The sequence below is a fragment of the Panulirus ornatus genome, chromosome 9 (genome assembly GCF_036320965.1).
Source record: "Panulirus ornatus isolate Po-2019 chromosome 9, ASM3632096v1, whole genome shotgun sequence".
Classification (NCBI taxonomy): Eukaryota; Metazoa; Arthropoda; class Malacostraca; order Decapoda; family Palinuridae; genus Panulirus; species Panulirus ornatus.
This window is the reverse complement of record NC_092232.1, coordinates 51,499,982-51,627,481: the sequence shown is the minus strand read 5'-3', so window position 1 is coordinate 51,627,481 and position 127,500 is coordinate 51,499,982. Positions and strand designations below refer to the sequence as shown.

General features: G+C 42.1%; 2 protein-coding genes across 3 annotated transcripts; both read left to right on the top strand.

The window, feature by feature from the left end:
• The first annotated feature begins 45,141 nt into the window (after positions 1-45,141).
• LOC139750420 (HMG box-containing protein 1-like) lies at positions 45,142-82,564 on the top strand. 2 transcript variants are annotated; one of them, XM_071665198.1, is made up of 7 exons: positions 45,142-45,630; positions 60,041-60,184; positions 67,480-67,616; positions 70,556-71,490; positions 71,816-71,972; positions 72,844-73,116; positions 74,546-82,564. In XM_071665198.1, exons 2-7 carry the CDS (start codon positions 60,056-60,058, stop codon positions 74,694-74,696), a joined length of 1,782 nt encoding a protein of 593 aa, XP_071521299.1. In that variant the 5' UTR covers positions 45,142-45,630; positions 60,041-60,055; the 3' UTR covers positions 74,697-82,564. The 2 variants fall into 2 exon arrangements, with proteins under 2 accessions (XP_071521299.1, XP_071521300.1); XM_071665199.1 differs by lacking the exon at positions 45,142-45,630 and having other exon boundaries at positions 60,047-60,184; positions 67,410-67,616.
• Positions 82,565-86,851: 4,287 nt separating this feature from the next.
• LOC139750421 (ring canal kelch protein) lies at positions 86,852-100,956 on the top strand. Its single transcript, XM_071665200.1, has 10 exons — positions 86,852-86,987; positions 88,044-88,220; positions 91,530-91,680; positions 92,164-92,329; positions 92,978-93,111; positions 94,662-94,821; positions 95,768-95,949; positions 96,685-96,837; positions 98,799-98,977; positions 99,532-100,956. The coding sequence occupies exons 2-10, from the start codon at positions 88,045-88,047 to the stop codon at positions 99,713-99,715; spliced, it is 1,485 nt and encodes a 494-aa protein (XP_071521301.1). The 5' UTR covers positions 86,852-86,987; position 88,044; the 3' UTR covers positions 99,716-100,956.
• Positions 100,957-127,500: the final 26,544 nt, after the last annotated feature.

The window sequence follows — 127,500 nt, the reverse complement described above, 5'->3', positions numbered from 1 at the left end:
TGGGGTGGAGAAGGTGGCAGAGGATGGGGTGGTAGAGAATGGGGTGAGTAAGGAGTTGGGAGAGGTAGAGGAGAAAACGAGGAGGAGGTCAGGAACACGAGCGTCTGTGGGGTCACTGGAAAAGCAGATCAATACGCAAGCTTTATTTAGCTACGGGGGGAGCAAATAATATCGCTCGTAGAGTGGAAACGAAACTTTGTGTCTTGTCTACTTCTCAATCTAAGTGTGGATCTACTTTACTCGTGGACTGGAAACTAAACCTTTGTCTCGTCTACTTTTAAACCTAAAGTAAAGATCTACTTTTAACCACTATTATCAGTGGACTACACCTTGTGTTCACACTCCTGCTGAGAGAAACAATGTATTTTGTCTCATATAACATGAAACACATGCCAGCTCGTCTGTTGCATCCGATACTACGAGTGAAGTCAATACTGGTTCAGAGTAAGAACAGGTGCTCACACCACCAATTGCCAGTGCTAAACACTTGTATGAAATCGCCTCTTTATATTTTCATTTCCTAGATGGTACGTGAGTTAAGGTTGTCTTCACGGCTTTCGTTGTATTTGTGTCCCTGTCCGGAAACCATCTTGGTTGTTCGCCACCGTAATATCTTTTAATTTAGATGTACCTCCTTTCGAATGAGGCGGTCACAGGTGAGTATGATTATCAGTACGGGAACGCACCCTGTAAAGAGTGGGAATCACTTCCAAAGACAGGAATTTGAACGTCCTGCCTGAGGTGGCCCATAGTTTCTGTGTGGCGACAGGTCACACGAGGATTGACCGTTATGAAAACCTCCTTCTTTCGTCGAAGACCGTGTCTGTAGAATTCCCTTCTTCCTTCAGTCTTTCCCTCTTTCTATAAACACCTGAGGAGCAGCTCTGATCAACTTCTATATTCTCTTTTCACTCGTGCCGTGTCTCTTTCTCAGCCAAGACGGCCATGATTCGGGCATGTTTACATCTGCATTCTCGGTCACTGTAAGAGAAAAAGAGTAACGTCTTCTCCTCCGCATTCACCGCTTCGACTTACTGTGTACTTGGATTTATGGCATGTAGCTGAACAGAGTTCATACCGTAGCTTATCTCCTCAATTTTGCTGCCGATTTGCCAAACTTCATTCAGTCTTATCGCTATCAAAACTCATCTGCCACATGTAGATTCAGTCTACTGGTTTCTCTGTGTCAGTTCACAGGTGTACATGTTCAAATTCTGTCCTAGTTTTGCTTCCAAGGTGAATATTTTGTGACCAGACAACTTCAGTCCATTATCACTGTCATTAATGCACATCAGAAAGAGAACCGGTCCACGGACTGAGCCCTGTGACCCTCCACTTGTTACTTCTAACCATTCTGAAGTATGACCAGTAATTACACGTCTTATTATTTTTCTTAACAGCCTGCCGACCAATTTACTCGCCAGCAAAACACATCACCATCTAAACCATTGGGCTTAGGTTTTGCTGGTCAGTTTCAATGAGGGACTTTATCGAATGTTTCTTGCAACTTTAAGCAGCTGATCAGCATCTTTACTCTCATCACACACGTCGGACGTGAACGATTTCGTCGAGAACCAAGATGAGGATAACTGATTCAGAGGCGATCCTCCTTGGCATGATGTATGGACCTGCATCATATGGGAAGGATAGGATGGCAGGGAGCGAGGAGGATAGGTTGGTAGGGAATAAGGAAGACTGGATGATAGCCAGCAAGTCATCATTCAACCTGTTGTGCCTCAGTAGAGAATGGCATGTTCATGTCCATATCAAAGTCTAGAGCATCATAGGTCATTTCTTAAATTTGAAATGGTGCATTTTCACCTTCGTCAAGATGCAGGGTGTGGTGAGGAGGGAGTGCCATTTGGAGGGAAGGTGTGTGGCTGGTGGTATGCAGGGGAGAGTGTGAGTGTTGGGAGGCGCCGTTGCGTTGACCTAGTGGGATATGGTGGGCAGAGCCGGGTTATGGATACTGACAGCGAAGACATGGAGTAGAAGTGATTGTCACAGGATGGAGCTGCTCTCAGGGGATGGGGTGTAAATGTAGGGGTCCGAGATATGGGGTAGTGGATAGGGGTTGTTGCCAGGGAATGGGACGTAAATGTAGGGGGGTGAGATATGGGGAAGTGGGTAGGTGTTGTTGCCAGGGAATGGGGCGTAAATGTATGGGGCCGAGATATGGGGAAGTGGGTAGGGGTTGTTGCCAGGGAATGGGACGTAAATGTAGGGGTCCGAGATATGGGGTAGTGGGTAGGGGTTGTTGCCAGGGAATGAGGTGTGAAAATAGGGATGGCAATTAAGATATGGGGGTAGTGGGTAAGGGTTGTTGGTAAGGAATGGGATGGGAGTGTAGGGTAAGGAGACATAGATGCTCATGTTGCGAAGTGAGTGTCGTTAAAGGCAAGATTCAGGTACATAAGCTGCCTTCTTGATCCCCTGGCGACATGAGGGATGCTTCGCCTCCTTTTTTTTCTTCTCCTCTCTGCATCGTCCATTCCTTACGAGTCCTAATTACAGGCTACCCGCCTGGCTGAGGACCCAGCCCCCTGGATGGGCGCGAGCGGCCACCGCTGCACCGAACCCCAGGCCCTGGCTATCGCCAGAAGGAGACGCTAATTGTTCGACCAAGGTCTGGCATGGGCAGTGGGATGTGGGGTCTCGACGGAGAATGAGGAGAGAGCGTGGGCAAGGCACAGGGGGGAGGGAGGGCGTTGTGACCCACGACGTAGGATGGGTATGAGTTCGGTATCTGGGTGTGTGTGTGTGTGTGTGTGTGTGTGTGTGTGTGTGTGTGTGTGTAGGATATTGGCTGAGGCTGTGGCTGGGGCAGGGATTGGAGGTCTGGGAGGAAGGCAGGGGCGTCCTTGTTGGCCAGGACGTGAAGTGCAGACGTGCACAGGATGGGGAGATGGGGAGAGCATCTTCTTGTTAGGGAGGTGGGAAGGTGTGGGCATGTCGTGGGCCAAGACAGGACTACATTCTTTTTTTATATTAGTCGAGACGACTCGGGCAACTGAGGCCCAAATCAAGGCCATCCCATCAACGCTATATATATATATATATATATATATATATATATATATATATATATATATATATATATATATATATATATATATATATATATACATACATACATACATACATACACATTCGCCATTTCCCACGTTAGCGATGTAGCGTTAAGTACAGAGGACTGGGCCTTAGAGGGAAAATGAGTTACAGCACAGCTTCACACACACACACACACACACACACACACACACACACACACACACACACACACACACACACACACACATAAACATACACCAAAAAAAAAGCATTGTAGCAAAACTTCAAGCACATAATAAAAGGTTCTAGCGCAACATTATAGATATAGATACTTTGTAGCTTGAGGTAATTCATAATGGACGTTAGATATATATATAGACAACAGGTTTTCACAACACAAAAAAGACACAAGACTTTGAATGAGTTTTACTTTCATATTGTTTAAGCCAAAGCCACTTGTCAAGAGCAGGAAGCAAGCGTGAGATTTGTATCAGATTTTGGGTCAGTTCTGAACTTTACATCAGATTTTGGCCCAGTACTGAACTTTGCACCAGATTTTGGGTCAGTTCTGAACTTTGCAACAGACTTTAGGCCAGTTCTGAACTTTGCTCTAGATTTTGAGCCATCTCTTGATCTTTGTACCAAATTCAGAGTCCGTGCCAAGTTTGGAACAAAGTCTGAACTTTGCACGGGATTTGCACCACAAACTAAACTTTGTGGGTAGTGCCACACATCCTCCAGCTAGGCACTGGTGACCTGGGGCCACATTAAGGAGTGCCACACATCATCCACCTAGGCACTGGTGACCTGGGGCCACATTAAGGAGTGCCACACATCATCCACCTAGGCACTGGTGACCTAGGGCCACAGTAGGGAATGGCACACAGAAACAAGCATGAATATTGTGCCATCCTTTTTAAACCGAAGTCTGAACATTGTGCTAATATTTCACAGTCTGAAGATTGTGCCAATTTTTCAATGAAAGTCTGAATTCTCCACCGAGTCTGAGGCCCACCTTCGACAGTAAACACCGAGTCGTGTGCAAGTACCAAAGCTTCGCACACTGAGGTTGGAGGGAAGCTTGACCTCTGGCCTAGATTTTGAGGGGGTCGTTCAATCAACTGCGCATCATTAAGGAGAAGCAGCAGGTGGAAGCCTTGCAGGGCTGGGGGGCCTTCCAGCCTTTAATAAGGCGCACGTAAATGAAACGAAATCAGTGGGGTTTATCTGGATCTGAGGAGGGAAGTGAGAGCGTTCTTAATGTGTGATTACTATTTGTGATTACTCTCTGTGTGTTGCCCATCTCGTAAGCGTGTATGTATGTGTATCATGTCTTCACACACACACACACACACACACACACACACACACACACACACACACACACGATTTCCATTACACCGACAGACTGGTGAAGTCTGAATTCCCTGGGTGAGAGGGAATCATGGAGACACAAGTTTCAAGAATATGTGCAGGAAAATTCCCCATGCCAACATGACAGTGATAACCCACTAGGTTGAAGAGGGGCCAATACACCATCATTATTAGATCTTATCTTCACCCATACCAACGTGGTTTAGTGAGGCTATGTATGAAACACCACTTGGGAAAAAGTGATCCTTCAACGCTTCAGTTTGATTATGTGGTCAACGAGGAGGTTGAAAGAGCAGGGATGAGATAGAACTTGAGGGGGAGGATATATATGATCGTGGAAATTAACTCAGAACTTGGCAATTTCTGTGGTAACACAGACTCGGGTATGAGGCACAGCGCGGCCAGGAGTTAGCAAGAGCACAGCGGTGAAATGTCCAGTGAAGTTTATGATGAACGAGGAGGACACAAGTGTATAAATTTAGCCTCAAGCACAGTTGGAGAAGGTTGGGAAAGAGGGGGGAAGAATGGTTTCATTAGAGAGGTCAGCATAATCAAGGGAGCTTCGAGATGTGCAATGGAGGAACCACAGTCAACATTCCACCCACTCACCCAGCAGGATAAGATACGAAGACGAGGGAAGATGTTCAAAACACGTCAGCAGAAGATTGTCAGTTGAAGAGAAGCTTATCAGATTAAGGGATTTAGATATAGAAATAGTTGATGAGAAGCTTATCAGATTAAGGGATTTAGATATAGAAATAATTGATGAGAAGCTTATCAGATTAAGGGATTTAGATATAGAAATAGTTGAAGATAATGGAAGGATATGTGAGGAACTAGATAACAACTTCAAAAGTGTTTTCAGGGTGGAAGACACCATAGCACCGTTACTAGTGAGACGGAATGGTGAAGGAGGATGTAGAAAACACTGAGATATCTATAAAAGACAGCAAGAGAATACTAAAATGTACTAACTCATACAAAGCCTTGATGTAATCTTACCATATGTGCTAAATATGTGTGCACATACACTAGACAGACCTCTTGAAACACTGTTTAAGATGTCGCTGGAGGAAGGCAGAGAACCGAGGGATTGGAAAAAGGGGGAACATTTTACCCATCTAAAAAAAAAAAAAAGGAGATCGGGAAGAATTGATGAAATACATTCTAGTCTCCCTGATGATTGTGGTTCGTAAGGTAGTGGAAAAGATGATCAGGAAGCAAATGGATGATCTTTCGTCAGAGGAGAAATTACCTAAGTGAGAGGCGACAAGGCTTCAGAGAAAGGAGGTCAGTGTATAAAGAACCATCTGTGTTTCTATGAAAGAGTGAGGTCTTTCTTACATAAAAGGGAGGGTTGGGTTTGTATCTTGATTGCCAGGAAGTATTTGACGCTGTAGCACATGGGAGGCTGATGTCTTAAGAACCTGAAACACTAGCCTGGATAGAGGCACAGAATCACGGGATGAACAGGTGAAATTCCAGTGGAAGGGAACAAAGGACACACGTCAGAGAAGCCTTCTCCAGATGGGTCGAGGTGGAGTGCTACAGGGTTCTGTTTTGGGACCTTTACTCTTCTTGATGTGTAAATGACTAGCCTCAAGGTATGGGTACTTACTTGAATATGTTTACAGATGATGCCGATGTTATAAAGGAAGTGGAAAGTGAGGAGGATTGCATCAAATTACAAGGGGACCTAAACAGACTCCAAAGTGGGTCTGTACATTGATAAGGTAAGACATGGCGAGCAAAAAAATCTCGGTATGATTATCATCCAGCAAGAAATAAACTTCAGGATTCTGTATTTGAGGACTTGGGAATGAACATCGTCCCTAACCTCTCGCTAGAGTCCCACATTAGGAGAATAACAAAGGAAACAAACTCTCTGCTGGTAAATGTATCACAATAACATTCAAGTATATGGAAGAGGATGTTATTTAGCAAGCTGTGTTTATCCTACATAATGTCAAAACAAGAATACGTTCTTTTTCTAGACATTTCAATGTTTCCTAAATCCTCTTGCCCACCCCATGTGTGTGTCTGTGTGTGATGCACTCATTTCTTAATACCTATTTGTGATTTACACTCGTAAGGTCCCACTTCTTATTCCTACTGTTATCTAGTTTTTGAGCTTTCTATTGGCAGTCACTCTTACCTCCTCTTCAATACCACTTCAATACCCCCTTCAATACCACAACGGTAGACATAAGGACCACGTCAACACTGCCCCCCCTCACCACCACAACAGTAGAGATAGGGACCACGTCAACACTGCCTCCCTCACCACCACAACAGTAGAGACAGGGACCACGTCAACACTGCCCCCCTCACCACCACAACGGTAGAGACAGGGACCACGTCAACACTGCCTCCCTCACCACCACAACAGTAGAGACAAGGACCACGTCAACACTGCTCCCCCTCACCACCACAACAGTAGAGACAGGGACCACGTCAACACTGCCCCCCTCACCACCACAACGGTAGAGACAGGGACCACGTCAACACTGCCCCCCTCACCACCACAACAGTAGAGACAGGGACCACGTCAACACTGCCCCCCTCACCACCACAACGGTAGAGACAGGGACCACGTCAACACTGCCCCCCTCACCACCACAACAGTAGAGACAGGGACCACGTCAACACTGCCTCCCTCACCACCACAACAGTAGAGACAGGGACCACGTCAACACTGCCCCCCTCACCACCACAACGGTAGAGACAGGGACCACGTCAACACTGCCTCCCTCACCACCACAACAGTAGAGACAAGGACCACGTCAACACTGCTCCCCCTCACCACTGAGATAAGGACCACGTCAACACTGCCCCCCCTCACCACCACAACAGTAGAGATAGGGACCACGTCAACACTGCTCCCCCTCACCACCACAACAGTAGAGACAGAGACCACGTCAACACTGCCTCCCTCACCACCACAACAGTAGAGACAGGGACCACGTCAACACTGCCCCCCTCACCACCACAACGGTAGAGACAGGGACCACGTCAACACTGCCTCCCTCACCACCACAACAGTAGAGACAAGGACCACAGCCTCCCCTCACCACCACAACAGTAGAGACAGGGACCACGTCAACACTGCTCCCCCTCACCACCACAACAGTAGAGACAGGGACCACGTCAACACTGCCCCCCTCACCACCACAACAGTAGAGACAAGGACCACGTCAACACTGCCCCCCTCACCACCACAGCTCATCACCATGTACAGTTATGGTCCCCGCCAGTGATCAAGTTACTATTTGCTCTAATGACTGGCTCACATTATGATGGCCTGCCTTGTTACTCAGATTATTCCTTGACCAGCAGTGGTCCAGTGGACTGGCCGAGACGACCTTGGTGGCCAAGATGGGGGTCAGGGGGCCAAGCATTCCACTTAGCCACAGAAAATGCATTACTCACATGAAGGATCTTTCTGTGTCTGGGTTCGACTAATTCTAAGGTCTGCTTGTTGACTATACGTGCTTCAAACAGCATCCAGCTTGACATCAATAGAACTCTCTTAGTAACCCACGAGAGGAGCTCTGTCTCTGTCTGTCTGTCTGTCTGTCTGTCTGTCTGTCTGCTGCCTGTCTGTCTGTCTCTCTCTCTCTCTCTCTCTCTCTCTCTCTCTCTCTCTCTCTCTCTCTCTCTCTCTCTATTCTCTACAAATTTAACATCCCCTTGAGGTTCTCGTCTCAAGATGTCGCCAAGCAATTCAGCCCCACAAGGCCGTCTGTAACAGCCGTGTCGCTCGTTTAACGTAGATTGCTTGTAATTGTAACAAAGCGTTGTGCTGCTGAACGTGGGGGGGGGGGGGGGGGGGGGGGGGGGCGTGTGCCACGCACTTACCACCATGACATAACACAGGGCTCGTAAAAAATCTATGTTTGGCAGTCACGTGAATGGAAAAGCATCAAGGAAATGTCTGATACAGCGATACGTTGGCCAATCTGTATCGCGTTACCCAGTCTCTTTGTTTACGGGTGTGTGTGTGTGTGTGTGTGTGTGTGTGTGTGTGTGTGTGTGTGTGTACCCACACAGGAGTAAAGGCATGGTACATACATACAAGGTTATGGGACGGGACAACACGAGTACATAACTCTCATCCCGCAACACACAAACAAGTGATGACACTCACTCATAGGAGGCATTTAAAGACGCTGGATCGTCTGGTGGGAATAGGGAGGCGACGTCATCTATAGATAGATCACCTACGAGTCAGAGAATAAAGGGACGACGCCATCGATAGATAGATCATCTGAGAGCCAGGGAACGATGAACCTAACGCGTTAATGAGATGGCCTTGAAGAGGGGCATTCAGTTGCCCTCAGCAAGCATATAAAGATCGTGTTCCTCTGAAAAAACTATCGCCTTCTGAGCTACACACACACACACACACACACACACACACACACACACACACACACACATGAGAACGTCTGACACGTTATTACGTGTATTGACGTTTTCACAACATTGTATTTTCTCCTCGGGGGCCAGCGAGACCTTCCGTGCAGCGAGCGACCGTCATAAACCAGGAATGTTTATGGTGTAAAATGATTTCTGTAGTTGCCATCACACGAATCACCTCTCCCCTCACCTCACACCTCACCTCACCTCCTCCCCTTCCAGGTGAGGTGCCGGCGTCGAATCCCAGAGACATGACGGGATTAGGGTGCCGGTTGAATCCCTAGGACGTCAGTTGAATCATATGACATGTAACGAATCTTTACACACACACACACACACACACACACACACACACACACACACACACACACACACACACCACCCTGTGTGGGGATTTCGTGGAGAACCTCTGGATGAATTGCTATTTGCTCATTCGTTAACCATCGTCTTATTACTATTTGTTCTCACGTCTCGCTTGGGGAACAGTGACTCTCTCTCTCTCTCTCTCTCTCTCTCTCTTTCCACAGGTCAAATTCCATCAGGCTCACATTACCAGCAGCTAGCATTTGACAGAACCTTACTGTATAAACGCGAAGGTATATGAACACGAATAGAGTGTATATGAACCCACACTTTCATAGAATACATAATACCCTCCAACAGCCAGGATTCGAACGCTGAACCTCTTTGCGTGGTATTCGGGAACGCTAACACCTCGGCTATGATCGCCTCTAATAGGGAAATGACTATTCGATTACAAGTAATCAAATACCTTTCGTCTCCAATCCATGAACAACGGGGTCTACATCGGTCAGATCCCATCAGGATCCATTTCATGGGGCTCCTGCGGCTTCAAGGATGCGCTCCAGTCTAGAGCTGGGAACATTAAACACCGTTGAAACCGAAAAAGCTCCCTATCGAGTTTGTAGTTACTTTCAGCCATTGACAATCATATAGTCATTGTATAAAGGCGAGGGAGACAAAAGTGAATGTTCAAACTACAGAGATATGAGAGTCTGATAAGTGTGCATGGCAAAGTGTATGGGAGAGCAGTCGCTCTAAGGGTGAGGGCATGCACAGAGCATCACACTAGGGGAAGGAACAGCATGGTGTCAAGGATTGGTAGGAGACGTGAGGATCAGGTATTTTGCTGTGAAGGTGTTGGGGGGAAAACAGACAAACAGATGGATTTCTATGTGGCATATGTGCTAGAGCCTTGGATCAAGGCGTGTGACGCTGGGACCTTAAAAGACATGTCCCCAGGATTTTTGCCCAAGACTATACATGACAGCGGCCACTGGTATTATCAGTACACTGGCGCCAGCCATAGACCACCATTAACTGGGAGACAAAAAGGCTTGAAAACCTGAATATCTAAAGAGGACAACTGATTACGTAAGAACCTCATTCGACCATTAGGAAGCACTGTCTACACTCGAACGACGCGTCTGTACGCCTGACTCTATATACACACTTGGGTTTACGAGGCAGTAGGTCTGGGAGGAACATGTACGGTGAAAAGACGTCTCAGAGGGGGGTTAATAACACTTGGGCTAGAGACAGTAGTTCAAGCCGAACGAGTCTACAGCGTCTCACATACACCCAGACGTCCCTCAGGTATGATATATATATATATATATCCAGGTACTGTGTCTTGAGTTAAGGCGCTGTGTGGACTTTTTGACACGCAATGTAGACTTCCTTCCTGGGTTCTATACGTGTCCCTGGCCGATCACTGGAAGCATCACCGGCTTCACATGGCCCTGGCTCCCTCAGACACAACGAAGGGTGGACACTGGGTCACCTACGGGCTGGGGGAACACACATTTTCCCCGAGCTTCTGCTCAAATCACTCCGCCTCCTCACAACTCTGTCCATGAGGGATCACTCCGCCTCCTCACACCTCTGCCCATGAGGAATCACTCCACCTCCTCACAACTCTCTCCTCACGGAATATCTTGTTGCCACACGCCTGTGTGGCTCCGACCAAAACTTATCCCATAATACACTCTGATGAACAGCGCTTTTCCACGATTCTGTGACACTGCAAGTTCCCCGGTGACTATACGCGATCGTCACCCAGCCAAACTGGTGATCTAAACCAATTTGGCAAATTACTTACAACCTCTAATGACACTTTTAATCTATCAAATGTTATAGATCTAGCCAGTGTTACTTTCGTATAACGTTTTATGGAGTATCACTAAAAGGAAAATATGCTAAAAATGTGACAAATGATACGAAAATGTTACAAATATAAGAAAAATATATGCTACAAATGTTAGAAATATAAGAGAATGTTGGAAATATTAGAAAAAATATATGCTACAAATGTTAGAAATATAAGAAAATGTTAGAAATATAAGAAAATGTTGGAAATATAAGAAAAATATATGCTACAAATGTTAGAAATATAAGAAAATGTTAGAAATATAAGAAAATGTTGGAAATATATGAAAAATGTAAGCTACAAATGTTAGAAATATAAGAAAATGTTAGAAATATAAGAAAATGTTGGAAATATAAGAAAAATGTATGCTACAAATGTTAGAAATATAAGAAAATATTAGAAATATAAGAAAATGTTGGAAATATAAGAAAAATGTATGCTACAAATGTTAGAAATATAAGAAAATGTTGGAACTATAAGAAAAATATATGCTACAAATGTTACAAGAAAACTCACATTTTTCAGATGTCAGGTTGTCCAGGAAGGCAACGGATCTCACAAAACTTCAGGTTCGTCTTGTGACAACTCACACTCGTCTACGGCAACCGCCGCGACTCACACCGCTCACACACACACACACTCACAAACAGCGTAAGGACACTAGGTATCTTGAACGCCGATGTGAGCTACAAGCGCGATCCCCCTCACTGTGTATATACCTCTCGTCTTCACTGTATCACCTTCGCTTTCACCCAGCAACAAATCACCATTCTACGTCAGCCAGGCCTCCCTCTGCCCGCGCAGCTGTGTTGGTGGTGTTGAGGCTAGGAGAAGAGCGAACTAGGCAGTCTGCTGCCTCGCTAGTTTACCAGCCACAATGGATTTACTGTCGTATATATATATATATATATATATATGTATGTGTGTGTGTCAGACTTGATCCGTTGCATTATAGCCCACGAAGTCGTACTTTAATCACGACTCAATTTTGCCGCATCTTAATCTTATCAGCGAGCACTTATACTGACGTATAAACACCGTGAATTGATAATAGTTATAAGCGTGATGTTGACTTGTTTACACTCTCTTTTTCCCCCCCTTCCTGGAAGCCTTCTTAAACGATCAATCTGTTCGTAAATACTCGATGATTATCATCATCACGAACGGAAAAGCACAGTCTTAATCCTGACTTACCTTCACAATGCTCAATCTCAGCTCTGGCCTGGGTGTACTATTATTCCCTCGCGACTTTGTATATCGTAATTTGAATCGGTTCGCATCGAATCTCCAGATTCTAATTTTCTAGTCGTGTTGCGGGCATACAGTGCCGTCATGGTCCGTATTGGAGTCGAAACCTGCTTATCTGGACATCTGATTACTCGACGTTAGTTAACATAGCGTTTCCTTCTTGTTTAGGGCAATGTTGGTTGCGGCAGTGGGTCCACAGTCAACACGGCTGTTCATCTACCCCGAAGGGTTGGTCGATAAAATGGGTACATGGCTCAGGCTAGGTCATATATATATATATATATATATATATATATATATATATATATATATATATATATATATATATATATATATATATATATATATATATATTAGCAGGAGCTTCAGATGAATGAGATCTAGGGATGTATAATCCCAAACATCCAACATTTTAACGAAATGATTCTGAAAGATGATTCAATTCCTTATCTAGGAGGGAGACAAGGGTGTTGTATATGCCTATAGCACAGGAACCAAACAGGGCGAGCATTGTTGCCGGGTCTGCTGTGCTTGGAGGTAATAACCAGGAAAACATTTTTGAGATAAGCTGTTGCGTTTGGTCGTAACTTGATCTGAAGAGTTCCGCAACAGGTTCGCTGCCAAGACCATGTTTTTCAATTAAGTCATTTATTGGATGAAGAGAATATGAGAGGGAGCTGCGTTCAAGCTGGACATTTACGTCCGGGACAAACGAGGTTAAGAGGCGCTGAGGAGACGAGGCATTACATTACACGACCAGCCTGAGAGAGAGAGAGAGAGAGAGAGAGAGAGAGAGAGAGAGAGAGAGAGAGAGAGAGAGAGAGAGAGAGAGCAGGGACCTGCTTGGTAGCTGGGAGGAGGGGAGGGGGAGAAGAGAGCCTGATGGCGTCGTCTCCACACGAACTAACGACGAAGGACTATGGATGCCTCTGCCCCGCCGCGCCCCCCTCGGGCGCTATGGGGTTCCTCCCTGCCCTTCGAATCGGCGGCGCCTGATGGCCCCCTCTGCCCACCGACATCAATAAAACTGATATCTCTATCGCTGGTGGACATCAGTTACACTGGGCGCCCGCGATAGCCTCTGCCGCAGGTACATTCTGAGCCGGCTACATAAGTAGTGTAGGCGATGGGCCGCTGATAGCACGCTGCATGATTCTTGGGCTCCACTCCTAACCACCCACTCCCTTTACCCCCCCCCGACATCCATGCTCCCCACTACGCCCCCACAACGTCTACACACTTCCCACTATCTATCTCTAAACTCCCCACCATCCACACCCCTAATTACCCAGGCACTTCGCGCGTTTGTAATTATGATATTCGCGTTCGCATTCCTCCTCAAGTCCTGAAAGCCATGCAGGTCCATTAAACATGCAATAAAGAGGGCCGTGGGGAGAGCCCGCCTTGGTATGGGGTTCGGTATCTGGCCAATGGCAGCACAGAGCAATAATGGAGGACCCAGACTGCGCTCGCCCTCGCAGGGCGCCAGTCGCCCCCACGCCGAAAAACTATAACGGGTCTTGCCCCTACCACACGCCTCCCTCCCCGCTGCCATCCCACCACGCTAATGTGTCATTGGTTTTCACCCGTGTTTTGCGGAGGAGAACATCCCGCTCCTTAATGGTACTATACCCGGGGAGTAGGGCCGTGGCTGGGGTGCTTATACTAGGGGAGTAGGGCTATGGTTGGGGTGATATACTAGGGGAGTAGGGCTGTGGTTGGGGTGCTATACTAGGGGAGTAGGGCTATGGTTGGGGTGATATACTAGGGGAGTAGGGCTGTGGTTGGGGTGCTATACCCAGGGTGGCCAGACAGACCACGGTGAGGACCTATGGTCTAAGGAATCCATGACAATTTGATGCGAATCCTTTTAACATTCTCTGATCTCAGGGTATCTAGGGCAAGTAGTGAGAATAAGGAATCGGAGATAGATAAATTGCCTGTGTCTGTGGTTTCTGCAGACTCGTGAACAATGAGTGCACCGACCAATTCAGTAAGTAGGGCAGATGTAAAGTATTTTTTTTTTTTCCTATACGTATTCTAAGGTGCTTTTCTAATCTAGCATCATAATCCTGGGTTACTATGACCGCACTTCCAGGGCCTCCCAGCGGCTGGGTTGTGAGAGCCCGTCAGTACGGGTTCTCTAAGCCGTGTTATTGTTAATCTAGAGTTTCTTTCAGGCGGTCAAGAGCACCTGTTTTGGGGAACCTGGTGAGGGTGAAAATTGATATGGTGACGTCAACAGGGAGACGTTTACGAGAACTGCTCCCGCTTCCTAATTACGTATACACCTAATGTGTTCCAAACTTCATCATTAGATTAGCTGTTCTTTAGATTCAGCTTGACTTACTCGCTTTAAGGCGTATATGTTCACATGGTTCAGGGAGAACATTGCGTAGATCACCGGGTAGAATTCTCGGTCATATAGGACAGTACACAATTTATCTACCCTCAGCACAAGGTTTGCCCAGTTCTTTCCTCTCGTAGTTCACTTGACTGGTCTTGGCACAGCCAATGATTAGCCTTAAGACTCTCCCTTTTCCTCTTCTAGCTTCTTTCAGCTTTGATCTTGTACCTCTTACCTTGTCTGTATAATGTATGGTTACTGTTACTGTACAGGTGAACAGTAGGACACAAGAGTATAGATCACGTCAGAATATTGAGTTACGTACGGCAGGCATACACACCTATCATGGATTCCTCCATAGACGCGCGTTAGTTGATTCTTTTTTTTACGCACCTGCGTACGAGATTATATCGCAGTGAGGTCATCCAAAGGCAAGCGTTCAAAGTCCTCAGCTCAACATGAGTAAAGTTGAGGGAAGATCTGTGACTCGGAGGAGGTCAGAAGAACTACTAATCACCCTTGCTCTCAAGGACGACCTCCTCCTCCTCCTCCTCACTCCACCACCAACCAACCACCCACTCACGACCGCACTAAACGACTCGTCCCATTAACGAAACACCGTCACACGACTGGTTCTCTCATTCCACCACACCCCACCCCAACTCTTGACAATACAAGGCATTCGCACCATTTAAGTTAAGCTGCAGTCCATCTTTAACAAGTGGGGAGGGAGGGGGTTAGAAGGAGGTTCGACGACATCCCCCTCCTTCTCCTCCTACTACTAAACCTCCTCCTCCTCCTCCTCCAGCCATGGCGGCAGACTTCATCATGTTGCAGCGTAATTAACTGGACTGGTCCTGGCAGGTTGTGGCGCCCGGGAGACTCACACTCTCCTCCTCGGACCATTTTTTCACTCTTTTTTCTCCTCTTCTCCTGAGAAAGTTTTACTGATCTGTGGCACTCAAGAGGGGTAGACCGCGGACGATTGAACTACGGCCACCATACATGGACAAGGTAACGAGCGATAGGGGTCGATCTCTCCCAACCCATTATAAAACTCTCGGCCTTATATCAGTCGTATCACCTGGATAAACCTAACTGCCCAATGGCACTCAGGTCCAGCTAGGAGGTGTGCATTACCTCCGTCGAACAGATAACAGTAGGCGTTTTAAACAGAAACAGGGATGTCTCATGTCCCCGTTTTTCCAACCTCCTGCACCCCCCTCAGCAAGAGACTGAAACCACTTAGCCTCTCCCATTTGTGGAATACTGTTTATGTCTGTATGGAGCACAGGGAAGCTGTGTATGTCTGTATGGAGCACAGGGAAGCTGTTTATGTCTGTATAGAGCACAGGGAAGTTGTGTATGTCTGTATGGAGAACAGGGAAGCTGTATATGTCTGTATGGAGCACAGGGAAGCTGTTTATGTCTGTATAGAGCACAGGGAAGTTGTGTATGTCTGTATGGAGCACAGGGAAGTTGTGTATGTCTGTATGGAGTACAGGGAAGCTGTATATGTCTGTATAGAGCACAGGGAAGCTGTTGATGTCTGTATGGAGCACTGGGAAGCTGTTGATGTCTGTATGGAGCACAGGGAAACTGTTTAAGTCTGTATGGAGCACAAAGAAACTGTTTATGTCTGTATGGAGCACAAAGAAACTGTTTATGTCTGTATGGAGCACAGGGAAACTGTTTAAGTCTGTATGGAGCACAAAGAAACTGCTTATGTCTGTATGGAGTAAAAAGAAACTGTTTAAGTCTGTATGGAACCCAAGGAAGCTGATTATGTCTGTATTGAGCACAAAGAAACTATATTTGTACGAAGCACAAGGAAACTATCTATGTCTGTATGTAGTCAAAGGAAGCGTGTCATGGCGAGTAATAAGATCAAATGTCATGGGAGAGACGCATGAATAGATTTCTTAACGGATACCTTGATGGCTATAGTAGTGTGAGCTAGGCATACACATGCGTCACGGGATTTGTCTATCTCCTAGAGAGGCAGCCCACGGACCAGCCAGGGGTATTAGACGCCCATGTAGAGTTGATGTTTAGCGATGTATTGGACACCTTTCCCGTGAGGCACCGTCTACTAAGCCTGCACGGGAAGGGTATGCCACACACACACACACACACACACACACACACACACACACACAAGCGAGCTTCTGTGGTGTTGTGGTTCGCGTCGCTGACCATGATGTGAGGCACGGACCCTCCATGGGGTTCGAATCCTGGTCACTGTCCGTCGACCCACAGCTAACTCAGGTGTTCATCCTACCCTCGAGGCTGGCTGGTGGATAGATGAGCACCAGACTTAGGCTTGTGTGTGTGTGTGTGTGTGTGTGTGTGTGTGTAAAAATAGCAGTAGACATGGTACACATCTATAAGGTTAAGAGAAAAGGCATCACGAATGCAAAGCTATTTCCCCGTAACACACACACACACACACACACACACACACACACACACACACACACACACACACACACACACTCCAGCCTGATTAACTAGTTATTACTGTGACCCCCTAATTATGTAATTACCCAACCGTATATTTAGAGCCGAATGGCTCCTTGAATTCAGTAAACCATTCTTTATCTATTCATCTATCTCTCTGCATATATCTATTCATTTATTTACTTATTCATTTAAACACACACACACACACACACACACACACACACACACACACACACACACACACACACACACACTACACACACATACACACTACACACCGCAAGTGGTATAAAATAGGCTGGATTATTCCGATGTATTTTCTTAATTACACATCCTCTAGCTGTTCAGATATGGACACCAAGATATTAGCTCCGTCATCACACGCACGGACGCATTTTACAAGCTACAGTTCCCTGTCGACCGAGTGACAAAGGGTCTGTTCATTTCACTCACCAGGGCCATGTCACTCACCAGCATCCTGTCACTCACCAGCACCCTGTCACTCATCAGCACCCTGTCACTCATCAGCACCCTGTCACTCATCAGGACCCTGTCACTCAACGGGGTCCCTGTCACTCATCGGGCCCCTGTCACTCAACAGCACCCTGTCACTCAACGGGGTCCCTGTCACTCAACAGGTCTCTGTCACTCACCAGCACCCTGTCACTCACCAGCACCCTGTCACTCACCAGCACCCTGTCACTCATCGGGCCCCTGTCACTCAACAGCACCCTGTCACTCATCGGGCCCCTGTCACTCATCAGGACCCTGTCACTTACCGGGACCCTGTCACTCACCAGCACCCTGTCACTCACCAGCACCCTGTCACTCATCGGGCCCCTGTCACTCAACAGCACCCTGTCACTCATCAGGACCCTGTCACTTACCGGGACCCTGTCACCCACCAGGACCCTGTCACTCACCAGGACCTCGGTTCGAATCATCTTGGAGGTCTCCCTAGTTCAGGCTACACGAAGAGCTGTCTCTCGGAGCTTCACCTCACTACAGTCCCAGTTATAATTGTTTCCGAAGTGTCTTAGCTGGCGCGACAGTCTGCCGTCAGCTTGAATGGGCGAGACAGTCAGTCTTCATGTGGGGTGGGTGCGACAGTCAGTCTTCATGTGGGGTGGGTGCGACAGTCAGTCTTCATGTGGGGTGGGTGCGACAGTCAGTCTTCATGTGGGGTGGGTGCGACAGTCAGTCTTCATGTGGGGTGGGTGCGACAGTCAGTCTTCATGTAGGATGGGTGAGACAGTCAGTCTTCATGTGGGGTGGGTGCGACAGTCAGTCTTCATGTGGAGTGGGTGCGACAGTCAGTCTTCATGTGGGGTGGGTGCGACAGTCAGTCTTCATGTGGGGTGGGTGCGACAGTCAGTCTTCATGTGGGGTGGGTGCGACAGTCAGTCTTCATGTGGGGTGGGTGCGACAGTCAGCCATCACCTGGGGCGGACAGCACGTCACCAGTCCTAAGAAAAGCCACTTCGGGTACAGCAGCTGCCATCATGGCCTATCAAGCCCGTGCGTGTGGACGAATAATATGAGTCAGGAGGTTTTCGTGTAACTAGTTCCCTAGTCGTCCTTGTCCAGGCCAACAGCGACTGTGCCCAGCTGATGACGTGGGGAGAACGAGAAGTGATGACTATAATCTAGTTGATATGCATCAGAGTAAGCTAAAGGGGTAGAGGTCTTCAGCCAGGTTCTCTTTTCGGTGTTGTCGTCCATGTGTGGAGGGGGGGGACGCCCTTGTAGGCTACAGGAAACATGATGTGTCTGATGTGTTGTCACGATTGTGGGCCCCCAAGTCTTGAACGATACTTAAGTGTTATTGTTGTTTGGTGATGGTGGAGAAGATGGAGATGGTCTTTTCATCATACCCGTCATAACCTTCCATCTCCCTGTGTGTGTCGTCCCTACTGATAGATGAAGAACCCACACGACCGCAGTGTGTCGCTGGGGCAAACAGTGTACAACACCAAGCGACCACAATCTGTTGTCGTCACTGAGAATGCGACTCAATCCTCTAAAACTGGAAGTTACCAACGTTACATATATTTACAGAACCGTACGATCATGGGTTCTTGGCTTAGCTGGCGGTGCTCTAGTTCCAGGGAAGCCTTTAATGGTATTCTGGAGGGCGATGATGGTGTCGGGGGAGAGGTGATATCAAACGCTGACACCAGATGGTGGAGTCGTCGACGTATTTCCATCGAGCAGGTGAAGCCGCCACCATCAGAGCATCGTTCATAAGGGCGGAGAAGTTGTAAACAACTTTAGGGGCATTCCTTTAGGATTTCCTCCAGCACAAACCGTGCTTTTTTTTTTTTTTTTTTACCAAGTCCTGAATGGATGGATCATTGAGGGTTAAAGTTATCGATGATTATATGTGAATGCAAAAGTTGTCTAAATCTGTCTATATCTCTCAGAAAATTGCGTTCATATATCAAGTCTGAAATTGCCCGGTTGACGTAAAATGAATATATTGAGGATCTCTCGCGGGATTCATGTGAACTGATGAATATGAAGAGTGAGTCTGAAAGGGTTTGATTATATGCAAATGAATCTATGAATGGTTGTTGACCTCCCCCACAGGTTCAAAACCCAGTCCCCCAGATTTCCTTCGTAACGATCGAGCTAACTTGTCGTTCTCAAGTGAGTTCTTTTACGAGAAATCGACTTTATACCAAAGGCCAGTGACCCCCCCATCACTGTCAACATCAAGAGTGGAGTGGATCTGGCACACAGAGACTACCAAGAGTTGCGTGGATCTTTCGCACACAATACCAATGGTGGAGTGGATCTGTCACACAATATCAATAGTGGAATGGTTCTGTCACACACAGCACCAAGAGTGGAGTGGATATGTCACACAAAATACTGATAGTGGAGTGTATCTGTCACACACAACACCAAGAGTGGAGTAGATCTCACACACAACACCAAGAGTGGAGTGGATCTGTCACACAAAATACTGATAGTGGAGTGTATCTGTCACACACAGCACCAAGAGTGGAGTTTGATCTGTCACACACAACACCAAGAGTGGAGTGGATATGTCACACACAATACTGATAGTGGAGTGTATCTGTCACACACAGCACCAAGAGTGGAGTGGATCTGTCACACACAGCACCAAGAGCGGAGTGGATCTGTCACATACACAAGACCACAGGAGCGGAGTGGATGTGTCGCACGGAACTGAAATTGCTAGCTATTACGACCCCGCGGGAATAACCCATTGAATCGTCGCAGCGTGTGCCTGTGCATCAAATACGAAAGAAAACGATAAAGAACCGAATGAAAATTAGAGTAGTTTCCAGAACCACATCTGAATCAAAGACGATACGCAACATCCAAATATAAGACGAGGCCAGTAAACTAAGGCCGGACGAATCACGAATCAAAACGCTTATAGAACGCAACAGATGTGCCCCTGCGAAACACTGGACGAGTATCGCTTTGCGAACAGCCAAAGGTTTCGTTCGGCTGATGACGCGGATCAAGAGTGACCGAAGGTTATATAGCAAGAAGGCGACCCCGGACAGGTGGCAGAGCCTAGAGTGAGGGAGAGGGGAGACCCGACACACGCTGGCTCTGCTCTAAAGAGGGATGCGCTACACCCACTGCTCTGAACGCTCTATCATCCGAGCATATGGGACTCTGACAAGGGATGTCGGCTCTGCGAATCTGCAGACCCTAAGAAGCAAACAAGTCATGAGGGGGAAAACCAAGCTTTAACACTTCCCTTGTTTCCCCCAACAACAAGCGCCATTCTCTCTGTGGATCTGAGTTACAATCATTGCAATGACAGCTTTATAGAAAGTTATGCTCGTCCGTGAATTCCACCAGAAGAAAAAAGCAATATATATATATATATATATATATATATATATATATATATATATATATATATATATATATATATATATATATATATATACATACATAATTCCTGAGCGATCAACAAGCACAGGTTCTCCGCGTCTGTCAACCCAGTATGTACCCCGCCCAGACCCAGAAAGGCAAATGCCGCCGATTTGCATGTTTATGGGTTCGCTCCGCGCCTCTGGATGCGACGCCAATTATATATCATACACAATTTCCAAAGGTCTTGCCCTTCGGAGGCATTATCACTGAACACCCTACGAAAACTGGGGGGTATGAAGGGTGTCCCTACAGTGAAATTCCCTCGTAAGAGAAAGGTCTAAATGAGACAGAGGACTTACGCTCTTTCTAAGTCCTTGTCGTTTGCCCTAAATCACAATAGATGTTGTTACAGGATAGAAAGGCCAGCTGACTGCTTGGCTACACACACACACACACACACAACACACACACACACACAGAAAAATAAACATGATTTCACGGCTGCATATGGACGTATGTGATAATTTCACTCCTGCATCTCAAGGTATGTGATAATTTCACAGCTGCATCTCAAGGTATGTGATGATTTCACAGCTGCATCTCATGGTATGTGATGATTTCACAGCTGCATCTCATGGTATGTGATGATTTCACAGCTGCATCTCATAGTATGTGATGATTTCTCTGCTGCATCTCATGGTATGTGATGAATTAATTGCTGCATTTTATGGTATGTGATGAATTCACCGCTGCATCTCATGGTATGTGATGATTTCACTGCTGCATCTCATGGTATTATGTGATGATTTCACCGCTGCATCTCATGGTATGTGATGATTTCTCTGCTGCATCTCATGGTATTATGTGATGATTTCACCGCTGCATCTTATGGTATGTGATGATTTCGCAGCTGCATCTCATGGTATGTGATGAATTCACCGCTGCATCTCATGGTATGTGATGAATTCACCGCTGCATCTCATGTATGTGATGATTTCACCGCTGCATCTCACGGTATGTGATGATTTCACAGCTGCATCTTATGGTGTGTGATGAATTCACAGCTGCATCTCATGGTATGTGATGATTTCGCAGCTGCATCTCATGGTATGTGATGATTTCGCAGCTGCATCTCATGGTATGTGATGATTTCACTGCTGCATCTCATGGTATTATGTGATGATTTCACCGCTGCATCTCACGGTATGTGATGATTTCACAGCTGCATCTTATAGTGTGTGATGAATTCACAGCTGCATCTCATGGTATGTGACGATTTCACCGCTGCATCTCATGGTATGTGACGATTTCACCGCTGCATCTCACGGTATGTGACGATTTCACCGCTGCATCTCATGGTATGTGATGATTTCACAGATGCATCTCATGGTATTATGTGATGAATTCACAGCTGCATCTCATGGTATGTGATGATTTCACCGCTGCATCTCATGGTATTATGTGATGATTTGGGATAACCATCTAGACAGGATGTGTTGCCATACGAAGGTCTGGAAAATACCGGCACTCGGGGTTACCATAACAACGGAACCGGCCTTGCACACACTGCCTCTCTCTCTCTCTCTCTCTCTCTCTCTCTCTCTCTCTCTCTCTCTCTCTCTCTCTCTCTCTCTCTCTCTCTCTCCAACAGTCTCCCTCACCCTCCCATACTCTCCCTCTTACCCTCCAACACTCTCCCTCACCCTTCAACACTCTTCCTCACCCTCCAACACTCTTTCTCACCCTCCAACACTCTCCCTCATCCTCCAACACTCTCCCTCACCCTCCAACACTCTCCCTCATTTCCCAACACTCTCCCTCATCCTCCAATAATCTCCCTCACCCCCCAACACTCTCCCTCGCCCTCCAACACTCTCCCCCAACTTGCATCACTCTCCCTCACACTCCAATACTCTCCCTCTCACCCTCCAACACTCTCTCTCACCCTCCAACACTCTCCCCACCCTCCAACACTCTTCCTCACCCTCCAACATTCTTTCTCACCCTCCAACACTCTTTCTCCCCCAGCACTCTCCCTCACCCTCCCATACTCTCCCTCTCTCCCTGCAACACTCTCCCTCACCCTTCAACACTCTTCTTCACCCTCCAACACACTGTCTCACCCTCTAACACTCTCCTCACTCTCCGACACTCCCTCACCCTCCAACACTTTCCCTCACCCTCTAACACACTCTCACCCTCCAACACTCTTGGCTAGGATGGGAACCTACGCCACCAGTCCTGTGGCTCCCTCAGTTAAAAAGCAAGATCTCACTCACTCTTACTGACCCTACCCAGCCCGTCAGTGCCTGTCGCATTGAGAACACAGCGCACCGAATTCTACCCCTTGTACCACACTCCACTCTCATTCCTTCTCCGGGGCTGAGCGCTTACAGGGACACTGACCCCTTCGTCGTCAGCTAACAAAACCCTCTCTGGTCATTCGAACGAGAGGGATCTCAAACAGCAACTTCTGTCCTTCTCCAGCTGACACAACCTCTGTTATCGGCACCTTATCATCCTCTGATGATTCCACGTCTCTATCCTATCCACCTCTAGATCTCCTCCTACAGGAACCTATGCCCCTCTCCAGGGCTTCCACTGGGTCTTCCCCAGGTCTCTGCCAGCTACACATGGTGGGCAAGGCGTAAAATGATGGACCGTAAGGCATCTCCTCATCTCCTGAAGGAGCCTTGCCTGAGACTCACACATCCGATCTTAAGCACCTTTGTTTCGCCTTTGTTAAGAAAGCCACATCTTCCTCATCATCGAAGAGAAATTGCCTTCGTTTCCAAAGTCTTCAAGATTCTCGATAAATCCCACTTCATTTCATAAGTTGAAACCCACTGCCTTCTGTCAGAACACCAGTGGGGTTTTCGCGACGAAAAAGGTCATCTGGTGACCCATCATGTGGTCCCCATCTCTTGGGGGAGTTTGGTCAAAGATTTGACGTGACGCTCGATATCGCCAAAGCCGCTGACAGGATGTGGCCGAAGTCTTTCCTTCCTGACGCTCCTTCCTTTGTCTCGTGCAGCCTTGGGATGCATGAACGTTCGGAAAGGTCCTGGAGAACACCAGGACTCCTTCGTGGAAATGGATCCTGGGGTGACTGGGAATGGAATAGATAAATAAATAGAGACGGAGCAACGCGAGAGTAAAACTCGCTCCCCGTAACATACAAATAATAATCACACACACACACACACACACACACGCGCGCACTCGCTCACTCTATGACTCTCCAACGCCCAGTATTGTTTTTTTTTTGGGTCTTACCAAAGACGAATGTAGAATATTTATCAAACCGTTACATGAGAAGGAAGATCTTGACCTTGCCTTCACTAGTGACCTAGAATAATCGTACACAAAACATTCCTCAACTGTGTAGGATAAAGCAAACATAAAGTTGGCCGAAAGAGCTAAAAAATATAAACTATAAAATGCAAGAGACCATATTTGTTCGCCACAACGCCCTTGTCATGACCACATTTAGTGTAAAGATATTCAGCGCTGTCATCAAACCCCAGACGAGAACGAATATAAAATAAAAGCAACAAAAATTGATTTCGTCACCAAAATGTATATATATAAAAAAAAGACTGATGATCCAAAAATTATTTTCTGTGCAGAAGCGATGACTCGAGAAGATTGAATTGCTTTCAAAACACTTAAATGATTTCGATACTATAAATCACGGTTTGTTTTTGTGATACAGAAGAGGGAGGGGAGCACATAATGTTAAAGCGATGATATAACACGAACACTGAGCAAAGATTTCTTCAGCAGTTGAATCGTAAAACACGGGAGTATACAACCTCCAGATATTACCAAAACGAAGCAAATAGACAAGTGCAAAAAGGCATCAGTAAATCCATTTTTCATCACAATGATATGAAGTATATTCTGTATATGGATAAAACACCTTCAGTAGACTGCAAGAGCTTATAATTGCTATACTAAGCTAGGCTATAGCTACTACTGGTGTCTTGGCCTATAGGAAGATGCTAGGCTATACTACTGCAGCTAGGCTGTACCAACTACAGGTGTCTTGGCCCACCTGGAAATGCTTATCATGTAAACTGTAGAGTTTCTGGCCAGAGATATGGACATCCGCTGGGCCATTATATCACAAACTGTGATCAAAATAGAACCTTTTCGGGAAAGGTTAAAAGAAAAAACCTGCTAGAAATAGCGCAAGACTTATTGTTTATCATAAGATAAATGAAAATTTGAGACTGTATCCAGATTTAGCACCTAATAAATACACTGATTATGGAAAAGACTAACAGGTTATGTAATGAACCAACTCTGTAACAAACTGTGGCTTCGATATCTGGCCACTGGGGTCTGACAGACACCCTTTGTGACCTTTGCAATCCTTTTGCGCTACCGCTCGCAGGATGAGCCTGGAGTGCACAGTAAACAGTCCACTGATAGCGGCACAAATCAAATGAGGTCTTGAGGTAGGACTGGGAGAGGGGCCGACTTGTTCTGCGATTACCCGACCATCATTTTGGTCGAATGGAATGAGACCCATTTTGGTCGCGCTGATCGAACTGATTCTGCCAGACCTCGACCTGAGGCGTCATCTGTATCGAGTATGATGGATATACTTTGATATATATAGTGTGGGGAATGAAGTGGACTAAGATCACCTACAGTTTAGCTCCTCTCTCGGGGCGTCTCGTGTTCCCTCCCGCCTTGACGGTGCCCCACGACGCCACAGACGGGACGGTGTGGGTTGGGCGAGACCGCACGTGTTTACCTTAGGCAACCGCAGGACCGCTTGCCCTTCGTGCCAGAGGAGACACGAGGCCCTTTGTATCATTATTAAAGCCGGACAGCCTCCCTGTGTGGTACAGAACCATCCTTACAGCCAGACAGCCTCTCTCTATGACACAAGAGAATTCTAACAGCCAGACAGCCTTCCTCTGTGGCATAGAACCATCCTTACAGTCAGACAGCCTCTCTCTATGACACAGGATCATTCTAACAGCCAGACAGCCTCCCTCTGTGTCACAGAACCATCCTTACAGCCAGGCAGCCTTCCTCTGTGGCACAGAACCATCCTTACAGCCAGACAGCCTCTCTCTCTATGACACAAGATCATTCTAACAGCCAGACAGCCTTCCTCTGTGGCACAGAACCATCCTTACAGCGAGGCAGCCTTCCTCTGTGGCACAGAACCATCCTTACAGTCAGACAGCCTCTCTCTGTGGCACAGGATCATTCCCACAGCCAGACAGCCTCCTTCTGTGGCACAGGACTTCATCGTATACCCTGCGCGAGCACACAATGATCATCACGGTCGAAAACAACTGTGCTGATTTTAGACGCGAGTCCTCCTGGTCTTACGCCGAGGGGACGAGCGAGTGAACAAAGCGGCCTTGTATGCACCAGCAGGAGCGCTTAATATAGCAGACCTGCCAGAATGTATCCATCAGAACCAACCCTCTCATTAGGGGGGATTTCAAAAGCATTGCTGGTAACTCCAGCAATACGATCCCAAGTTGGCAGCCAACAGTTAACGCTATTAGATCCACATGATAATCTACAGCTCGTAGGGGACCGAGAGGCAGCTCACGTCTGTAAACATTTACGATTTTGGATGCAATGTGTCCAGGAATCCTCCTCTTGCCCCGTACATGAGCTGTGTGTCAGTTCATCTACTTCCAAATCCGGACGAATATAGTCATCATTCCAGTGCCCAAACACAACTTACCTGATGCCTTTAAGACCTACGTATATCTTTAACAAGGTGGTTGTCTAAAAGCTTTGAGAAAATGGTCTTCGGTCAGAAAAAAAAGAAGAGCTTAAAAAGCGGCCTTTGATGTAGTTAATCAAGACTCGACCCTGTATGACCCAGCGAGAATCATCTACAAAGGGAGTGATGATAACTGGGCTGATGCTCAGGCTACCTGGCCCAACAGAAAGCCATCTGTTCTGTTTCAAGGACACGGATATGAAGGTCCAAGTGCTTATACACCTGGTTCTCTGTAGGGTGGTGTCCAGAGACCGACTTTGTTTGAGAGTCTTAGACAATGCCCCTTCTTCAGTCCATTTCCAATAATGCCGGACATTATATACTCCGTTACGCTGACGAAATCAAGATGAACACCTGTGGGTATAATGATACACTCAACCACGTATCTGATACTTGTGATGGGCTAGGTTTTGTCATCTCTGCTCACAATACCAAACTCCTCAACAGACGGGGTGGCGTCACCAGAAAAATCCGGTTGAGTAATGAATCACACATGGAATGAATACCTAAGAAAGCATTGGTGTCTTTGGATTAGAAGAAACAACATTTGCAGCTGTTGTAACTAGTCTTAACTACCAATAGAGAGAGAAAAGCTTGAAGTCCTCACAGCTGTAGCAGCTGGCTTCAGTCCACAATATGAGGCAAGTGAGAGTATAGTTAGGGTAATGTACAAATCCATCATGAGTTCTTCTCCAGCGCCTGAGATACGAAGTGAAGCTTCGAAAATTACCTTTGTCTGCTCCGGAAGAACAAAGATTCCAAGCAAGAAGAAGCTACTTGGTCTTCTTATCATCAGAGACAATCAATTGAAAACAACAATTCTGCTGGAATCCACCACATGCGATGGTAAACACATGCTCAGTCCATGTCAGGAACCCTTCCAGTACCTTACGCTCCAACAGAAGGCTTCCATCCTGATGGGTCGCTACACTTCTCGTCCCCTTCCCCCCCCAAAATGCCTCTACTTAGATCACAGCACGAGTCATTAAGGGTCGGTAATGACGCCCGTTATCACACTGACACCACCATCTACCACGGAACATAATCTCTCACAAGTCATATCGGTGGTGTATCGGTTAGCGTTCCTGACTGCGACGCATTCACGGGACCCCGTGAACGCCTGCATAGGTTCGAATCCTGGTTACGGCAGTCGGTCCACAATTAACCCAGCTGTTCATCCATCCCCAGGGGCTGGTCGATAAAATGGGTACCTGTGGCTCAAGATGTATATATATATTTATTTATCTATTATACTTTGTCGCTGTCTCCCGCGTCAGCGAGGTAGCGCAAGGAAACAGACGAAAGAATGGGATGACCTTGATTAGAGCCTCAGCTGCCTTAGTTAACATTAAAAAGAAAATACACAGGGGGTTGCCTACAATATACCAGTGGTGCTACGGCAGGTAGTGCTATTGTTGTGGCACGTACTGGTGGCTGTTACCAAGAAATGGGACTCAGGGCCAGGAGCTGGGGCATCCACAAACTCACCTGTCTGTAATCTTTATGGCCCTTTAACTAGCCAATGACTCCAAGATTTGCTATTTCTGTTGTAGTCGATTATCTCTCTTCACCAAATGCACTAAACTGCATATCTAGCCTGATTGTAATACGCTTGTATCTGAAGCACGAAACAGGTATCAAAAAAATGATTCTCTGCGGGTAAGTTACGAGTCCAGTTTCTGTGGGTTCCTTCACACAGTACGTTCAGAATGTATGATGATTACACTGATGTCTAAACAAAAACGTGTGGTTCGGAGGATGTAATTGATTACCACCTGGGGTTTACCTGTGAGTACCTTCGAAACCATAACATCATGCATGAAGAATCCTACACACCTGGTTCCACTTGTGGGTCAGTAGACGGCTTTAAGATGTTGCGCAACTCAAGTCTGTGCCATTGATGCTCATGGTAGCTTACCCCACCACCTCTTGATAATGAACAGATCAAGTGTAAACCTTGCCATCAAAGCTACGCCCCCCACACCCTGCAACACTATACACTTGAATGTTGTAATGTTAGTGACTTAGTAAATGGTTCCTACCGAACGTTACAAGAAATGTGTAAGCATAACATCAATAAAAATGTCCCACTTACATACTCCTAACTTTGCCAATTGTACGTAGTTTCTACACAATCCGATCACTGTTGCTAGACGTCTGTAAATTGTTCCCTTACCATGTAAACTGCTGGGTAATTCACTACAACACAAAGCTTGTCAACACCTTTCTCCACTATGTAATATGGAATGTGATTCAATCATGGAGGCCAAGTCCCTGAACATTTTGGCGTACTTTCTCTCCTCTTTTACGCAAGAACTCACACGATGGTTATGAGCTCACAGTAGACTCAAACACTCTTGCGTCAAAGACCAAATACCGCGTATATAGGGGGTGTCGGACTCTGCCGTGAGAGGCACCACTTCCCCTTCGAGATGCGACTCCCAACGTAAACAAACATTGCAAGACCTCCCCGCTGGCTCGCATATCGTCGTCGGACACAGCTGGTGGCTGGAAATTATTGCTAAACAATTGTTCGTATATGCCACACCACGCAGTCGTGCTTACTTTTAATAAAAAAAAAAGAAATTGAGAGATATTGGAAGACGTTTCATCATCAACTAAACAGGGGAAATTGCAATACATCTTCCACCTGGTAATCCCAATAAAATTGCTGTGATAACTCTCGCACTTGATTATTTTCCGAAGCTTCGCAGACCAGGGCAGGAAGAGACTATCAGGAAAAACAAGGAAGTCGAAGCCAAGGTTTAAGTGAGGCCAAGGCGAACGGACACACGCCACTTCAGTAGTCCGGTAATCACTCACGAAGACGGTGGGTCGGCGGTAAGACCGGTGTTCTTGGTCCAGAACCATCTTTTTCTTCGAGTGTTCAGGTTATTTGCAAAGCACCACGCCAATATCATGTTTTTTGTCTGAGAGACCGTGGTGAGGAGCTGTGTGTGTGTGTGTGTGTGTGTGTGTGTGTGTGTTCTCCCTTGGCTTCGACTTCCTTCCAGCCGCTAGAGTAGGGAGGGGAGGAAAAGAAACTACCAAACAGAACTTAGGATTTAATGTTGATCACCTCTCTGATTATATTTCTTCACTTATATATCGAAGCACCTCAATCCCATGAACTCGAAACTCTTTTCAGAAAAATAGATTATGAAAGAAATGACAAAACGAATGAAGAAATCACACACGGGCGTCACCATGACCACCAAAAGATACCTTGAGTGCTGGGAAAACACGATGTTTCTGAGAAAAGAATGCCCGAAATCACTCTCAGGACCGAATCTTCTGTGTAATGTCCCAGTTTCCACCGCCTCCGCAGAACAAACATTAAAAAGCACATACACCGTGAAACAAATGACTTCAAACGGATCCATGAAGAGCCACACACACACACACACACACACACACACATATATATATATATATATATATATATATATATATATATATATATATATATATATATATATATATATATATATATATATATATATATATATATATATATATTTTTTTTTTTTTTTTTTTTTTTTTATACTTTGTCGCTGTCTCCCGCGTTTGCGAGGTAGCGCAAGGAAACAGACGAAAGAAATGGCCCAACCCCCCCCCATACACATGTACATACACACGTCCACACACGCAAATATACATACCTACACAGCTTTCCATGGTTTACCCCGGACGCTTCACATGCCTTGATTCAATCCACTGACAGCACGTCAACCCCTGTATACCACATCGCTCCAATTCACTCTATTCCTTGCCCTCCTTTCACCCTCCTGCATGTTCAGGCCCCGATCACACAAAATCCTTTTCACTCCATCTTTCCACCTCCAATTTGGTCTCCCTCTTCTCCTCGTTCCCTCCACCTCCGACACATATATCCTCTTGGTCAATCTTTCCTCACTCATTCTCTCCATGTGCCCAAACCATTTCAAAACACCCTCTTCTGCTCTCTCAACCACGCTCTTTTTATTTCCACACATTTCTCTTACCTTTACGTTACTTACTCGATCAAACCACCTCACACCACACATTGTCCTCAAACATCTCATTTCCAGCACATCCATCCTCCTGCGCACAACTCTATCCATAGCCCACGCCTCGCAACCATACAACATTGTTGGAACCACTATTCCTTCAAACATACCCATTTTTGCTTTCCGGGATAATGTTCTCGACTTCCACACATTTTTCAAGGCTCCCAAAATTTTCGCCCCCTCCCCCACCCTATGATCCACTTCCGCTTCCATGGTTCCATCCGCTGACAGATCCACTCCCAGATATCTAAAACACTTCACTTCCTCCAGTTTTTCTCCATTCAAACTCACCTCCCAATTGACTTGACCCTCAACCCTACTGTACCTAATAACCTTGCTCTTATTCACATTTACTCTTAACTTTCTTCTTCCACACACTTTACCAAACTCCGTCACCAGCTTCTGCAGTTTCTCACATGAATCCGCCACCAGCGCTGTATCATCAGCGAACAACAACTGACTCACTTCCCAAGCTCTCTCATCCCCAACAGACTTCATACTTGCCCCTCTTTCCAGGACTCTTGCATTTACCTCCCTAACAACCCCATCCATAAACAAATTAAACAACCATGGAGACATCACACACCCCTGCCGCAAACCTACATTCACTGAGAACCAATCACTTTCCTCTCTTCCTACACGTACACATGCCTTACATCCTCGATAAAAACTTTTCACTGCTTCTAACAACTTGCCTCCCACACCATATATTCTTAATACCTTCCACAGAGCATCTCTATCAACTCTATCATATGCCTTCTCCAGATCCATAAATGCTACATACAAATCCATTTGCTTTTCTAAGTATTTCTCACATACATTCTTCAAAGCAAACACCTGATCCACACATCCTCTACCACTTCTGAAACCACACTGCTCTTCCCCAATCTGATGCTCTGTACATGCCTTCACCCTCTCAATCAATACCCTCCTATATAATTTACCAGGAATATTCAACAAACTTATACCTCTGTAATTTGGGCACTCACTCTTATCCCCTTTGCCTTTGTACAATGGCACTATGCACGCATTCCGCCAATCCTCAGGCACCTCACCATGAGTCATACATACATTAAATAACCTTACCAACCAGTCAACAATACAGTCACCCCCTTTTTTAATAAATTCCACTGCAATACCATCCAAACCTGCTGCCTTGCCGGCTTTCATCTTCCGCAAAGCTTTTACTACCTCTTCTCTGTTTACCAAATCATTTTCCCTAACCCTCTCACTTTGCACACCACCTCGACCCAAACACCCTATATCTGCCACTCTGTCATCAGACACATTCAACAAACCTTCAAAATACTCATTCCATCTCCTTCTCACATCACCACTACTTGTTATCACCTCCCCATTTACGCCCTTCACTGAAGTTCCCATTTGCTCCCTTGTCTTACGCACCCTATTTACCTCCTTCCAGAACATCTTTTTATTCTCCCTAAAATTTACTGATAGTCTCTCACCCCAACTCTCATTTGCCCTTTTTTTCACCTCTTGCACCTTTCTCTTGACCTCCTGTCTCTTTCTTTTATACTTCTCCCACTCAATTGCATTTTTTCCCTGCAAAAATCGTCCAAATGCCTCTCTCTTCTCTTTCACTAATACTCTTACTTCTTCATCCCACCACTCACTACCCTTTCTAAACAGCCCACCTCCCACTCTTCTCATGCCACAAGCATCTTTTGCGCAATCCATCACTGATTCCCTAAATACATCCCATTCCTCCCCCACTCCCCTTACTTCCATTGTTCTCACCTTTTTCCATTCTGTACACAGTCTCTCCTGATACTTCTTCACACAGGTCTCCTTCCCAAGCTCACTTACTCTCACCACCTTCTTCACCCCAACATTCACTCTTCTTTTCTGTAAACCCATACTAATCTTCACCTTAGCCTCCACAAGATAATGATCAGACATCCCTCCAGTTGCACCTCTCAGCACATTGACATCCAAAAGTCTCTCTTTCGCACGCCTGTCAATTAACACGTAATCCAATAACGCTCTCTGGCCATCTCTCCTACTTACATAAGTATACTTATGTATATCTCGCTTTTTAAACCAGGTATTCCCAATCATCAGTCCTTTTTCAGCACATAAATCTACAAGCTCTTCACCATTTCCATTTACAACACTGAACACCCCATGCATACCAATTATTCCCTCAACTGCCACATTACTCACCTTTGCATTCAAATCACCCATCACTATATATATATATATATATATATATATATATATATATATATATATATATATATATATATATATATATATATATATATATAGCTTCGTCTCTTCGATGTATATCAACTGTTATATTTCTCTCTTGTGTATCCCCTGATGATGTGATTATTACACGAAAGTGCACTTAGTAACTTATCGTGTTTCATTTTCCCCGTGGACTCATAGGAATATATATATATATATATATATATATATATATATATATATATATATATATATATATATATATATATATATATACACACACACACACACGACTATGTTTGATGACACCAATTGTACTACGAAATTATGAAGCGATATCGTATGTACTTACGTACTTACCCAACCACGAAGCTGATTTCACACAATCCCCACTCCCAACATCCTGTCTAAACCAGTGCTTTCAGACAAAAGTAAAAAAATATCTCAAAAATGGAAATAATATTGAAGATTTTATCTATTCATACCGAGGGCAGTCTCAGCTCTGCCACTGGGAAGGCTGGACGTGTTGTCACTGTAACTCATCAGCCCTTTGGGATCAGAGCGGAGGGTGTTAGGAGGGAATAACTGGACATCAAACCCGTGCTTTAAGTACACAGGCCGCAACTGTACGAAAAGACTCTTTTAAGGTCATGTAACGACTCAACAATGCAACATCTGATGTTCTAATCACCTGGCCAATGGGAGTGTTGACAAAGACCCTTTTGCAACCTCCCTGTAATCCCTTTGCGCTACCACTCGCTCGCAGCGTGAGCACAGCGGCAACAATAAATTAGAGGATGTGATGGCGGCAAACTGGAGTGAACTGGGAGAGCAGGGAGGTTGCCATGGCAGCGGGAGTGACGCACGGACACCAGCGGTCGCCTTGGCCTCGACGTCAGTGTGTCAGACAACAGCCCGCCAGCCCGACCCCCTCACCGGCCGCCACTCAGGAAGCCTTCAGCTCCTCAAGACGCTCATCAATACCTAGGATTATTAATATCATTATTATCATCATTACTATCGTTATCAGAGTTATTATTATTGTTACTATTATTATCATTATTATCATTATTATTATTATTATTATTATCATTATTATTATTATTATTATCATTATTATTATTATTATTATCATCTCAAATGAAGAAATATGAGGATGGAGTGAGGCAATCTCTTTCTCTCTCTCTCTCTCTCATATACTTACGTATACTAATGACTTTGATAATGGTTTGTGTTGTAAGATATCAGACTGTATCTAGAACAGAAACTGCAGAATGTCTGCAGCTTCATCAAACTGACATAGACAAACTGTTGTTGGCCTGGGTTCACAGAGGGACATGAATCTTAAAAATTCAACAACGGTAGGGAGAATGAGAAGGCAAGCTAACTTATAGATTCTGCTGGACTACGAAAGTAAAATAAAAAAAAAAAGAAGTTAGTTTCATAATCTCGGGGTGACCTCAAGCCTAGTTATCGCGCACAGACGCAATACAAAATATGGAAGATAACTCCATGACTGATAGGTAAAGCATTCGAATCTACGTCTAAGAAACTAATCCTCGTTCTTTACAGCTCATTGATGCGTCCTCACCGTGTCAGTGTTGGTCACTAATTGATAAAAAGACATGGACGGAGTGGAGAGTGCACAGCGTCGAGTTACCGAGATGATTCCCGGACTAAAAACCAAATCCTGTAAGAGCCGATTAGACGACTTGAATTTATTTTCCTGAGAAAAGAAAAGGTTAAGAGGCGATTTCACGCGTGTATTCAGAATCATGAAAAGTGTCTGATTATCCCGTTATAAAAAGCTACTCAAGGCTAAATTTGTCTGATTTCGCTGTTGCTATTCGCTGCAAACACGCGTGCGATCGTTTTATTACGATGAGGGTGAAGTACTTTCTCTTCAACAGGATTCCTAACCATGCGAAGGCAGCACCATAGATGCTTTCAAGAACTTAGCTGCAAGACTGACATTTTCTTACCTTCTAAATTACGTATAAAGGTTACGAATATTTCTCCTAAAGTCATCTGTTTTCCTTTTTTGCCTTTGCCGCACCAGTCACTACATTGTAGGTCTTTTCCATTACTGCTTGCACAGCCTTCTCCCACTAGTGAGGCGTTGCCAGAAACAGATAAAAAAAAAAAAAGGGCCTCATTCACTCACATCCATTCTCTCGCTGGAAACCGTCGAAGAGCAAGGCAAAACTGTAGCGCTCGACTCAACAACACTGGAATTTCCTTGATGAAAATGTGAATGTGCATTTCGTACCCGTCAGAAAGACCGCTCCACTCGTGAAGATGGAAGGTAACCTCGTAGCCTGCAGCGATGTAGACGGTCCGTTGGCAGCTCTCATTATTGATCAAAACCTTGATGAGTGGAGACTGCTCACAGACTCGTCAAAGTTGAGCCTAAAAACTGTTCGTTCTGATGAATGAGAGCAAAGTGCTGCCGTCAATTTCCAGTTGGTCATGCAGTCCATAGGAAGGAGTCATATAACATGAAGAATCTTTTGAACTGCATAACTACAAGAAATACGAATGGCACGGCTTTTTGGCGACTTGACGATTGCTGAGATCTTGCTTGTACTGCAGGAGAGCTACACGAAGTATTGTTGTTTCCTGTGTGGATGGGACAGTCGAGCAAAAAACTTCCCATAACGACAAGACGAAATAGGCTTCCCAACTAGGCTTCCCGACAGCCGCTGGAACCAGGGCCCAGGAATTACAGCACCGACCGCTGGTAGAATCCATCAAGATTTCGCTACCGCTTTTGCACATCGAACTAGACCTCATGAAGAACCTTTGTTGCGGCTGTGGATGAAAACGGGTCAGCGTTTAGGTACTTTTGTGGGAAATTAAGGAGGGTGTTTTCGTCAGTCCACAGATCCACGAGCTCATCAGAGACGAGCATTTCGACCGCATCCTCAGCGGTGACAACAAGAAATCTTGGAATGCTTTAAAGCTGGTAGCAGCCAACTTCTAAGGGAATATAGAAGCTGACAACTACAGGGAACTTGTGGAAAACCTATTGTCATCCCAACTGATGATGGGCAACAATGTGTCTTTAAAGATACATTCCCTCCATTCTTACCCAGATTTTTTTTTTTCGGCCGACAGACAGCGGAGTGATGAGAGAGGGAAGCAAACATTTCCATCAAGACATCTGGGCCACAGAGAAATGGTACAAGGGCAAATGGAGTTCAGCGATGTTAGCGGACAATTGCTGGACGGCAATAGGAGTTCCTCCAGGACTTGTATATAAGCGACAGGCGAAGAGGCGACGCATTTAATCGCGGTAAGCCAGTGACTGTACCCTGCAAAACTTAAGATAATGAATTTTTCTTGGAAGCCGCAGCCAATCGAGCGTTTTCACCATCCACTGCAGCAGATGCAGACAGACCACCTCCACTACAGCAGCTACAGACAAGACAACCTCTGCTACAGCAGCTACAGACAAGACAAACTCTGCTACAGCAGCTACAGGCGGACCTCCACTACAGTAACTACAACTACAGGGAAAGGGCGAGAGTCCTGTGCTCCAGGAACAATGTAAACAAGCCAATCATCACGCGGTATGTGTCCTTATTTCGCCCCACGTCATACCCCGCACGGCAGATGATGACTAAGGGGAGAAACATTTCCCGGTGGCCTTTGTTAATAATACTGGGGGAAAAATGCTTAAACAGAATAACTATGGAACAGACATTCGCTGAGATATGTGCTCAAAAGGTTTCTGAATACCAGAATACTTTTAAAAGACACACAATGGATCGTATCTAAGATTCGATTCCAGTTTGACTTGAGTGGATCAAGTCTTTTATTGTACTGAGCATCCTGATAGGTTCATGGGGTTGTACTGAGGATCCAGATAGATTCACGAGGTTGTATGGAAGATCCAGATAGATTCATGGGGTTTCATACACACTCCATGCTCTGCTACCCTCATGGTAAGTAATGGCACTGCCCCTGGCCATACAAGGAGCAGGAAGCCAGGAACTGGGGCGCCCCCTCAGAATGCTGGCTGGCTGAATGTCCTCATCACTACCACCCTCCCTGACACGCTGCCTCAAAACGTCAACTAGTTTCCGGCGAACCCTTTGGCCTTGCCCTCAAAACACAAAATATGGCAGCCAACTCGTTTACATATGTATGCATGTACATACATGTCTCTCTCTCTCTCTCTCTCTCTCTCTCTCTCTCTCTCTCTCTCTCTCTCTCTCTCTCTCTCTCTCTCTCTCTCTCTCTCTCTCTCTCTCTTCTCTCTGATACGTAGTATATCTGAAGGAGCCGTTATGTTCTGCCTCTCAGTGAGACAAAGCTCAAGGGTAAGGAGAAAAAAATGGTTTGGGAATGTCTTACGGGTAAGGGCAAGAGCTGAGGAAGGGGTAGCACTACTGCTCTAACAGGAGTTGTGAGAAAGTGCGAAAGGCTGTAGGGGAGTGAATTCCTGGCTGATTTGGGTAAAAATGAAAAAGGGTTGCGAGAGATGGGTGATTATCAGAAGTGAGGGGGTGAAGTTTCAGGGAGTTAGATTTCTAAAGAATGTATGGAAAGGGAGGTCGTTATCTGGGAGGGCAAAACTATGTATTTTTGAAGGTATAGAAGTCCCACCAATGTTATATGGATGCATGACATAGGTGGAGGGTATGCTGAGGAGGGTGGATGTATTGGAAATGAAATGTTTGAGTACAATATGTGGCGTGAGGTGGTATGATCAAGTAAGTAATATAAGGGTAATAAGAGGAATTAGGTTGAGAGAGCTGAAGAGGGTGTTCTGAAATGGCTTGAGGATATGGAGAGACTGAGTGAGAAGAGGTCGACAAAGAGGATATTTATGTCCGAAGTGAACGAGACAAGGAAAAGGGGGAGATGGAAGGATGGAGTGAAACAAATTTGGAGCGATCGGGGCCTAAACATGAAGGAGGGTGAAAGACGTGCACGGGATATAGAGTGAACCGAAACGATGAGGTAAACAGGGGTCGACTTGCTGTCAGTGGACTGAACTAGGGTATGTGTTGCGTCCGGGATAAACCATGGAAAGATCTGTGGGGCCTGGTTGTGGATAGGGAGCTGTGGTTTCGGTGCATTGTCCATGACAGCAACAGAGTGGACGTGAGAGAATGCGGCCTTTCTTCGTCTGATCCTGGCGCTATCTCGCTAACTCGGGGAACGGCGGACAAGTGTGAAAAAACAAATATATATGGGTTGGTTCATGAGCTTATGTCTGTGTGAATATGATTGCATGCTTGCATATACGTGTGTGCCTGGGATGGTGTTGTATGTTACCAATAGCATCCCTCGTTTGAGAGGGACCAGTCGCAGCTTTTTCAAAAAACACGAACGCCATTGAAACGAATAACATCAACCTGGACACCACTTTCATGATGTTGTCTTGAAATGAGAATATCATTTTCTTTTTTCCACCTGATTTCTGGAGATCAAGGACAGGACTGGAACTGAAAGGCCGACCCCAGCCCTTTCTGTGGCTGCCCGTACAAGGTACGGAGCTCACCCTAGCCGTTCATCCCCCGTAGTCGATCACCCCAGTTTTGGAAGGAGGAGTGAGAAGATGCATTACTGCCTTCTGCTTATCCGTGATGGCCAGCCAGACGATCAAGATTCGACAGTCTTCTTTCAGTTCGAATGAGAGTCGGATTCACTCACACACACGACGAGCGCCCTCATCATCATCACGAGTGCGTCTTCCTCACAGGTTGGCAGGAGGGGATGCTGGGTGCTGCAGGATCATGAGTGTGTCATCCCTACAGGTGGACAGTAGCATGATGAGAGGGAGGGAGGGAGGGGATCATAGTTGCGAGTGCGTCACCCCAATTTACGGTGGATTAGGCTAGGGAGTGAGTCAGCGTCACTTCATGCCCTCTAGTTTGCGTGTGACGCATCCTCCGTAACACGCAGCTTCGCTGTTGCCCTCCCCGTACCGCCTGGCTGACAAAGATCTGTTCCACGAACAAGGTAGTCAACGTACCACTACAATCATCATCTCCACTCTCCCTCCCACACTAATCACACCCCACCGAACACAACCTCTCTCCCTCCCTCTCTCCTCCTCCTCTCACACACACCAACATCACCCCCCCTCTCTCTCTCTCTCTCTCTCTCTCTCTCTCTCTCTCTCTCTCTCTCTCTCTCTCTCTCTCTCTACTATGCATATTCTCCATCTCTCGCGTCAACGAGGTAGCGTCAAGAACAGAGGACTGAGCCTCAGAGGGGAAAAATACCTCACTTGGCCCCCTTCTCAGTTCCCTCTTGAATGCCGTAGGCTTACAGGGCGACCGTCAAGGCAAGCAGAAGTCAGTAAGGAGGAAAAAGGAGACACAGCAACGTTCCTGCAGGTAAACACGAATGACTGGAACACTTTTAAGGAAATCTTAAACCACACAGCCTAGGAAGAAGGGGAGCTACATACGATGATCTACGCTGATTTTTTTTTTTTTTATTAAACCTCCCTCCAACTCGGGCCCTATGCTCTAGGCCCGCAGGTGGTGAGGGACCTAATCACTGGGCCTAACGGAGGTTGGTTGGGCTTGTTATCCGTCCCTCCTCCCCATGAGTGCCAGGCACCCTCTCATGATCCACGCATGACAGCAGACTTTAGAGGGAATGAGAGATAAAGCAGCTCTCGATTTTCTCGCAGTACTGCAAAAGACGAAAGCGTATGAAGCGACCATGACTAAAAACGATTGAAAAATAAAGACTAAAAGAAAAGGACGAATTCTCTCCTAGCCTTCCAGGGAGGGGGGATACGAAAAGCTCCCTCGAATGAACGCCTCACCATAAAAACAGGCTCATTTCCAGACACCTCTCTCTCTCTCTCTCTCTCTCTCTCTCTCTCTCTCTCTCTCTCTCTCTCTCTCTCTCTCTCTCTCTCTCTCTGACACTTGTTTCTATTCACACAGCCATGGAAACGTAACTCACGAGGGCTCATAAGACTTCTTAAAAGAGGACTGGATGAATGGTGAAGAGCAGCAGTACCGGGTGAGGACCAAGACTCATACACCGTCCGTGGTGGCACAAAATGAATAACCAATCGTAAGCAAAGGATACGCGTCTGAGCGCTACGCGCTTCACTTGTCTCGTAGATACTCGCAGGTAGGTATGTGGGTAGATTCTCTCTCTCTCTCTCTCTCTCTCTCTCTCTCTCTCTCTCTCTCTCTCTCTCTCTCTCTCTCTCTCTCTCTCTCTCTCGCTGGTCTTAGGGTTGGGTCACCACCACTAACATATCTCTACGTCGTAGATCCGTTAGCGCGTTGACCTTTGTAAACCGTCGCCCGACGTCACGCCAGCAACGACTGAGGCAACGGAGGCAACGCTTGCAGTGTCATCATATTCCCTCCCTCCCTCACTCCCTCCCTCAAGTCCCTCCCTCAAGTCCATCCGCCAGCCTTGGTTACCCTGTGTGTGTGTGTGGTGTGTGCTGTGTGTGTTGGGAGGAGCCCTTCGAAGGGCCAAGCTACGGAGCCTACCCCTCTCAAAAAACACGTCCCAAGTGATTTTAGGGATTCCCCCCACCTCTCTCTCTCTCTCTCTCTCTCTCTCTCTCTCTCTCTCTCTCTCTCTCTCTCTCTCTGTGACCATCAGCACAGCTCGGAATCCCCTTTGCCGACACTAGCCATCCATATCTCTCTCCGAAATATTTTGCTCGCGCTGATCGAGTGCGTCTCCGCCACAGTGGTTTGATCGATCGAGTGATCGGCGCGGGAGAGAGAGAGAGAGAGAGAGAGAGAGAGAGAGAGAGAGAGAGAGAGAGAGAGAGAGAGAGAGAGAGGGGGGGGGGGGGAATTACACGTTACAGTACACTCTGGTAGATGAGGATATGTGAGTGGGGCTCTCGGTCAGTAGTGGGTCAATGGTGGGTCGTTGTGGGAACCTATACAATACGCATCTCGGTGCTCGTTTGTTTGTCGTTTTCAACCACCTGTTGTTTACCCCTTTGTCAGATTTCAGACTTTGACGTTTGTATGTGTTGCCAACGAAGGATCAAATCCTCTCTGCAGGGTGGGACAAGACCAACAGAGATGCTGATGGAAGGAGGTGAAGATTAAGGAGGATTGCATCAGCTTACAAGGGGACCTAAACAGATTCCAAAGTTGGTCTGGGATGAAGAAATACAACCCGAGCAAATGTGAATTAATGATAGGAAAATGGATGCCGTACAAGCCTGCCTGCATAAAGCATAGTAGGACTGCTGGGTTCGAACCATTCTCACCTATAGGTGAATCTATATCGTCTATCCCTGGGTTCGAACCCTTCTCACTTATAGGTAAATCAATATCGTCTCTTCCTGGGTTCGAAACGTTCTCACCTATAGGTGAATCTATATCGTCTATTCATGGGTTCGAGCCCTTCTCTCCTACAGGTAAATTAGCATCGTCTATTCCTGGGTTCGAACCCTTCTCACCTATAGGTAAATCAATATCGTATACTCAACGTGTCCAGTGCGTATGAAAGGCCTATAAACTTTACCGTGGTGTTCAGGGATTGATTTGATGCGACCCGAGACACGTACAGGCGCGGGGCTTTCCCCCTAAGCCTCAGGCCACGTGACGTGACGGGGGATCTCATGGACTGTTGATGGACTAAGGGAAAACTTTTATCATCGCCCCGCCGCGCAGTAGGGCTGCCTTCGAGTCCTTTTCACCTATAGGTACGTCTCTTCCTTGTATATCAACTGACTGTTGTATATTTCTCCTTATGTCTCTCCTGATGATGTGATCACTACACGAAAGTGCACTTGTGAACTTTTCGTCTTTCATTTCCTCGGGGATTAGAAGGAATTTACTATATGTTTACTATATGTTGAATCCTTCAGAAGGGTGTTGAAGAGTCCTTTCCTAATCCCTCACAGGAGGAGTCTAATCTTAACCCTTTCACAGGGGCGCTAAGGAGTCCTTTCCTAACCCAGCATAACATGAAAAGTCGTTGCGCACCTAAAGTTGACTCATAACAAACCTGACTACATATGAGTCTGTATTACGGTAATGTTTACCGTATTTATTGTACCTTAGTTCATAATGGACCCCTAGTCAAGGGTTATAATTCATTGTTTAAGGACACTTGAGGTGGCGACTGCAAATCCTTGTTTCTTGCTTCCAGGGACACAATGGCCATCTTACAGTAGAGCTGCCCTAGCTGGTCTGTTGTTGTCTGCAGATGAGCCACAGATCACTGACGTTACTTCACATCCCTCAGGAGGGTGGAGCAGACAGCGGCCAAGCGGACGGATGGGTGAAGTGTGTATAGTGACCAAAAACGCAGGTGATGATCCTCTGATAGAGTAGTGTGGTTATATCTGCCATGTTGTCAGCATCTACCATTGTACCTGATAGGATTAGAGGTCTGTTTAATCTTACATAAAAAAAAAAGGTTTAATACAGTAGGACTTACTAGGGTGTGACACAGCACAGTGCACCACAACAATTCTCCCTCATCTGGTGCAAGGCACGTTTCCCAATCCGTCTTAGTTTACCTCACACCCAGCAACCTGTAGGAGCTTGATCGACACGCCTTCGGGATTGTGGTCCCCTCCTCAGTGGGTTGCAAGCTCTGGATGGCATTGTGTAACGTTGTGGCTTCTTCAGCGTCTCTTTATTGAGAGAGAAATCCTGAGGCGGTAAGGCAGCGAAGTCGAATGCTATGAGGTAGGTGTCATTTTCCTTCCAGTCACGTCTGCAGGGACGGCAGTCCTCAGAAACATGGTTGAAGGTCTGCTCACTCAAGAAGAAGCGTCACCATCTCAAGAAAAACTCGAGTCAGTTTAACGCTAATGATAACCTGATGGGGGTTTCACTCGTTCTGGAGGGAGCTGGAGTTTAGCCCTCCTGAAATATCGAACCAGATGATGAACTCCGACGCATCACAGACATCTTTAGACCAAAACGATAACGAGCGCTGATGTAGGCTTGTTGGAAGGTGTGCACACAGTCCAGTTGACGCCGTGGCTACGATGGGAGTCCTGAAGTCTAGGGTAGCTTTACATACCTTGCTGGTAGGGCTCGCTCGACGAAACATTGGAGAGTAGGACATGGCTAGGTTGAACTCACAGATCCTTTTACCTGGGCCGTCGTAAAGTGCATGTGGATGAGATGCTGACATGCTCAAGGGCTTGAATTGTAGGGCCCTAAATGCTAGGCAGAAGGGTGATTATCATAATCCCTCATTCCTAGGGCACAGAGTGCCACGGAAGTGATTAGGTCAAGCCAGGTACGGCCAGAAGGCTTGCTTCAACACTTGACGTCTTACCATATCATAATTTTTACCATTTAAGAACTGTCATAAACACTATCATATCATAGAAGTAAAGCCGATATTTCACTGGCACTGTAAATAATTCTATCATTTCTAACCAATGCTCGAGCTACCTTGGATCGAATCTAAAAAAGAAGGATAACTTCCTTATAATAAAAAACTTGGAATGTTTAATTTTGAAACCATATTGGTGCGCGTCTCCACCCGCGCCCTCCCCACCACTCATGTTTAATTCTTTTTCTTCACCAGAGTCGTGATTTGCCACAGAAAAGTCGTGGATCATGTTAGAGAAACTCCATAAAGTTAATATCTCTGAGTAATGAACAAGAAAATATTGGAAAACCATGTAATTAGTACACAACAGCGCTCTGAAGAATGCAAAAGCTTTGATACCTAGGTTGAATTTTCCTTAAAATTCGTCCCGATGAAGTTCGAATGTCGCAGATCACCTTCTCCAGATTATATATATATATATATATATATATATATATATATATATATATATATATATATATATATATATATGATCGCCGGGAGACATATTCCTAGTGACCGTACTATTTGACTCTCTCTCTCTCTCTAATTCATGCCTCAAATTGCTCCAATGTTAAAATCTCGTACTCACGTGAACGCCCCTGACCACCTCACGAAGCATGTGTTCATATCTCGTTCGAGAGGGACTGAAGACGGCCAGCTGGTACCGTCGTGGTGACGTCGATACAATGGGCTAACTTTTGGACGGGGCGAAAGATGCAGCACCGGCAAGATTCCCCACAAGGACGTTGCCCGTGTCCATCCTCGCAGTGTTGGCAGATTAACAAGACCTCCCTCACTTTCGTCCTGACAATCTCCAGTTGATTTTTCCCCCCTGACTGTTGCAGGATTTACCCGAACTGAACCAACTGTCGCAGTACGGAGTGCCTGGAAGATCTTTCAGTGTCCGCTTGCATAGATCTGTATAAGCAACAGTGTTGTGGTTACAGCGTTAATCTGATACAGCAACGTCTGCTTCGTACGACCATTTTTGCCAAAGTGTCAAAAACAGGTGGTTTTTTTTTAGTCAGTGTAGCGTCTACAAAGGTCAAATTCACGCAGACCTCTGAAATTAAAAACATCAATGAAATACTAATATTCACATGTAGCATGGTTAATACAAAGATACTGTAAGCAAACTTCGTGCAAAATTGCAAGTTTTGCATATTTACCACAGCATTGTATCTACAATAATTTGCTATGCAACCCCAAGGCGCGTAAAATATCTATCATTCATGTCACAACGTTGCAAGTGACTAGAAAGGCCATGCACCTTGTCCTGGAAGAAGTGTAAAATGTTTAGGGATGTAAACCCGAGTCAACAAAGACAGAAATGGACGAAGAGCGGGCTGGATGAGCAACTCTGGCCAAAGGTAGGGGTAAGACCTTCTTTGGAAAAGTGGCCATGTAGTATTAAGGAAATGTTTTATATTTCACCCCTTTGCCATCCAGACCTTTGGTTAATGGTTAAGCACAGCGTTGACTTAGTCAAAAGTAATATAAGGTCATAAGATTGCCATCTTAATGGCGCCCTTTTTAAATAAAATAAAATCCTTCAGGAGTTTGGGTGTCCAGAACTCTTAACGCCCGTGCCAACCTGCCTCCAGTCCACCTGCTGTAGCCTCTAACGTCCTTGCCTTGCCAAGTAACTTATTTACATATTTTTGTTATACACCCTGGAGGTCATAAGTATTTGCATAATTCTATTCATACATTGAATATAGAATAAGTGAATCAAAATATGTTTATGAAATATTATGTATCGAATATGATGTAAATAATTATCCATAACTTTAAATTTGGCAACAGCGGCGAGCTCTGAGGTCATGGTCACGAAACCTCGAGTAAAAAGTGCGGTCGAGCGGCCAAGTCTCTTAAAACTTACTCGCACGTCGTGCTGTGCGGACGTTCATCCTCCTCGTATTTGACTTTAAAATTTCTCGCTGACTTGATTTGCGTTCAATAAGTTACAGACAATATGTATTGTTGCAGTGATGAGTTTTTGTGCATTAAAGGATTATTTCACGTGGAATAATATTGGAACCTTGATTAGCGGTGTTTTGTTTTGGCGAAGGCAGTTGCGGAGGCTCGATGTGTTGGCTCGGGAAGTCCCTTTCCCTGAATCACAGTGTGTAGGATGGCGCCCGGAGCTCGCTGACGGCTGACACTTTCACGGAAGGTTGCGACGCTGCTTATAACTGGAAATGGGCCCAGGAAGCGTGATGAACTAGTTGTGAGTGATGAGGAGTGGTGCCTGCACTTGACTCGTCGAAAGATGTGCACTTGTTGATTCCCAGCGCTATCGTCAAGTCGGATACCACGGCGCCCATCCTACCGCCTTCTCTTGAATCTTTACACCGACTTTAAAACCGTAAGTCCTCATTGGCATTCCCAGTTGACACTTAAAACACAAACACCCGTGTTTCAGAGTCCGCTAAATAGCTCGAGTGCCTCGTTTTGAACGCAGATATTTCATAATTTGAAATAGAATTTTTCCTTATTGATGGATTATGCTTTTTTAGCCTTAACTCATTTGTTCAAGATCTTATTTCTTTTCCTCATGATTTTTATTTTGGTCATACGTGTATCAGGCATAGAACTGGTTCAGTATTGTTTTAGAGAATGTATTTATCTGTGTTGTTTACGTGTTATAACCAGATTATTAAAGTTATTTTATATTGTATATGTGAGGTCAAGGTATGAAAAATAACAATGGGAGATATACGAGGCAAAACTGTGTTTTTTAAGTATTTTATCGATAGACTAATGTCTTAATTTTTGGCACACTATATAGGCCTGTTTTATGTTATATGTGTGGAGAACATCAGTATTAAACTCCAGAGTAATGTAAATATACAAGAGAAACTACAAATAATTTCATGTCTGAAACTTGTCAACTGAAACTGTTCAAAATGAACCTACATGAGAGACCACAGTGAAAAACACAGATGTTATAATTTACAAATGGGTAATTTGTATTGATTCTCTGAAGATTCAGGTAATTGATTCTCCAATGTCTATTTTCCCACTCCATCTAAATATTATTGTGCTTTGATTATATGTATTCAAGGCCATGAATTTTTATGTTGAATGTATACAGATTTTATCATATATGTTTGAAGGATCTTTGGTGAATGAAGGTTAATTTTTCATAGGCTTCCACTAGGAAATTTTCTGCACTTCCATGCAAAAAAAAAAAAGAATTATATACATATAGTTGTTTGTCCATTGCAAAGCCTGTTGCTTATTACCTGGATGTGCAGGTGTTTACTAGTAGGATTTATTCACAGGTAAACAAAGGGTTAGTGACCAGCATCTGAGCATTTTATTCTTTACAGTATATGTTATTCCCTACATTGTTTATCAATATAATCAGAACTCCAGTGCAAGATTCTTTCAGCATTTATTCTTTAGTACAACAGTAAGTTGGGATAGATTTGTTTTGGTGAGGTTAAATGTGACAGAAATCATTTTACTACTAATATCTGTTGAAATTTATGGTATTTAGTAATATTTCTTTGTTCCTAGCCAAACCTGGTTTGAACCACCCAAACTTAAAAAGGCTGCCTGAATTCAACAGCTTCTACAAACTGAAATATTGTAGTTTGAAATCAGTTCTTATGAAAGTTTCAGATCTTCAGTATGTGAATTACAAAATGCATGTTCTAACCCGTTTGCTGACATTCAGTTTACCAAACCAGTACTTTTCTTCATACCCAGTTACAGAATGAGAAAGGAGTGTGCTAGTCATGCATTTCAGGTTAGGTTTCAATGTAAGCATTACTGAATGTCATATTAAGCCTAATTTCACAGATGTGAAAACTTTTTATAAACCTGGCATGCAACAGTTTGCAGTGTGAAATTTGATATCACTATGTTAAACAGTATTTCATTATTTATATGTGTCATTATGTACAAGTTCAGAGTGAGTATGAATAAAACAGTTAATGAGGTACAAGAGAAATTGAGACAAGATGGTTTGAATGGGGAGGACCTTTTTTGAATTGGAGGGCATTGGATACCTGGAATTGGCTGTAGCAGCAGAATGACCATGAGGGCTGATGTGAATCCTAGGGTGGAAGAGGGAGCTAAGGTCATGGATGCATAATGGAGTAGAAGATGTCACTGTCTGTTAAGGCTGAGCTGGGTATGTTTGAGTTTATGATTGTGTTGTGTGGATTTGGGTCTTTGTCTTTGAACACAAAAGCAAAGGAAGGAGTGGATGTGTTGGAAATGAAATCTCAAAGGACAATGTGTATTGTAAACAGGTTAATGATGCACAGTATGAGTTAATACCATAAGGGGGAAGTTTGGTTGTAAACACACTGGGACTGAGAGCTGACCAGGATGTGCTGAAATGGCTCAGACATATGGAGAGAATGAGCAGGGAAAGCTGGCTAAGAGGATCTTCATGTCAAAATGGGGATTACTATGACAAGATTTTGTCAGCAAGCAAGGGTAGTGCATAGTACTCACCACATGTCTTGCTCTATGGATAATTTCAGGACTGTATCATTCTACCTTCATATTTGTTACATTATTACTAGTATTCATCCTAGGTTCTCCTGGGACTGCTTTGAACCATAAAGCAAATTTTCTTTTAGATATTTCTGTAGTTGCTCCATGCCTGTCTCGTTTCTTCTGTTATAATGGTAGATTGATTAATCTGAAGCTTTCTTTCAGGGACCTCATGAATTTTTGTCTGATGTATTATATATATATATATATATATATATATATATATATATATATATATATATATATGTATATATATTTATTTATTTATGATACATAATTGCTGTGTCCCATGTCAGCATGGGAGTGCCAGGAAACAGACGAAGAATGGCCCATCCACTCATATACACTTATATATGCACATATACAGATATATACATACACATGTACATATTCATACTTGCTTGCCTTTATACTTGATTGCCGTTTCCCACTTCAGTGAGGTAATGCCAGGAAACAGACAAAGAGAGACCCATATGTATATTTTTTTTTTTTTTTTCAAACTATTCGCCATTTCCCGCGTTAGTGAGGTAGCGTTAAGAACAGAGAACTGGGCCATTGAGGGAATATCCTCACCTGGCCCCCTTCTCTGTTCCTTCCTTTGGAAAATTAAAAAAATATATATATATATATATATATATATATATTCCCTTTAAGGCCCAGTCCTCTGTTCTTAACGCTACCTCACTAACGTGGGAAATAGCGAATAGTATGAAAAAAAATATATATATATATATATATATATATATATATATATATATATATATATATATATATATATATATATTACATATATTTATTATTATTATTGTTATACTTTGTCGCTGTCTTCCGTGTTAGCGAGGTAGCGCAAGGAAACAGACGAAAGAATATATATTCCCTCTAAGGCCCAGTCCTCTGTTCTTAACGCTACCTCGCTAACGTGGGAAATGGCGAATAGTATGAAAAAAAAAATATATATATATATATATATATATATATATATATTTCATTATTATTATTATTGTTATACTTTGTCGCTGTCTCCCGTGTTAGCGAGGTAGCGCAAGGAAACAGACGAAAGAATGGCCCAACCCACCCACATTGTATATACGTACACGTCCACACACGCACCTATACATACCTATATATATATGTGTGTGTGTGTGTGTGTGTGTGTACACGCACATATACATATATGAATTTTTTCGTACATATTTGCTATTTCCCACGTTAGCAAGGTAGCGTTAAGAACAGAGGACTGAACCTTTGAGGGAATATCCTCACTTGGCCCCCTTCTCTGTTCCTTCTTTTGGAAAAAGTAGAACGGGAGGGGAGGATTTCTAGCCCCCCCGCTCCCTCCCCTTTTAGTCGCCTTATACGAAACGCATGGAATACGTGGGAAGTATTATTTCTCACCTATCCCCTAGGGATAATATCTATGTATATATATATAGATATAATGAGATGGCCTTGATTAGAGCCTCAGTTACCTGTGCCATGTCAGCTTAAAGAAAATAATGATAGTAATATATTATTATTATTATTATTATTTTATTATTATTGTTATACTTGACCGCCATCTTCTGCATCAGCGAGGGAGTGTCAGGAAACAGATGGAGAAAGACCTTTCCACGGTTTACCCCAGATGCTTCACATGCCCTGTTTCAGTCCATTGACAGCACATCCACCTCAGTATGCCTCATTGTTCCAATTCACTCTATTCCTTGCACGCCTCTCACCTTCCAGTATATTCAGGCCCCGATCTTTCAAAATCTTTTTCAATCCATCCTTCCACCTCCAATTTGGTTTTCTGCTTCACCTTGTTCCCTCCACCTCTGATACATATATTCTCTTTGTCAACCTTTCCTAACTCATTCTCTCCATATGTCCAAACCTTTTCAACCTCTTCAGCTGTATCAACCACAGTCTTATTATTACCACACATCTCTCTTACCCTTTCATTACTTACTTGATCAAACCACTTCACACTACATATTTTTCTCAAGTATTTCAAATCCAAAACATCCACCCTCCTCCATACAACCCTATCTATAGCCCATGTCTCCCAACCATATGATATTGTTAGAACTGCTTTTCCTTCAAGCATTCCCCTTTTTGCTCCGAGATAATGTTCTCTCCATACATTCTTCATAGCTCCTAGGACCTTCACTCCCTCCCCCACCCTGTGGCTCGCTTCCACTTCCTTGGTTCCATTTGCTGCTAAGTCCACTCCTAGATATCTAAAGCACTTCATTTCCTCCAATTTTTCCCCTTTCAAGCTCTCATCCCAGCTAACTTTTCTCTCAACCATGGTGAACTTAATAACTTTGCTATTCTTCACAGTTACTCTCAATTTTCTCCTTTCACACACACTTTTCCAAACTCAGTCACCAACTTCTGCAGTTTCTCACTCAAATCAGTCACCAGTGCTGTATCATCGGCAAACAACAACTGATTTATTTCTCAGGCCTTCTCATCCCCAACAGACTGCATACTCACCTTGCTCTCCAAAATTCTTGCATTTACCTCCCAAACCACCCCATCCATAAACAAATTAAACAACCATGAGACATCACACCTGTTCCTGGAAATCCTCCCCTCTCATTTTAAATTTTCCTAAAGAAGGGACAGAAGGGAGCCAAGTGAGGATATTCCCTCTCAGGCTCAGTTCTTTGTTCTTAACGTTACCTTGCTAACACAGGAAATGGCAAATATATATGAAGAAATATATTTATTTATTTTGCTTTGTCGCTGTCTCCCGCGTTAGTGAGGTAGCGCAAGGAAACAGACAAAAGAATGGCCTAACCCACCCACATACACATGTATATACATACACATCCACACACGCAGATATACATACCTATACATCTCAACGTATACATATATATACACACACAGACATATACATATATACACATGTACATAATTCATATATATATATATATATATATATATATATATATATATTTTTTTTTTTTTTTTTTTTTTTGCCGCTGTCTCCCGCGTTTGCGAGGTAGCGCAAGGAAACAGACGAAAGAAATGGCCCAACCCACCCCCATACACATGTATATACATACATCCACACACGCAACTATACATACCTACACAGCTTTCCATGGTTTACCCCAGACGCTTCACATGCCCTGATTCAATCCACTGACAGCACGTCAACCCCGGTATACCACATCACTCCAATTCACTCTATTCCTTGCCCTCCTTTCACCCTCCTGCATGTTCAGGCCCCGATCTCACAAAATCTTTTTCACTCCATCTTTCCACCTCCAATTTGGTCTCCCTCTTCTCCTCGTTCCCTCCACCTCCGACACATATATCCTCTTGGTCAATCTTTCCTCACTCATTCTCTCCATGTGCCCAAACCATTTCAAAACGCCCTCTTCTGCTCTCTCAACCACGCTCTTTTTATTTCCACACATCTCTCTTACCCTTACGTTACTTACTCGATCAAACCACCTCACACCACACATTGTCCTCAAACATCTCATTTCCAGCACATCCATCCTCCTGCGCACAACTCTATCCATAGCCCACGCCTCGCAACCATACAACATTGTTGGAACCACTATTCCTTCAAACATACCCATTTTTGCTTTCCGAGATAATGTTCTCGACTTCCACACATTCTTCAAGGCTCCCAGAATTTTCGCCCCCTCCCCCACCCTATGATCCACTTCCGCTTCCATGGTTCCATCCGCTGCCAGATCCACTCCCAGATATCTAAAACACTTCACTTCCTCCAGTTTTTCTCCATTCAAACTCACCTCCCACTTGACTTGACCCTCAACCCTACTGTACCTAATAACCTTGCTCTTATTCACATTTACTCTTAACTTTCTTCTTTCACACACTTTACCAAACTCAGTCACCAGCTTCTGCAGTTTCTCACATGAATCAGCCACCAGCGCTGTATCATCAGCGAACAACAACTGACTCACTTCCCAAGCTCTCTCATCCCCAACAGACTTCATACTTGCCCCTCTTTCCAAAACTCTTGCATTTACCTCCCTAACAACCCCATCCATAAACAAATTAAACAACCATGGAGACATCACACACCCCTGCCGCAAACCTACATTCACTGAGAACCAATCACTTTCCTCTCTTCCTACACGTACACATGCCTTACATCCTCGATAAAAACTTTTCACTGCTTCTAACAACTTGCCTCCCACACCATATATTCTTAATACCTTCCACAGAGCATCTCTATCAACTCTATCATATGCCTTCTCCAGATCCATAAATGCTACATACAAATCCATTTGCTTTTCTAAGTATTTCTCACATACATTTTTTTTTTTTTCCATACTATTCGCCATTTCCTGCATTAGTGAGGAACAGAGGACTGAGCCTTTGAGGGAATATCCTCACTTGGCCCCTTTCTCTGTTCCCTCTTTTGGAAAATTAGAATTGAGAGGAGAAGAATTTCAGCCCCCCGCTCCCTTCCCTTTTAGTCGCCATCTGCGACAGGCAGGGAATACGTGGGAAGTATTCTTTCTCCCTTATCTGCCACACATGAAATGACAACTCCCTCCCCCCGCATGCACATGAGGTAGTGCTAGAAAAAGACAACACAGGTCACATTTGTTCACACTCAGTCTCTAGCTGTCATGTATAATGCACCGAAACCACAGCAACCTTTCCACATCTAGGCCCCACAAAACTTTCCATGGTTTACCCCAGACGCTTCACATGCCCTGGTTCAATCCATTGACAGCATGTCGACCCCGGTATACCACATCGTTCCAATTCACTCTATTCCTTGCACGCCTTTCACCCTCCTGCATGTTCAGGCCCCGCTCACTCAAAATCTTTTTCACTCCATCCTTCTACCTCCAATTTGGTCTCCCACTTCTCCTCGTTCCCTCCACCTCCGACACATACATCCTCTTCGTCAATCTTTCCTCACTCATTCTCTCCATGTGACCAAACCATTTCGAAACACCCTCCTCTGCTCTCTCAACCACACTCTTTTTATTACCACACATCTCTCGTATCCTTTCATTACTTACTCGATCAAACCACCTCACACCACATATTGTCCTCAAACATCTCATTTCCAACGCATCCACCCTCCTCCACACAACTCTATCTATAGCCCACATGCCCTGGTTCAATCCATTGACAGCATGTTGACCCCGGTATACCACACTGTTCCAATTCACTCTATTTCTTGCATGCCTTTCCCCTTCCTTTATGTTCAGGCCCCGATTGCTCAAAATCTTGTTCACGCCATCCTTCCACCTCTGATTTTGGTCTCCTGCTTCCATGGTATTCTTTCAGACTTCATCATTTTCTTTCTTCCTTATTTGGTGGTTGAATACGTTGAATGGGTATCATGTGTGTCATTCTTGTTCTTTCTAGGCCTTAAGTTCAAGTTCTAATGGCCTCTTATGGTATCTCATCTGCTCTGTCCCTTGATCTTGGTCATGAAATGCTTCTAAATTCTTCCTCAGTTTGTTAATTTCAGTTTGGTTGATGAGTACATGATAAGCAGTATTCAATTTTACCCCTTGTGTGCACATCAAAAATTTTCACACAGTCGTCTGCCTTTGTAGTGAAAGGTTCCCATTATCATACTACTTATTACTTGGCTTGATTGTTATTTCTCTCAGTTTGTGTTTTGAATTCTAGTTTATATTTTATGATGACTCCTAGAGCTTCCCTTATGTTTCACTGTGTATCACATTTCCAGATGGACCATGACTTATTTGCTCAAATGATCATTGAATTCCTTCAGATTCACACCTGTTCAGTCATAGATTGTCTTTGTGTTTCTTTTTGAATAAGCTTTAGATACTCCTGTTAACTCAGATGACATCAGTGAAGCACCTGAGTATACTTTCTTTTACTTCTATGTTGATGTCTGGTATCATTAATGTAATAAGAATTGAGGCAACTCTATTCCCTACAGAGTTTGCTACTTCCCATATCATGAATTTCTTTTTTTAAGCTTAAGAACTTACCTTTGTTTTGTTTTATTGCTTTCCCTTGTAGAATTTGTTGTGTACATTTTCAAATGCATTAATAGAATCATGAAAAACAGTATCCACTCATTTCTTGCACTAAAGTATCCTATATGTTATTGTAGTGAGCTGATAATTGCACTTGGATTATTAGTCTTGCTAATTTCATACTTGTTTGCTATTTCATATGTTAATGATCTAGCACTAGGAATAGATGAAGAACAGCCTCATTTGCTCTCATCCAATCCCAAGCTGTCTAGTATAATGCACTGAAACCAGAGCTCAATATCCACAGATAAGCCCCTCAGACCTTTTTGTGATTTCCTCAGACCATTTAATATGCTCTGGTTCAGTCTACTGACAGTATACCATCACAACAATTCCCTTTCCCATGCATACCTCTCCTCCTGCATGCTCAGTCTCCAATAACTCTAAGTCTTTTTCACTCCATCCTTCCCTCTCCTTGATCCCCATCTTTCGTTTCTGATACATGTACCCTCTAGTCAGTCTCTCGTCACTCATCCTCTTTCTGTATCCAGTCATACCCTGCTCACTGCCACACCTCTCTCTGACTCACTTTCTATTCACAATCAACCATCATCACACCACGTATTTTGCCCAGGCATTTCATTTCTAACACCTCCATTATCTTCTTTTGCATTTATAACCCAAGGCTTTCATTCATACTGCATCCTAAGGAGTACTACACCATTAGACATACCTTTGCCCTTAACTCTCTTTCCACAGCTTAATGCACCCAGGACATTTGCCCCCACACCCATGTTGTGGATTACTTCGGCTTTCGTATTTCTGTCCATTGCCATAACCTCTCCTTAGTAACTCAAACGCTCAACTTCTGCCAAGTTCTCCCAGGTTGAGCTCACTCAAATTAGCCTATCTCTCCAACTTGCTCAACCTTGCAACCTTACTTTTATACACATTAACTCAAAGTCCTTCCCTCACACACTCTTCCGAACTCAGACACCAGCTTCTGCAGTTTCTCTCTCAAGTCTTCCACTAGCAAACCACAACTGGCTCACCTCCTGGGTTTTTCTAGCCCAGCATGATATGCACTTGCCCTTCTTTTCAAGACCTTTCTTTCCTTTACCTCCCTCTCCACCCCATCCATAAACAGCTTTAAAAAAAACCATAGTGACATCACACTCACCTGACATGGACCCACCTTCACTTGGAACCACTTACCCCTAATCTTGACTCACACACACACATCTTTCCTCTGCCAACGGAGTCTCACTGCATTTAGTAGCTTGTCTTCGTGTCATTTATTCATAGCATCCTTCCAACTGACATCTCGTTCAACCCTGTCATATGCTTTCTTCAGACCCACAGATGCCACATCCAGATTCCTCTTTTCCTCCAGTTATTTTTCAAAGGAAACACCTGGTCCACACTTCCTCTGCCTCATCTGAACCCTCATTGCACCTCCCAAATCTGATCCTTTGCATGTGCCATTACCCTCTCAGTCACTTTTCTCTTATACAGTTTACCAGGTATACTCAACAGACTTGTACTTACGTAAAAAAGTAATTTAGAATACCACAATGATCATGTAGGAATGACACTTGAACATATAGGGACAAACAAGGGGTTTAGTGATAACACTATATTGACAAGCATCAAACTTCCTGAGAATGCTGACATTGCTACTTCTCTTATTAGAAGCACAAGACTTACTTGAGTTCTTTTCAGTCATGGTATGTTGTAGGTTGAAGAAATTGTTTGTATGCAATATATCAACTTACGAATATGGTTTGTATGTCCACCAGACCTCTGGCATTTTAGAACTAACTGTCTTTTCATTGGGTTCTTACAGTCATCAGAGCTATCCTTGATATTTTGTCCTGCTTTGTTCATATTTTTTCTTACATATTTTTTCTTACCAGGCAAGGTCAAAAGGCTATATGTGAACCCTTATCAAACACTTCCATAACATTTAGTGCCCTGCTAGTTCTAGGAATAGGAAGCTCCTTCCTTACCCAAATAGTTCGCTTTTATCACAGCTGTTTCACTTCGTATTAGTCTTGCCTTATATAGTAGCTCCTTGCTAATTGTAGAGTAGTTTGTTGAATGGTATCATGGGTAATTTTCAGATTTTCTTACCAGTTTTACTGACTTCATATCTTGAAAAGACACAAATTGCTGTTGTTCACTTAGTGATGTATCTATGGCACTGTTCAGTAGTCGTTGCATCTCTTTTATATATTTTAGTGACCTCAAGGGATTTTCATTATGCAAAGTGCATAACACAGCTTCCATTGATTTCTGCATGTGCTCAGATAAACTATTTTCTTGAGAATGATAAGATGTATAAAACTTCATAACATTGAATTGTGCACGTAAATTTCTAGTGTTGGGCCGTATACTCGTTACTATTGTTTGTAAATAAACTAAAATCTCACAGATAATGGTGAAAGTACTGACTTCTGCACTCTTAGTCCTTCATGTGTAAACATTTACATATCTGTAATCATCTAGGATTCTCAGCACATAATGATAACCCTGAATTCCATTACTCATCAGTGATAGTGATATTTTTGCTTGAGATTGAGTTACTGGAGGTAGCTTATGCCATTGTTGCTGCAGGCTTTGGGTACCTTCTAATTGTTGGCATCCTACACAGTCAGTTATGTAATAAAGCATATATCTTCTACGATTAGGCTAAAGGATTTTTTCCTACCTTAATGACCTGACCTGATCAGGGCTGATCTTAAGCTTCACTGCAATTCTTGTTGAACTACAAGGAGATATTGAAAATTTTTAATCTTCCTCTCAGCTAGTAGGTGTAATATTCCATCCTGTAACATAAACTGGTTCAGTATATCTCTGGGGTACCTATGTGTGGGGAAGGGCTGCTGCTGTTCAGAAAATTTTGAAATTGAAATGCTTCATCTTTCATTCTTCTGCAATGCAATGAATTCTTTGGACATACCTAATTCTTGCTTAGATACTAACCAAAGTAATGCTCTTATTTGTCCTATTAGTTGATCAGCATCTACATTGATCTTTTCCATTTTGTATTCTGTGACAACATTGTACTCTCATATCCCTAAGTTACATCTGTTCATGCAAGGTGAGTTTACTCTCTCCATACTTATTTTCACAAGAAGTGATGATGGTGCTTGCTTGCTTAAACAATCGGTAAAGTTCCCTGTCTGTGGAGGAAAAGTGGGTCTCGTGTGGCTTTATCTTTTTACAGAAGTATTTAATTGGTTTTAAAGTTGTCATTTGATGTCTTCATTGATGCTGCTCTTACAAGATTTGCAGTTGCATTAGTGTGTGGTATAAAGGTCATGCCTGTTTTCATTAATGCAGGATATTCGACTGAATTATGCTTTAACTGTTCAAAGGCTTATTGCCAATTATGCTTTAACTGTTCAAGACTTATTGACAGTTATATCTTAACTTTTAAAAGCTTTATTGGCAATTATAATTTAACTGTTCGAAGGCTTATTGACAATTGTTTTAACATTTCAAAGGCTTTTTGACAATTATGTTATAACTTTTAAAAGGCTTATGGACCGTTATGTTTAAGGTGTTCAAAGGCTGATTGACAATTATGTTTTAACTGTTCCAAGGTGTATTGACAGTCATGCTGTAACTGTTTAAAGGGTTACTGACAATTCTCTGTCCATTCTAGCTGGATAATATCAGTTAGTGAGGTAGCAGTGTTGGAGAAATCTACCTTTATTAGGAATTTTGTGACTTCATTAACATTGGTGGATGGTTTCATGTTCTTATCAGCTTCTACATTTTCAGGGTCAGGCTGACATCCATATTGCAACATTGTATGACCTAGAAATATAACTTTTCATTTGATGAAAATCACATGTGCACACATTCATTTCCACTCCATTGTCCTCAAATAATTGAAACAATAACTCCAACTACTTTATAATTCTCAGAATGATGATGTTCACACATTGACATCAACAGTTCACTCAACTCAGTTTTTTAATGCTCACTAAGATGTTTCCTGTCACACTGATCCAGCAACTTTTCAAGTCTTTTTTTTTTTTTTTTTTTCTGAGATATGTGTGGGATCAGGATGTGCAACATTATCACTGGGTCTTAGTTTACTGGAAAATTTTACTAGGGTAGCATTAAATGGCTGTGGACTCAGTACATTTATATTCACAGATTGCTGCTCTCTGTTTCAAGGTGACTGTGGTCTTACAAGGAACTTCTTTACTTTCAGTGACTTAACAACATAAACAAGTAGTGCTGTGCCTCTTTTTAGCAATAGGGTTCACTTCTTGTGTCCTGGCTCCTCATGAAACTTTATTGATACTGAACAAATCAGATACAGAGGTAGCTGTACTAATTTGGTCAATGATTGATTAGGAGTTTTGACATTGCAAGCTTTTCATACAATCATCAATCATATATACATGACTTGGGCAAGCTGGATAGGATAAGTGAAATTGTTCAATGTAAAAGTCCCTTGTTTCCAGTTTCAAGCCATAGGTGTCCTACTAAGTACATGTTCATTGATTAGCAATTCTTTTCTATATTATCTTATATTGAGCTGGGTAGCATGAGGAAAATATAGATGAGCTTTTGAGGGAAAAAAATTCTCTGTTGGCTCCTCTGTTCCTTTTGGAAGCTAATATAGGAAGGGAGGATTTCCAGCTTAATGCTCCCATCCAGTGACATACAGGAGGTGCATTCACCATGCTCAAGTAGCAAATCAAACCTCTAATCACAAAATTTTTCATTTCTCCCTCCAAAGATCTCTCTCATATTCCAACATCACTAAAAACTTTTTCAAGAGGATTTCATCAGCTTGAAAATCTCTCATCTTTTAAACTTCGATTGGAAGTCCTTCACATAGTCTTTGTTTTATTAGTTTGGTCTTATTAGGTAAACATCCTTGAGGAAGTTTCATTTCTCGATCTGCATATTTATTTATGTACTTATTAATGAAAGCCATTGGGTCTCCACTAGAATCTTATTTCTCCTGATGAGAGGTTTGATATTCCCTTAAAACTTTTCTGGAGATATCTCTTTCAACTCAGTCAGGAGAAAATGCTTTTGCTTTTCACCTTAGAGGAAATTAATGTAGCTAAAGGATTGTGTATGGTCATCATTTTGTACATACTTGTACCTGATCATAAAACCTGGCAAGTCTACTCTATTTTCGCATCATGTAATTCCTCCAACTGTAGCATAGGAATGTTCATAGGCTTAAGAAGATAGCTACCACATCCCTGATCATGTGGATGGTGAGTTTGTAATATTAACTTGAAAGTTCCTGAGAATGTTTACAGAAATCTTGAGACTGTTCTCAGGTTATTAATGACATGAGCTTGCACCTTAACAGAAGTGAACTCTTCTGTGGCATTGCAGAGGAGTTTGGACTCAGATTGTATGTTGTTTCTTCTTCGTATTTTCATTCTGTTCTCTTATTCTGTCTCATTCATTTTTTCACTACCCACTCTCTTGGAGGAAACAAGAAGAACAGGAAGACCAAATTGGAGATGGAAGGATGGGATGAAAAAGATTTTGAGCAGTTGGGACCTGAACATGCAGGAGTGATGAAAGGCATAGACGAGATAATGTGGAAGACTATGGAGTGAATTGAAATGATGTGATTTCCCTGGGTCAACACTCTGTCTGTGGGCTGATTCAGGGCATGTGAAGCATTTGGGATATACCCTGAGAAAGTTTGTGGGGCCTGGTTGTGGACAGGGAGCTATGTTTTTATTGCATTGCACATGAGAGCTAGAGAATGGATGTGAGTGGATGCTATCTTTCTTTGTCTTGTCTTGGCACTAACGTGGGAAATGCCGATCATTTTTGAAAAAAGTATGTGTATGTATGCCTGTATGCATAACAAGACTCCACCTGCATCTGCCTGGCTTGGAGGGTTTAGTAAGAGGAATAACATTTAGACACCATGATAACTGTTGTAGGATATCTTTCTTTTGTACCTTTACATTCATCACAAAAGTTTGATTCCCATTAAAGGAAATACTTTTGAAAGAGGAAAGTGTCTCATCTCTGCATGGGATGAAGGAGGGAAGAAATTTTTTGTTTAAAGTACTCTACATTATATAGTACCATGTCTTAAGTACTTTTTTCTTTAAACTTGCCACAGTCATGTGATTGTTTACATCCAAGTATATATTAATGTGATTGTTTACATCCAGTTATATATTAGTCTTACATCATATGATACTGAATATAATATTGACTGTCTTTATTTTATGTAAAGGATATAGTATTGCAGCAATGAATTTGTGTTTATGTAAATTATCACCAAAATTTCTGTCTCTTTAGTACGTGTGTAACACAATGAACCTCAACATGGCAGAGGAAGAGCGCATGTCTCCTGATCTAATGGGCAGTATGGGCTCAGACCTCCATCAGTCATCACATTCTCCATCTCCTGAGGAGCCTCGTGATCTGAGTTTTAAACGCAAGGTAAGAAGTTTTTTATTAGACCCATTTACCTCAGCCCCTGCCAGTAATGGTGCGTTTGATATTTTAAGTTCTGGTACATTAATCCAGTTTGATTTATCCCCAGGGATAATATATATATATATATATATATATATTTTTTTTTTTCATACTATTCGCTATTTCCCGCAATAGCGAGGTAGCGTTAAGAACAGAAGACTGGGCCTTTGAGGGAATATCCTCACCTGGCCCTCTTCTCTGTTCCTTCTTTTGGAAAATTAAAAAAAAAAAATATATATATATATATATATATATATATATTTTTTTTTTTTTTTTATACTTTGTCGCTGTCTCCCGCGTTTGCGAGGTAGCATATATATATATATATATATATATATATATATATATATATATATATATATATATATATATATATATATATGTATATAGGGGATTAAGAATACTTCCCACGTATTCCCTGCGTGTCGTAGAAGGCGACTAAAAGGGGAGGGAGCGGGGGCTGGAAATCCTCCCCTCTCCTTTTTTTTTTAAATTTTCCAAAAGAAGGAACAGAGGGGGCCAGGTGAGGATATTCCAAAAAAGGCCCAGTCCTCTGTTCTTAGCGCTACCTCTCTAACGCGGGAAATGGCGAATGATTTAAAAGAAAAAAGATATATATATATATATATGTGTGTGTGTGTGTGTGTATTATTTTCAGTGTTGTTCTTGTTTTGATGTTATTGTTTTAATTGTTATACCCCTCCAAAGGGGTATATATGTCAGAAGTGGAGAGAGCAAGAAGGGGAAGACTGTGTTAAAGGTAGTTGGAAAGTGTAAAATGTCCTATGAATAATTAGGGCTTGAATATATAGGAGGGTGTCAGGCATGTAAGGGTTTTGGAGCAATTTGGTATACAGGTGGCATCATGATTTCATAGGGCTTATCCATGGCATATGGAGCAGTCAGGAGAGACCATGGAAGGGTCTATGGGGCTTGGCTGTGGATTTGGGATCTGGTGTTGGTTCAATAAGCATGACAGCTAGAGAGTGTATGAGAGCAAATGGAGCCATTCTTCATCTGTTTATTGAGCTACCTTGCTACATAGGTAAAGGCAAACAAGAATGAAGGATTATTATTACTGCAGTTATTATTATATTATATTATACAAACCGAGAACCCCTATCATAGGGGTCCTGTAGCTTTAAGTATGCACTCCTTGCAGGAGCAGGAATAAGATGGACTTTTGTGGAGCTACACCCTTGATGAGACTGTAGCATAAAACTCTCTCCCCATAGCACACAAGTGGTAATCACATACAGACGTGGGTGTCAACATAGTTCTCTAGCCTCTCACCAGAGATCCTGCTTTAGGAGAATAGTTAAAGAGACCAACTGTCTGTCAGCAAATATTCGAATCACATTTAGGTTCATGGATTAAAGGATCTGAGAAATATAGTCAGTATCTATGAAGAAAGAGTCACTTTAGTGGAGGGGATTTAGAAGATGTGTAATCAGAGGAAAGAAAGTGAATTCACTGAAAAGGAAATAAGGTCAGATGGTTATCTGGATGTCTTAGAGGCTGTGCAGATAGAAGAAGTGACTAAATCATACATAGGAAATCATAGGAAAAGATTATGCACCAGATGAAATCAGGAAGGGGAAAAAGAGAAGGAATGCTCATTCTCATATTACTGGAGGATATTGAATTGTGGTAGACATTTTTGTTGATAAGGAAAGGGGAAGAATTAGTGGTCATAATGAAGATGTAAGGGGACAACCAGTAATTTGAGTGATTTAGTCAAGAGTTACTAAGGCAAGCTAAGATTTTTAGAGATGAGGTGAGATTCACTGTGGTATTCAGATCGAAGAAGGCTGTCAAAAGACAAGAAAGTAGTGATGAATGATGCAAGATGACAGAGCAGATCTGCAAGACTACAAGAGATCAGGAGTGGTAGATGGTAATGTCCAACTGAACGTATTATGTACAGATGTTGATGGATTAGTTGTTTATGGTAAAGAGTTCGAATTAAAGGACTGCTTAAGGGAAAGTGCACCTGATATAGTTGGAGTCATAGTAAGGAAGGAGAAAGAAAGCAAGGGGCAGAGGATTGGCTCTTTTGATAAAAGATAACTGTAAGAGTTAGGACATGCTGGAAGATGGCCCATTAAGACAGTATGTTATGAGAAGAGTAACTGTAGGAAAGAAGTGCTTAGTGTTGTCGATTATTACATAATCTTCCAGAGAATTTTAACAAATATACAGTGGTATCAATGAAGGAACAGTCAGGGTGGTACATGAAGCAGTAAAACAATCTGTTCTATAATGATAATGTGAGATGTCAGTAATAAAGATACAGACTGGGGGAATTTGGATTTTCATGTTGGTCATGAGGAGGCAAATTTTTTGTGTGTATGCAAGAAAACTTCTTAAACCAACATGTCAGTGAACACACAAGGTTGAGAGAGATTGAAACCCCATCATTGTTACACTTTATCTTCACACTAACTTGGACATAGAGAATATTGTTTATGATACACCAGGTGGAAAAGTGATCATGTGATGCTCACATTTGACTATGTGGTACATGAGGGGTACATGAAAGTCAGGAGGGAAGGAGAAGGCAATGGAGGGATAGGAATGGCCCTCTTGATAAAAGATAGCCCTATTGTTTTGGAAATTGTGGAAGATGGTCCATACAGACAATACATAATGGGAAGAGTAACTGTGGGAAAGAAGTGCATTTGGCATTGATATCATTTAATCCTCAAAAGCATTTTCATGATCCACAATGAATAAATAGTGGCTATTGAAGGAGCAATCAGGATGTATATGAAGCAGTAAAGCTCAGCAATTCTTAAAGATGGTAAGGTTCTGGCTATGGGGATTCAATTATAAAGAGACTGACTGGGGGATTTTTGGATTTTCATGGTGACAGGAAGTCATGGAGTCATAAGAAACAAGTTATTCAAGTGTACACACAAGAATTTCTGAAACAGAAATTTCACTGAATGCTCTGGGATAAGAAGGACTGTACACAGTCATTGTATTGAGATTATTATTTATAATACACCAATTTGAAAAAGTGATTATTTGATGGCTACTCTGGAAAGGATATTCTTCTACACCTAGAAATAAGATGGGTTTTGAAAAAATAAAAGATGCATTTTGAAAAAATATATATTGTTGCCTGCCTTTTAGACTGACATGTTAAAAATCCATACAGAATCTTTCTTTTATCATTTTTGACCACTTACACACTGCCTGTTCTCTTTTATTACTTTTAAACCACTTATATGTCAGTATTCATATTGATATAGTAAATTTAAACAGTAATACATTTTCAAAAGCATTTTTATTGCAAGATACCATGCAGTAACAGGAGTCACCGTGATGGAAGGCCAGAATGAAACCAGAAGCCAACTACCTTTTGAACTTCCCTGTCATTACATCTCTTGAACCATCTTCTGTCTAATATGATGCTGTAGCCCTCACTCTGTTCTGCTTGTTTTATTTTGGCCACTGCCTCCATGAGCTTTCTGCATGTGTCCCATAGTTTCTGTGTGGAGACCAGTCACATGTGGGTTGAATATTTTGATGTTTTTGCTGCTTCCGTCTGTATGATATTTCTGCCTTTAAAAGGCAGGTCTACAAATATATGAGAAGCTGAAAAGGGTGCAGAAAAGAGCATGCAGAATGAATGCCGGCAGCCCAACTGACAGTTTGGCAATGAATTGCTGATACACCCCTGTCACTGAGACCATATCCACCATCACCCCCCACCATCATGGACTGCTGACCATCACCACAATCAACTTTTACTAATCAGAGCTCAAACAGGCAGATATAAGAACAGCTCTACAGCTACCATTGTGAACATCATAATCCTTGAACATGTGCATAGCTGAGAAAGTAAACAGCTTAGTTTTCTCTTAGCTAAGTTATGTGGTATGTCAGCTACAGTAAACTGTAACTCAGCATTAGATTACTTATCACTTTTAAGTTCAACTAATTATCTGTAAGTGCATAATGTATAATCACTAAGTGCGTTGTGTATGACCCATGATATTTACTCCGTAAAACTTCTTGTATATCTGTCACTTTGACCATTCAGATTTACCTTGCTCGTGTGCTTGTTGAAAGCATTGTAGTATCCATCCTTACCTTGATCTGCAGCTCTTGTATAACGAGAACTAGTTACTATTGTAACTTCTCTGTTCTGAAATCTAAACTATATTTTTAGTCTATTGGCTTCCTAGGTTCAATAAACCAGTTATTACTATTATTATTGGGTATTCTAGGGTTGAGGTGCTGTCAGTTGACTGAACCATAGAAAGGTCTGTGTGACCTGGATGTGGATAGGGAGCTGTAGTTTTGGTGCATTACACTAGAGTGGATTTGAGCAGATGTGGCCTTTCTTCGTGTATTCTTAGTTCTACTTTGCTAAAGCAGGAAACAGCAATCAAATATTAGAAAAAGTATATTACTATTATTATTATTCTTTTCTTTCATACTATTCGCCATTTCCCGCATTAGCGAGGTAGCGTTAAGAACAGAGGACTGGGCCTTTGAGGGAATGTCCTCACCTGGCCCCCTTCTCTGTTCCTTCTTTTGGAAAATTAAAAGAAAAAAAAAATGAGAGGGGAGGATTTCCAGCCTCCTGCTCCCTTCCCTTTTAGTCGCCTTCTACGACATGCAGGGATATACGTGGGAAGTATTCTTTCTCCCCTATCCCCAGGGATAATTATTATTATTATTATTATTATTATTATTATTATTATTATTATTATTATTGTTATTCTTTTTCTTTCATTTTACTTTCCTTTTTGTCTGCATAGGGCATGAATGAGACATTTTATTTTTCTTTTTTGTCTGTACTCTGATGACCAAAAGAACAAGACTGAAAGTTCAGTGCCTTGTAGCACTTCACAGAAGATGTAATCCAGCCTGATAGGTAATTCTGATGCTTTACCCATTGTTGGTGACCGGATGTTAAATTCTGTTTAAAGGGAGGACAAGCGACCAGCATCCTATTACATGAATATATCTTACAAAGAATAATTGTGTAATACGCTTTATCAAACGCATCCTTTAATCAGTCAGTGATATAGGAGCAACACAGCTATATATGCCAGTCCATTTAAGAATTTGGTGTAAAGTATAAACAAGGCAGTGAACTTCCTCTTGAATTATCTTATCCAACATGTCAAGATTTAGTTTTGTATCTTTTCTTACCCAGCTAGCTATTGATTGTCCACAGGGAAGTTTAGATGGATGGGTGCTCTTTGATAGGGAATAACTTTTTTTAAGAATTTCAAAAATTTTGATTCTTTAATTGGGAATACAGTAAAACTCTTGAATGAATATATAGATTATTGTAAAGTTAAGCATAACATAGATATTTAAAAGTTATGATTTCACAATTTATGCATTGTTCCTGAGTGATTTGTCTGATGTTAGGTTATACATCTCAGTTATGCTAAGTAATGGATTGTATTATAAGTGATAAATCTAGAATTTTATTGGGACAGATGTAAATATGATTTAGTTTAATTATAATGCAGCTCTTCTTATTTCACAGGAAACCATCCACTGTTGAATCATTTTATCGGGTCATTGTTACCAGATTTAAACATTTAAACAGCTCATAATGATGTGTTCACAAATGCAAAATGTATACATTAACGATATAATTATGCTGTACTGTACCTGTATGATTAGATATGCTGTAAGAAAAAATTTAAGCTTAAAATATTTTTATATTTCTTCCAAAACCTTTATTCAATAAACTTTGATATTTATCCCAGATGAATTTTCTTAGCCCACTAATTCTTCATCAGTAAATTTATGTTTTTCTTAGATTTCTTACAAATCCCATCTGCCTGGAATTTAGTCATAATTGCTTATGAAAAAAACTTTCTTGTCCCCAAAACTCTACAATTGGGTACATCATAGTTTTTGGGGAAAACGTAGGAGATTTTGCCCTCCCCCTTTATTTTCCAGGTCCTCCAACTTGGAGAAACTGTCAGCTTTAGTGACATTCAATGATTTGATATAATCAAGAGTTGAAGACACTGGTGTGAGCTGCATCATGTTATGGTGGCTTGTTTCTTTGCATTTGTGAAAGTACCTTGGTTTTGATAAATTCACAATTTTTAGTAGGGAGGGTAAACCAGCCTCATAGAGACATGAAATATTAGGTTCTACATTAGGTGGAAATTAGTGTGCAGCATTCGCTGACAGTTTCATAAGTTCATGATAAACCTGCCTTCTATCAGTATTGAGAGATAATTGACGTAATGAAAGTAGTCTTTAATGGCATGACTTATGGGTATTTGGTATGTACAGCTGTGAAAGAAGCTTTTCCTTTCTGTTTCATTTTATTCATCTTCGTGAAAAATAGTTTCAGCTGATAAATTAGTCAACAAAATGATGTTTAAGAATGTTGTTGGTTTCACTTTGTAAATATAGTCCCAGTTATTTCATGTGTCATATTTGTTCTTTGATCTATGGTTGGAGGTTTCTCCAAGTATTAATTACCTCTATTGTAAGGTGGGGAACACGTTCAGTATATAAAAAGCCTTTTCAAGTAATTGTGCGTATCTGTTAACATCCTGAAGCTGAAGGGAATTTCTAGATATAACATTTGTTGGTATAATGCTCATATGTATTGAAATTTATTTTGATTATAATATTTGGACATGGTCTTGCATGGACACCCTTGTTCTGTCATGAAAGTTAGGCTTTTTGGTGTAGACACTGATGTTTTGCATGCTTATCTTCATTTCGAGATTATTTTTTGATTAAATTCCTTCCTCATTATCTCACTGTATGTGATTAGTGAAAGTTATGCAGCATAGTTGTTTTTACTTTGATTCATATATGAAACCTCCCAGAATGGTTTGAATATGAATCAAGTTTTTGATTTTTTTAAGGTTTATGATCATTTGTATTATTTAGTGTAGATTTGGGGATATTTCAAGTTTTAGGAGCTTTTTTTTGTTGTATGTATTTTCTCACATAAGGAAAATAAGACATGATACCAGTAAGAATGATGAAAGTGTTTTATCCTTGTCAGTCTCCTTTTTTATTCTTTTGTGTCGGTGTGCATGTTAATACATGCAAAATCTCTTCCACTTTTAGGTTGCCACGTTCCATCACACCTGTAAATGGTAAAGATTAGACAGCAACATACTGAGACACTTTTATGTTATCTTGGCCATTCAGGATGATTCTCATCTCTTTCCAACAGGTTGTTGACTACATCAGATACACTCGAAAATTTTCTGGCTCTCATATCAAGTTACTTTTGACTTTCGTAGATGCGTCCAGTGCCTCCCCCGCTGGACCTAAGCAAGCGAAATTTGGAGCCAGAAGCTATGATTCCCGAGTTTGCAGCCATCACCACTACCAGCCCAAAATCACCGCTTGCACAGAAGAGTCTGCCACTCAGAAAGAGGTGCGACCCATTGCAAATCATTATATACGATAAGTTGATTGGTCTTAAATGGGGACCAGAAGTTGAAATTGTGTAAAGACATTTCTCTTTCTTGTTGAAAAGTCACAGTTTGAACTTTTTTGTTTTAAATTGTATGTTTAACCTAGAATGAAAATTTTCATGTTAACTGAGAAATCCTCTAAATTCACTCTTTGATACCAAGTATTTGCTTTCATTTTGATGTCCTTCAATCTTGTGTACCATCAAGTAGTGAGATTGGAATATTGCTGGACTATTTTTATCGTGGTTCCACAGCAAGTGAGAGGTCATCTTCAGCAAGGCAGTCTCATCGTCATTGGACTGGACAGATTACAGTCTCGTTGAGGACTTTCTCACTCTGTCAGAAATAGTAATAACATAATTACTTCTCTGCAGAACTCCTATTGTCTAAAGATCGCTGATAGTCTTTCACCCCGTCACTCATTTGCCTATTCAGCCCAGCAACTTTTTGACTTCCTGCTTCTTTCTCTTTTGCACCTCCCATTCACTTGCATTCCCTTCGTTTCTCTTTTACTAGCAACTTAACTTCTTAACCCCACCACTCATTACCATTTTTCATAGCCCTCATCCCATCTTCCAAATACCATACACCTCACCCATGTACATAAGTGCTGTTTCCTTGAATACCATACACCTTTTACCAGTCCTTGTTTCATTTACTCACTCCATATGCTATTTGTCATTCAGTCTGTTGTAGTATTTTGGTACACAAGCCTCTTTTCTAAGCTCTCTTACTTTTACCACCTTTTTCCCATCTTTGTAATTCGTGTCATATCATATGCAGTAACAAAAATTCACGTTACCTAAGAAGTGATCAGGTATTCCATCAGCTTTCCTTTTAAGTCTCTCGATTGTATGATGGTCAGTTAGTACATGATCTAGTAATGCCCATTGAGCTAAGTATTGTGTGATCCAGTTAGTGGCGGGGGCACACAAGCAGCCAGCTTTCAGAAGCAAAAACCAAAGTAATTCCTATAGAAGAGGAAAAGCGAACCAACATTGTGGCATAGGGCAAGTTGGTTAAGTTTTGAAGTTGGCTTGAGGGTTGATAAGTCAGACTGCTGTTGACTCAGTTCTTTCACATAAGGGCGCATGGCTAGAACTACCCTAAATGTGAGATCAGTACTCAATACAAGGATAGATCATTTCTTTATATAAACAGAGCAACTGTTCACAAGAAAAGAAAAATTTCAGTACCTGAGTGTGCCTTCCAGTTTCTTAGAGGCAGACTTAGCTATTTCCATAATGTAGGGTTTCCAGAATAGTGTGAATGTTACAGTAATACTTAGTGTATTAATTGAGCACAGAGGTGGAATTACAGATCCATCAAAGGAGAGAAGAAAGTTGTAAGGAATTTATGATCAAGAGATGGGCATAAACTGGGCCCTGGAGGTATTAAACTTCACCAGATTTTGGCTTTCCCTCTGAGATATCCTATCCAAGTTTGACTTTATTGAGTAAGTTGTGTCACAGTGAGATGCAGAAAGAGGGAGATAAGAAGAGCAGGTATGCAGGATATGGAGGAATGCAGTGTTGAGACATCAGCATATGAGTGCATTTTGATTATTTGTAGAAGAAATGAAGTCATTGATCTAAAGGAGGAAAATTTAGGATACAGGACAGAACTCTGCGGGACACTGCTCTCGATGGAGAAAGGGGAATAGACTGATACATCAACAACCAGAGAAAGATCAGCCAGAGAAATAGCTAGGCATGAAGGAGCAAAGCACGGGAGAGAAGCCAAAAAAGGGGAGATGCCACGCCCAGTCGAAAGCTTTGGATATATCAAGGGCAACTTCATAGGATTCCGTGAAAGCTTTATTAGACATTAGTAAGATAGGGAAAAATATTATCAGTGGATCTTGCCCTATGGATGTCATAGTGGTGATCAGAGAGAAGACTGATATTTATGATGACTGAGGATATGGGAGTTGAGGAGGAATCAAAGGCTTTGGAGACAGTAGGTATCAAAGTAACAGGATTATAGCTAGAGATGTTAGAACATTGATGTCAAAGCAACAGGAATATAGATAGAGAGGTTAGAATGGTCACTCTTCATAGGGTTGGGATGTACTAATGCGTGCTTCCAAGAAGAAGATAAAGTTATGGTTTTTAAACAGAAAAGGAACAGATGAGCAAGCATAAGTGCTTTGGAGACAGTAGGTATCAAAGTAACAGGATTATAGCTAGAGATGTTAGAACATTGATGTCAAAGCAACAGGAATATAGTTAGAGAGGTTAGAATGGTCACTCTTCATAGGGTTGGGATGTACTAATGCATGCTTCCAAGAAGAAGATAAAGTTATGGTTTTTAAACAGAAAAGGAACAGATGAGCAAGCATAGGTGCTCTTTCCCCCCCACCCCCACCCCCACCCCCCAGCCTTCATATATGGTGTCTCTTGAACACACTTTCATCTGGTCACATCCGTTGGTCATCAGTATATTCTTCCTGTGTCTGTATGTGTATGTTTAAGTTTATCATGTCGTGTCTTTGATTTTTTCAGACTTTTTTTTTTGGTTAAGAATTTATCAGTTTTACCTGTGCTACTCTTCACAAATTTTACAAGATTTGCAAAAGTTGCAGTGGTATAGTCTGATCTCCATTCTTCACTGATAACAGCAGATCCAGCAGACGAAATGAAGATGTGTTGACTCCATAATTCACACATCAGAATTTTCTGTTTATTGTGAGGCATATTTTTATATATTTTCGTTTTTTATATTTATATTTTTACGTTTCCAAAAAAAGGAACAGAGAAGGAGGCCAAGTGAGGATATTTCTTCAAAGGCTCAGTCCTCTGTTCTTAACACTACCTTGCTAATGCGGGAAATGGCGAATATGTATGTATGAATTTTTATAACTGCATCATTAATGTTTTTGCATCATATGTCTTTACAGAGCCTATAGCTGGTCATTTCAGCTGGAGGCACAAGGTCTACAGCTACCACCTGGAGCCGCTCAGGGTGTGATAAGATCCACTGCTGAGGTGCGCGAGCAGTCGGCAGGAATCCCATCTTCTTCTTCCTCGTCTTCATCTTCATCATCACTAAGAATTCCTGGACTGCCTACTCCACATACTCCTCACACTCCTCACCCTCACTCAGCTATTCCAGTAATTACTAGTAGGTTTCCCTTCAGTGAGGGAAATTCTAATGGCTCATCAGTTGGTACTGGTGATATGTCTGGTGGAGCGCAGGGCCCTTTAAATTTATCTACAGCTGCTATAGGAGGCCTGCCTTCTTCTCTTTTGTCTCCAGCCCCATCACATCCCTCCACATCATCCCTAAACTCTTCTAGAGAGGAGTTAGAGAATGAAGGAATGATGGCTGATTGTCATACGTCGTATTCCCATGTGCCGTCACCACACATGCCATCTCCACATCATGTGTCTCCACATTTACCTGCTCCTCATCTTCAGGGTGCCCCAGTGGGACCACAAGGTCTTGGTGGGCTTGGACATACAGAAAGACTGGGACCAGGCTCTTCACCTTACCCTTCCTCAATCTCTCCCCAACCAACATCAGGACACCAGTGGCCCACAAATGTCTGGTCTGTTTTCATGTCAGGGGTTCGAGTCCATTTTGTTTTGGGAGGAGGTGGTCAAGTAACTGGAGCAAGAATGAGTGAAGAATTAGGCCAATTGGAACGTGCTCATCAGCAGCGGTATGCACCACATGGGTTGCACCTGATGCGTATTCTTCATGAGGGTCCATCATCACATATGTCTGGTCCACCAAGCTATTGCCAACTTTACTTTCGACCAGTCATGGTGCAACAGGAAGATATCATGGTTATCACGCCTCCTGATCATCCATTTTATGTACATGGAAAAGGTTAGTTGTTGCAAATATGAAATTTGATTTCTTGTTTGATATTTATTTTATTTATTATACTTAGTCGCTGTCTCCCGCGTTAGCAAGGTAGCGCAAGGAAACAGACGAAAGATTGGCCCATTTTTTTAGAGGTTATCATTACTGGTTTGCAAGGCAAGGGAAAATCCAAAGCTTATTTCAAGTTTGTAAGGAGTAAAATTTTTATGTTAAAAAGCAGCTAAGAATTGTAGAGGATGATGTAAACATATGCAAGGAAATAAGGTGTAGCTAACCATTTATTAGTAGTTTTAGATGAAAAGAAGAAAAATAAACCTTTCAATTTTAGGTTGGTGCAGCGTGTTCCCTGACAGAACAACCGAGAGGTATAGCCTTCCATGCCAGCAACTCCAGGAGAGTGATGTGTGCCTCCCACCCTATCACCCAGAAACTACCCAGACTCCCATCCCTGTTGTCACACCAGATCTTGCTGATGCTATGAAAAGGTTTGTGAAAAGTGAAAACCATTACTAAGTAGTTAGTGTTTAGTAAACGCTTATGATATAAAGGGATTTTCAGTAATATTTTAATAGTTATATGCCATTGAACGTTGGAAAGGTATGAAAGGGCAAGAAGTGACAACAGCAAATTAAGGAAGGAGAAACTGAAAAGAATATTGTGGACTGGGCAGGGGAAAATTCAAAATTTTCCTCAACTTCTTCAGAAATGAATTGTATGTTAGAGTAGCTAATCAGGCAAAGGGATTTAGAGGGAAAAGATGTAGGGGATTATGTAAAGATATGCAGAGTTATATGACATGGTCAGAGTTTATCCACTCCATCCTAAACTGTGCCTCACCTTCCTGGTCATCCACCCCCTCAGAAACAAACTAAAACAACAAACTGTACAAATCAAAGGTCTCAGAATAATCTCTGGCTTTCTTGGAACCTAAGTTCACCTGCTGGTCGTTATGCTGCAAGCAAGGTGTATCATTTTTATGAACAGAAAGAAATAGAATCTTGTCGAAGACCTTCTTGCTCCAAAATTCCATAATTTCCTCACTCCTGAGTGAATTGCAGCCTTAAAATTGCAAGATTTGTATGATAACAGCAATATGCATATACATGTGTTTGCATGTGTAATGTTTATACAGTTTTGATGATGATTAGTTGGTCATTTCATTGTTCTACACTTTCCAAAATCATTTCATTTTCTCATTACCTTTCTTGGTTGTTCAAGGAATAGTTACTTACTAAGTTCTTAATCTTTCATTTATTATCAAGGCAATTTCTCTCACTTTTATACTTTGATTTTTGAGTATTATTTGCAGGTTTTCATGAACTTCGAATCGCTGAGAAATTTGTGATTTACCTTTAGGTTTGACTTCAATGATGACCCAGTGGAAGGAAGTGCAGGTGCATGCTCAGCTCCCACTAGTGCTACTTTCCCACCAAACACTCATCGCACAGTCTTCCTCTCTCCACCTGCATCTCCCTCTAAAAAGAATCGAGATGGGCGTGGGAGTGGAGGAGTTATAGGGGGTGCAGAAGGAAGTAGCAGCCGTGCCCGGAGACCAATGAATGGATTTATGCTCTTTGCTAAGCATCATCGGCTTAAGCTTATTCAGCAGTACCCCGGCAAAGACAACAGGTATAGTTTTGAAATAATGTAGTTTTGTATTGTCTCCCCAAATTAACTGAAAGAAAAGAATTATAACAAAATCTGTAAAAGTATAATCCTTTTAAAGCAGTGATGAAATATGGAGGATAGATTTTTGTTTTGTATTACAAAATGACTGATCCATGTCAGGAAGAAAAAATTTACCGATAAAAAAGGATTCAGCATTTAATTGGCAGGGAAGACAACGAGACTGCAAGCTCACTTGTTATATTCAGATTTATCTTTGTCCTTGTAGCATGCTTATGCCTGCAAGTATACTTCATATGCACAAAGGTTACGGTCAGATTCTTTATCCAAAATTAGCTCCTTGTAAGCTAAACCATCTACCATGGTACTGTTGGGCCCACTCGTGCCCATCTCCTGTGTGTCATCTTTGATTTGATTCTTTTGGGCTCAAATGGTGAGGCCCCAGCAGCTTTCCCTCCAGCATGGGCTTCCCATGCTGATGGCTAGGGGAACTTGGTCAGATATAAGATATCTCTGATGTTTTTGTTAACTGCTGTTGGCTTTATGAGTTAGGTAAGATGTTTCTGAAGGGAACTATGTAAAATGCAGTGGAAAATAAAAGAATGATGCATATTTTGATGTGTAGAAGGTAAATGGTAAGTTAAAGGGTTGATAGTATTTATTAGCAGTGTAATTGTGAGCACTATTAATGCAAATATACCTGTTTTTTTATTGTTACCCATGTTGATAGTTGGTGAGTTAGGTAAGATGTTTCTGAAGGGAACAATGTAAAATTAATGTGAAATATGAAAAGTATTGATTCGTAGATGAGAATGTGTCATTAGAACAACTTTGACGGGATGTAATTATAAACATTGATTGTGCATCTGTATTATTATAATTTCTGATATTGTTAGTGTAAGCATTAGATAATGTTTATCCTAAGGGAATTGTGTAAAAATCAATAAAAGAAATCATTTATATTTTGGTGATTAGATTTTAATAGATCGTGAGCTTGCCAGCTGACTGAACATGGTCCACCCTATGAAAACTGGGAATGGATTCAATGATTTTGAATTGATAGAAGTATGAGTGGATTAAAGTGTAAATGCATTTTTATCCATAAAGTTTTGTATCAAGTGCATTGGGCAATGGACACATGTTTCATTATTCAGTAGTTCTCTAATTTGAGCTTGAAATATAGTTACAGTTTTAAGAGTAGAAAAAATCATTATTTTACATAATTTTGGATATAGTTTTTATTCCATCAGTCTCCCTTTGTATTGTATCTCTTGCTAGTTGTCTCAATACGTGTGATGCCATATTTATCCATTTAGATACTGCCGCAGTTTCTGTTATACAATTTTTTGGTGCTGTAGTGTGTTGATTTTTAGATGCAGTATATTGCAGAGCTCTTTGTGACCACCCAAATGTTTATCATTTGTACTTGCAGAGCCATTTCGGTTCTCCTTGGTACCATGTGGAAAAACCTACCTGAAGAAGATAGAGAGAGCTTTAACGCCGAAGCTCGAGCACAGGCTGAAGAAAGAAAACGGATTGATCCCGATTGCTGGAAAAGGAAACGCTCTCACTCAACCAGCTAAAACATCAATGACTTAGGTTCTGTGAGAAGTAAAAAATCAACTTTGCTCCTAGCATAACCTGTAGCCACAGAGGGGGAAATGAAATCAGCATAGATATTTACCAGCTTTTTACCTGTTGATCCATGTCCCTGTGGTGGGTTGCTTAGGTATATTAAGTCAACAGTGTCTTGTTGCAACTGCTCAGTGTTAATGAACAGTCTGGCTTTACTATTTTTTCAACTCTTTATCTTTGATAGAAAAAAAGACTGAAGGCTTTTCCTCTTATAGCCAAAGCTTTCATGTAAATGGAATTATTCATTGCTTAAATAAGTTAAGAAATTGGAGGAGGCACTTTTGGGGCAGTTCCATATGTGTCTTCTTGATATGGCTTGGTCAGGATGTTCCCTGGCTTTGTATGTGGTATTGAAATAGCCAGATTGAACATTTTTTGCTAGTAGTATGCAATAGTGTTTTGGAGTTATCAAGGAACTTCAGATATACTAGTTTTTTATTGTATTTACGAGTGATGCTGCAACTGAAATATCAAGGAACAAGTATTATCATCGTATTTATATTTAGTTATAAGGTTTAAGGTTTCTTAAGTATTCTCCTCATACAGTGGTAAATGATCTCTGTATTACCTTTTCCAGGGGTTAATAGCAGTCTACACTTATTGTATTTATTTTCATTTTACCTATTATGCTGTACTTTACCAACATCACGTTGACCATTTCAAATGCAGTATTTTATAATTTTGTATTAGATTGTTTTGAAGATTTGTTACTTGAATGTGATTTGCTCAGTTGATGGTTATTCTATAATTTTTGGTAAAGAGGCAATATTTGGAAGATATCTCATCACAGTATTAGTTTTATGGTATTTAAAAGTTGTGTTCAGATTAACAGATTGTATTAAACTTGGATTCCTTCACAAGTGTCATAAAACTTGTTCACAGACTGAATTGCCCTCACTTTTGACCATGATATGGACCGTGCTTCCCTGTAAGTCCCGGTATCTGCTCAGTATAAATTGTAGCTCATATTCGTAGCACTTGCCTGCCAGCCTCAGAAGTTCTCCATTCCTCTCCTGATTGTTGATAGTTTTTGCCTCTTTTAATATCTTTAATGACAGCTCTCAGGCACATCAAGAATCAATTATATTAGGATATATGCCTTATTTGAATGTGATATTAGGAGAGTCAGGATCTTTAACACAGGTACCAAGACAGTTACTTATTGGTCCTGCATCAGACTAAGATATTTATTAGGTACAATTGTTGCCTTTTATTTTTCATATACTCATTGGCTATTCTGCAATATTCCTCTTTAACAGTAAATTACTTTACCATTAGGTTTTAACCTGAAGTAGTTTTCCTTATGAGTTATAAGGAACCATGAATAAATAAGGAAAGATTATGCCCTTAAAATGTGATAGATGGTAAGTTTTGACATGTTAACTTACTTTGCCCTCACTCTCCAAATTATACATGTAATTTGGTAGGTTGTTGAATGGCTTCTGATTCTCCATAGAAAGGTACCCTCCTACAAAGCCCAGTTTTGTAAAAGGTAAAATGCTTGTACAGGCAACTCTTGTTTAACTGCTCATCAGTGAATAGCACTCCAGTTGAAATATGTCACATGCACACATGTACTAGCACACGCCCAAGCTTGTATATACACACATGCGCATGTGTTAGTTGATTGTTGCACAAATGTTCACAGTAATTGTAAAGACAAAATTGCTGAGATTGTCTTGAAAGATTTGTGACTAGTTAATAAAGAGCACCCACTAATTCTCTTCCTCCAAAAATAAGCTTGATTGAATAATCCATGATCCCTACCTCCATTGCCAAGTTCAGCTCTCCCTTTTGGTGATTATTGATTACCCTAAGCATAACATGTAACAGTTGAATAGTGTTGATACTAGATATGTGTGTGTGTGTGTGCATAATGTCAAAAGTTTTAGATTTAGCTGTTGAAGTGTAAAAATATGATGTGCTCAAGTGGTAATTTGACATTAAGATCTACTATATTTTTGCTAAGTCTTTATGCATTGTCACCAAGAAACACTACATTCTCTACTTCATATGTGCAGTCACAAAATAGTCATCAAGGTAGTCATACCGTTTTATATATTTGTGATACAAATGATTTGTATGTTATTGAAAAGACTTGCTTTTAATTAGGTGTACACAATGGAAATCTGATTTATTTTCATCATTATAGTTGTTGCTTTCCAGTCTTGCTTCATCACATTGATGGACCTTTCAAATGTACATTTTTTAAATTAATTTTCTAAGTCCAGTACTCATTCAGTTTTTTGAAATTTTATCTCAAAAATTTATCTTTAATAGCTAGTTCCTGCAAGTGTTAGATTGATTAAGATTTTCTTATTTCATTCTGTCTCAGTATGTGGTTACTGGTACCAACTTTTTAAATTTATAATACCTTTATGAGATTACACGTAAAGGCAAAGAGATAGTTGTCAGAATATTTGAGGATTGATTATGCCCAAATAGCAACACTGCATGGACAAAAAACATAAGAATCATGATTTCGAGCCCAAATGGCAGGAAATGGTAACATACAATATATTTAGACTTACTAGCAGATGTTACTGGACTCCTCCTGCTTTGCTTACACCACAAGGGAAAAGTTAATTTCCATAAGTCTGTATCATCATATCTTGATGAAAGGGATGACAGTTTTGTCGAGTTACTTCACACTCCAAAGAAGTCCATCATTTCCCTACACCTAGGTGTACCATATCCTTGAAGCTGCAGGAACATCTTATAAGAAAGGGGCCCTGGATTTATGAAATAATGATAATAACTTACTGGCCTCGTTAGTGCAAAACCTAGGACATTCCTGCCAGTCATGATACTTTTGCTTTAATCTACACTTTATTGACTAAAGTGCTGTTTTAGACTATTTTATTATTTGATTACCGTAAAGTTTTTGTTCTGGAAGAGCCGTGGTGTTACACCAAAATCCTTTTTCCAGGATTACCTTCAGCTCTAAGGCTGCACTGACTCATTAGTAGGGACAGGTGGAATAACTCTGAAGCAACAAATTCTTTACCAAGACCATAGTCTGTTGCATCACCTGGCAATGATAGTCTCAGTAAAGATGGATTTTTGCTTGTGGTGTAATTTTAGGAGAGAGTCCAGTAGTACCTGCCAATTAATTTACATTATTTTTGTATCATACTTGATCACCGTTTCCCACATCAGCGAGTTAGTGCAAGGAAACAAAGAAAGAAAGACCCACCCTCTCATATACATACTTGCCCATACATGTACATATACATATCAACATATACATACATTTACTCAGCCATATACATATATACACATGTACATATTCATCCTTGCTTGCCCTAATCCATTTGTGGTGCCACTCCACCCCACAGGAAACAGCATCACCACATTCATTCACGTTCAGTCTCTAGCTGTTATGTGTAATGCCCTGAAACCACAACTCATCCACATCCAGGCCCCACAGACCTTTCCATGGTTTACCCCAAGCGTTTCACATGCCCAGGTTCAGTCCATTGACAGCACGTCGACCCTGGTATACCACATCATTCCAGTAAACTCTGTTCCTTGCATGCTTCTCACCCTCCTGCATTTTCAGGCCCCAATCACTCAAAATCTTTTTCACTCCATCCTTCCACCTCCAATTTTGTCTCCTGCTTCTCCTTGTTCCCTCCACCTCTGACAAATATATCCTCTTTCTCAACTTTTCCTCACTCATTCTCTCTGTATGTCCAAACCATTTCAACACACCCTCTTCTGCTCTATCAACCACACTCTTTTTATTACCACACTTCTCTCTTATCCTTTCATTACTTTATCAAATCACCTCACACCACATATTGTCCTCAAATATTTAATTTCCAACACATCCACCCTCCTCTCTACAACCTTATCTATAGCCCATGCCATGCAGTCTTACAATATTGTTGGGACTACTATTCCTTCAAACATGCCCATTTTTGTTCTCCGTGATAATGTTCTCTTTTTCCACACATTCTTCATTGCTTTTAGAATCTTTACCCCCTCCCCCACCCTATGACTCTCCCACCTTTATGGTTCCATTTGCTGCTAAGTCCTCTCCCAGATATCTAGAACACTTCACTTCCAATTTTTCTCCATTCAAACTCATATCCCAACTAACTTGTCTCAACCCTGCCAAACCAAATAGCTTTGCTTGTTCACACTTACTCTTAACTTTCTAAGGTATATTACTTAGCATATAAATATGGTTGATTTTGATAAGAACTTCACTTGGTGAAAATAAGGAAAAATACCTGAGAAAGTTGTCTGCATTATTTTGTGAAAATCAGAATTGTAGCATTAGATGTGATAGGTAGGTACATTAGGTAGAAGTAATAGGTTGGAACATTAGGTAGAAGTAGAAACATTGGGTAGGAGCCTCTAAAAACACTGCGCTAGAGTGGACCTCTGCCAGTGGCCTGTTAAGGGTGAGGTAGTAAAGGCTAAGAAGTGGCACTGGATTTCACCAGGTATGGAGACTCCTTTGCTGTGGCCACCCCCTTGAGGAAGTTCCCTAAGGCATTGGGCATCTGAGATAGATATATCTCTATAGAGATAGAGATAAATTGATAGAGTCAGACTTGTGCATGTCATTGTACTTTTTCAGAAAACACTTTTTCAGCATTGGATTACATGTAAACAGCCTTTGGAAGGTTGGCAGGTTTGCTAGGGGTGCCATTTTTGGCATTATTGCATATAATTTCGAATCTACAAAATACACTGTACAAACATTTTGTCTTATACAAGCATGGTTCAGTAACAAGTAAGCTCAAAGCGGAGGAGGAGTGAGTAAGGCGTTCAGGTAGCTTAAGAGTGGGAACTCCTTACCTACCGCCTTGTGCTCGTGTCGTAAGTCTTTCAAAAGCACAAATAATGTGTATAGAACAAGCTAGTTTTTGTTCATAACCTAAATATATATATTTAAAACTATTTTTCTACTCTTACCCTGAATCTTCCCTACTTCCTGCAACTATGTTCATAGTAAATTACTACTGTTATAAATATGGTCTCTTCCTGAAATTTATAGTTGTTACATATTGTAACATTTATAGAGAAACATATTATGTTTTGTATTGGAAAGAAATTTTAAGTGATAGGTTAAGAAGTTTAAATTTGCTCAGAAAGAAGTAGTCTGTTAGATAATAATAAGCTTGACCGAATGAGCTCTAGCACATTATTATCCTGCCAATTCTGGGGTGATCTCAGCAGACGCAGTTATGTCTTTCATCTGTCCTTAAACCATGTCAGGAAGACCAGAAGAGTAAAGCCAAATTTCTGTCCTTCTATTTAAATACTTTATTCTTATTGGCTGAAATTCCATTATAAGAGGCATTTCACCAATCAGATATCTGTGTTTCAGAAGCAAAAGTCAGTTATGCTTAATTGGAAATTGGCAAAGGTGTTCTCACCAGCAGCTGCACTGATGGTTGTGGGGGGCTCTTGAGTGTCACAGTTAAGAGCCCCCTCCTGTATACAAATGATTACAGGAAATCAGACATCCCAGTATAATTTTACTTCATTCCAGAATATGAGGTAACAGATCTGGCATTTGCATGACAGTGAATTTGAGGTGTGCGGTATGGTGCAGTGAGAATGCCCTTACTAGTGTAGTTCATGTGATCTCAGTGTAGAGGGTGTCATGATCCTGTGGCTGTTGCTGCAGTAGCATGGATTAACTGTCTATATTATACCATGGCAAATTGTAGCTGAGGCTCTCACTCTCTTTTTATTATAAAACTTCAAATTCCCTGTATTTAGATAAAAAATGGTAATTCATATGTTTTATATATATATTAAATGCCTCACCTGCGTTTGTCATAGCTATATGGTATGCTTTAAATGTTTGATATAATTTTTTTTGTAAGCATAAAGCATTATATAATGTGGTTAATATTTGTTTTAAGTCGACAATCACACAGTGTAAAGATAACTATATTTTTATCATGTGATTATTGTGTGATTGTGCCCTGGGATATGAGGAGTATCGTGGTGTTCAGTTCTATGTCCATAAACTGTAAGGAATCCTACCCCTCAAACGGACACCCAGCCTCCATTTGCAAAGAACTTTACTGTTATCCCAGTGTTCATTTTTGGGTGACGGCACCTAAGCTGGCGTAAAAGCAAGCACATTTATCTTGCTAACAACCAGCACCCTGGCCATCCATAACTCTATACCTGGCTCCTGTTCATATAAACGGACACACTTACGTTGCTGCTCAATTTGGCCACAACCACAGCTACACCTTAGTTTCACCATAGCTCCAGTGTTGTGATGTTCACGGGTAGTGTATGGACAGGAGAGGTGTTGTCAAGTGCAAGATGCCGTCATAAGAAGGGTCTGTCTGATCTCACTACTCTAGGTTAAGAATGAAAATCTAAGTGATAGCCAATATATACTGTCTTCAGTTTAATTATTAGTATTATTGTGAGCACTTGATTAAATGAAGTGCTATTTTGTATATATTCTTATATGCTGTAAGCCTCATGTTGTATTTGACAGGCACTAAGAAATATTTTTTGTACTACATGTTGAGCTTATGTTGGAATTTATAAATATCAGGTTTTAAAATACTTAAGATATAGTAAATTGTTTTTTCTGGGAATTGTTAGAAATTTCATTACATCTGATATGTAACTCCCACTTGAGGAGGCTTATGGCCTGGTAAAGAACAAACACTTCGGGTAGTGCTGCAAGTGGTCATTAACTTAGGTACACTGATGGTACTGTTGCCAGCAGTCACTAACTAGATATACTGAAAATAGTTTTAACAGACACAAGTTTTTGCATATGAACAGTAAATGGTCTGATAGTTTTACTAACACACAGCTCAAGTACTTTTGAAGGTAGTATCACCAGTGTCTATAGTAGTTTATTGAAGAAATGTTCACAGCAATCACTAGCCAATGTTTACTGATAACGATGGCCTCAGCAGCCACTCCCTAGATAGCCACTTACCCTCCTGTGTTGTTAAGGGAGAAAGATGTGATGTTAAGGATGGAGACAGTAATCACTAGTATTTTTGAACTTATGGCCATTCAAGTTGGTACATACCTGTTCGTTCATCCTTATATCACTTCTTGTGACACAAGTTTCATAGAATTGGCCTCTATGTTATTTTATTGTAGATTTTGCAGAGAATGTGCACAAATGTAATATAGATTATATAGATCCAGGGTGTTGATTTTGTGTAACAAATTCTGTGATTAGATACTGGGACCTGAATTTAATTAATAAAGCAGCAGAGCATTTTTGAAGTGCACGAGCAAACACAATTATTACACCTGGCAAACTTTTCTAGAAGCCATATTTTTCATTGTCTTCCGATGTTTGCCAAGTTGGCTTTCCCATTTTTTATGGTTCCTCAAAGACTGAGATAGGATTATTTTTAAAAAGAAAAGTAAAATTCTGTATGCTTCTCCATCTCCATGAGAAGATTTGCTTAAGTAGGTGAAGGTTGGTGACTGAACGTGACTTGAACCAGTTGAGGTATTTATATATTGGTTATCTTCATTATTCTCAAATTCATTTTAGGAATTGGCAGAATGTCACCTGCTTCACAATAGGTTATCAGGCCTCAGTTACTGTTGTCTGCTTTCCAAACCCACTCACAGTTGGGTGAGGTGTTGGAGGCTCTGCACAGGTTCTTCATTGAGTGTTAATATCTCTAGACAGAGGCCAATAGCACCAGGAGTATTATTGTAAATTCTGTTGTGTATAGGTGTTGCATGCATGACATTGTTTTGAATGGTATTAATTTGGACGATATTTTGTATAAAGAAAATACTCTCCTATATAATGTCTTTTGTGTAAAGAAATAAAGAAAAGAGTACATCTTTGTATTCCTCCATAAACCTATTTGGATTGAAATATTCAGTCTCTGATGAACTTTAAATAAATGAAACCATGGTTCCTTCAGCTTATTTTATTAGTATTATAATGGATACAAAGAAAAACCAACATCTGAAACTGTTATGTGATACACACCATTCCCCCCAAAAAAATTGTTGCAATGAAATGGCTCGTACAGTATAAGCTGATTTTATTTTCTTACTAAGGAGCATTTATTGAAGTGGAGAAAAGACAGGCTGGAAAAGTAAAGAGGTTGTCAGGTTGAACTAATTAACAAAGTTGAGAAGATAGGTCAGTTAATCCTGACACTTTATCATAAGAAAAAGCTACAAAGAGAATGCACTGTATGAAAACAACCATGAAAAGGAACTGGATAAAACCTGAAACATAGTATGAAGGGAATATCATAAATACACATCAAGCAGTAAAGCTTGCAAGTATACAATTAAATAATGTTTAGATACTGTTAACCCAATCAGCATTTTGTTACATATAAAGACAAGGAGAGAGAGCCATTGTGTAAATGCAAGAGGAACAAAAGTGATTATTAAAGAGGTATAAGTTTGCTGAATGTACACGATCAAGAAATTATTTAATCAGACAATATGGCGTAATGGACTATGGCATTTGACATGTTCTAGGGTCTTGCCACACACACCTTGGTAGCCCTGCTTTCCAAATATAGTGAGATATGGATTACTAGTGACATTTCCTGTCATTTGCCATAATACAAGTTTCTTTAGCATGCTATCTAAGTGGGTATATTAACATAATTGCAAATGAAAACAAGGGATTATAATAAAGTTGTGTAACAACTTAAAATTGGAAACATATATGTCTTAATAATGCTTGCATTACAGTATAACAGCATTTTAACATACCTTGATTGTAATTCATGTTATGAAATAAGAAATCCTAATAGAATATTGGGGACTTCTGAAACCAAATACCAAATTGAAATGGATAATTGAGAAAGTAGATTAAAAGCTGTGCATGGGTGCCATTCTGTTCATGTTGGATGTATTTTTGTTGCATTGAATGTATGAAATGATATGTTGACAGAACTCAGTCTTAACATTTGTGAATCATACATTTACTGAATATAAGAGTATATTTATTTATTGCAAGGTAAACAATATTAGGCATTCACTTTTATTAATATTTGGTGTAACCACCCTCTGTCTCTACATATCTCCACACAAAGACTCGACATTTTCATGGTGAATGACAAGACCATGACAGAAAATAACAATATTGACTGATAGTTTACCATACAAATAGCAAAACTGTAAACATCAACAGATTCTGTACTTGTACCTGAAAATTCCCAAATATCTGTCATTCGATATATATGTATGAGGGTGTGTTGTGTTGATTTTCATGTGTACAATTATGAGACTGCAGAGCTTATTAAGGTTTTGAAACATATGTCTCAAATATAAAGAAATTTAAGTATTTAGGAGCTACTTTGGGTATGTTTAGCAATATGGAAGGAGAGAGAAGGAAGAGAGCAGTACAGGATAGAAGAGTCATTGGGTCCCTCATCAGAATAAGGGTAAAGGTGTAACTATATATGGAAGTGAGGAAGGATTAAGGGACAGCATAATTTTTCTTAAACAAACCTATGCAGCTGATACGTGGACATGAAATGAGTCACAGAGGCTAAGAATCCAGGCTGGGGAAATACGCTATTTGAGAGGAGCTTGTGATATAGCTAGATGGAATGAATTGTGCAGTGGTAAAGTGGGCAAATCATAATACTTCAAGATGGTTTAGGCCTGTGGAAAGAATGCAAGATGGTGAGTTTACAAGGAGTGAGTATGACAATACAATTAAAGGGTTTAGTGAGAGAGAAAGAGCACCTGTGACATGGGAAAATAGAATAGAAAAGCACTGGAGGGAGAGAAATGGTGAGAGAAAGCATGGAATGGTGTTCATGAAGTAGGCATGGAAGGACAGGGGTAAGTGGAGACTTTTGTTGTGGCCACCTCTTTGATGTAAGTTCCCAGAAGGAATGGGTATCAGAGATATAGATAGATAGGAAAAGGAAAATTTCATGTATTGTTTGAGGATCTGAAGCATGCAACAATCACATTACATTGCTACATATGGAAATAGTGAACAATTTGTGGAGATGGGTGCTGAAGAAGGACTGGTGATTGGGAGTATCTGGTTTTATAAGAGGGACATATACAAGTATACGTATGTGAGTAGGAAATATGGTCAGTGAATATTATTGGAGTAAATATCTATTGATAGTCATGTAAAAGAGACTTTTGGTTACAAATGTTCCAAGTGGGCAGCTGGTGGGTCGTGTGATCACTATCTTGTGGAAGTGAGGATAAAGGTATGTAGAGGTTTTCAGAAAAGAGGAAACATTATCAGTGAGAAGAGAGTAAGTGAGCTTGGAAGAGACTTGTGTGAAGAAATACCTGGAAGATTGAGTGTAGAGTGGCAAAAGGTAAAGAAGTGTAAATGAAACTAGGGCAGTGTGTGAGGAATGGGAGATATTTAGGGAAGCAGTGCTGGCATGTGTGAGAGATGCACGTGGCATGCAAAAGGTGGAAGGTGGGCAGATTAGAAAGGGTAATGAGTGGAGTGGTGGAATGAAGAAATAATGTTGCTAGTGAAAGAGAAAAGAGAACCATTTGGGTGGAACTTAGAGGAAAGGAATACAAATGATTAGGGGATGTATAAGAGAAAGGGTAGGAAGGTCAAGACAAAGGTGTTGGGGTGAGAGGCAGAATAAAATGTTTTGGAAGGTTAATATGTGCGTTACACAAGAAAACAATGACAGTAAAAGGGGTAAAAGGAGAAGTGGTAACAGGTAGTGATGAAGTGAGATGTGAGTGAGTGTTTTGAAGGACTATTGAATGTGTATGATGATAGGATGACAGATATAGGGTATTTGGGTCGAGGTGGTACGTGAAGTGAGAGTCATGGAGAGTGGTTTGGTGAAGAGAGAAAAGGAGGTGAAAGCTTTACATAAGATGAATTGTGGTAAGGTGGTTAGAGTGGATGGTATTGCAGTTAAACTTCTTAACAAAGGGGATGACTGTGTTTGTTGACTGGTTAGAATTTTCACTGTATGTATGGATCATGGTAAGGTGCCTTACGATTGGCATAATGCACGAATAGTGCATCTGTATAAAGGCAAGAGGGATAAGGGTGAATGTTCAAAATACAAAAACATAAGTATGTTGAGTTTTCCATGGTAAGTTGTAGAGGAAAGTAGTGATTGAGAGGAGAAAGACATGTAGAGAGCATCAGATTGTGTAGGAACACTGGTCTCAGAGGTGTTAGATAATGTGTGGATCGGGTGTTTACTTGAAAGAATGTATGAGACAAATACCTAAAGAAACGGACGGATTTATAGGTGGCATTAATATATCTGGATAAAGCATATGGTAGGGTTTTATCTAGGGTGTGTAAGGTTTGTGTGCGAGTGGAAGGAGAGTGAAGGTTCGTCTGAGGCAGGTGTGTGTGAAGTCCCCATGGTTTTTTTTTTAGTTTGTTTATGGATGGGATGGCGAGGAAGGTAAATGTGAGATTCAGAGAGAGGGGCGAGTATGCAGTCTGTTGGGATGAGAGGGCTTAGGATGTTGGTTAGTTGCTCTTTGCTGATGACGGCATTGGTGGCAGATTCAGGTGCGAATATAACTTATGTTGGAGCAGTGGTCATTTTGTGTAGAAAGCAACACATTTTCGAAAAAAAAAATTCCAAAAATCATTGTACATGATAACTTTCGGTATAGATGAAACATTAAACATGAATATATGTATCAAAGAAATACATTCGTAAAATGAGGCCGTTTGTTTTTGACTCCCATCCTTCTTTTTTTACCATACAGATAATTCTGACATCTAGGTATACCATTAGACATCATGCACCCATATACATAACTAAAACCCCTATGGGCTCCTCTTACAGAACCTTTTAAGTTGTTAAATACACTTATAGGAAAATGGAATCTGTGTGGGTGGTCACTTCATTTTTACATTCAAAACAAATGCTTAAAACTAAAATCTCTCTCGGATGCTCAGTGACGGCGATCATTAAATTCCTATCGCTCCTCTTCTTGCTGTGCTCCTAACTTGAACTAGAGCAATGTGTCTGTCCACTGTTACGTCAAACATGTCATTCTCAAGCTAGCAGAGATCCTTAGATAGAAACACTCTTAAGAGGGACATTCTGCGACCGAATCCTACCAAGTATAGATATTTGGACGACTGAATCCTATTTTGACAGAGTGGCTGGTCATTTCGTCTATATAGCTGTTTGTTTACGTCCAGGTAACGCGTCCCCGATCGTGCGGGTACACCACTGATCTCCGCTCTCTGCTTACTGGTGGAACTTGGAAGGCTGTACAGCTCTTTAGTTTTCATATCATAAACTACATTACAGGTAACTTTTATTATCTCTTCACAGAGGATATTGATGGTGTGAGACTTTGCTTTTTAATCATGAATCTTTGTGAGAAAAGGGGCGTGATGTGATGGGTACATAAGAAAATGTGTACATTTTTTTCAAGCGACGATTTCATGTTAAGAAAATAGCTCTTAAATGTTGATATATCCTAATTATTTATTTTCTTTAAGGAGCTGATATGAGTTTATTATATAGAAAGCTGGAGAAATATCGTTTTTTGCCCAGTGAAATGTGTTCCTGGTTCGTATGTCTTTCTTATTCTGTTGATTTGACCGTGTGCTGTGATCACTTTATAAAGTTGATATTTCATTCTATAGCAAGCAAGTGACTTGCTAGTCCATGTAATTGACAATTGGCCTTCAAGATTTGGGAGAGATGGATTGTAGCTTCTGAGAGACTAGTGTTAGATAAGTACGGTATGTAAGGTAGAAAAAGGGCTGGAGTCCTTTGGTGTATATATTTCAGCCAAATCCTTGAAGTTATTCATATGGTCTCCCAAAACTGGTACATTACCATTTGATATCAACTCTTCAACCACTTTACCCAAATGAATATGTATAAGGTGCCTGGGGTAGCATCTCCACCCATAGGTTTACAAACTGTGATTACCTTCCACAACTTCAAAGCTAGTTCTGAGGTGGAGTATGGGAGGGGAGCTGTATGGGTCCTGAAGTCATTAACAGGACGTTTCATGTTGAATTGCTCTACAGGCATTGGGGTTGGAGGTATAACAGAGTTTGTATAGATGTTGATGTTATCGTCAAAATTTCCCTACTTATGTATATACTGTAGATGTATGATAAAGCCGTTCTATGTTTCCTCCTGGCATTATGCGGCTATTAGGAGAAATGGCAAATAAGTATATGGAAAAAGATTATTATTATTTTATCATTATTATCATTATCGTTAACATTGTTTTTTATTAATGTTTTCATATTATTTACTCTTATCATTATTATAGTTATTACTGCTATTGTGATTATCTTTATGATTTCATGTATGTTTTAGGACCAATGATATATGTATTTACAGCATGGGGACCCGTGTAGGAGGTGGTCTTCACTTCTCAGATAAGTCTTTAGTTGGAGTATCAAGGCTCCTGGAGGATCTTCAGCACTTACTGGAAGACAAAGACTCGGCAGATATCATTTTTGTTGTTGGTCGTGAAGAGACTCACATAGCTGCACATAAACTCATCCTTAAAGCAAGGTATTGCTAATCCTTTTCTCTTATGTACAGTTTTACAAAATTCAGCTTCCTTAAACATTGATATGCTTAGCTTTGTGTTATGTTTATTATATTTATTTATTTATTTTGCTTTGTCGCTGTCTCCCGCGTTTGTGAGGTAGCGCAAGGAAACAGACGAAAGAAATGGCCCAACCCACCTCCATACACATGTATATACATACACGTCCACACACGCAAATATACATACCTATACATCTCAATGTACACATATATATACACACACAGACATATACATATATACACATGTACATAATTCATACTGTCTGCCTTTTATATTCCCATCGCCACCTCGCCACACATGGAATAACATCCCCCTCCCCCTCATGTGTGCGAGGTAGCGCTAGGAAAAGACAACAAAGGCCCCATTCGTTCACACTCAGTCTCTAGCTGTTATGTAATAATGCCCGAAACCACAGCTCCCTTTCCACATCCAGGCCCCACAGAACTTTCCATGGTTTACCCCAGACGCTTCACATGCCCTGATTCAATCCATTGACAGCACGTCGACCCCGGTATACCACATCGATCCAATTTACTCTATTCCTTGCCCGCCTTTCACCCTCCTGCATGTTCAGGCCCCTATCACTCAAAATCTTTTTCACTCCATCTTTCCACCTCCAATTTGGTCTCCCACTTCTCATTCCCTCCACCTCCGACACATATATCCTATTGGTCAATCTTTCCTCACTCATTCTCTCCATGTGACCAAACCATTTCAAAACACCCTCTTCTGCTCTCTCAACCATGCTCTTTTTATTTCCACACATCTCTCTTACCCTTACATTACTTACTTGATCAAGCCACCTCACACCACATATTGTCCTCAAACATCTCATTTCCAGCACATCCACCCTCCTGCGCACAACTCTATCCATAGCCCATGCCTCGCAATCATTCAACATTGTTGGAACCACTATTCCTTCAGACATAGCCATTTTTGCTTTCTGAGATAATGTTCTCGACTTCCACACATTCTTCAAGGCTCCCAGGATTTTCGCCCCCTCCCCCACCCTATGATTCACTTCCACTTCCATGGTTCCATCTGCTGCCAGATCCACTTCCAGATATCTAAAACACTTTACTTCCTCCAGTTTTTCTCCATTCAAACTTACCTCCCAATTGACTTGACCCTCAACCCTACTGTACCTAATAACCTTGCTCTTATTCACATTTACTCTTAACTTTCTTCTTTCACTCACTTTACCAAACTCAGTCACCAGCTTCTGCAGTTTCTCACATGAATCAGCCACCAGCGCTGTATCACAGGGACTTCCTCACTTTTAAGGGATTAGATGATTATATTGTCAAAGATATCTTTTTTAGTGATCTGTAAACAGTATTTTGATGATGACTGCTCAGTTATGCATAAAAAGATAGGAAAAGGTACTGAAGGTGCTAGTAACTGTGGATTGAGTAATTAGTTGAATGTTCAGATTGGAGAAAAAATATGTTATTACTTTGCTCATTGATGAGGTGATGTGATGTCAGTCAGTAAAATGCATACTCAAGTCATATTTAGAGGTGAGATTTCTTGGCTTTGGAGTAGTTTACTGTACCTCTTTTTTCTCCATTACTATAAAATGGCTCTCATTTATGCACTTTTATCATTTGAAATTTCTCTTTTTGACTCTTTAGGTCATAGCAAGAAACTGAAGATCATTCTCTCTTGTGGTCTGCTGCAAGCTTTAGATATATCTGCTTGAAATGAAAGGGTTAGAACCACTTAGTATTTCTGGTGAGGAAGTGCTAGCCTTCACTCACCCTTTGCTAAACACTTGATTGTGATTGTGGCGCTTTGCTTGGTTTAGGCATGCCCTTGCCCAGTCTGCAACTGCTGTTGGACTGACATTATTGACCTACTTCCGTCCTAACAGATATCAGTTTTGTAGGATTATGTGCTGTCAGAATTTGATGCTAATAGACATATTGTTGCCATCCCGTGGACCAATATCCTTTTTCTTTTTGATGTTTATTATTTAGTGTATGAGAATGATGTACATATGTGTGCATTAGTCACTATTTTAAGACTGTATATTTGTATGTGATTTACAAACCTAAACCTTTCGTTATTATGCGATGAATATTTCTACCATTCTCCTGGTTTTGTGAGAAAAACACAAGTATGTCATTTACCAGATTGGATGTGTGAAGCTCTTGCAACCAGTGTAGTAGCATGTGGACTATACAGTGCAATTGATGCACATGAGGCCTTGTGGGAGCATGTGAAGTAGTGAGCAAATAGCCATGTGATGCAATGCACATGCTGCCTCATGTAGGATTCTATAATAAGTTGGTGCATGCAGACCTTCGCTACTTGCCCTCATCTTGTAATGTGTGGATTTGACAGCCCTGTTAACTTTTGTTGAGTGTTGTCTGAGCAGCATTTTGTTGCATATCCTAACCACTTTACTTATCTATCAATGGAGTGAAGTACTTTAATGTTAGAAATATAGAGAAATATTAAGGTGAGATGATATAATTAAAGGTGTATTTGTAGTAGGTTGTGCTTTTTATTTTAGGGAGAGTGCAATATGTGCTATTGAGAAGAATGCTTAAAAGATAAGGAACTCAGTGATAAACTCATCATATCTCTTAGTAGAGGTGTTGATTTTGTTTTCTATATATGCTCGCCATTTTGAGTGTAAGCGAGGTAGCTTCAAAAACAGATGACAGAGCCTTAGAGGGAAAATTCTTCACTTGGTTCCTTGCTCTGTTTCTTCTGTTGAAAAGTAATACAGGAAGGGATGATTTACAGCCACCTGCTACAGCCCCTCTTAGTTGCTTTCTATGATACAAAAGGAATGTGTGTGCAGTATTCTTTCTCCCCTGCCTTAATGATAAGAATAAGAATTCCTTAGCTTGGAAAAGCAGAAAAGATGCTGGTAGTGAACCAAGGCATATCTCAAGTGTTGCCTGTATTAGGGATTAGTTTTTAAAGATCTTTTTCAAAAGGAAAGTGATCCCTTCACAGCAAGTAAGGGATGGTTGGACAGGTTTTTAACATGTGGAAACCTTCACACTTTAAAGGTGGTTGGGGAATTTGCAGTTTTTCTGACCAATTGAAAAGCATTATTGAAGCTGAGGGATGCAACATAAGAAGATTAACAGATGGTATTTAAGTACATAGATTTGACAGAGAAAAGAATCATTTCATGGAAAAAGGCCATACACTACATTTCTCCTGGATGACAAAGGCTGTGTCAAAGGCTTTATATGTAGGGTAATGCAAAGCATATTTCTGCATATGCTAAGAGAATCTCTTATTGCCAGGTGTAAAAGTTTTGTAGAAGCATCTGGTGGTGAGGTGTGTGTAATACCTGGCAGCACGGTGACACCTGGGAGTCCACATACTACCATTCGCCTTCCACAGTATCAGCCTAACATCTTCAGACAAGTAATTAATTATATCTACACTGGCAAGGTAATTATTTTTGTTTTTGTCATCCTAATATTGAATCTTTTTATAGAGTTACCCCATTTATAGTTGTTGATTCTATAGCCTTTTATAAAAGAATGATTTTATGATTTGTGTCTTGATCAGGAAATCTGTCTTAAGGAATAGGATTTAAGTTCATTTTGCAAATTAGTGTCATCTGTAGAATTTGAGATAGTGTTATGGAGTACTTTAATATTACATCACGGCATTCAGTTGTCACACTTGAATCACTTACTTCTGTCTTTCTCAGATAATGTAGTCTGAACCTTTCCATTTATGAAAAAAATGTGATGCTGATGAAAGTTTCATTTTTTCTTCTAAACTTTGAAAACCTTGTATTCAAATAATTAAAAAAAGACATTTTTTAATACCTCTTTTTGCACTTCATGTTAACTCAGAGAGAGATGTGACATGAACTTTCTATGCAGTTACTCTGTAGTCCTGTTCAATTTTGAAATTCTTTATTAGGTGGTGATGAATGACAGTGGTGTGTTCGAGGTGTATGGTGTTGGTCATGACCTGGGTTTAGAAGAACTTTGTCAGCACTGTGAGGACCACATTGCCACTACTATGACACCACATAATGCATGTACATTTCTTATGGCAGCTCTGAAGATGGAGCAGCGCACTGGAGGTATGTATGTTCCTTGCATTCAGCAGAACATGAGGATCATATGCTTGTTAATCCTGTACACCTAGGGTAGTTGGAGATTGATGTAGAATGTCTAACTATTTTTGCAGAACTAGGTATCTGTTTTGAATAAATCAGCTAATCAGGAGCCCATAAAACAAGTGGAGCATGTTTTGGATCATTATCCTCCCTATACATAAGTATGCACACACATATACAGACACATACATGTTGATATGATGATCACTGTAAAATGTAATGATAGTTATGAAAGTGAAATCGCTATTCTGTAGGAGTTCAGATTATTTTATTTAACAAGTTTTTTCCTCTGCATGGTGCACTATGTGTTTCATGGAGACAATCTTCCTCATCGTGCAAACCATTCACAAAATTAGTTTTTAAATCCCAACACCAACACACAGACTCATAGTCCAACCTGTTATGGCCATGCAGAAGTATGTACAACTGATTAATGTTTTTGCAGTGCATGATGATAATGATATTTCAGTGAAACACAATAGGCATTATAAAGTAGGTGTTTTCAAACATATTATAGAGCTGATTATATTTTAATGATATATATTTGAATAAAAGCTTAGGTTTCTGCTGATGAATTGACTTTGTTCTTATCTTTTGGATTACTGTTTTTAGGGAGTAAAGGTAGTCGATCTTTTGTTGACCGATGTGTAGCATACATTGGGGAAAATGCACTGGAGTGCATGCAGACTACATCTTTTCTTAATCTTTCCCGTGAAGCACTCATCAGGCTTATTTCCTCTGATAATGTGAGTAATTCTGAAGAGTATACTTTTTATTGATAGATATGAATGAATCATATATCCTGTGCATATATTTGAAACAGTCTTGCCAAAATTTTATTTTATTGCTAATTTCTATATGTTCTCTTGTTATCCTGATAATGGAAGGGGTTATTGTCCATTAATATCTGTGTTTAATTTTTTTCTAGGTGTTTCTATACAGAATTTCAAAAATTACAATATCCATTGTATGGAAACTTATGTTGAAGACTTGAGGTAGTGAAAAGATATAAATGTACTGTAGATTAGGTTGCTATAATGTATTTCCTGCAGTATAGCAATATCCCATGTACGATCTTGCCTTTGTGAGTTTTAAGAAACTGTGAGGGTGGGGTGGAGCTAACAACTGAAACTTTCACAAAACATTAATACCAGCAGAGATTTACTTTGCTCTGTCTCTGATAGAATATCTTGTTACTATCCTTTGTGGCCTGTCCTGCAAACATAAGAGTTACATCTCGTTACTATGCCAGTTTAGGCTTTTGCAGCCTTGCATATGGTGAGGGGCAACAGCCCACCAGAAACCACACTCCTTAGACAAATACGAGTCACACTCTCACTCACATACTGGACACCACCCATCACTACAACACTTCAAACACTGTTTGAGCATGTCCCATTACTCAGACAGCACAATTAGTGAACCCCCTCTTGGGGAAAAATAGAATGTATAAAGGAAAGAAAGACCATGTGTAACTGAGATTTTGCACATTGACAAGTATCAGTAGTAAAGAATATTTTAGAGAAAATGAAACTTTATACAGTTTATGCATTTTAAAAATGTGTATGATGAAATGATAAGGAAAGGTAACAGAAGTTTTAACCATATTTGGTGTTCAAGGAAAACTTCTAAAAGTTGTTTAGGGGTTTCATAACAGAAATAGTGCTTGTTTCAGAGTAAGTGATGGTTTGGTAAGTGGACTGAAATGAATATGTGGTATCATTATGATAATGTAAATGTTTTTATGGTTGAAGTGTGAAAGCTCATACTTTACTTTGATGTACTGGGCCTGAGTTAAGGATATGAATGAGCAATTGTAGAGGCTGGAATTGAGGATGGACATAATGATGATAGATAGATAGAGGTTGTTAACAAATAGTATTTTGCATATCTAAATCAGCTATTGCAAATCTTACTGAGTTTGTGTACCAAGTTGGCTCATCAAAATTTTTATAGAAAAACAAGCAGAATCAGAGGCAAGTAGTAGAAGTGTAGGAATAAATTCCCTTTGCAGAATGATAGGGAGTTTGTATGGTGGACTGATGTGTAGGAAAATCGAGTGAATATGGTCATTGTAACGATTCATGAAGTAGAATACTTGTGATTTCTTTATTTTTCTGTGGTAATGGTTTAACAAGTAACATGGCCAAGTGATTTACTGCTGATTGGAGAAGACAAAAACAAAAGTAGAAATCAAAGAGAAGTGGAAGGACAGTTAAGCATTGCTAAGGTGAGTAACTCAAGTTTTGTTAGATCCATTTAATCTTGTGTTATGAAATTTTATTGTTTTCTGTAGCTTGCCCTAGAAGAGGAGGATGTATGGCGTGGAGTGTTAAACTGGGCCAAATATGGAGCAGGTGTTACACAGCCCACTGCACACTGGACTGAGGAAGAAAGGTTACGTGTGTGTCAACAATTACAAGGAGTCATTAATCATGTGCGACTTTTACTCATTGGTAAGCTCTCAGGATGTGTACATTTATAAAAATTGATTGTATAGTAGTTGCAGTGTTCATATCTTATTTTTATGAATATTCTAGATGTTATGTGTCTTCCCTTGCCCCAGCCTCTGTTTTCCTCTTTGTCATTTCTTTATTTGTATTTTATGTCCTGAATACTGTATAGTCTGTGCTAGAGTTGCCCTTTTTTAGTGCCCTGTTAAGAGTTAGGCATCAAAGGCTAAGAAGTGGCAATGGAGATCAGTTATGGAGGTTCTTTTGCTATGGCCTTGCCTTGAGGAGTTTTCGAAGGGAATTGGTGTCAGAGATATAGATAAATAGATAGATAGGCAGATGTGTAGTTAGAATACTGTATAGTATCAAAACAGCTTTTTTTTCCGTTCATGTATTTGTGTTTTGTTGGTCAAACAAGCAACATCATCTCTTACATTATAGCTTAACCAGCAAGTAGAAGTGTTTATTAGAATTTTTGTTATCTGAATGTAAGTTTTATGGATGATTAGAATGCTTGATGAGGATTATATAAGTGCTATCCTTCTTTCCAAGCAGAAATAGGTGCCATTAGAGAAGTATGTTTTTCAGGTCATTTGAAAAGCATTTTTTTCTTTCTTTTTATTGTTTGATCAGCACATGAGCCTTTACAAGATCATCAATTTATGGAGGAAAATTGTCAAATCACTTTGATAATGGAAGAATGGTGCATGCTGTTGTGCATGACCACAGGGTTTGCACATCTGACCTTGATCATATGCACCTTTGTCCACAGCTGCTTCACTTGGTCTGACCAATAGACAGAGTTATGTTAGAAAGCTTTTTTGGAAATGGGATCCAATATTTTTTTAATTATCAGGGATTCAGATGACTTTCATTATCTGTGTATTTGGCAGAGAAATTGCTGATATATTAGTATGACTCATTTACTTCTAAATGATGCAAATTTCAGATAGTCAAGTGTTTGCTGAAGAAGTAGAGCCAACAGGGGCAGTGCCTATGGAGCTTTCATTAGAACGTTACCGCTATGCAGCACTTCCCAACAAATTCAAGGATAACACGACTAATGAAGATAAAAGACTGCAGCCTCGTGTTTCTCTCAAACTATTTGCTGGATCACAGATTCTCATTAATGTAAGTACTGCTATACAAATGTGAGCTGTAATGTTTTCAGAGTTTGAACCAGAAGTGATTAAGGAGGGAGCAGCTCCATCTCCAACTCTCTTCAATATCTTCCTTTGTGACCACCTTTCAATGTCTTGCAGACACTAGTATGAAAGGCCTCTCATATATACATGACAGTCATGTCACAGCACTCTTGACACAACAGACATACAGCATTCTTTGCATTTGGAACATTAGCTCACTCAGAGTAGAATGTCTGAAGTCCTGTGGCTATCCACCATCACCCCTCTTAACCCCCTGAAGACATGAATCCAACCTTCACTGTCCCATAACCTTGAATTTTAAAGCAATTCCATGCAACAAACCCTGTACTGTATCACAAATGACAGACACATGACTGTCACTTCCCTTGCCATGTGTCTGCATAGTAATCACTATCTTATTCATCCTCACTTCTCATATGGAGGGTTAAGAAAACAGTGGAAAAGCAAGCCAAAATAAGGCAGATGCTTCCACCTTCCCAGAGAGATGCCTCACCATGCTGTCTTCAGCAGATGTAAATAAGTGCTTGTAATGACAGTCCTCCACATGTTGTGTCTTGTAGAATACTGTGAAAGGGAATTATCTGAGCTTCTACTGAAGTTTGATTTCACCTTCATCATTATCATCATGGACTAATGTGATCATATATTGTCAAACTATATATGTATATTTTTGTATATATATTTTTTCTTTTCTTTACAGGAAAAAATGTCCTTGCAGCGTGTATTGAACAGTTGGTATGGTGTCAATAAACAGATGTGGCGTCTTGTGTACAGAGCTTCTACTCACGGCTATTCTGCTGATGCTTTCCACCGCCACTGTGATGGTGTTGCTCCAACCTACACTATAGTTATGGTTAGCTGTGTGACTTTATAAGGGATTGATTTTTCTTTGTAGTTTCGTTTAATGATGTTTGCCAATGCATGCCTTAAATATTTTGATTAGTTAGTGTCATTTTTATTAATACTCAATTATTTCCTACCTTATGTGACAGCTAAATTGATGGGAATGTATGATCATTTATTGCAGTGTATTTGGAGGTTTAGCATAATGTGGCAAAGTGGTAATTTAAAAGAGAGTGAAATGGAGGTTCTGGTAGGAAGTTGAGGCATAGGAAGAAAACATGTAATGATAATGATTGTTTAATCCTCTCGCAATAGCTGTCATATTATCCAGGAGCACTCTGTGTGCAGGATGTTCTTATATATTCTAAAAAAGATAACTTGTTTGTCATTACAATAGATTGGAACCAGATTTTAAGGAAACAATTGAAAACTCAATTTGATGAGACGATCTTTACATCTGCTACTCATCCATTAACTTATGCTACTTTACTGCCAGGCATATGAGGTACTCATAGAGTATTTTCAGGTATATATAATGAGATATGCGGTATGTTTGTAAGTTTTTGTTAGAAACAAATATTATTACTTATGGCTTTCTTAAGTAATACATGTTATCTTGTATGAGAGACACAGTTTCAGAATTAGTTATTACTTAATTGAGGGCATAGATCTCACACAGCCTTTTTTGACGTCTCCATGTATACTGACCAGTATATGGAAAGGTATTAAGCTGAAGTCTGGAAATAATGATTAGGATCTCATTAGAGGCATTAATGGCCATGTATTTAACTTCAAGGCAGGGGAAACCATTTCAAGGACTAATGATTTGTGCATCCCAGACATATAGAACTGGAAAAATGAAGTATATACCTCACCTGAGGTATATACAGAATATTACAGAAAATGCATATGAGAGAAGAAATAGAATGGAAAGAGTTAGGAATATTATTATTGTGTACTTGCTAATAACTTGTAATGAAGGTATGAGACACAGTTTCAGTTACTAAATATTGTTTAGGAGATTTGGAGGGAATGAGGTACCAGGAACAGGCTAAAAAGAAAAATGCATAAAGTATGAAGAAAAGGTTAAAACAGTAGTTGAATTTGATATGAAGATGAGTGCACAAACTTTGGAGAATATGATATTTGTTAGAGTACAGGTAGGAGTTAGAGGAAGGGTGAAGATATGAAAGGAAAAGATAAGAAATGGGTTTAACAGAATCCATTTTCATTCTTATCTTAAAACAGAGTCTGTTCACTTTGTCTTTACACAGAGCCCATTTCTGTCCTTGTCTAAATGCATATTCTCTTCAAAGTCCATTTCTGTTCTTATCAATGTGTTGAGTCAGTATCCCACCTTGTTATATCACATATTTCATTGCAATCCCAATCTTAATACAGAGTCCATTATGCTCCTTGTCTTAACATAGAAACCATTTCCCTTCTTATCTTTAAAGAGAGTCCCTCCCCTCATTTTTTTCAACACCATAGTACAATCATCTTGTCTTAACATAGATTCCTTTTCCCTTCTTGTCTTAACACAGAATCTGAGGCCTTCCTGATCCCTATACATAGGCCATCCCCATTCTTGTCTTATCACAGTATCCCTCATCTTTATGCAAAAGTCATTTCTTTCCTTGTCTTAATGCAGAGACCATTCCCTTCCTCTTTTTAAGAAAGATGCCATTCACTTTTTCATAATATAAAATCCATTTTCCTTCTCTGAAAACAAGGTCCATTCTTGTTCTTGTTTAATCATTGGGAGAATATCCCTCCTTCTCTTAATGTAGATATTATTGCACTTTCTATCTTAATACAGAGTTCATTTCTTTCCCTGTAGTAGCACAGATACTATTTCCTTCCTGTTTTGGGACATCTTTTACATCTAAAGTCATGAATTTTTAGTTATGAGCTAATAAGGGACTTGGAAATAATCCTTGATATGTAACTGAAAATCTCTAACCAAAATAGGGTCAGCATGGTGAAATTTGTGGGGGCTTCAGTGATGTTCCATGGGGTAAGACTACCATGAAGGGTCGTTATGTGGCATCAGATAAGGCATTTCTTTTCACCCTTGTCAATAACCAAGACATTCCACCTGCTAAATTTCCAGTCGTCAAAAAGATGTTCGCAATATGTTACCATCCTGAGTAAGTACTAGACTTATGTTTTTGACATATTAAGAATAGATCTTGGTACATTATTTGAGTTTTTAAATTTGAAGAATAGTAGAATACAGCTTTTACCTAAATTTACCTTTGATGGAAAGGACTGTCAGTATAATTACATTTTGATAGCTAGATATTCTAATTAAGCAGAAAAGGTCATATGATGTGTTTAAGCTAGAATCAGGGTTAATGATTATTCAATTTACTCTGTAGGAATAATGAGTTCCTTAATCAGTAGGAGAGTTTGGGCACAGCCTGAAGTGTGAGTAGAAAAGAACCCAGGAATCACATGTTAAATCAAGGTGAATTCTTCTTTAGATATACACTGAATCATTTTCACTGCCTATTCCTTATTCCTACCATCACTGACAGCCACACATAGCTAAGCCGTCAGCATAAGTATATAGTAGGCATAAACATGAGACACTCCTTCCCACATTCATTTTGGAGTAGCTTATGCGCATTCTCTTTCAGGTATTTCAGTTGCTTGAAATTGAAAATTTCTCTTCTAGTGTTTTGATATTTTCTACTTTCAGTTGTGGACCCATATTTGGAGCTGGAGCTGATCTCTTCATTGCTGGAAATTGCAATCAGAATCTTGAAAGTTATTCAAATCTTCCACATTCGTATGATGGTGAAAATGCATCATGTAACACCCTTATGAGTGATTACAATTTCACTGTTATAGATTATGAGATATTTACCCCTTATGGAAAGTGAGGAAAACTCTTGTTTCAATTTTGTGATAAATATTTAAATTACATTCCATTTTTTGTATTGCTGTGTATTACTTAGGTGACACCATGACAGAGGGTTAGTAAAATGGCTCCCCAGCTTGTGGAAATGTATATGATCTCAAAGTTGGGCTGAGTTAGGTAAAAGTTTCTCACTATGGTATGCTAACCTGTGGTCACTGTCATGTCAGAGCTGTGGACAAGCTGATGCTTCCTCTAGGAAGTTACCAAGCCGGTGAGTTAGTGTTTTATACATAACTGACTTTCTGGTAATTTACAGTGTGTGTGCTAGTGTTAGAAATGTAATTTGGGCCAAGTATATGTCAAATCTTAGGAATTCAAAGATAGTAAATGTAAGAAAAAGAGATTGTGAGAACTGAAGTTGATAATTCCATTTTTTTTTATGTAAATGAACTTCAGACTTTGGTAAAATTGTCATTAGTTGAAGAGAGTTCCAAGACCTGAAAATGTCTGAAGAAATTAAGTTGTTGATACCCTGTATTAGTTTATGAATGAAAACTATGTTGACAGAACTTGTATAAGTATAGAAAACTTTAGGTAAGGAAATGGTATTTAGCTGGGCAGCTGTTGTTATGGACTTGCTTTCAGGAAGGAAGAAGGTGCTGTGACAATGTGTGGGTGGCATAAGTGAAATGTAATTTGATACAGAAAATTAACAATTGATGGTATTTTGTTAGCTGTTATGAACTTAAGAGGGGCATTATTTGAACTGTGTAACATGTAGGATACTGCTTGCTGTGCAAAAATTTTTGTATTCATTTGACTTCTTATTACTTCATGCACATTAGTGCTCACTAAGACTTCTTCTTGGAATGTTAAACTTTGTAGAACTTTAAGACACAACCAGTGTCTGTATATTGTTAGGTATTTCCTGTAAAACTGAATCAGCTATCAGAATTTTTCTTTAAATGTTATGAACATTACTGTTTTATTTGTGACATTAGAATGTGATATCTGTAGTGACCAAAATATTTAAAGAAGATTTTACAGTAGTACTATGCTGTAAGTGCAAGAAATTACTTATTTGATACAAATGGATTAATGTGTAGACATTAGTATTTTACCTATTTCAGAACTGCTACCTGCATTTGTGCTTGAAAGGATGCATTTTTGTATGTGCTCATGTGTGTATTTTGATCACCAAAGATCCTATATATTGTATATTGTATTTTTGAATATATTTAACATTAAATGCTTATCACTTTACTACCCTTTCCTTAACACCCTCACACAGTATGCTGCACCTGTTGTGTCATTGTCTAGCCTTATTCAAATGGTAACTGAGTGGGCAAAGAATGAGAGGTATTTGTGGAAGCGGCACTACAGTGTGCATGTGAAAGAAGTGTGTGGTATGTGGGAAGAGGGCAGTGAGGAAGGGTAGTGAATAGTAGAATGACGCATTTGAATTGCTAATGGAAGAGAAAGTTGTGTTTGGACACTTCTTGCAGGAAAGAAGTGTAAATGAATGGGAGATATGCAAGAGAAAGCAGTAGGAGGCTGAAAAGGATGACAGAGTTGGATTGAGTGAGTATCATCAAACTCCAGTAAGAATAAGTGAATGTTGTGGGAAGCGGTTCATAGTTTAGGGAGTGGAAGGTAGCAAATGGGAGCATCTGTGAAGGGGCAGATGGGGAGGTGGTAAAAAACAGACTTAAGGGAAGAGGAAATGAAAGGAGTATTGTGAAGGATTTTGAATGTGTTAGGTGAGAGGATGGCAGATATGGTTTGATTTTGGAGGTGTGCAAAGTGCAAGTGGTTAGTGAAATGAGCATTCTTTATTCTTATTCACTGTTTCCCACATCAGCATTAGAAACCGATGAAGAATGGCCTCACTTGCTTATATCCACTCTAGCTCTCAAGTATTATGCACCAAATCCAGAGTCCCTTATCCACAGCCAGTCCCCACAAACTCCTCCATAGTTTCTTCATCTTTTCATACACTCTGGTTTAGTCCAATTCCAGCATGTTGTCCCCTGTATGTGAATTTGCTCCAAATCTTTCTATCCCATGCACCCTCCACACCCTTGTGTGTGCCCAGTCTCCGATAACCCAAGGCATCTTTCACTACAATCCCTCTAAGTCGTCCTTTTTTGGGTTCCCCCTCCTTGTTCCCTACACTTCTGATCTGTATTCATTGTAGTCAGTCTGTCCTCCATCTCCACATATCCACACTATTTCAGCACACCCACAGCCCTCTCTCAACAATACTTTTCTGACTACTTACTCAAGGAGGGTGGTTATCAGGTGGCAATTATTGTAGTAGCTGAGCATTTTGAATATCTATTATATTCGAAAATAGTTATGCATTTGGGTTGATGCAAACCGCTTTTGCACCATTGCACTCGTGGATTATCGTAGGTAGTAGTTGGCAGGCAGCCAGTGACTAGGGAGGGTTATTGACATCTGCTTTAGTGAGCCAGCACTGCAGTGGTTGTCAAGTTGCACTACTCTCGCCCAGGTAGTTGTCTTTTCTTTCTGCCTCACCCACACATGGACTGCTGGCATTCCGTTCACAAACATACAATCTCTCCTTGTCATCCGTAACACGACAATAACCCTTCCTTTTGGCAAAATGGTAGGAGTAGTAGGTAGGAACATTTAGGTAGAAGCATTAGGAAGGAGTTGGTAGGAACATTGGGTAGGAGCCCCTGCAAACACTGCCTTAGAGCTGCCCTCCGCCAGTGGCTTGTTAAGGGTGAGGCATAAAGGCTAAGAAGCGGCACTGGAGTTCCTTAGTTATGGAGACTCTTATCGCCATAGCCACCCCCTTGAGGGAGTTCCAGTTCGAACAGGCGTCAGAGATACTGACATATAGATAGATTATTTTTCTAGATGAATTGTGTCTGGTCCTGGGTTGAAAACGGTCCGGGGAAAGGGTTTGCAAGGAATCAGGGAGGGTTTCTGGCAAGTAGTGAACTAGAGGGAGTGGAACTGATGGGCTGAGAGGTTGGTGGGGTTGGCGAAGGAGGCGGAGTGATTTTGAAGGAGATAAGAGGTATGCGTCGAGAGGTCAAAGAGTTTAGTGGTAGAAGGAAAGAAAAAGAGTCGGGAGGCATCTCAGTGTCTAACGTCTGACTGAAGATAAGTGTAGGTGGAAGGGTAAGAACCACAACCCCACACTAGGGAAAAGCCTGGTATGATCACCAGGTACCCTTGTCATACGACGGTTTGAAAGAATTCGTTCAGTGTGATCAAACGAGTACGGAGGGCTGGTTCCAACGAACGCTATATATATATATATATATATATATATATATATATATATATATATATAACCTTGGGTTACCTTGATAATGTCGATATGGACTGTAAATTCCCTGTGCTAGTAGGATCAGGATCATTTGGATGGATGGGTCATCACCTCACACAACGCCCTGCTAACAAGCACTTGTATCAAGCATTATTAACAATACATTATCTTTTCTGTAGAAAGAGTAAGTACGACACACAGTCCAAGGTTAGTAGGTTGACTTACAAGAGATCGTTTTTTATTTGTTAAGTCACATTAGCTGACGTGAAGTTGAAATGTAAGGAAAATTGTGAATGGATCTGTTGGCTTATATCAATGGTAGCAACGTTGACAGAGGAACTATAATGAAGGGGTCTCAAAGGACATTAAGAGGCGAGGAGAAGTGAAAGGGGAAGAGACAAAGCCTCTCTAATTTTGTGGCTACTTTATCATGCACCCCAGGCTCATCCTGTGAATGGCAACGCAAAAGGATTACAGAGGTCACAAAGAGTCTCTGTCAGGCCCCCAGTGGTCAGATAATGACATGAATTGTTACAAAGTTTAGTCATCACCTAAGCTGACAGTCTTGCATATGATAGATTTATCCACTTGGTGCAAAAAGTGGATATAGTCTCAGAATTTCAAGAATCTTTTTCACATCAAGATGTTGTACCATTTTTTGCAGGGTTTCTTTAGACATGATTTTTACAAGGCCAGGAGTGGGAGGGTATTTAGACAAGACCATGATTTGGTGTTATGTTCCAGTGGCAATTCATGTCGTTCTCCGGTCGCAATTGGTTTCAGAGCCCACTGTTAAAAGAAATGAGACAAAATTTGTAATACTAATAATCGTTTTCTCTAGTGGATATTTCTAGTACATCAAAGAAAATGATAATACCTCAAGGATAAGTAGAAGAGTAACTATACGGCTTCTGCCGACCAACCCGACATTTGGGTACAACAAAACTCCAAAGTATGTCAAATTTAGCAAAAAATACCACAGTAAAGCAGTGTATGCCATGCAACAAAGCTCTTAGGTTATTTTGAAATCATATACAAGTAAAAAATGCAATGCAATTTAGAAAAAAGAAATATATTCACTCAAATGTTCCCGCGAGATCGGTCTTCAAACCATCGACATACATCGTATTTATGTGTAAAGGAAGGCAAATTCAGAATGATTGATAGTCCGAAGAATCCAGGGAGAGAACTATAGTGGAGGAAGGAAACTTGAAGTTCTCATGTTTCATTCCAAACGCTTGGCGTCGCCCGGGACCTTTGGTACACAACAACAGGACGATTGAAGAGGGCAGTGACACTTCATCCGGCAGTGACACTTCATCTTACCTTTAAAGGTATGTTCAGGGATATTTGAGTCTTTATTAGACTAAGAAGCGAAACGTAAGATTACACAAGGATGTATACAGTAGTTTGAGAGATGAACAGTGAGACTGATATAAAACAGGACACGAGATTGTAAACATACTACTGATGGGAGGTGACGTGTGTTTATTTACAGGCCACTGATATACTTAATAACATTGGAGGTGAGCTCTGGTGCTTGGCTTATACGCCTAAGTTATATAATCCAATCCAATCTAACATTGGAGGTGTATGGAAATACCAAATACGTAGGGATATCATACCTGATAAGTGAGAAATAGGAATCGAAATGAGAGCGTCGAGGAGTATTCTAGGACTGCCGCCACTGCTGTTTGACCCCCTGGTAATTTGCGGGTTCAGTTAAGTGATATTTGTTGTGTATAAGGTGCTATTAGTGAAGACGCTGTTGTCCAGATGTCATGGAAAAGGTTCTGGAGTGAGTATTGATATCAGGAAGTGCTTTGTTATTATCTGGTGTATGCACTAACGGAACGCCCTCCACCCCTCCTCCCCGTTACATATATACGAAGAAGGGGGAGCAACATGGGTGTAAAACACTTTCCCCCAACACACGAAAAATACTCACAAATAGTAATCGCCTGCAGCTAGGAATAATCTCCAAATACATATTTTGTCGATAACCCTACGAGTATTAAAGTATATATGTATATTAAGTCCTAATGTATTGAATGGGTTATGTTGCATTATGTACACCTGCTGCCAGCTGACTCACATTTGGAGTTCACATTGTACGTTTGTTTACGAGGTAGCAGCTTTCCCATATTGGACCTGACTTGTTCATGTGAAACTTACAGAGAAATGACGTACCTGATATGGTTATTTTTGCTTTGATATAATTGTCTTTTATCATATTTGATCGCAGTTTCTTACGTTAGCGAGATAGCGCTGGGAACAGACAAAGAAAGCCCGCATTTGCTTACAACCATTCTTTATCTGTTATGTGTAATGGCAGCCCATTATTCACAGCCAGGCCCACAGACCTTTTCATGGTATTCCCTCGCCGCTTCACATACCCTGGTTCAGTCCACTGAAAGCACGTCGATCCCCACATACCCCATTGTTTCACTTTACTCCATCCCGTTCACGTCTTTCACGCGCTTGCATGTTCAGGCCTGGATTGCTGAAAATCTGTTTCACTCCATCCTTCCGTCTCCAACTGGGTCTCCCTCCTCTACTTGCTCCCTCCACTTCTGATACATATATCCTCTTTGTCAACCTCACTTATTCTCTCCATATGTCCAAACCATTTCAGTGCACCCTCTTCTGCTCTCTCAACCACACTCTTTTTTATTACCACGTATCTTTCTTTTACATTTTTACTACTTGACCAAACCACCTCACGCTATATATCGTCCTCAACCATTTCCATTTCAATACATCCTCCCTCCTCCGCACAACCTAATTTACAGTCCATGCCTCGCATCCATACAACATTGTTAAGATTGCCATATCTACAAACATACTCAATTTCGCCCTCCAAGTTAACGACTTCTCTTTCCAAAACATTTTTTCAGTGCATCTGAAACCTTCGGCCCCCTTCACGCACCCTATATAACTCATTTCCGCTTCCCTGGTTCCATTCGCTGCCATGTCCACTCCCTGGTATCTAAAACACTTCACTTACTTCCCCCCAATTTTTATTTCCCTGCAAGCTCGCATCCACAACTAACCTGTCCTTTTACCTTCCTAAACCTTATAACCTTTGCTTTTCATTCACGTTTACCCTCAACTTCCTTCCTCCTCCTTCCCAACACAGTCTTCCGAACTCGATCTGTTTTCCTCCTGTTCTCCGCTCGTCGACTGTGGCATCTCTGCATCGGGAAGAAACGACTAATCCCTGAGACCTCACTTGAGCTCATTGCCCGCTTGTGACTTCGAGGAATTGATAATACAGGAGGAGGAGAGGGGGAAGATGACAAAGGCCATTACTGGTAGGCCGTCACAAGAGCGTCACACCGACTCGTTATCTTGCGAAAGCGGGCAGATGGCCCAGCTGTATTAACCACATGTGCTGAATGCGTGTTTACGTTAAGGGAATGATGATAGGTCATTATGATCAAGCGTATCTGTAGGTATAGGTCAGTGGAACTAAGCGTAGCTATATCGGGGTTAGAAATTAAGCGTGGCTATGGGTATAGGTAAGGGGGAATTAAGCGTGGCTATGGGTATAGGTAAGGGGGAATTAAGCGTGGCTATGGGTATAGGTAAGGGGGAATTAAGCGTGGCTATGGGTATGGGTCAGTGGAATTTAAGCGTGGCTATGGGTATGGGTCAGGGGAATTTAAATGTGGCTATGGGTATGGGTCAGGGGAATTTAAGCGACCTGGAGGTGGGTGAGAGCACTCTCTGCTGTTGGCTGGCTTACTGACTAGATAAAGGTCGAGGGTATTATATTGGGTCCGTGTTGGTTGGTTATTAAAGCTGATGTTTCACTTACATTCTATGACCTCTCTGGTAGGGAAGGTGACGAAGGCTCCCGGTACATGTGAAAATCCTAGTGCCCTAGATGTGAGCCTACTCACACAGGTTAGAATCCTAGTGCCCTAGATGTGAGCCTACTCACACAGGTTAGAATCCTAGTGCCCTAGATGTGAGCCTACTCACACAGGTTAGAATCCTAGTGCCCTAGATGTGAGCCTACTCACACAGGTTAGAATCCTAGTGCCCTAGATGTGAGCCTACTCACACAGGTTAGAATCCTAGTGCCCTAGATGTGAGCCTACCCACACAGGTTAGAATCCTAGTGCCCTAGATGTGAGCCTACTCACACAGGTTAGAATCCTAGTGCCCTAGATGTAAGCCTAATCACACAGGTTAGAATCCTAGTTAGCTCTCTAGATATAAGGTGCAGACACAGAATCCTTAGTATTCTAGATACAAGCTACGGGCACAGGTGAGAAATCTCGTGTTCTAGATGTCAGACACAGGTTAGAAACCCTAGTGGTCTAGATATAAGGCTACTGGCACAGGTTCGGATCCTAATATTCTATATTCTAGTGTCGAATCCCAGTGTTCTAAATGAACTGCCGTCTAAGCAGGTATGATACAAATCGTTTTTGATATTTATTGTCGCTATATATATATATATATATATATATATATATATATATATATATATATATATATATATATATATATATATATATATATATATATATATATATATATATATATATATATATATATATATATATTGCAGTTTGGCAATACGGTGTTTTTGGCCTGGCGCTAATCCTCTGTATGTTAATTTGCATACTGCAACCTTCTTTTTTTTATTATTGTCTCTCTGACAAATGGTTTCATAAACAACACTAGTAGACTCCTTTCATTTTTGATATTATTATAATCTATTTTTTTTCTGTGTGTGTGTGTGTGTGTGTGTGTGTGTGTGTGTGTATGTGATGGTGTGAGTGTGGCTGCTGGCCCTGTGTCGTTCGATGTAAACAAACTGTCTTTGTTCTTCCAATTATTAAAAGGTGATTAGGTCATTTGTTTGTTTGTTTGTTTGTTTGTTTCTATGTTCCAGCTCATATTTTTGTCAGTTTCGTCCCACGTTGCCGGTCCCTCAGGACTATGTCTTTGGACAACCTGATTCATAGGGGGTAAAATGTGTGGACTATGTGTTTCTCTGGTCACTGTAAGATCTCTTGATTCGTCTAACTATTACATCAGCGGGGATATATATATATATATATATATATATATATATATATATATATATATATATATATATATATATATATATATATATATATATATATATATATATATATGACGAGAAATGAAACACGATGAGTTCCCACGTGCACTTTCGTGTAATAATCACATCCTCAGGGGAGATACAAGAAATATAAGAGTCAGTTGATGTACAACGAAGAGACGTAGCTAGGACGCCATTTGGTTACTGTCAGATCGACATAGCATTTGATGGTACAGTGTGTGTGTGTGTGTGTGTGTGTGTGTGTGTGTGTGTGTGTGTGTGTGTGTGTGTGTTCTTGAGTCTTGCTCATGTAACCGCTTAGTGTCTCGCAGACTTCGGCCTCACCAGCGTCAGGAGTAATTAACATCACTGAGTCCTGGAATGGGTTATATACACACACTCTCTCTCCTTGTCAACACAATCGTGCGTGGCACCAGCACCTCCTCCTCTTCCTCCTGCTCCTCTTCCTGCCTCACTTAGAAGTCATAGATCGTAAGAAGACCATACGTTGCAATCAGAATTCATGTACGATACTGCACGTGCAAGATACACACACACACACACACACACACACACACACACACACACACACACACACACACACCCGCTTGTTGTCCAGTCCTCCATCCACCCACTTTCCCTCTCTCCCAGTCCATTTACTGCCTCCTTTCTCTTCCCTTTCATAGAATTACCATTCTTTCCCGGACACACACACACACACACACACACACACACACACACACACACACACACACACACACACACACACACACCCGCTTGTTGTCCAGTCCTCCATCCACCCACTTTCCCTCTCTCCCAGTCCATTTACTGCCTCCTTTCTCTTCCCTTTCATAGAATTACCATTCTTTCCCGGACACACACACACACACACACACACACACACACACACACACACACACACACCCTCCCTGCCCGCGCATATCCCTATTTCATTTTTTTTTCATTTTCCTTTACTGTCAGTTTGATCAAGTTAATTGTCTGTTTCCCCTCCGCGTTTCTGCCTCAGTTCCTCTCTATATATATTCATTGTTCACTTGTGTTCACATTTTACCTGGTGATCACATAGCCATGTGTCTGGGTTCCTGTTGTGTATAACATTATCTTTCGTTCATTCATGCATATATCTGTTATCTTTAAGTATGGCTCTCTCTCGTGTGTGTGTGTGTGTGTGTGTGTGTGTGTGTGTGTGTGTGTGTGTGTGTGTGTGTGTGTGTGTGTGTGTGTGTAAGGCAGAACAGATGTGTGTGTGTGTGTGTGTGTGTGTGAGAGAGAGAGAGAGAGAGAGAGAGAGAGAGAGAGAGAGAGAGAGAGAGAGAGAGAGAGAGAGAGAGAGAGAGTGGAACTTCACCAGTACTGGAGGACTGAGATCAGGAGGCGAATCCCTCTATCATAACAGCTGCTGTCTGTCTGTCTGTGTCTGTCTGTCTGTCTATCTGTCTATCTGTCTATCTGTCTGTCTGTCTGTCTGTCTGTCTGTCTGTCTGTCTGCTGCGCAACGTGAGCCTTCATCACCTCACACGCCCTCAGGTTCCCTCCTCTCCCGCGGTCACCGACCCTCTTCATCTCTCGTCGAGGGACCCGGGGGGGTAACACAAGGGGGCACCTCCTGGTTTACCACAGGGGACGTAACATTACTCATACGTGAGCCAGGAAGCTGGGTGTCGTGGTGTCGTCGCTACGTAACCTGTCGTGTGTGGTTGATAACGCCAGTTTTACGTGGCGTATATCTGTGACTCTACAGCGTACGCCCTTCTCGCGGACGTACACCACTATGTGCGTATGTATCGCGTATGTATATGTAGGTACCGATAATGTATATGTATATGTAAGTACCTATAATGTCGTGTATGTATATGTAGGTACCTATGATGTCATTCTCTATTTGTACTGTACGGGGAGGGAGTTACACACTCGTTGGATCCCATTCCTTGAACAGTCTCTATTTACCACACACACACACACACACACACACACACACACACAGACACACAGGCTCAGCAGATGAGAAATAAGGCAAAAGGCTTATGTATCCCTTACTCTCAACAGGAGTAAACTATCATTTAAGGAACTTGTGGCGAGGTGAAGTGGGGGTCAGATGTCAGCGTTGTAGGGACGGGTTCAATAGTGCTTTCACACTGGACGACTCATTAGTCCTGACACCGGAGGGCATTACGTGAACGAAGCAAGAAACTTGGTATAAAGAGATATATAGTGAAGTATTCCTATGGTATAAAAGTGGCGAACGAATAGCGTGAGCTGAAGGTAGGATGTGAGCATGGTATATGGGGTTTTATGAGAGTGTACGACATTAGGAAATGTCCAGGAGATGGAGGCCTCATGAGTGTAAAACTTCCTCCCCGACCAATACAAATAGGTCTGACTACGTAGTGGTCATTAGACAAAAGAGATGAAGCCCCACGACCGTACAATACACTTAGGTAATTACCCACAAGGGTCATACACCCTTCCCGCGCGATATGAATGGTTGATTACAGAGACGTGATAACATACCATAGATGGCCTCCTATGGGAGTAAAACGCACTCTCGTACAGTAGATATGAGGTAATTTCAAATGGGTAATTACACACTAGAGATAGGGCCCCACGAGTGTAAACCTCCAGCTCCTCTTACAAGGCACGGGGGCCCTCACGAGTGTACAAACTCCCTCCCTGTATTAGCATGAATAGGTAATGATTACATCCTGCTGCTGTGCCCTACTTAGGAATACGCAGCATAAGCCAGGCCTCTCCACCTCAACCACCACCACAGCATCGTCCACAAGCCAGGCCTCTCCACCTCAACCACCATCACGACATCGTCCACAAGCCAGACCTCTCCACCTCAACCACCACCACAACATCGTCCACAAGTCAGACCTCTCCACCTGTCACCACCACAACATCGTCCACAAGTCAGACCTCTCCACCTCAACCACCACCACAACATCGTCCACAAGCCAGGCCTCTCCACCTCAACTACCACCACAATATCGCCCACAAGCCAGCCCTCTCTACTTCAATCACCACCACAACATCGTCCACAAGCCAGGCCTCTCCACCTGTCACCACCACAAAATCGTCCACAAGTCAGGCCTCTCCACCTCAACCACCACCCCAACATCGTCCACAAGCCAGGCCTCTCCACCTCAACTACCACCACAACATCGTCCAGTTCCAACGCTTCGTTGCACGTCCACCAAAACCCGGCTCAAGACCTTCCATTAGCGAGGGAGGTGAAGGTTGGCTTGCCTTCACCGCGCAGGGGGTCGTCCCTGTGAATGAACACCCTCGCTATTCACTCAGCCTCAGTCCAGTCTACGTGAAGGTGGAACATTGTGTGAAACCATACATGCTACCTCCTCCTCCTCCTCCTCCTCCTCCTCCTACTGCATGACTCCCTTGGAGGCCTGTATCTCCTCCCACCCATCTCCTACCCCAAGTCATAAGGAACCCCCTTCTCTCTCCTACACCCCCCCCGTGTCATAAGAGGCCCCTCCCCTCGCCCTCCTGGCTCCTACCCTCAGACACAACAACCCTCATTCTCCTACCCCCAGCTACAGGACACACACCCCCCCCCCTTACACCCCGCCCTCTCCCCCCCCCCTCCTCCCGCCCCGCCACTGCGGCAGACCTCGTGACGTCATACACATCCCTAGGGACAACTAGCTTAAACGAAGGCGAGGCGGTCAATGAAAACGGCTCAACTGGGAGGGGGAAAAAAAAAAGGTGTGTGTGTGTGTGTGTGTGTGTGTGTGTGTGTGTGTGTGCAGGCACCCGTCTACATCCATCCTTTCCATCATCACGTGAATTGTATCTAAAGTCGAGTGTGGTGATGGCTGTTGGCGTAATTGTCTCAACATTCCCTCCCTCCCTCCCTCCTCATGATATCCGAAGCTTCTGTTTCGAACGGAAAGAAACTAGGGCGTTCGAGACGCTATTGATAAAAAAAAAGTTTCTGGAGTTAGATAGTCTACGGGAAGGCTTTTTGAGAACAGTTGAACATCGAATTTTGTTATAAAGAACTTGCATGTAGATAGGTGAAGACGTTAGTGACTATGGTCTTAGAATAATCTTGAACACCTGAAGCAAGTGTTTCGGAATGGTTCGACCACTGAGTGGTTAGAAGATGACGTGGACGGCTGTACTGACGACCTGACAGACAGTGGCTGTCTCACACCTGAGACAGAAGCAATCCAGCCCACTGCTGACGGTAACTTTATCTACCCCCCCTTGATAAGCGATTGCTACAGTGGGTGTCGCAGTGGTTACCCGACGGAGTGGAGGATACGTAACTTCAGTGGCACGCCAGTGGGACGGTGATGTTTCGAACGTGTCTTCCCAAGTGTTTACGAAGTGGGCGGTTGTAAGAAGTGGGGGTGCTTGTTGGAAGAAGAATTCCTTCTGGTGGTAAGTTGGCAATTTAGTGTGTGTGTGTGTTACCGTACTGGAATGTTGCATTTGAGGGGTTTGCTGGTCTGTGGTAGTACCCTGTGGTTCTGGGATGTTATCAGTGGTGGCATGGGGTAGATTGCGTTGGCAGGAATGACACTAGTGATGGTGGTAGTGGGAGGTTGTGTTGGCAGGGTAGTCCCAAGTGGTGGCATTGGTTTAGTTACGTTGGCAAGAATGTTGGTGCTCGTAGTGGCAGTGGGTGGCTGCGTAGGCAGAAATGGGACCACTGGTGGCAGTGGATAATAGTGTTGGCAGGAGAGGGGGGCCCCACTGGTGGCAGTGGTTGGTGTCAGCAGGAGTAACAAGACAGGTTTCAGTGGTTCTGTCGGCCCTATATATAAAAAAAAAAAAATGCTTGGGATTTAGCCAATGCTCCGGTAAAACTTGTAAGACTTTTTTTTTGTTTGTGTTTTTTGTTATTGTTGTTGTTGTATGAAGAGAGGATTTGTAGCCTTTGTTCAGCAGCGGTTCGTAGCCAGCCAAACAATGTGTTGCTCAGCACGGCTTCCGCTGTATCCTATGATCCCCATGTGCAATATAGTCTCTCGTCGATTCGTGGAAAGTATATCTAACTCTTCATCTATATACACAAATATATACTCTATCTATCTGTATCTATCTATCTATCTATCTATCTATCTATATATATATATATATATATATATATATATATATATATATATATATATATATATATATATATATATATATTCCTTTCTTATCCACAGCGAAATGAAATTACGATAAATTCCCAAGTGCACTTTCATGTACTGATCACATCATCTGGGGAGATACAAGAAATGTCATATATATATATATATATATATATATATATATATATATATATATATATATATATATAGATTGGTATGGATACGTGCCTTTGTCCAAGGTGTTACTAAGTAGATACTGTATCAAAAAAAGGCGTTGAATATAGAAACAAGTGCAGAGACATGTTGAAATGTTATATGAGTGTCTGGATGGACCACCAGGTTAAGAGATCAATAATGCAGTGGATGGGATGACTGATCAACACACTCATCTCCTCACCATGTTCGAGCGCCGGTCGAGGTGGCAAAGACAAACGAGGGAGGTTCAAATGGGATGTTCTTAATTCGTTTATATTAGAAAGCTTTATATAAGCCATCTATTCTGGAGTATAGACACTTGAGACTGAGTGATACAGGAGAGTTGATAATTCTCTTGATCGAATCGGATCGAATGGTTAGTATAATGCTTTCGCTTGAGGCTCATTTGATTATGTTGTATGCCAATTATTTCAGTCTTGAGAGACGTGTGTGTTTAACATATTTGTGTCTGTGTCACCATTTGATTAGTGGTTGCCTGGTATATATATATATATATATATATATATATATATATATATATATATATATATATATATATATACCAATATTTCTTGAAAAGAGACAATTTGATGGTCTTTCGAAATACATTCAAACGAGACTCTTTGAACAAAGGCCATGGACGGTGCGTGGGTAGCGATTGCGTAAGCTTGGGAAGGCATTACCGGGGCCAGTTTCCATGGTGATCCACAGATGAATCCGTAAGACGGAGAAATCCGCCAACATATGTTTTCCAGAGAACTGTTTTTGGAGCGGGAGGCGCACGCCGGGGGAGAAGGAGCGCGGGAGGCGGCCCTAGGGGCTGCCAGAGGCAAACATTTGTGTATGCAAGTGACACACACACAGACACCAGCAGGTGGGGTCTGGATGATCCCGTTCGTGTTGTCCCATAACTCTCACTCCCTCACCCGTAGCAGCCCTCCTCCTGCTTAGGCCTCCAGCTGCCAGTGACGACCGGCGGGTCTCTACCTCCACAGCAGGTTGAGAATAGGGTTCCCAAGCGGCATATTCCCTACCACGTACACGTATACTACGGTGCCACAAACACCCACTCTCCCTTGCCACAGACACCCACTCTCCCTTGCCACAGACACCTACACTCTCTTGCACAGACACCCACTCTCCCTTGCTGCAAACGCATACTGCCTCGCCACAGACAACCACTCTCCCTTGCCACAGACACCCACTCTCCCTTGCCACAAATCCACACTCCTTTGCCACAGACACTCACTTTCCATTGCCACAGACATTCCCGTACCACAGACCCAACCATCCACACTCCCCTGCGACAGACACCCACGCTCTCCAGGCACACACACACAGTCCTCATCATGTGGCTGCCAAGACGAGCTGCCAGGTAAGGCAGCTGGGCGGTCGGGTGTCGTGGTCCGACATTGGTCGCTATGGGAACAAGGAATCAAGTTACGTACCCTGCCTCTCATTGCCCCTTAAACCGTGGCTGGTTTATTTCCTAGGTTTACTTTTCTAGACGAGTGTGTTAGCCTCGTGACCCATCCTCGGCTTCTGTAGTACACTAGGCGTATCACAGACAGTGGCGGGCTGGCAGAGAGGGGATACACTTTGATGGTAGAACTGAAGCACCAAATTGGTAGATCAACTACGAATGGATATAATCTATCTCTCAGCGGGTAGATATGATGAAGAATAGATTATCGAAGAATGCATATAATTATCTCACAGTGACAGTGAGTGGTTATGAATAGATTAAGAATACGTATTATTTTATCTATCAGTAACGATAAGCGATTCCAGATAGATTATTTCAGTATACATATAATGTATAGACGAGTGAGAATCGATGATTACGAAGTGGTTTTGACGTTCAGAACGTAATATTTCGTTGTAGGAATCTACTGATGGACACCGGAGCGCCTCTTGCGTACGAGGCAATGAATAGGTTCACGACGCGATCATAGGTTCATGTAAACAATCAATCAATCTTAGCTAGAATAATGACCATAGCTTCACCAGTATGATGGTCATAGCTTCACCAGTATGATGACCATAGCTTCACCAGTATGATGACCATAGCTTCACCAGTATGATGGTCATAGCTTCACCAGTATGATGACCATAGCTTCACCAGTATGATGACCATAGCTTCACCAGTATGATGACCATAGCTTCACCAGTATGATGACCATAGCTTCACCAGTATGATGACCATAGCTTCACCAGTATGATGGTCATAGCTTCACCAGTATGATGACCATAGCTTCACCAGTATGATGACCATAGCTTCACCAGTATGATGACCATAGCTTCACCAGTATGATGACCATAGCTTCACCAGTATGATGACCATAGCTTCACCAGTATGATGGTCATAGCTTCACCAGTATGATGACCATAGCTTCACCAGTATGATGACCATAGCTTCACCAGTATGATGACCATAGCTTCACCAGTATGATGACCATAGCTTCACCAGTATGATGACCATAGCTTCACCAGTATGATGACCATAGCTTCACCAGTATGATGGTCATAGCTTCACCAGTATGATGACTATATAGCTTCACCAGTATGATGACTATATAGCTTCACCAGTATGATGGTCATAGCTTCACCAGTATGATGACTATATAGCTTCACCAGTATGATGACTATATAGCTTCACCAGTATGATGGTCATAGCTTCACCAGTATGATGACTATATAGCTTCACCAGTATGATGACTATATAGCTTCACCAGTATGATGGTCATAGCTTCACCAGTATGATGACTATATAGCTTCACCAGTATGATGACTATATAGCTTCACCAGTATGATGGTCATAGCTTCACCAGTATGATGGTCATAGCTTCACCAGTATGATGGTCATAGCTTCACCAGTATGATGACCATAGCTTCACCAGTATGATGACCATAGCTTCACCAGTATGATGACTATATAGCTTCACCAGTATGATGGTCATAGCTTCACCAGTATGATGACTATATAGCTTCACCAGTATGATGGTCATAGCTTCACCAGTATGATGGTCATAGCTTCACCAGCATGATGGTCATAGCTTCACCAGCATGATGACCATAGCTTCACCAGTATGATGTTTTTGACTGTAAGTTGGTGTGTGATCATGCGCTCAGGGGATGATCCATTCTCACTTTGGGTTGGTGTTCTGAGCCTCCAATGCAAGCAACAACAGAGCTTGAACTCCTATGACTATATATGATTACTAGTGTGAGAATAGAGGTCCACCTTATCTCTTATCTTTTACTCGTGTTGTGAATATTGTCGTGTTAAGGTCAGGGGAACTTCCTATGAATGTTTAAACATTCTGGGGGACATTTCAGATTCTGATAACAAATCTATTTGAAATGGAAAATGGACACTTGATCTCCACTGTACGTCTATGACGGAGCTACGCACACACACACACACACACACACACACTCTCTGTCTGTCTGTCTGTCTGTCTCTCTCTCTCTCTCTCTCTCTCTCTCTCTGGCTAAGGGCTTACCTCTACGTGATATCGCCTTTACACAAACATGTTATCTACATCAAGATATCGCAACCCCACTGGACCACGAAGGCTTTTAAGGGACGATACGACAACAGGTCGTGTTTGTGATGATCATGTCCTTGGTACACCATAGCTCACCAGTGCCATCCTGTGCAGAGTAGTATAAAACGTATTCGACGGCGCTCCGTCTGACGTAGCCATGAAGGGGAGTCCGATAAGATGTCGACATCACTGACAACGGAGACGTAGAAGATATTGGGGTTCTAGACGTACAACGTTCAAGGGTTTACGTCAGTAGTACACTGGCGCTTTCCCGAATGAGGGAGTTAAACTTACGACTCCTTTTCCCACCTGCGATGCGACATTTCCAGGTCTGGAAGACGCGTCTTTCCAGGTCACTTCGCCTGCTCCTTCGTCAGTAGTATCGTCGGCTCGGTAGGGCCAAGCCCCAGGACTGCCTTGATCAGAGTCTATGATTCCGACTTCCTGACGGGGTTGTTGGTGCTACGAATCAGGATAGACTTAAGGACGATAGTTCGAATCCTGTCTAAGGTGGCGCGGGTCCATGCCTGTCATCTGTGCCCCACCCAACACACCCCACCCCGTGTCGTAAGTTTAGCGCAACACAAAGCCTTGACGCGCGAGGTCCCATCAACTGTCTTAGGGTTGAGCCAAGTCCAAATTGGCAGACCCACCCACCCTCCTGGTCGGCTCCTCGCCTCAAATTTAGCTTGAGGAAGATATGTAAAGGTTAACGAGGCGTCGAAGGTCCACTTATGAGTTCAAGGGGACTTTGCCAGAGTCCTACACTATGTTATCAAGGTTAAATGAGAGTAGATGATGAAGTCAGGGAAGCAGGGTGTCCATGTGGGTGTATAGCGTGTTGTGCTGCATAGCACCAGTGTTGCCAGCTCAGCAAAAGTTGCTCCTCATGTCCATAACGTCAATGATAATGTTTACCTCACAGTCAACCTTATATTTACTCACCGATCATGTGGAGGGTCAGGCTCTTGACCCACAACGTGTATCTGAATATATAGATTTTGTGCATTGTTCAAACTCATTTGATGTTGATATTCACTCTCTAATCTCCTCAGAAATGTATACAGTCAATAAGTCAAAATTCAGCTTGCATCTCATTACGAAGCGATTGTTATAATCCATGAACACAATAGGTCTCTGTAATTTCTCTTACCTTGCTTGCCACTGACCGACCAGTGGGACACGACGGGAATGATTGAAACGACGCATTAACACACGACAACGCTGGAGGTGATGATGATGATCATCTTGGCCGACGCTTGGGTCAGGGAAATGATTAGAAAGATCTTGCACGACAACAGACTGGCGGAGGGACATTAACCACGACTTGAACGACTTGTGGTACACGACGAAGATCACTTATAAGGCTATGTTGCGAGCTGCCAAAAACACACTCTTTTTCAACACATGTCGGTACATTCTGGGTACCTGCGATGCAAATGAAATTTTGATCCTTCGTGTACTGTCCTCTGTTGGCGAGGGAGTGCGGGATGGGGAGGGGCCACAGCGAGGGAGGGTGAGGCTGCTGAGGTGTGGGTGTGGTTGGTAGTGGCGGAGTGAGGCGGGATGTCTCTGGTTACTAAGGTAGGGACGCCGGAGAGAGCTTGGTTGTTAGGGCAGGGACGGCCGGGAGGGCTTGGTTGTTAGGGGAAGAGACGTGCGAAGGACGTGGTTGTTGAGGGAAGGACGTGGTTGTTAAGGGAAGGACGTGTTAAGGACGTGGTTGTTGAGGGAAGGACGTGTTAAGGACGTGGCTGTTGAGGGAGGGACGTGATTGTTGAGGGAAGGACGTGGTTGCTGAGGGAGGGACGTGTTAAGGACGTGGTTGTTGAGGGAAGGACGTGTTAAGGACGTGGTTGCTGAGGGAGGGACGTGTTAAGGACGTGGTTGCTGAGGGAGGGACGTGTTAAGGACGTGGCTGTTGAGGGAAGGACGTGGTTGTTAAGGGAAGGACGTGTGAAGGACGTGGTTGCTGAGGGAGGGACGTGTTAAGGACGTGGTTGCTGAGGGAGGGACGTGTTAAGGATGTGGTTGCTGAGGGAGGGACGTGTTAAGGACGTGGCTGTTGAGGGAAGGACGTGGTTGTTGAGGGAAGGACGTGTTAAAGACGTGGTTGTTGAGAGAAGGACGTGCTAAGGACGTGGTTGTTGAGGGAAGGACGTGGTGAGGATCTACTGGTCCTAGATGAGGCTACTTATTCAAACTTGGGCCTAACACAGTAGAAAAAAAAATTGATGGTAAATCGGAGATTAACATTCATTTCATCCGTAACTTTGTTTTCCTCTAAATTACTAATATTTTTTGTTAATCAGTTTCATCCTCACTTCCATCCACTGTTACCCTCATTTGACACTGACCACAGCCATAAATATACTCCTACGTACACCTATTGTCTAGAACTTTACGTATCAATTTTCCACAGCCTTCCCCTCCCCTTCACATGGCTAAACTCCAACATGCAACGCACGCGTGACTCGTAATGTAATAACCTTCCATGAAAAGGAACAAATATATTGTCTGAGTTCTTCATGAATTTCAACAGAGACGTTTTGTAATTGTACCACACAGCCCACTGGGATCGAACTCGCGTTCTCGGGGTCTGTAGGCACAACAGCCAACCCAGACCAACTCTATATGTATCCTCTGGCAAATGAGGTCAATGTATTTGACCTCAAGACCTCATCATCAAAGTTCTCTCGACCAGCAAAATGATTCGTGGGTCCCTTCCACATTTCCTGGACCTGGTCTGTAGGAGTTTATACCAAGAAAACGTAAGGCAGTTGCTAAGGATCATCAAAAACGACTTAACATTATAGAAACTTAATATTGTGTTTTAGTTTTAACCTGTGTATAAGTGAGTATCGCAGCAGGTGTGTCTGTGTTGCTTGGTTCAAGACCTGCCCAGCATAACATCTGGTTGCCTCGTCTTTAAAACTCGGGCTCTCAGTCTTTGTGCTCCTGACCAGTAATGTTTTGGTCTGTTTTGAGGAGATGAAGAGAGAAGGTCTGCCAGTGCCGTTTGTTGTCGTCCTTCAGCTCAGTTTGACGACACCAGTCAGCTGCTGTCTTACCCTTACACTCAGCCACACCCACGAAGACGACCGTCAGCTGCTGTCTTACCCCTACACCCAGCCACACCCACGAAGACGACCGACAGCTGCTGTAGTCACCCTACACCCAGCCACACCCATACTAAGCGAGTGTCAGCCAGCCCCACACATGGGCTTCCACCAGAGGTGAGGCGGCAGCAGTGTTGAGTGAAGAGGATCGCGAGGTGAGCAGAGACCAGGACACAAACACCAGCAGCAGGTCACTCCATATGAGTTAAGTCCTTCGACCAACACGTTATGACCCTTGAGCACGACGGTACGACCTTTGAACACGACGTTACGACCCTTGAGCACGACGGTACGACCCTTGAGCACGACGGTACGACCTTTGGACACAAAGCTACGACTCTTAAGCACGACAGTACAACCCTAAGGTATGAGAGCATGGCACTTGAACATGACTGTACGACTTCTGAAAAACGACCATTTTAAGACGCTTGAGCACGACATTGTGATCCTCGAGTACGACAGTATAACCCTTGATCCTTAATGGTACGACTCGTGAGTACGACTGCACGACCCTTGAGCACGACAGTGACACAGGTGGGTGTGACGACCTGGCCCAGCCAGCCTCCCCAGGGCAGACATTAAGGCCCGGCTCACGACACTGGGTCGACCATAAACCCTCGGTATGAAGGTCATTTTCGTAAATATTTTGTCTTAAACCAGAAGCTGATGGTTCCTTCCTCCTGACGGTGGTGCTCCTGTGGCATCTCCTGACGATGGTGTCAGCATGGCATCTCCTGACGGTGGTGTCAGCATGGCATTTCCACACCATAACATACCATGCTCGCATCTACGTGTGTGTGTGTAGTGATTATTCGTGATATCGACTTGCCTTATGTAAGTTCCCCAGAATCATTTACTCCCCACAACACCAGAGACTCATCTTCAGTACCATAACACCACAGCTTCATCTTCAGTTCCATAATTCATCCACTGTCACCAGCGGTGAGGAGGTGGAGCAGCTGGAATTGAGGAAAAGTCTTGGGACATTGTCACCCATGTTTCACTACAACAAGTGTTACCATGTGTCACTCGTGCTTTTGACACAGTCTCCCAATGAGAGAGATGGTGTGTTTGTGTGTGTGTGTGTGTGTGTGTGTGTGTGTGTGTGTGTGTGTGTGTGTGTGTTACCGGACTCCCCCTGCCTGTGGTTACTCAGGGAGTGAAAAGTCACTTTTGACGAGGGTTGTACCATCATCAGTGGACGGAAAAGAGTACAATCTCATTGAGGAGCTTCTCCCTTATAAACAGTCTATCATTTCACGGTCCCTCGATCCTTGTGATGACGTAGGTATTGTGGTGACGTAGGTGTTGTGGTGACGTAAGTGTTGTGATGACGTAGTGATGTAGGTATCATGGGATATTGTGTTGACGTAAGTGTTGTGGTGATGTAACGTAAGTGTTGTGGTGACGTACGTATTGTAATGACGTAGGTGCTGTGATGATGTGGTGACGTAAGTGTTGTGATGACATGGTGACGTAAGTGTTGTGATGACGTGGTAAACGTAGACTGGGATATTAATGAAGACTCTGTAGGTGATTTTACACTCGACAGCTGAAGGTGGAGAGGTTGTAGGAAGATGGAAAGACAAAGGAAGAGAATTCAACGCCATATCTGTTCCAGGGAAGGAAGGAGGAGGCACCATCATAACGGTCCATCTTCGAGTAAAAACCGTAGACAATCAAAAGTATCCACATGACACGGGTGTATTACTCTCACATTAGAGGGAAACTAAGGTAAAATTTCACGGGTTGACGGTACCCCCGCGTCTCTCGGCAGGCTGGACTAAACCTTTTCCACAGAAAAATTCAAAAGAACTCGACCCTTCTAAACTCCCCCAAATGGTCTGCCATTAAGTCATTAGAGTGTGAAAGCGAGCGATGGCCGCGGGGCACAAACTCCGAGAACCCCCCTTTCCATAGTCCGCCATGCCCTTGAGGATTCATCGATCAGGTTAGGGACCAGGAATCTTTCGTCATCCCTTCTACAGGAGGCTTCCTCTCCCTCCTCTCACCATCACACTCCCGTCCTGCAATTCCTTCCTTACTTGCCTCTTTCCCTCTAACCTACTTCGCTGGTCAAGGGCGCGGAGATGCTGGGGAATAGGCTGACGTAAGCAGAGAAAGGATGGAAAACCTTGGAGTAAGAAGCACCTCGACGACACTATACTCTTTTCCGTCGATTGATGATGGTACAACCCTCGTCAAAGGTGACTTTTCACTCCCTGTGTAGCCGCATGCGGGGGGAGTCCGGTAACACACACGCATACACACCATCTCTCTCACTGGGAGACTGTCACCAGCACGAGTGACACATGGTAACACTCGTGGTAGTGAAACATGGGTGACAATGTCCCAAGACTTTTCCTCAATTCCAGCTGCTGCACCTCCTCACCGCTGGTGACAGTGGATGAATTATGGAACTGAAGATGAAGCTGTGGTGTTATGGTACTGAAGATGAAGCTGTGGTGTTATGGAACTGAAGATGAAGCTGTGGTGTTATGGAACTGAAGATGAGTCTCTGGTGTTGTGGGGAGATAATAATTCTGGGGAACTTACATAAGGCGAGTCGATATCACGAATAATCACTACACACACACACGTAGATGTGAGCATGGTATGTTATGGTGTGGAAATGCCTCGCTGACACCACCGTCGGGAGATGCCATGCTGACACCACCGTCAGGAGGAAGGAACCATCAGCTTCTGGTTTAAGACAAAATATTTACGAAAATGACCTTCATACCGAGAGGTTTATGGTCGACCCAGTGTCGTGAGCCGGGCCTTAATGTCTGCCCTGGGGAGGCTGGCTGGGCCAGGTCGTCACACCCACCTGTGTCACTGTCGTGCTCAAGGGTCGTGCAGTCGTAGTCACGAGTCGTACCATTAAGGATCAAGGGTTATACTGTCGTACTCGATCACAATGTCGTGCTCAAGCGTCTTAAAATGGTCGTTTTTCAGAAGTCGTACAGTCATGTTCAAGTGCCATGCTCTCATACCTTAGGGTTGTACTGTCGTGCTTAAGAGTCGTAGCTTTGTGTCCAAAGGTCGTACCGTCGTGCTCAAGGGTCGTACCGTCGTGCTCAAGGGTCGTACCGTCGTGCTCAAGGGTCGTACCGTCGTGCTCAAGGGTCATACCGTCGTGCTCAAGGGTCGTACCGTCGTGCCCACGGGTCATACTGTCGTGCTCAAGGGTCATAACGTGTTGGTCGAAGGACTTAACTCATATGGAGTGACCTGCTGCTGGTGTTTGTGTCCTGGTCTCTGCTCACCTCGCGACCCTCTTCACTCAACACTGCTGCCGCCTCACCTCTGGTGGAAGCCCATGTGTGGGGCTGGCTGACACTCGCTTAGTGTAGGTGTGGCTGGGTGTAGTGTGACGACAGCAGCTGACGGTCGTCTTCGTGGGTGTAGCTGGGTGTAGGGGTAAGACAGCAGCTGACGGATCGTGCCTCCTTGTGTTAGGATGAGTGCCTCTGACTGCAAGTCTGAGCATAGAGACAAGTCTTTCTCTTCCTGAGTCCATGTGCTATGGTAAAGTGCCTCCCAGGCGTCAGAGACTAGTGTGTGATGCATTGCACACCCTCATGAGAAGGGATATCTTACCCTGTGGTGGCCCAGGGCTGTGGCAGACGGTGGCTTGAGCTCCACCTCGAGCTGCCAATCGACATGGGGGTGGTGTCAACCCCTGACCTTCACCAACGTTGTATCATGAAACAGACGATTGGACTTAGTTTGGACCCCCCTCTCTCAATCCCCCTTGGGTTTTCTGTTCGTACACTCTGATATACCAAATCTGGAAAAAATGGGTCTTTTAACTAGTGTATTGGCTTGTTTCCTGAGCTTGTAACAAGAGATGGGGTTGCTACCACAGCGAGTATACTTTAGAGGCTTGTTAGCACTGGGGGTTTTATGCTTCTACAGGGAGACTAGTTTAGTAATAATGGCAAATATCCAGTAATATAGCTTCATATATATATATATATATATATATATATATATATATATATATATATATATATATATATATATATATATATATATATATATATTGGAAAGGATCACAATTTTGCGCGTGATCAAGATATTCTTATGAGTCCACGGGGAAAATGAAACACGAAAAGTTCCTAAGTGCACTTTCGTGTAATGATCACATCAGGGGAGACACAAGAGAGAAATATAACAGTCAGTTGATATACATCGAAGGGACGAAGCTAGGACGCCATATATATATATATATATATATATATATATATTACTCGGTGAAATGCTAGAGTCAAGCATGATGTGTATTCCTGTAACACAAATATCACATATTTCCTCTTGGTGTCTATTATTTCTATTGAGCTCAAAGACCAGACTTTTCATACAACCATGCAAGTGTTGTAAACATAGTGGCCACAGGTTCGAGGAACTGGACATGAAAGTTTACACATTCTGTGGTACATTCCACATACTGATAACAATTTTTTCTCTCTGAGATATACAGTGGAAATGTTATCTTCAGTGCTGTAGGTTTATGACGGTGCGTGAAACGCCCTCTCTCTCTCTCTCTCTCTCTCTCTCTCTCTCTCTCTCTCTCTCTCTGGCTGCAGGATTGCTCCGACATCATATCCTTTTTATCTCCAGTATGTGTTCGTTATATCCTCCAGGATAAGAGTTTACAGAAAACACTAAACCTGTATTGCTCTCATATCTGAGGTGACTCTATCGCTGTATGATTACTAGACATTAAGTCTAAAGAAGTTCGACTTGTCGACTCTCTCATTCTAAATCTCGCAACTTGACCCGCTACGCCGCAGTGTTGGTTCACTTTCTCTCTTCTATAGGTATTGTTTTTGGATTTTGCACCCGAGGGCTGGCTGCGTGTGTGCCCCCCTTCACTATTAGCTAGACCAGGCGATACTTGACAAACTGCTGCTTCACATGATTACTGTGGACCTTGTTGACGATGGAAAGTTGAACAATTTTGATATGTCACTATTTCTTTTCTTTCCACTACGTTTCAAGACTTTGAAACACACTACCCCACTTGCGTTTTCCTCAACAATTACGACCGGGCTCTTTTTAAAAAAGCAGGTTTCCCGTTTCCTTCGAAATTCCTGGAATGTTTTTCTTTTCTAACGTCTCCTCCTCATTAACCCTCTTCTCATTTTAATTAAGGCCTGTTCTGAATGTGAACTTTGTGTCTGTGACAGGAGAATATATATATATATATATATATATATATATATATATATATATATATATATATATATATCAAAAGATATTTAAGGTATTTCAAAGGTACGTAAAATCACAGGAACGCATTCATATCCACCCTACAACTCTTGGAGTCAGCACAATCCTATCTGTTATTACTCTTCCCCTCAAAGCTTTCCTTATCATTTCTTTCGCTATTCCGAACCCTTCGCAACTTTGCGATGGGTCGTAAGCCCTTCATTTGCAGATGTTCCCTTCTATATAGACTGAGGAGATGCTACAAAGGAAATGCTTTCTGTATACGTCAAGAAGTCCAGTGTAGGTTTTAATGTAGTGTTGAGATACAGAGGAGTGACTTGAGACAAGGTGGAGGTGGAACACAGATATCTTGTGGAGGTGGAACACAGGTATCTTGTGGAGGAGGAACACAGGTTATCTGTGGAGGTGGAGCCCCAGTATCCTATGGGAGTGGAACGCAGGTATCTGGTGGAGAAAGAACAACAGTATTCTATGGAGGTGGAACGGAAGTAATATGTGGAGGTGGAAGAGTGGTAATATGGACAACGTCTTGGCAGGATTGCTGTAAGGAGCAGGTAATAACACCTGGTGGTCTTGGCTCCGGAAACCCGGACCAAAATACGACTCGCCTCAACCCTTGGCCAATGTGTGCCTCAGTGTCCTTAATGCATCTTTTGATTTCCCCTGGTTAAGGCTAAGGATCAATACTTGGCTTAACCACATCCTTTACATCCTCTTAAAGGCTTTTCTAAACCTACGTAAAACTACATCACTGTGTATGATCTGGGTATTAGCTTCGTGTTTTGCGTTGCAGTTGTCCATATATGTACTGGGAGGCCATGGACATGTGTCCTACACCTGTGCCATGCCCTTCTGTGTACTGGGAGACCATGGACATATGTCCTATTACTGTGCCACGCCCTTCTGTGTACTGGGAGACCATGGACATGTGTCCTACACCTGTACCACGCCCGTCTGTGTCTCAGGTGTTGGGGGGTCGCCATCCTGGTGGCTCTGTTGGTCGACCTTCCCGGCCACCAGGTGCGCCTCTCTCAGCCCACCCTCGCCCAACCTGGCCAGCCAGCCATCGACTGGCCAGTAAATACAGGAGGTGTTTAGCGTCAGGGTCCGCTTCTCGAAGGAGGCGACATTTAGCCTTTTATGAAGTCTCTCTCTCTCTCTCTCTCTCTCTCTCTCTCTCTCTCTCTCTCTCATATCAATACACGACACGTTTTTCGACTGATCTCTCTGTCCAGGGCTGACTGTTGAGGGAGCGGAGGTGAGGCGTTTGCCTTTACTTAAGTAGGGAGGTGGGAAAGTGGTTGGCATGGGTAGCGTGATGCGCGTTCATCTCGTCTCCTTCTGCCGTCCTCCTGTACTCTGTAGTGTATATATATATTTTTTCCTTTGCGTCTATCTTTTTTTTTATCTGTGATGTATGACTCTTCTTCAGCTTTAGGTTCTAATGCCAAATACTGCGGATAGATGACATCGCTGGGCCCTATTATGTTACTCTCTCTCTCGGGGGGGTAAAAAAAGAATTGCCACTCCCTTTTCCTGGTTATGATTTATGCTATGGTCATTGTGTCAACCCTCTCCCTAGGGGAGAAATGATATGCCGCTGAGCCACACTGTCTCACTCATCGTCCTGGGATGAGGGAAGAAGATATGACCTCCTGAGTACTAATGCGTCATTCTTCCTCCTGGGGGAAAAAAAAGAGATCACCTTTGTAGACCACGTTTCATCCTGGGAGAAATAGTGTTGTCTGGTCCACCTCGTCTGTTCGATGCTCGACCTCGTCCGCGAAGTGAGGAAGACGACTGACTGTGTCTCCTGACGGTGTGGTTAGCTAGTTCGCCTGGAGGAGACTGTGTGTTCCGCTTGTATTTAAGTAATAACACACTTGTGGTCTGCCCTGGGGACAAGGGCGTGTATGTAGCTACCGACGGAGGGGGTTTGACTGACTAACTCCCTCACTTCACCTTCGCAAACCTCTTCCTGGGCAGTTGGTGTTAAGGGCTTTATGTATATCCCCCCACAGCTGCTCCCTCCTGACGAAGGAAGACGGTCCTTGTAAGACAAAGGGCTTGGTGGGGGTGAATGAGATTGATTCGATGTATTCCTGACACAGTTCCTCATATACGCTAGACCCAATTGTTGGGGGGGGTGGTTTTGAGCGACAGAATTATATACAAGCCCTTCGTCGAC

Excerpts from the sequence above, each read along its gene's own strand:
- LOC139750420 (XM_071665198.1), top strand. The coding sequence starts at position 60,056 with ATGAACCTCAACATGGCAGAGGAAGAGCGCATGTCTCCTGATCTAATG. Across the intron at positions 60,185-67,479 it reads ATCTGAGTTTTAAACGCAAG|ATGCGTCCAGTGCCTCCCCC; the intron begins GTAAGAAGTTTT and ends TGACTTTCGTAG. Across the intron at positions 71,491-71,815 it reads ATTTTATGTACATGGAAAAG|GTTGGTGCAGCGTGTTCCCT; the intron begins GTTAGTTGTTGC and ends TTTCAATTTTAG.
- LOC139750421 (XM_071665200.1), top strand. The coding sequence starts at position 88,045 with ATGGGGACCCGTGTAGGAGGTGGTCTTCACTTCTCAGATAAGTCTTTA. Across the intron at positions 92,330-92,977 it reads GATGGAGCAGCGCACTGGAG|GGAGTAAAGGTAGTCGATCT; the intron begins GTATGTATGTTC and ends TACTGTTTTTAG. Across the intron at positions 93,112-94,661 it reads GGCTTATTTCCTCTGATAAT|CTTGCCCTAGAAGAGGAGGA; the intron begins GTGAGTAATTCT and ends TGTTTTCTGTAG.